Source organism: Pygocentrus nattereri, chromosome 1 (assembly GCF_015220715.1).
Source record: "Pygocentrus nattereri isolate fPygNat1 chromosome 1, fPygNat1.pri, whole genome shotgun sequence".
Lineage (NCBI taxonomy): Eukaryota > Metazoa > Chordata > Actinopteri > Characiformes > Serrasalmidae > Pygocentrus > Pygocentrus nattereri.
Window position 1 is genome coordinate 23,519,605 of NC_051211.1, and position 144,179 is coordinate 23,663,783.

A 144,179-nucleotide genomic window follows, 5' to 3' on the forward strand; every position below is an offset into this window, starting at 1 on the left:
TGTATGTGCTAAATGTCAGACAGTGACACACAAGAACACAGATAATCTGTGAGAAAAATCAGGCTCCTCTGGCTTCATCTTGTGCTCTCCATGCCATTCGCAAGAATCAACTGCGACCGAATCAAACCAGCTAATCAGAGGCAGGAGGAGTGTCTGATGTCCTTATATGCTCTCACTTGATCGAGCTCGATATCTTCAGTGAGCGGCTTCAGGAAATGCAAACGCAATGGTGCATAAACTACCACCAGCAAGTAAAGAACTGCCCATCTTTCCTTTGCCAGCAGTAGTGTAAGTGACAAAGACATGTAAACAGAAGACGCTCGTTCATGCGCCCACCCTCCTCACCTCTCTGACCTCACAACTCGCAACAACCCACTAGCTTTCACCTTTCAACTGGTATTCATGACAAGACAAGCCATCCTGAGCAGAACTGTTCAGGCTCAACTTCACCAGTCATTTTAGAAACTCTTTTGCTTTCCATACTTTTGCTTCATTCTTTTGTACCAATTTGCCTCCTTAAGTGTTTACAGTTCTCATGACTCCTTGAGGATCAAGCAGCGACTTTGGCAGCCCTGAGGATTTCTAGATCATCGCCCAACTCCCATGTGCATTACATTTTCTATTAATATTAGCCCGTTTCTGACTCTTTTACCCCTACAATAATCTATATGGTAAAGTGGTTACACCTCAATTCTACACAATTCTACACCAGCCATATCACCACTAGCTTCATTTCACCGCAGTTCAACCAATATCTACACCTAACATTAGCTCAGCACCTCAGAAACTCAGCCCAAGTATTAATGAACTTGCAGTAAATAAAGGATGCCAGCTGTCTAGTTCAAGCAAATAGGCTGGTTTATAAAACCTACGGCCCGGGGCCAGTTAAATGCTGAATATTTATGTAATATTTCAATATCTACTACAAGTGCCTGCATTTTACAACTCAAGTTTCTGTGTATTTTGAATAAAAGGTGCTCAGTTCAGGTTAGCACATTAATTAAAGTTGATTTTTATTCTCTGGCCCATGGATTTGTTGAGATTTTTTAATGTAGCCCCTTTAGTGGTTGAGTTAAACTCCCCTGGTCAAACTCATTGGGTGCTGGCCTTCTCAGACATGCCACACCTTTTTTTGGCCTCCCTGTCCCCCTCCCAAGAAAATACAGGAAAGGAAAACAATATAGTATATTTATTATGCAGTATTTCTTTATGGGGTTGGTTGGTATGCATTTAAGGCTTAAGGATTAAACAGCTGACAGTCAACAAGGTAAGTATGCTTGGAATCATCTTGCTGTAGTGGGATAAGAATTATACTGAAAAATAGTTTCTGATCAAAACAACGAGAGTAGAGGGAAATTCAAAAGAGAAAAATGAAAATATTTAAAATATGTTTACTGTCATTTTCACTGAAACAGTTGCGATGGACGTTGGAACAGCTGTTAGCTACCTTATCTCTCGTCTTCAGTTGCATCACAAACAGAAGAAGTGCTACTCTTCCTCCTGCAATGACTGTGGCTGCTTCTGAAACTAACAGTGTGTGTTGTACAAGTTATCCGCTGGGCTGAGGCTTACCTTGTTAGGTTATTATCGCAGAACCACTGTCTGTTACATTAGCTAAAAAATGCTTATTTTTCACATTTGATTAAATCTAGAGCTTCTGCAGCAGTGATTGGAACTAAATACTCTCTACAGCCAACAATGTGCAAGTTATACAGCTAGTGTGCATCCTAGAGGGTCAAAGCGTTTTTGCTTTTGAGGCCAGGGGGCTCATCTTTTGTTTTTCTTCAAGTCACAGCTAATAAGGTCTTTAGGCTTGAATGGCAAAGACAAACCTTATGAAAACAGACGTCGTCAGTGGTGAAGGTATCAATATACTCGTACAAAAGTTTTATATTCAATTTATTTGTCTGCACTGAAAGACAAATGTCCTCCCCACCAAAAAAACCCAAAAACTCAACTTCATTATGTTCTGTGTCTCTCTGGTCTGAGCAATGCGTTCATGATCAAGTGGGCATCAGTTCAAACGCAGATCAAGACTATGGTCTCGGTATCATTTCTTGACTTTGAAAGTGAAAATCGGAAAGTCAGACTTGACATCAGCGCGTCATTTAGTGGAGCAATATCCCACCAATCAATCATCACACCACATTACTTTTTAAAATACATGCGTCTATAATATTAGCACTTAAATAAGCACTGAACTAAGCATTGATTTATTGATTATTTGATTATTTGAATTGTTATGAATTGATTATTTTATTGTATTGCACTGTTCTGTGTTCAACTGTGTTTCTTTCTCTCTGGGTATCAACAGTGACTGTTTCTAGCGGTATCTGAGCTCAGGACTGGCTTTCTCTCTAACATATTGGTAAATAGCAGAGATACTTTCTCTAGATAGAGAAAGCCCTTCTTGTATGTCGCGCTGGATAAGAGCGTCTGCTAAATGCTGTAAACGTAAATGTAAATAACAGCAGGAGGTAAAAATCAGTCACAACAAAAAATAAACTGCTACTAATGATAGACTCAGTATTAAAAGCTACATCTATTAACACAAGAGCATTTGAAAGCATCACTCTGTATTGGCTACATTACAGTGAAGTGTTGTGAGGAGACACATTAGTGTATGTCCAATATGGGTAGACCTTTAGTGATCCGCTGTATTTTGATAAATTTGCACAGCACAGCAATCATTTACGAGTGTAGTTACTGATCTTGTTTTTCTATCAATAGTTAAGTGGCTCACCTGAAAAAAGACTGCACTCATATTCACCCTCACTCTCCTCCTCTACCACTTAAACACCTCTTACCCACAGAAGCACAGCTCTTTCACCCACTTTCCCTCTTTCGCACCACTCAGAGCTCTGATGGAAAGCGGACGTACACTCCACTGGATTGACCTCTACTGATCTGGTCGTTTAGTCTCAGTACCGTATTGATTCAGTCTGACCTGAAGGCGCACACTCGGCCTTCGCTGACGTTTTTTCACTCCCTCAGTCCCCCTTAAACGCTATTATAGAGACGCAAGTATTTATGTAAGCTGAGTCCAGAACATACGGGAGCCATACAGTTTACAAGTGCTCGAAAGTCAGATACTTGAATGACTTGGGTTAACATAGTGTTGCGGCGGCATGGTGGCGTGGTGGGTAGCCTCACAGTGAGGAGGGCCTGGGTTCAATTCACCGGCCGGGTGATCAGGGTCCTCTCCCCGTGTCTGCACGGGTTTCCTCCCACAGTCCAAAGACATGCAGTCAGGCCAATTGGACATGCTAAATTACCCCTGTGTGTGAGTGACTGTCCGTGTCTGTCTGTTTGCTGTGCGATGGACTGGCGACCTGTCCAGGGTGTATCCTGCCTTCTGCCGCCCCCCCCCTGTGACCCTGACGGAGGAGTGGCTTAGGAAATGGATGGATGGAACATAGTGTTGCAGTTCTGCTTAGTAAGTCCTCATTAAGGATTTACTAACACTACCACTTTGCAAGTCAATTCAATTCTCCTGAGAAACTGACCTATAAAGGGTATCGCTGGTGTATAAGGTGGTCCATTTTTGGGAACCTTAACTGAACTTCAATGAACAACTGATAAAAATCTTCCAAAACATTCTTCTGCAATGCCTTCTGAGGTTGTGACATTAAATACTAAAAGGCATTTATTTTCTGGGATTTCAAGACTCAATTCATTGTTTACGTTTGAAAATCCGATCAACTGTGCATGATTAGTGAGCCCACAGTCACTGGAAGGTATTTTGAGTAGGGGCTGTGGTGGTGGTAGTGGGGGTTTACGCATGGTCACCAAATTCATCAGAGAGGAATGTTATTAAGAAGCTTTAATAACAGTGAAAATATACATAGGGCTAGCATTAACCTTTTAGCCCCTTTTGACCCCTTCAATCTTGTGAAGTGATGTACAGTAATATTAATGGCTAATGAATAAAAGTGACTACGACGAGCTGTTTAAAATATATTTATAACTAGCTAAATGTGTATAGTTGATGACTGAATACTTATTTAGGGTTAGTTACAGTAAATTAAAGTTACAGTTTAAATTACAGATAACCTTCTCAGCATTCTGGATCCAGGACTCCACCTCACCATGGAGTACTTTCTGCTTACCCAGCTATCTTTCAGCTTAGTTAGATCTAGCCCTGGTGGCAGCCACAGTATGAGTATTTAAATCTGGATTAATCAGAGTCCGAGTATCTAAACCTGGAGTAATCACAGCCTGAGTATCCACGTGCCCCCCCACCTTACTCAAGCATCAAATAATATAAGAGCATGTATTAATGAAGGAGTTAATCTACAACCCCAATTCCAATGAAGTTGGGACGTTGTGTAAAACATAAATTAATACAATACGATGATTTGCAAATCCTTTTCAACCGATATTCAACTGAATACACTATAAAGACGAAATATTTAATGTTTAAACATATAAACTTTATTGTTTTTTGCAAATATTCACTCATTTTGAATTTGATGTCTGCAACACCAGGGGCAGGTTTACCACTGACAGGGGCTTGTTTACCACCAATCTTTTGATGATATTATGGACTGTAGATGATGAAATTGAGAAACGTTGTTCTTAAACTGTTGGACTATTTGCTCACGCAGTTGGTCACAAAGTAAAGTGGTGAACCTCGCCCCATCCTTGCTTGTGAACGACTGAGCCTTTCAGGGATGCTCCCTTTATACCCAATCATGACACTCACCTGTTTCCAATTAACCTGTTCACCTGTGGAATGTTCCAAACAGGTGTTTTTTGAGCATTCTTCAACTTTCCCAGTCTTTTGTTGCCCCTGTCCCAACTTCTTTGGAACGTGTTGCAGGCATCAAATTCAAAATGAGTGAATATTTGCAAAAAACAATGAAGTTCATCCATTTGAACATGAAATATCTTGTCTTCGTAGTGTATTCAGTTGAATATAGGTTGAAAAGGATTTGCAATTCATCGTATTCTGATTTTATTTATGTTTTACACAACGTCCCAATATTCAAAATTACACAAAAGGCTCCAAAATGAACGAAACCAAATCCATCAGTAATTCATTTGTCTACACTTTCTTTGTGCACCACTCCACCACTTTAATTCTTCAATCCTTTCAAACACAAGCTGTTCCCAAAGGAGTCTCATTATGTTACACTTCAAATAGACATAACCCATCTCAGCTGCCTTGCACATTCTTTCTCCTATGCATCTAAAATGACTGGGAATTTCTGAGGAGATTAGCTGTAAAATAACACACTCGTATATAGAAAAAGGAAACCCAAAAGAAACCCGGACACATTTGTTTTGTATTAATTTTTTTACATTATTTGCTTTTTCTTTTCTCACTGATGGTTTCTGTTTGAATTGAATTGTATCTTACGATCATATGAAGCCACACATACCAAGAACACACTTTAGGACGCCTTAACAGAGACAGTGTACTATTGATTAATCCATATATGGAGCTTGGAGAAGAACTACTGATCAATCGAACGGCTGAGGTCATCTGAGCTACATGGTGTTTTGTGAAGCGTTCTGATAAAGCTAGCTTGCCTAGAGCTAATTGACCGTATGTGACACATGCTCTGTTTTTCCCGACTGCAGAGTTCTGCAACGTTTTTCTGAGCACAGCCCTGCTCTCAGTCAGCTGTGTTACATAAGCTACCTGCAACCTTGATTTCGGTGAGGTGTTGGAGGTTGTTATTGAAAGAGTGGAGTTTATGAACAGAGCAGTTTGCGACTGCTTATTGGGAAGCGACTTCCACAATGGTGCCTGCGCAATCCAGGATTGTACAGCATTTCATCATACCTGGCCATATTGAAGGAAAACTTCAAAGCTGCGTACAAATACTGCAAAAAGAGAGCGTCCTTTTCAAGGAAGGCACTTTGCAACCTCCAGACGCATTTAAACAGAGTTCAAAGTGAGAGAAAATCTATTTTAAAACTCCCGCAATCTGTTATCCAGGGTTGGAAGCGGTCAAGAACAGCATGATTGAGAATGACAATTACTTGTGCTCCCAAGTTGGGTTTTTGATTCTTATTTGACACTCATTCCTAATTTGATAGACAAAAACATTCCAGATCACTTTCCTCCCAGCGCTACTATCCTGTTACAGGCCTCTGAAGTCACTCAGCATTCTGTACGTGTAGGCTCATATCAGGAATTCAGGGCCTAAGCTGAAGACTGTGGGGAAAATTAACTCTGAAAATACAAATATCGCTGCATACAAGCTGAAATTGCTGTGAACTGAACTGTCATAACAAGACTGACAACCTCACCAAAATAACCAAACTTCATTTCAGTGCACAGGAGTGTTAGGTTGCATGTAGCTCTTTCCATAACACAACTCCTTAACAACTTCCTGATTCAGAGACACTCAGGCTGAAAAATGTACAAAGAAAAAAAAAGACACTGGGGCATCGTACTTCACTTTAAATCAGTGATTTTCACAAAAACGCTGTTCATTTTTCTTTCAGAGAAAAGTGACTTAGGCCAGGCATAATGCCAACTAGAGCTTGACACAAGACTTCAGAGGTCTTATTTATGGGCCATTCTCCATTTGGAGTGGGACTTCACAGACACGTTTTAAAAAATAAATTCTTTCATCCCAAAGCTAAATAATCTTAATATGTACAGTAACATCTCCTATGATCATATATGCCAAAAGCAGAGCTTAATTTCACTTGTTCAATATGAACACGGTGTAACACCAGTGACTGTGACACCAGTAATGTCCAGGTTAAAACTGAGAAAACTGGCTGACTAATTGGTGGTTAGGTGACCTTGTGCAACTATTTAAAATCTATTTAACTATTAAAAAAATATTACCTGGCTTTTAAAGCGCGTAACACCACTGACACGTAGAATTTATGTGCTGCCTAATGAACACAATTATTAATAAATTAATGAAATATAGTGAGCAATTATGGACTCTCCTTCTCCTGCCTTGAGATGCTTCCTCTCCAATGAGCCTTGACCCAAAGAAAGTTGAAAAGTATTTTCAGCTCTATTAAAATGTAAACTAAGAGTCCTGATATCACCAGTGGCCAAAATCTCTGTTAGTGGTTACTATGGCATTTTAGGTGGTTCCTAAGATGTTAATAACCATTTGTTATGGTGTCCCAGATGGTTGCTAGGTGTCTGCTATGGTATCACAAGTGGTTGCTAGGGTGTTGCTACGTGGGTACTATGGTATCACACGTTTGCTAGGGTTTTTCTAGGTGGCTGCTATGGTACCCCACAAGTTTCAGGTACTTGTAACGTTATGATATAGTGACAAACACCCCCCTCATTCATTCATTCCTGTTGCACGAAAACCGTAAGTTTTACACCATTTCCGATCAGACCAACACTCCGGAGCTGGAACAGTGTGAATCTCAAACACTGTGGGAAGAGTTTGCGGACATAAATTTGGCACAAAAGTGACGACAACATGACAAACCACTGGATAACCCTAAATAGACTGGTAAATTTTAGTTATCAGGGTTATAAGCCGTCATTACTGACCACAATATTTTCAAACCAGGCCCCAAATGTGAAGTTAATCATGTGAGGTTATTGCTAATGAGACAATTCTAAACTGATTTAAGGCTGAAATAACACTGAGAACTGTTAGCAGTCCTATGCCAAACCTCAAGCTCCATTTCTGAAGTGTTCAAAGTCAAAATTTTGATAAACCACACCGTTAAGCAATGGAGGTTAACTGCTAATGAGACAGCCAATTTGATGAAAAGTTTAACCGCCTTACATACGAAGGCCTATTATTCAGTAACTACAGGGACTTCCATGCAAACTGGCTGGACTATTTTTATAACAAACCTTCTGGTTGTTTACGGGTTAACTGAACTGTGAAAATGCCTAAAACTTTGCTCCGTTCTCTCCGCATGCTGACCTTCTCTTTGGCCAAAGGATACAAATCTTTTTTTAATCAGCAGCTTGCCCAGATTGAAATTAATGACTGCTGTCAGTGGACTCATATGTATTACATTAAGCCCTGCAGTTCTGCACTGCTTTCTCAACCATACCGTTTTCCCCCTCCTCTGAGAGTTCCACAGGTTGAAAATATTGATGGGTAGTGATAGCAGTTCCAAGCAACAGGACCTCTGGATTAACCTGTGCCAACTCTGCACCAAGTTCAGTTACAAGATGCTGCAAAAAAAAAAAAAAAAAAAAAAAAAACGAGAAAAACTGAAGAGCACTTCGTTAAGCAGGAGAATGAACTCGACCAAATGACCTCTGTCTTCAGCCAGAAGCCAATAACCAGAATGGTGGGACTTTATTCAAGAAGCACTTCAGATAAATACTTTGGGTTGTGCACTAACCGAAAACAAACCACACAGAGCCTGCAGTGGTCAGCAAGTAGGCTGAGAATTACCTCTCGTTCCTTTTCTCTTCACCACATGTCCATCCACTGGTGTGCTTAAGTAGAATGCTGGACTGTGTCCAGTGCTCTGCAGGGGTCCTGCTGCAATATATGCGCATCCCAGCATCCTGTGGTTAGAAATTAATTTAGTCCTGCCATAAGCAGCTGAAGACACAGGCTGAGGTGTGAACGTTGGGTAAAGTGTGGCGATCTTCCTCCTTCTTCTAATGCTACTACTGCCACAAGAGTGTGATCATAAAGTATGGAGATGAATCCAGATGGTATGGGACTCCATCTATAGTTACGGGTGCAGCTGTAGAGTTTGGCAGCTGGAGCTCTGCTGGCAGCCCACAGGAGCAAGTCGGCGAGTACAATGCCGTTCCAGCCACTGCACCCTCTAGCACAGCGGTTAACCATGTCATCTGCTGCCGCAGGAACGCTGAACTGACGCTAAGCTTGTGCTCACTCTCTCCATTCATATAAGAGTGTGTGTGTGTGTCCCTCTCTCTCCCTCTCAGCCCTTCAGGATAAAATGTTAAGCATGCCAGGTAATAGGAGCCACAAGGCTTTCTCCATGTGGACAAAAAAGCAAAAACAAAATAAAACCATAATAAACAAACAAACCAACAAACCAACCAAAACTGACCAAACTACCTCAGCAGTTAAATCTCCAGTACTGTACAGAATCAGAGACCCTTTCGTTTGTCGATTTTCACTCTAAACAGCCATTAACTTGTTTGTTTTTCAGCTTCGGGGGGGGGGGGGGGGGGGGGGGGGGCACAGAAGCCTTGACAACTAAATACCCAAGTTGTCAGTGTTAATGCACGTTTTGCCTTTATTACAGCTACTATTTTCAGGACACTTGCTTTCCATTTTTCAAAGAAATCTACAGGGATAGTTTTCCACACCTCCAAAGTTCAGTCAAGTTGGTTTCATTTATGCTTCTCACAAACCAAGTAATCCCAAAAACAAGTTTAGACTCATCCGTCTATAAACCTTATTCCACATCTCAGATGTCCAGTTTCAGTGTCCTAGTGCAAATTTTTTTGTCCGTCTTCTTTTCTCAGTAACAGCTTCTTAACAGCTACACATCCTTTCAGAGTCCTAGTATTGAGTTGTCTTCTCACAGTGAAAGAATAGATAGACTGACTTTCTCTTCTCTCTCAGAGATGAACTCCAAGTACTGTTTATCTGACGGTGACAGGTTTGGTGGCTACCAGGTCTTTTAATGGTTGTTATGAGTTACATTTTTTTCTACATAATTTAATATTATTTGGACTCCAGTTTGGAAGCTCTTCTTCTTTTATTTACTTATTTATTAAACCTGTCTGTTCTCCCCAGAAATATCTTTTAGCCATTTTAGAAGAAATTTATACCAAAGACGTTACAAAGGAGGAGATCACTGGTTGGAATAGGAACAGAACCAATCAGCCTGCGCCACAAGCAGGGAAAGCACCTCTCAAGATTGGTGCAAGTGAAGTAGTCAGAACCCTGAAAACTATTTTTTTGCACATTTTACAGAAAAATGTGACAAACTATGAGATTTTACCAGTAATTTCAAAGATGTTTTTAAAACAGTAATTCGACCTTCAGTTCCACATATTCAGGTCTGTTCCCATTCAAAGATAAAGGCGTCTGCTCTTGTATGGCTGGAAATAACTGCCAAGTGAACAGACTTTCCGATAAGAGCTTTGGTGATACTTAATGGCCAGTTAGTCTGGAAACGAAAGAAATAAAAAGGTGGTCTCTGACATTTGCACCGTACTGTATATGTGTAAACGGCACTAGAGACATGAAGGCAAGGGCAGCAGGATAAAGCAGGTGAATGTCTCTTGTCAGCTGTGAAGCTCTCATAAATCAACAGCTTTAAAGAAAGAGAATACTTTGCGATGTTTAACGGCTAGTGTCCATCCAAAAACCGAACCATAAACAAAATAAAGAAAAATAATCTTCATCAATAGATAATTTTATTTAAAATAATATGTTACACTGTTTTATTCTACATGACATTTCCAAAGTTGAGCTTTCAATTGTATCGGTTAGTTGAAACCCATGTGTTTTAGATATAAAACTATCGTTTACGAATATCAATTGTTAATTTATATCATTAAGCTATATGAAATAAAGCATCACTGCTCGTCATCGTTTCCATTTATAAATTAAATCCTTTCCCACCCACGCCGGCCCATGACCTAAAGGAGCCTTATTTCAGTAGGCTATACTATCGTAAATAGACTTCATTTTATACCCTTGATTTAGCAGGAAAATATATATATATAAATTAACAATTTCAGTCAGAGGCTACAGTGAATGCTTTGTCAAAACGACATATAAGCAATACATTTACAAGTAAACGGTCGAACAAGGACAAACGCATTTTTGGACTCACTTAAAACTCTCGAGAACAGATTTTCTTAAAGACTTGAGCAAAGAAATAAAATCTTGTGTTAAAAGGCTATGAATTAGCAGAATTAGCTCAGTTTTGTTCATTATAACTATTCATAACAGCTCATCTTGGTGTTAAAGGTGGGTCATTCAAGTTCTCCATTTCAGCTGCAGGAGTGAAGCTACTTCATAGTGGGAAAAGAAAAAAAAACTGAAAACCCATAACACTCGCCTTGCAAATACATTCCGGTACATTCATGTTCTTAGACATTTCGGACAAGAAAGTAACACTGACCACAGAAACTAACAGTTCGCTGGTTAACGTTACGACACAGCTGCACACGTCTGTTTTTGTATTTTTTTTTGTTTCTTTTTGGACATTTTAAAATGATAACGTCTGTGTTCTTATGAAATTATGACCACTGACTACATACATACGGCACATTCTTGATGCAAAAAAGCTCTACGCGCTCTTCTTTTGTTACAAAATAATATATATATATATATATAAAAAAAAAAACAAAAAAAAAACATGAACAGATCTTTGAATTCTCATCACTGAATGTATGTGACTCAGCAGTACACACTAATGGAGTTAGTCAGGTCTGTAAATATACAGAGAGCAAAAAAAAAGCATGTGTGATATTATGCTGCCAAGGCAACAGCAGGATGTTCTCTGACCACTAGCCACCGCCCACCACCACCAGCCCCCAACCCCAAGGACACATGCGCACACACACACACACACACACCCACACCCCTGATAGGGCTGAATTATCGATGAACTATTAAGGTGTTTTCACATGGATCGAGTATTCCCTTTAATTTGTTTGAAGAATTATGGAACACACTCGCACTCAGAGAGAGAGAGAGAGAAGGAGAGGACAGACAGAAAGAGAACAAGGAAGGGAGAGAAAAAGTAAGAGGGAAGAGGAGAAAAACCAAAAGAGTAAAAGAAAGACTGAAAGAGACACAGGCAGAGAGATGCACTAAGAGAGTGAAAGAAAGAACAAAAGAGTGAGCGTGAAAGAGAGAAAGGGAGAAAGCAAGAAAGAAATGAAGAAAGAGAGAAATATTATAACATGTTCATTAACGCCCAAACATCAGACATCAATTTGCATTCTGAGGTTCAGACAGCTTCCCGTTCAGCTGAACAGAGTAAAGTTAACATTAACACAACAGAGCTGGTGCATCTTTAACATCCTGCTTTCCTCTCGCTCTCTCCATCCTCCCGACACGCTTAACAGACGAAATGCAGTGCTATGCTCAGAGGGCGAATTACAGAGCCCCAGGGAGTCATTGCTCTAAAGAGACTGGAAGACCGCTCTTTAACTGCTCAATACAGTTAAAACTCACTCTCTCACTCCGTCTCTCTCTCTCTCTCTCTCTCTCTCACACACACACTCTCCTGCTCCCTTTTTAAACTGCTAAACGTGACCCAAACACAAACGCAAAATTGTTCTCTCCATCTCCCTCTGTTAAGACTGTAGATGTGTGAGAAAACTCATTTGTATGTAGCACTGCTGCCCCCTACAGGAAGACTATGGAACTGCACCTGAACATAAAATGACAATTCCCCACCGATGACCATCTAAACAACTGCTGTGCTACCAAACCCTACCGCTTTATTGCCTGTATTTGAAATTTACAATACCCTGGGCATGGAGTGACATTCACACACTCATCTGCTTCCCCTTAGGAGCACACATGCACGCACGCACACACACAGCCTCTCTGGTAACTCTCCTACGGCTCAATCACGAAAGCCTGTAAAGCAGTCTTACACCTAACCAAACTTTGTTCTGTCCTTATTGCAAAAGGCTGTTACTGAAAATTAACCGAGCGCCTCACAAAAAGAAAGCTAACAAGCACCTTCCAAGAATTTTCTGACAAGTTTAGCCTGTGTTAGAGTGTTTTAGAAAGTGAAGCTAAATCATTTACTAGAGTGATGCCATTAAGCGCCTTTGTTCAGAAGAACATGTCTGAATCTAAGAGGACGGCTAAGACAAGGTTAAACCTCAAAAGTGCTTCAGTGAGCACCAGTCCAGCATTATCAAAGCTCCATGAGTTTAAATGCTTGCGATCATAGTGTTAATAATCAGTTATTAACTTATACACCCCTGCCTAGCCATCCTGTGTTTGTTTCTCTTAAATAGTCCCAAAAATCCAAAACACACATGCTGGCTCTGATCAGTCACATTAATGTAGTGCCATCAGCAACCAATAAAAAAGTGGTTGCTGGTCACTACACTTTGATGGTGACGAAGCGCCTCTTCTTTGACTGATGGTGGCTCATGCTGCGGTAGCGCCGGCCAAGAGAGCAAGAGCCTACTTCAACACCCAATGGTGCTGGAGCCCTCAGGCTGTCCTCTGCTTTTCTGCATTTACGACCGGTTGATGAGGTGAATGTATCTACTGATGACATGAGCACAGATCCTTTTGATGCTGTCCTTTTGTAGCGGATTTGCCTCTAGCTTAGCCATGAGTCTGTGTCGCTATGGTAATAAGGGTTATTCTGAGCTGCCAAGGTGACGTGGCAGGCCTGTGGAAACCCTCAGCAGCTGAAAGGAAGCCGTTTGTCCTCATAGTAACATGGTTGTTATGGCATCGCCGGGGTGTTGCCGTGGTAACATGGTTATTAGGATGGTTTGCTCTACTGTCATGGTACAGCTCAGTTTATGGTGATCTCTAGAGGCCAGGAGAGGGATTCTTAAGAGGTGGCTATCTCTCCCCCTAGGTGACGCCATCCCTTTTGTTGCTCCAGCGGAGAGAGGTACTCTGAAATTAACAACATGAAATAAACCTCTTTTAGGTGGTTGTCAATATGAGAAACATTAAACATGAAAGTATTTTTTTTATCCACATTAGCAGGTCAATAAGGGCTTAGTAATAATATTAATAATAATGATGCAAGATAAAAATATATAGAACTATATACAGTCCAACTAACTCTATTTAAGCACAAAAGCATAGCTTCTATTAAGAATGCAGACTTGTCCATAACATCCATCCATCCATCCATCCATCTGAATGATCAAAATACAAGGATACAAGGATAACTCAAAGCACTTCTACCACTGATATTTACATATCAGTACATTTAAAAGCAAATCCTTCTGGATGTAATAAATTCACAAAGGAAATTTTACTTTTACTTTAGTAATCTTTTACTGAGTGTATTTCTAATATTTGATAGAAACAGATTTCTATTTATATGTATACACACATATAGGAAATATGTATGAAAATCACTGCGTTTGAGGAAATCAATATCTTCCATGCACTTGATAAATGATGTTAACCTTATAAGTTACATTATCTTTGAAAACTGTAGGACAAAATGTTGTAAAATGCACCCAATAAGAAAAAGAAAAAAAAAAATAGCTGAAGCCCTTGACTGTGTTGCTTGGAAGCATCATGGCCATATGATTAACATTTTAGGACACAACGCTGAACAAACTGCTTGTTCACACTTAAAGAAGGTGAATATCAGTATCACTGCACAGAAGAAAGTTCTCTAATGTCAAGACTATCCATCCTCTCTTTATCCCTTAAACAGGCTGTTTTTGTTACTGTGCCTTTAAGACTGATATATGCAAAATAGCTCTGTTCTGATTGGCTACACTGTACTCTGCCTCAGGCAAAAAGCGGTTCTGCTTGAAACACACTGCCTCACAGTGTGAATGGGTAAGGCTAAGCTGACATAGGCTAAAAAGGTGGATCTATGTAAATGTGTTGGCTTTCATCATATCATGGAAACAAATAATTTGAAACAGGTTGTTTCTGCGGCTCTTCACAGTTATGGACTGCATAGACTAAACTGTATCTTTTTCAGTATTTATGTGCTGCATTAAATTTCAAAAGTGAGTAAATTTCAAAATATTTCAAAAGTGAGAAAATGTTTCAAGATATGGGACTTTTAAAACAAAGAAATTGAAGAAACGTGCGCCACAATATTACCAGCATAACAATGAGTTTTGTTTAATAGTTTACTTTTAATTAGGACTATTATTAGGACCAATATCAGAAGCATAAAGTACTTGACTAAAAGTTCTAATCTAAGAAACAGAATGGTGACGTGAGGAAGTGTTTATCTGCATATTGAGGAAGTGTGAGTTTCATTTGAGAAGACCTTGTTCTCTCCAAAACTGAAAATCACATTGAAACATGTGACAGAGCTGATACTTCACCTCTAGTAAACTTTTTCTGTCTGTGTTTGTGCTTCTATATGCACATTTCCACAGCCAAAGAGTATGAAAGAAATGCAGTGTGTAGCCCTTAAGAGCTTGAGAAGCATGCATGTGTGTAGAATGTTTCACTTGGCAGAGATGTACCATTGTTGCTGCAGTTCTTGTTGTCCTTGTCTGAAGCCTCCTCTTCCACCTTACAAATTTCAGAGAAACAGAAAAAAAGTTAAACAAATGAAATGGAAGTTCCATCACTGAAAGTGCATTGTATAGAGGCCCACCTCTTTTCGCCATTTGAGCTCACAGAAAATCCTCTCAAAGCACTCATGCATGTAGTTAAACTGAGGAGAGAAAATGAGGAGCCAATGAGGAGCCTGGGTGGTTAAGTATCCTATACAATACACAGCTTTAAAATGTTAGTCAAGGAGAGCGCTTGTGTGCATATGCATGTACGTACACAAGGAGCACTTACATAAGGAGTGAAGATTTTGACCCAGCGAGGTTTTTTCTCCCCTCTTGCATACTCAAAGCAAAATGCCATGCCCTCCTCGTCAGTGTCCCACCTCTGCATCTCTGGCCATTCGAAAGCTATAACCTGATTCTGCAGGATTTTAAGAATGAAAACCCAACACACAAAACAGATTTTATGGGTTAAGAACATGGACAAAAAACTAAATGCACTCAATGCTGAAGCCTCAAAATATATTTGTGAAGGTGCATTAAGAACCCTCAAAAATATCCAAGCACACAGACCTCCAGTGTGCCATCCTCAGTGCAAGCGTGCAGTTTGAAGTGGTGGATGCTGATGGCAGCGATCACATGACCTTTCCTCCGCGAATCACATGAGCAGTGAGGGAACATGACTTCATTATAGCCCTCACACGTGCGCAGCAGACTCAGGTACTGAGAAAAAAGAAAACAGTAGAGTTATTCATTTTTTTATGAGTGGATCAGACACAGCAGTGCTGCTGGAGTTTTTAAACACTGTGTCCACTCACTGTGCAGTCTATTAGATACTTCTACCTAGTTGGTCCACCTTGTAGATGTAAAGTCAGAAACAACAGCTTATTTCCTGCTGCACAGTTTGTGCTAGTCATCCTCTAGTCCAGGGGTTGGCAACCCAAATGTAAGGAAGAGCCGTTTTTGTTCTTTAAATAAAAATCAGACCAACTTGGGAGCCACAACATTTTATGTCCATGTCAATATGTCTCCGTATGTGCCAATGGACTGGTATAGGTAAAAGAACAAAAATGCTGACTTACTTTGCTATGCTTTCCTGTTCCACCTTAAATGGCACCAGAATGCAACTGCTACACCACTTAAGGTGGAACAGGAGAATTCGAACAAGAAGCTGACTTAAGCTTCGCAACTTTTTAGTGTTTGACAGTTTCTTGTCGCAGAATAAACGCATCAGGAAACCAGCTTATAAACGCAAGCAAGTCCATTCTGCTCCAAATTATTGATGTTCATCTTAAATCTTTCTCTTTGCCTCTTGTTAGCTGCTATCTATTAGCTGCTCTATTTCTTCGATTCTTGTCTGTGTTGCTGTGGTGATAAGCAGTCTGGGCGCCAACCTACATGGCTAAAGGCTGGTGGATATATACATATACATACATAATATAATATATAAAATATAATATAAATATATTATAAAACTGACAAGGTGTTTGGAGTCCCTAGTTTCTTAACTATCCAAAGGTTTTGTTGTATGACTGGAAGGCTGCATAATGTCACAACAACAACAACGTCATCAGCATCTGCTATTACTGGCCAAGTGATTATATATCGAGCAGTCTGATTGATTTGAGACTGGCAGCTCTACTCAAAACCACCACCACCAGAGCTTAATGGCAGTCCAGTACAACAAAGGTCTGCTTGGGAGAGCAGAGAAGGAGGAGATAATAAAGCAGAAGAGGAAGAAGATGGAACTGAGAGGGAGGAGACTTACTGTGGCCAACTTTCTCTGCTCTGCTAGCTTCTGAAGTTGATAGGACTTATCCTCCGCTTTGATGAACCCTTTCTTCACATCATCCTGGGCCTGGACAAAGAGGAAGAGAAACGGTATAAGAAGGGAATAAAAAGAAGAAATGAGAACAAGGGGTGGAAAGGACATTTGAAAAAACAAACAAAAAAAAAGCTAGCAGCTGCTAGGTCTTCTGGACCGACAGACTTGTGCACAGCTTTCCCCTTTTGTCAAACTATTTTACCTCGATTTTAAATTCTGGGAATATGAATTCCTGCGATTAAGAAAAATAAGAAATAAAACCTAAAAACAGCGTGCCACAGTAATTAGAATTTCAGCATGTCAGTAAAATTATTTGTATATAAAAAATACTACTTGTTGAACTTTGAAAATTTTGAAAAAAGGCTATTATCATCACTATTATTATTAATGAATTATTTAATTAAGAAATCAAATTTTTACACATTAAGATGTAAAATTTAAAGTTTTTTGCAATTTAGTAAAACATTAGTAAATACCCTCTCCATGGATCACCACCTTATCGTGGTGGAGGGGCATTTACTCATGGTGCCCGGCCGGGCCCAGCCCGAAGGGGTTACATGAGTCCCCCCTCCCATCGACCCACCACCAATGGGAGGGGCAGTAGTAGGGGTTCGGTGCTTTGTGGATTGGGCAGTGTCCGAAGGCGTGGGCCTTGGCGTTCTGATCCTCAGTTGCTGAAACTGGCTTTTGGAACTTGGAACGTTACCTCACTGGTGGGGAAGGAGCCTGAGTTGGTGCGCGAGGTTGAGAGATACCGGCTGGATATAGTCGGGCTCACCTCAACACACAGCTTGAGCTCGGGTCCAATCTCCTTGAGAGGGGCTGGACTTTATTCTTTTCTGGAATTGCCCATGGTAAGAGGTGGCGGGCAGGTGTGGGGCTCTCTCATAGCCCCTCAACTCGGTGCCTGTATGTTGGGGTTTTCTCCGGTGGACAAGAGGGTAGCTTCCCTACGCCTTTGGTTTGGGGAACGGGTCCTGACTGCTGTCTGTGCTTATGCACCGAACAACAGTTCAGAGTACCCAGCCTTCTTAGAGTCCTTGGGAAGGGTGCTTGAAAGTGCTCCTCCTGGAGACTCTATTGTCCTACTGGGGGACTTCAACGCTCACGTGGGCAACGACAGTGAGACCTGGAGGGGTGTGATTGGGAGGAATGGCCTCTCTGATCGGAACCCGAGTGGTGTTCAGTTTTTGGACTTTTGTGCAAACCAGTTTGTCCATCACGAACACCATGTTTGAACACAAGGATGTCCATAAGTGCACATGGCACCAGGACACACTAGGCCGCAGTTCAATGATTGACTTTGTAGTCGTGTGATCGGACTTGCGGCCATGTGTTTTGGACACTCGGGTAAAGAGAGGAGCTGAGCTGTCAACTGATCACCACCTGGTGGTGAGTTGGATCAGGTGGTGGGGGAAGATGACGGTCAGACCAGGCAAGCCCAAACGTATAGTGAGGGTTGCTGGGAACGTTTGGCAGAAGAACCTGTCAGATTGATCTTCAACTCACACCTCCGTCAGAACTCTGACCAGATATCGGGGGAGGTGGGGGACATCGACTCAGAATGGGCCATGTTCCGCTCCTCCATTGTTGAAGCGGCTGACTGTATCTGTGGCCAAAAGGTAGTTGGTGCCTGTCGGGGCAGTAATCCTCGAACCCGGTGGTGGACACCCCAAGTGAGAGATGCCGTCAAGCTGAAGAAGGAGTCCTACCGGGCATGGTTGGCCTGTGGGACACCAGAGGCAGCTGGCAGGTATCGACAGGCCAAGCGATCTGCGGCTTCAGTCGTCGCCAAGGCAAAAACCTGTGTGTGGGAGGAGTTTGATGAGGCCTTGGAAAGTGACTAGTCGGCTCTGAAAAGATTCTGGCCAACCGTCAGGCTACTCAGACGGGGAAAGCAGTGTGCCACTAGCACTGTATATAGTGGAGATGGTGTGCTGCTGACTTCGACTGAAGACGTCATTGGGCGGTGGAAGGAATACTTTGAGGACCTTCTCAATCCCACCGACACGTTCTCCAGTGAGGAGGCAGAGTCTGGGGACATGGGAATAGGCTTGTCCATTACTGAGGCCGAAGTCGCTAAGGTAGTTAAGAAGCTCCTTGGTGGCAAGGCTCCAGGGGTGGATGAGATCAGCCCTGAGTTCCTCAAGGCTCTGGATGTTGTGGGCCTGTCTTGGCTGACACGGCTGATGCGTGGACATCGGGGGAGGATGGATACTGGATTGGCAGACTGGGGTGGTGGTGCCTCTTTTAAAAAAAAGGGAACCAGAGGGTGTGTTCCAACTACAGGGGAATCACACTCCTCAGCCTCCCTGGTAAGGTCTATGCAGGGGTACTGGAGAAGAGAGTCCGGCTTATAGTCGAAACTTGGATCCAGGAGGAGCAGTGCGGGTTCTGCCCTGGTCGTGGAACACTGGACCAACTCTTCACCCTCTCCAGGATTCTGGAGGGTTCATGGGAGTTTGCCCAACCAGTCCACATGTGCTTTGTGGATATGGAGAAGGCATTCAACTGGTGTTCCCTGGGGTATTCTGTGGGAGGTGCTTCGACAGTATGGGGTACATGGCTCTTTGCTACAAGCCATTCAGGCCCTGTACAAACAAAGCAGGAGTTTGGTTCGCATAGCCGGCAGTAAGTCAGACTCGTTCTCAGTGAGAGTTGGACTCTGTCAGGGCTGCCCTTTGTCACCAATTCTATTCATAATTTTTATGGATAGAATTTCTAGGCGCAGTCAGGGGATGGAGGGTGTCCGGTTTGGTGACCTCAGGGTCACATCGCTGCTGTTTGCAGATGATGTGATCCTACTGGGGACATCAGGCCGCGAACTTCAGCTTTCGCTGGATCGGTTTGCAGCCGAGTGTGAAGCGGCCAGGATGAGAATCAGTACCTCTAAATCCAAGACCATGGTTCTTAGGCGGAAAAGGGCGGAGAGCCCTCTCTGGGTCGGGGATAGGCTCTTGCCTCAAGTGGAGGAGTTCAAGTATCTCGGGGTCTTGGTCACGAGTGATTGTACGAGGGAGCAGGAGATTGACAAACGGATTGGTGCTGGGTCAGCAGTGATGCGGGCTCTTTACCGGTCTGTTGTGGTAAAGAAAGAGCTGAGCCATAAGGCAAGGCTCTCGATTTACCGGTCGATCTATGTTCCCACCCTCACCTATGGTCATGAGCTTTGGGTAATGACAGAAAGAATAAGATTGCTTCCTGGGGAAGACCCAGGACACGCTGGTGTGACTATGTCGCCCAGCTGGCCTGGGAGCGCCTCGGAATCCCCCTTGGAGAGCTAGTGGAAGTGGCTGGGGAAAGGGAGGTCTGGGCCTCATTGCTTAGGATGCTGCCCCCGTGACCTGAACCCCGGAGAAGCAGAAGATAATGAATGGATGGATGGATGGATGGATGGATGGATGGATGGATGGATGGATTAGTAAATACATTTTCTGATAAAGATATTTTATTGTCAGCACTTCTTCCCTTAAAATTCATAGCTGTGTTCATAAGAATTAGTTTTCTTCTTCTTTTTTCATTTTAGTTTTGTTTCTTTTGGTAGCCAAATGGAGCTTCACTTGGTATGGGTCATTAATATGTATGAGCTCATTTACATGTCGATTCTGATTGGCTCTTATCGCATCAAAAGACATCAGTGCCATGGTAATTTTACGAATACCTCTTAGTTACTTATTTGCTGTTACCACCAAGTTTTATGAATCTGGCCCAACGTTTATACAATAAATGTTTTAATATTGCTGGCACAAATTCTTAATTTTGGCCACAAGATTCATTGGCTTGGTGGCTCGAATGGCCCCAGTGCAATTTTTTATTTATTTTTTTACCTACCCTTGGATATTAATATCATATTGTATGACAGATCTACCTCAGATTACAAGATGAGCATCCCTGAGTTGCTGAGGACAGTGCTGAATGAACTCCAACCTGATCTGTTACCCTTTAAACGGATCTGGTGTCAGTGACCAACTCGCTGGTGAGGCATAATCTAATATGGGATTGGTGAAACTGACCTGGTGGAAGCAGTAGTGCAGAGCCAAGGGGTTATCCCGCAGCAGCTCATGCTCCTGCGTACTGAAGAGCCACTTGCGCAGGGCCAGGCAGGTCCCTGGCACTGCAGAGGTATAGTTCTGCACATACAGCTTATGAGGGAACTCGTTGGGAGCCAACTTACGAACTGAAAGAGACCAAAAAAGATTGAGAAAAATCAGCAAATAAACTAAACAAATCCAAAACCATAAACTCCATGTGACTCAGCATGTTATTACAACACTAACATCCTCCCAAAGCCTTTCTACCTCCCAGGGATGAGATTGACTAACTGAAACGTTAATACACTGCTCAAAAAAATAAAGGGAACACTAAAATAACACATCCTAGATCTGAATGAATGAAATACTCTTATTGAATACTTTGTTCTGTACAAAGTTGACTGTGCTGACAACAAAATCACACAAAAATCAATCAATGGAAATCAAATTTATTAACCAATGGAGGCCTGGATTTGGAGTCACACACAAAATTAAAGTGGAAATCACATTACAGGCTGATCCAACTTTGATGTGATGTCCTTAAAACAAGTCAAAATGAGGCTCAGTATTGTGTGTGGCCTCCACGTGCTTGTATGACCTCACTACAATGCCTGGGCATGCTCCTGATGAGGTGGCGGATGGTCTTCTGAGGGATCTCCTCCCAGACCTGGACTAAAGCATCCGCCAACTCCTGGACAATCTGTGCTGCAATGTGGCGTTGGTGGATGGAGCGAGACATGATGTCCCAGATGTGCTCAATCGGATTCAGGTCTGGGGAACGCGCGGCCAGTCCATAGCTTCAATGCCTTCATCTTGCAGGAACTGCTGACACACTCCAGCCACATGAGGTCCAGCATTGTCCTGCATTAGGAGGAACCCAGGGCCAACTGCACCAGCATATGGTCTCAAGGGGTCTGAGGATCTCATCTCGGTACCTAATGGCAGTCAGGCTACCTCTGGTGAGCACATGGAGGACTGTGCGGCCCTCCAAAGAAATGCCACCCCACACCATTACTGACCCACTGCCAAACCGGTCATGCTGAAGGATGTTACAGGCAGCAGATCGCTCTCCACGGTGTCTCCAGACTCTGTCATGTCTGTCACATGTACTCAGTGTGAACCTGCTTTCATCTGTGAAGAGCACAGGGCGCCAGCGGCGAATTTGCCAGTCCTGTTCTCTGGCAAATGCCAAGCGTCCTGCACGGTGTTGGGCTGTAAGCACAACCCCCATCTGTGGACATCAGGCCCTTATACCATCCTCATGGAGTCGGTTTCTAACTGTTTGTGCAGACACATGCACATTTGTGGCCTGCTGGAGGTCATTTTGCAGGGCTCTGGCAGTGCTCCTCCTGTTCCTCCTTGCACAAAGGCGGAGGTAGCGGTCCTGCTGCTGGGTTGTTGCCCTCCTCCGGCCTCCTCCACGTCTCCTGGTGTACTGGCCTGTCTCCTGGTAGCACCTCCAGCCTCTGGACACTACGCTGACAGACACAGCAAACCTTCTTGCCACAGCTCGCATTGATGTGCCATCCTGGATGAGCTGCACTACCTGAGCCACTTGTGTGGGTTGTAGAGTCCGTCTCATGCTACCACGTGTGAAAGCACCACCAACATTCAAAAGTGACCAAAACATCAGCCAGAAAGCAGAAAGGTACTGAGAAGTGGTCTTTGGTCCCCACCTGCCGAACCACTCCTTTATTGAGTGTGTCTTGCTAATCCCAATGATTTCCACCTGTTGTCTATTCCATTTGCACAACAGCTGTGAAATTGATTGTCAATCAGTGTTGCTTCCTAAGTGGACAGTTTGATTTCACAGAAGTTTGATTTACTTGGAGTTATATTGTGTTGTTTAAGTGTTCCCTTTATTTTTTTGAGCAGTGTATATGGGTCATTCCATACCAACTTGCAGTCAACCCTCCCAGTCATGAGAAAAGTTCTACTGAATTCATGGGACTTTTAAAAATCCTATCGCTCCACTCAGAAGTTTTAGTTATGAAAGTCTGGTTCTTTTCATCACTGCTGTGATTCTTTGTATGTGCACTCTAAGCATCACCACTTGTTTAGTTTACACTGGTTAAAATTTGTACTGAATAACCAAGAAACCCTAAGAATGATTTGCAACATGTTTTCATGGAAACAGTTCTTGATGTATCAAATTATATAATCAAATTATACAAATAAATATTTTGTATCTGAACAAAGAATCTTTAATTTTCAAAACTTAATATCTCCACTAGTTTACACTTTCTTGCAACTAGATTTTGAGTCAGTGTAGTATTAATGTAGCTCCATCACATCTAAATAAAAATTGCATTTTAGAGATATATATTATAATGCTGTTATATTACCCATTCTTCATTTAAGAATTTACTAAATATAGCTAATTTCCATACTTTCGACTGGTTGCGATATTACATTCAGTGGTTTTATTTCATAATTAGATATTTGTACTATGTTGACTTCAAGGTTTTCTGTTTCTGTGTGATACCTATTGAGTCTATGTTTATTGGGTTCAGGAAATTTGCAAGTTACAGCTTGTAATAGCTTGATTTGTTGTACACTAGATGATTAGTTTGATCAAGACCTTGCTTAGTGTGTGTGGACAATTTAGTTATACACAGAAAAAGATTCCTTGTGCTATTCGTAGAGGACTTCCCACAATAGCCACGCCACTGTCGGATGTCCTCGCAGCTAACAACCTACCCTTGGTATAAGACAACAAGGTGCACCATGACCACTACACTGGTACTCAGCAATACTAACAACATCATAAACAAAGGTGCCTTCATGAGCATTTGAGGCAGTGGTGAGGCAGTGGTGAAATGGGCCAAACTTTAAAAACTCATTACTAAAAAATACCCGAAGTAGAGCTGTAGGATTTCATTCTTATAATTCTAGGAAGACTGAAGTCATGGCTCAGCAGATCCATATGGTGCCACAGAGCTTTTCAGATAATCAGGCAAAGATTATGAAAACACATGACTAACATGCTATGCTACCCTTGTCAATTCATAATCAGTTGTGTAAGCGGTCTTAAATTGAGATCAGGGTGTTGTATTTGACATTCAAAGTCAAGCAGAAATTCACTAAAGGCATCATTTCCTCTCTGAGCAGCAGCTTCTCTCAGTGTACAACTGATTTGTATCTGTCCTCCAGCTCATTCAGGAAACCACAAAAATACCACACTTGACTTCTTGAAAAACACAAGAATTGGTGTTTCAGTGCTTCAACTTTAAATTCAGTCAAACTTAACAGACTCAAAAGAATAACTTGCACTACACATACACTATTGTGTCTTATGCACCTAATAAAAATGTTTAAAAGCACTTATTTTGGAATGTAAAAGATTTGAACAATTTCATTCATTCATTCATTCATTCATTCAGGTACAGATTAGCCATTAAAATGTTATCCATAACCTAATGCAAAAGATTACTACATTAAAGAGTGCAATCTGATTACTTTGTGATGTGTGGATAACTTTAAGTCATATAATTATATAAAGACATTTTAAATATTATAGGTGAATTGACTTTGATTGCTGTAAAGCACAAGGTCAACCTGGTAGAAATCTTCTTTGATGCCATCAATAATAACCAGCTGTGTTCAACCTGCTAAATTGTCTATACTGGTTTATCAGGCTTAATATTAATGCGCCATGCTTGGACTTTGTCATTTGTAGACAGTCTCTTAGCTCTCAGCAGTGATGGCAGTGCACAGAAAATCAACAGATTCTCAAAGTTTACAAAAGGCATTAATTTCACATAGAAATTAATGAAGCTGTCTCAGTTGCAAATAATGATAATTCACATTTATTAACATTTTTCAAACAGCGGTCTTAAACTACTGAAGAAAACATACAAGTGAAAATGAAACTTTTTTTTTTCATTATTTCAGATTTCATTATCTTTCCGTTTCTTCTATTCTTCTTCTTAGTTAGTATTAATATTAACTCACTTCAGCATGTTAAAAGTCTTATTTGCAGTTAGTCAAACAGTATAAATTTTAGAGAGCAACAAACAAGAATAAAAAGTCTTCTGGAAAAGACTAAGACTGCAGACAGCAGATTGTAGCACTGCCAGTGAAAATACTTACAAAAATGTCTATAGATTAGCTGAATAAACGGTGAATAAACGGTGAACTGCTGCTTGTAAAGTTCATTAGATTTTTCTGCTGGCGGCAGCCCCAACCCTGTCAAATCTATACAACTCATGAGGCATTTTCTTGTTCAAAGCAGCAAATTTCGATGAAAGGCGAGGAGTTTGCATGTTTGTGTTTTGAATGTAATCCTGCTAGCAAATCACCTACAAACTTTATACACCCTCCAAAGCACCACTTGTTGAGTGAAGCGTTTCAGCTGTAATGAAGGTGTAGTATTATTTTTTAATAGTGCATGGCTACTGCAGATTTAAAAAATACACAAATAAAACAAAAAATATAAAAATACTGATCCAAAACAGGCGACCAAAAGTCTTTACTACACTCAAATTATTTTAGAAGTTCTGTTCTATCACTTTTATTGAATTAGTATTTTGGAATCTTAGCAGTTCCAAACAACTCTGACATTTGGGAATGCGGCAGGCCCCTCACCACCCCCTCTTTTCACATCCCTAGACTTAAATCAACTGCATTGATGCTGTAAATATGGCAATTTGCATTTAGGGAAAATGAGCCATTTAGTTTAACTGATGTGATGAGGTACTTCTTACCAAGTTATCAATAGCAGCAGCCTTAGCATAAACTATACATAGATCATGTTTGGCAGACAGATATAAGATAAGACGTATAAGAATAACATCTGAGGTTAACAAGCTCCCAACTCTAATCCTTCCTATTAAAAACAAGGGCCCCTTCACACAGTAATACTACACAGTAATACTACACTAATAATGTTACGTGCATTGCTCTGCTTTTCACTGCAATCTCTCTTTCATGCCTCTGTCCTGTGCCATCAGCTTAACAGCCATAACAATCCATGACAGATCTCTATTTGTAGGAAATACATAACATCTTTCACACAGTGTTTATAAAGTGGAGGGAATTCCACATTCCACAGACATGTCAGCAGGAATGTAGCTTTTGGCAGCTTTATTTGGAGGAGTCTGATGGCAGACCAAGAAGGGCACAAATGTGGTCTGGTGAGTGACCTGGAACATTTCACAGAAGACTTGGCAGAAAAGCACAAGGGTGTGGACAAACTCAGAGCAGGGTCATTAAATTGGCCAGCTGCTGGACGCATCTGAAACATAAAGCGTCCATATTTGGCTATATTTTCACTAGCTTAGCACTAATTAAGTTTCCAGTGTATTACTTTAAGCAGAGTCACACGTGGCGTATTATTTTAAGCTGAATCAAGTTATACGTCTAGCAAAGCTAAGCAAAAGACGTGAACTTGTGTAGATGCCTTTGCTAGACTATGTGAAAGAAGTAGAGTATGAGAAAGAGGGAGGAGATAAGTGGTTAAACTTCACAGGACACAACAGATGGTTTCAGTACATCAAAATGCTTCCTCAATTCGGAGTGAGTAAGACAGCACTGGGATTGTAAGCATACCATTACTGATACGTTGAGAGTGATGTACAAAATTACTAAAATCAGCAGTAATGAAGCTCCATCTGGACCCATCAAGAGGACTTTTTCAGGATTTCAGCCTGGTAGTAAAATACACAAAGTTGCACAATATGGACGTATAATGCAATGTGCAATAAAGTTTTGCGATGATATGAGAAGCAACAGAGTGATTAAAATGGGTTTCTGGGTGTGCAACAAGTGCAGACCTTAATTTTTTGCTGTATAATTAGAAAGATTTCTCAAAAAGCTCCATATGGTGATTCAGATTAGTTGTGACAGAAGGCAACACTGTCTCTCACATTTTCCACAAAATACTGGGAGTCCGATCAGCGGTCGCATTTAAAAAAGTACCTTAACAGGTTAGTAGTCAAAAGGGAATTCCACCAATTTTCCGCCTAATTAAATGTATAATATATTAACTACGTCATTAGGAAATGCCCTAATGGAATTAAAAATTGCGCACATTAGCGGCGATAGGAACCAGACGTCTAAAGCATTTGATGAACATACCTGCAGAAACAATACAGAATTATTATGAATATGCTGCTTAATGCCTGAGACAATGTTGACGATTGTGTTGTGGTTTTAAATGGAGCTTTAATATTCGTTCATGGTGGAGAGGTGCATACAGGGTAAGGCAAAATAGTCCCCCAAAGAAGATTTTCAAATATACCACTGAAAATTTTACCAATATCACCATTATTTTTTAAAAATGAACTCAAGTAAAAGCAAATGTACTATGCTTTAATTCCACTAAAAAAATAGTGTTACAGTAAAAACTGTACACTAGTTCTATAATTACTGCAAATGTAAACTTTTTTAAATATGGAAATGTACTAGCTTGTTTAATGTTTTAATTTTTCCCCATATAGTGTGAACTTCAGGTTTAATAACAAAAAAAAATACCAATTTGTATATAAAGAAACTGGAATCAACCGTAAAAACGACCAAACAGTAAATTGCTGTCTTTCAGGTATTAGATAAGCCCCTCCAGTAGCTTTCAGTCTCAAAATGGAGGTTTTATTATTTTATCAACTAGATAGTGCCAGGCACTCATGTACAGCAACTTACAAAACAGGCAAACAGTAGGAGCCAAGGTGATATCAAGTACTGAGAGAAACTGCAAGAATTCATGCATTAAAAGACGAGCTTTGCCATTGTGTGATGTAATCTATAAGCACTAAAAAGTGCTCACTCAAAGCAACATAAATGTCAGCACTTTAAAACGTTTAGTCACCCATTAAATCGCTCATACCCTTTAAATTGTGAACGCCAGCCACATCAATCAAGATGTTGGCTGCGGCTGTCAGTTGTTGTGACTGGTCCTGCTCATGTAATGACAGACAATCTTTTATTAGTCTGTCCATGTTGTTGCATGAAAAATACACAGGTATCCTTTGTACTGGCCAAGGAATACAACTGCCTGTACATATGATCACATACTTCTGGCTTTGTCTTCTGGCTTTTTACATTTTACTGGAGTGAAATGACTTTCTGGCCACGCTGACCTTAAAGCTTCACAAAAATCTGGTACTCCATGTTAAACAAGGGGCACACTGATGTTGGGGGGTACTGATGTTGATGCCCAAAATTTTACATGAACACCTGTCTACCTGAATTAACCTAAATTAACATTATGTTGAAATATTTATTAGTACAGGGTTGTAAATGCAGTAAAAGGAAAAAAAAAATAGGATACTAGCCCTTCATCCTATTCTTTCTCAAGTTGTATGTGCTTTTTAGAAAGACAGATCATTCACATCCCTGTTTTTCATCCCTCTTGTCTGTCATTTTCCACAAAGAGGGGATTTTTTTATTTCTATTTTTACATCTTTCAAACTAAAACAACCAAACTTGCTGTTGGGAATTTGACTGCTAGTGCAAACCGCTCCTGCTTTTCAGACTTTCTCATCCTTCCACCTCAACACCTTCTTGCTCTCACAGTTTACAAGCTACAGCCACCAAAGTTGTTATATCGTTGTTATAGTAAATCTGTCCTTATCCATATATATGCACACCACTCACCCCCTTAAGCTTTTCTTTTCTTATTCCTTCTGTCCATACATATCCATTGATTTTGATACCAAGCCACAAAACTTGGGAAACTGTGTTGGGTACAACTGGTACCCAAAGTACACAAGTGCATTTCATACTGCCAGCACTCATCTACAGTACACACACACACACACACACACACACACACACACACACACACACACACACACACACACGGATATCCTGAAACTAGGGCATTCTGAGCTGTGTGTTCTGTTTGTGAGCTATGTTTCTAGATGTTAACATAATGTCAGTGCCTTAAGCCAAACTGCTGCATATATTTTGGCTCAGTTTGCTCCAGTTTTAAGATAAATAGGTCAGACTTGCCTCATGGCCTTTTATAATCCTCCCTCATTCATCAAGGTCACAGGATGCAGAGTTTTTGCTTAAACCAAGAGTTAAGAAATCTACAGCAGTTCAAAGAGTGTTTGCCTGCAGACTCCCAAAACTTAAATGTTATTGGAAAAACAGACACTAAACTATTTAACTGCTTTTGAAAGCTTTTCTTCCTCTGCAAGGACAATCTTTTTGCAAGTTTTCAAAATCTCTTCATGTAGTTTCATATTTTGCCACTCCAATGGCATCTAACACCATTTTATTGTGTAGTTTGCATCTACGCCATGCAATACCCCAGCAATTACATATTGATGAGTGACATAAAAAACAAACAAACAAACAAAAAAAAAAAAATTCACAAATTTTAAGTTATTTTTTCTGGAAATTAAAAACAACAACAACAACAACAACAAACAAACAAACGAGTTCAAAACTAGAGTTAAAAAAAATATTAACAGAGAGAAAATGAGTCTCCAAACAGCCATGCAAAACTTGACCATGAAAACGGCCACATTAGATAAACAGAAGCTTTCATCTTTGAGAAACAGAACAAAATCAAGCCCCACTCTTGCTTCAGGTCTGAAACAATGCACATGTTTTTGTCCTTTCTTCCATTGTAAGTAGACAACTGAACACTGAGTCTGAAAGAATGCATCGCAATAGCTGCACATTATCATTACTGAGAAAAGGAAATAGACAAAAAGAAGAACATTTGCAAAATCAAGCAAAGATGTTTGTGTTCTCAGAACAATGTACTGGCTGCCTCGATCCAGACCACAACATCACTACATGTGTTTGGAATTGTTTGAATTGTAAAAAAGAGAAGAATGCAACCAACTCCTTAGACTGAACTCTGATGGCATGGACAAATATCCCTTCAGATTTCTTTGAAAAACTGAAAGATCTCATGAAAAAAAAAATTGAAATATATAGAGGCAAAAGGTAGACACAAAAAAATTAGTTGTTGGGGCTCCTGTGTAATTTTCTGATAGATATATGTTTTCTGACACTGAAAAAAAGGCAACGAACATTTTCAGTGGAAATGAAATAAGCAAAGTGTGTTCTCTGACTTTTACACAACACTGTATAAATTAGCAAGATTAGTTAAGCTCACCGAAAGAGTGGTTGATCACCTCAAAGAGGGCAAAGTAACTGGCCATGATGCTGTCCATTCCAACCTTTATCACTAGTGCCTGCAACAAAGGAACAACGTAAAAACCCAACTGATAATCATACCCGATCTACAGCATACAGGAAGACAGAATAGACTTGGGACGCAATCCCATTTCTTCTTTTTACCCCTATCCCTTGTTAATTAACAGACTACTAGTCTCTGTAGGCGACCCGATCCGTCTTCAGTAATGGCAAACAATGGAAAGTTCAGCAACCTCGCTGCTGGGCTTTAATGCTTTCAAATGCTTTCAATTGGGGGGTATAAGACAATTATTTATTACCACCGCCAATTCTTCAGTGATATGATGCTGAAGTCAGCTATTCACCAGCTTGTTTGAATTTTCACATTCCACCTTAAATGGTGCAGCAGTTACATTCTGGCACTTCAGGTGTCAACACTGCTGGACTATTTAAGGCGCAACAGGAAAGTTAGGCATCTGGCTATTAGTGATTGTTTATGGTCGTTATGAAGAAAACGGCCATAATACATTGAAATAGCGTTAAACTAAGATAATACAATGGTTATCATATTTTTTAACAGAGAAAATACTCATGCTCATCTTGCTGCATTTTCTTTTTTACTTCTAACACTCTGTTTGGAGTGAGTTTCTGAAAGACCTCAGTTGTGAGTGCCATGCAGCCCTAACACTTCGCTCTACCCCTCTATCACAACAAAAATTGGGACACCCTAACCCTAGACATTAACTCGCAAAACAGCGGGCTAAGGGCTAAGTGGTAGAGGCAAGGGGTGAAATGGGATTGAGCCTCTATTCCCATTTGTTTAATTTTGTTAAATAGACTACCAGAGCCCTTGGGATAGAAGATTCTAGATATCTTACCATAGCTAAGAAATGCAACGTTGCTGAAGTAATATTCTCATAGAGTACATGAAAAAGGACATAAAAGAACTAGAGTTTACCTGGTAAACTTGGTCAGTGGTGCTGTTCTTACGCACTTTCACAGAAATGGTGGTCTTATCAGGCAGTGCTATTCGCAACTCCACATCCGTTACACCATTATAGTTCTGCAACACACACACACCAGTTTTGATGAATTCAAGAACAGAAAGAGGCTGAGACAATACATTCACAAACATGTGCTCTCTCTCCGTTACCTCATCCGACTCAGACAGGAACTCTTGCATAATGTCACTCTCCCCGATGACCCTTATTGAGCACACTAAGGACAGAAATTGGAGTTCAGGAAACAGCGTTCATGAAAATTTCCACGTTACCACAAATCACACACTAAGTCTTCAACCACAATAAGAATCAAATAAACACAGCAATACTGCAAAATGCTTCCTTCCTTCACCATTTCACAACTTTATTAGGAAGCAAGAGGATGTGCCCTTAGGTCATTTTGCCTCACCCCTCCATGTTACTATCTATTCCTACTTCCGATTTTCGCTCTCTCACCTCTCTCCAGGTACTCCTCTAGTCCTCTCCTGCGGGCGTCCAGCTGTTGCTCTGACAAGGAGAAGGGCCATTTTCCAGGCAGCTTGGGGAAGGAGTAGGTGGCAAACTCTCTTTTCAGGTTTTGGTGCAGGATTGCAAACTCCCGGTAGCGCTTTGAGCACAGCTGTCTGCCAGACATGTAGATGTTGTACACCTGAAAGGGAAAACGGGTGAGAGGGAGAGAAAAAAAAAAATTTTAATGTCTGTAGTTCTGAGGTTTAAGCCAACTGCCAACGGTATGGAGATAGGCATACAGGTTTCATCTATTGCAAGGGTGCACAACTCTGACCCTTACACTTATCTGTGATTTGTTAGTACTATTAGCTGTTAGTACAGAGAAAACTCCAAACTTTGCGGGACATTGGCCTTCCAGGACCAGAGTTGTTCACAACAAATCTTACAACATAATCTTAAACATTACAACATGCAGCTCAGACAAGAAAATAAAACTGAGTATAGTTTGTTGGGCAGCTGAAAAGGAAATCTTCCTGATCAGCTTTATGCAAGGCTATTCATTTTTGGTTTGTCTTGACAACAAACATGAGTTTCTCAAAGTTAATGCTTCTGTAAACAGCTGGCTAATGAAACCAGGTAAAGGTAACAAGTGTTTAAGATTTGGTCTCCTCTCTTGATGCCCTGAAACTTTACACACAGCTTACATTTCTTCAGAGTGGAGATGGAGAGGTGATCCACGACGGACTTGTGTTACTAGGACAGCACGAGTGAGACATCAAGCAGGCTATAACTATGATGGCTAGCTTAACATGACTTTTCAAAAGAAACACAAACACAAAAAGAAGAAAAACACAAAGATGATAAAATTGTAACAACTAACAGATTACTTTAAATTGAAAGAATACTATGGTACACAGATGTGCACGGGTGCTCGAGTACTCAACTACCATTCGAGGTGCCAGTATTTGAATATGAAAATCACTATTCAAGTGCTTCTTCTGTTTCATCACAGGAAGACGGAGAAAATATACAAACAACCGAATAAACATTACGCCTCTATGTTTTTACAGCACTGTAATATGTTATGGCTTTGCTTGCATTTGTGAGTATTATTAAAATGTAGAATATTACACTCACTGAGCGTACGTAGTTAAGTCCAGAAACAAAACAGTTCTTTAACCTCTTTACACCACAGCTATCAGCTAAAAAAGTAAGCTTTCTTTAACTTTTCCCCTTACCACAGTTAACCCGGTGTCAGTTCATTGACTCAAATATCAAATTAATAAAATATTAAAATTAGATGATATATCAAACAAACTAAACTGCTAATTCAGCTAACTAGTGTTGCAATGAAATGTGTTGAACTTTGTGTAACGGAAGACACATGCAACTCACAACATGCAATAATAGTTTCACAGACGTTTCACTGTGTAATCCAGACATAGCCATTTATGCACTGTAACATCCCAATTTATGAAACTAATTGAGGAAAAAAACTATGAAACCACTCAAAGAACATTATAAGTTTCAGAGCAGAACATGCTTATTTTCTCCAGTTTAAACAGGCTTTTCTGCTTTTCTTACCACATTACTTGCCATGCTGAAAGGCTGAATGTTGATTCAGACTGCAAGTTTGGGTTAGGAGAAACCTCTGAGTCAGTAATAGTGGCATTTTTCCTTTATGTTCTCTAAAACGTGGTCCGAAGGTGTGCTGGTGGTGCATATGCACAGATATATTTTCATGCTATGGCAAAATGGCTCATGTGCCCCCTCAATACTATAACCAATCAACAATGACGAAGGGCCACAATAGAACACGGTATGTTGCACACACTCACAACTTTCAGTGAACTTAAAGCCTGTTTTTCCTCCAAGCACAGTGCCTTCTTAAAGAAAATGGCTGTGAACAGGGGAGCTGAGAGTTGAGACCCATGATTGACATTAGAGTTAAAGGGTTGTTACGAAAGGTTACCGTGTTCATTCCCTGGTTTAATATACACTTTGACTAACAAGCAATCTAATCAATTCACAAGAATTTAAATAAAGACTCACAGTTAACTCAGAGTTTGTATTTAACTAGCAATTCACTTTAGATACAAACTAAGTTCTAAGTAAAGATTATACTAAGAAGCTAACTGTGTAACACCTGAGGGGGCAGGACTGAAATGGCTTTTGGTCTACAAATACTGAAGGAGCTGAAATATACGTTTGTGTGTGAAAAGATTCACAGAACTCACGGGTTGTGTTCTAAGTGTGGAACTCACCACAAATCTTTCCCCATGTTGCTCCACATGTTTGGAGGTGGGGATAGAGATGGGCACTGCCTGCTTATCACTGTAGTCATAATTGGGAGGGGCAGAGCCATCCTCTCCCGGGTCCAGCCCGTCCACTTCTTGTGGTGGCACGGACAGTACGGCCAGCACCAGCTCCTTCTCTCCAGCCCGGATCAGATCCACCACTTGCTTATGGGTAGCACCTTCCACATTCACTCCATTCCTACAGAGAGGGAGGGAGGGAGGGAGGGAGAGGGAAAAGAGAAATTCGCATTAGCAGAGATCACATACAGGCTCTTCTCCCACAGAGGCATATGGACCATCTGATATTTATTGTACATCAAGAAGGCTGGAAGCATGGGAATTTTGTCAGTTATACTCTGATTGTTTTCTGATCTTTAAGCCCAACTTCCATGCACAGGTTATCATCGATTTAATGGGAAACACTTTTGTTCTTTAAGCTAAATGATGGCTATTCACCAGCATAAAGTAGTTGCCAGCTTTGTGTACCATGACCATGCATGAAAAATCATGAGCTGTCAGAAATGGCTCAGAACAAATCCCTGTAGTGGGGTGCCACAACATAATTCCAAAGAGAAACTTCAGGTGATCACTTTTGGTCAAAATTCAACTTCTAGTTCCAACAATCCACAAAATTCATTGGGCCTCACTCACCAATATCTCCCCAAGTTTTTTCTTACATTTTTTCTTGAGAAACGTCCTAAAAATAAGTCTACGTCAGATTTATGACGTGTTCTTAAACCGCAGAACTATTCACACCTTTGTGCTCGAGTGTGTGTAGATTCTGTTCTTTCTGTTCTTAAGAACAGACCCCAAATAAGAAAACACTGACGGATATCAGAATCTTCACGAAAACTGCATATGTGGGGTTTAAGAAGAATTTTCTTCCTAAGAACGTCTGATGAACGAGGCCTAGGAGCTCTATATTACTTTCATACAGAAAATAACTGGAAGCTGGTTGTCTCTTGGTCACCAACAGCTTTCACTTGCCCACCTGATGAGAAACATGCAAAAAAATAACAATCTCACTGCTTACAAAACATGGCTCTCTTTTTATGTTTTGCTAACATTACAGTTCATATTGGCCAATAAAAAAAAAAATAAAAATCAACCTACATTTTTGCAAAAAAATTTAACAAAATTACTACATCTGTGCAGCTAATGTGAGCTGTTGTACTTTTTTGGGGGAAGGGAAGGGGTGCTCTGTCAGAATAATCTCCCCATCCCAAAATGAAAAACTCAAATCTACATGATTCAGGTGAATGGCATGTTCAGCAGTCAAAAACAGCATATTTTGCTGAATGGGGACATGGGCATGTATAGACGATGATGCCATTCAGAAAAAGACGAACACAATGGCATCTCACCTTTAGAATTTATTTAAGACGTTTAAATGTTTAAATGAGTTATGAGTTAGCGGCAAATCAATGAGATCTCAGCTGCTAGCCACTTTATCAGTAAATCTCTGTTTCTCTGTTGGATGAGCTTTCTAACAATCACCTTTGCATGTCATAAGGTCCTTTTCTGGCTCTGACTCTGACAAAACCCACCACTCTTGCTGACTCACATAAAATATCTTAATTTCACAATAAGGTACACTAACCTTAATATTAACTACTATTTGACAACAGAAACTGAAGCTGCATTGTTAACTCAGCTCTAACTAGTGAACGACCAAAATGAAACACCAACAGATGCACAGACGGACAGGTGTAGGTCAGAGCAGAGAAGCACATGCCACCTGTGCACTTTCCACCATTACTAATTCATTACAGAGAAACAGAGGGAGAGGAAAAGTGAGAGGATCCATTTGAGACACAATCCAAACAATGAGAGAGTGTATGAGGAAGAGAAAGGCAACACAGACCACATGGTGGAGACTTATCACCCGAGATACATTTTACAGATACAGAGCAAGTGGTTTAATAATAACGCCACTGAATTAGAAAGGAAACAAAAATAAGGCCTCTTAAGGGTGGAGGAGGAGTTTAGCATGATTCAGAAGCATCCACATGACTTGAACACAGACTGTTCTGGGCACAGCTGAGGCAATATTACAGCTAGGACTGCGAATCGTTATACAAGAGAGTAAAAAGTCACATGATGGGCCTACAGCAAGAAGCCTCTAGACAGAGTCACATACTACTGCTATTTCAATTGTGGAGGCAAGAAAGAGAAGTGTAAAGTAAGGGCGACAAGACAGCATCACCAATTTAATATGACTGAAATACTGAGGCTAATGAAAGAACCACAAGTTTAAAACAACATTTAAAATAACTTCCCTTCATCAAAGCTTTACCATGCACAGTTCTCTAACTGATGTTTGGGGATGAGCCTGAATGTATTATTTTTTTGGGAAGAAAAAAAAAACTGAAATGAAACTCTCTGAAATCTCCACGCCAAGAACCAGACTGGGATCTCTAAGATTTCCATCATAAGCTCCTTACAACCGAAGAAGGTGAATGGAAAATTAGCCAAAGTTTGCTTCTATAAAATAGATGGTCAGGGATTGAACTCATGATCTAAACTACACTGGCCAATCCTATCACTTATCTGAATTTTTAGCCCCTTGAAATTCAGCATCAGCTTTGGCCACAAAAAGTTTCATATCAGTCAGGTCTAACTTCATTGGCTTTGTAGAACCATTGCAAAACTAAAGATGGTCATTTGACAAGTACATCTTGGCTGATTGACTTTAGCTGGGGAAAAGGGGAAAACTGTAAATTTGATTTTAACTTTAGCCCAAACACCATTAGTAAGCAAACAGGGGAATTCTCAGCAATAACCATCAGGTATTCTAATAATAGTGCGCAGTACATCACAGGGGCTTACGTAACTCAAATTCCAACTATAGTCATAGGAAGGGAGGAGATGGGTTGGTTCCCCCACAATATAAAGCTGCCTTTTCCTGAACTGAGGTCCAGTTAGAAAGGGTTGAAGATACAGCAGGGTGAAATTTGTCTGAGCGCATATGGTCTGTTATCGTCTGTGATACTGACCAATAAGCCGTGTTCTGAGTTTTCTTCTTGTGTAACAATTCCCAAGAGATGTGACCTACCAAGCAGCCTAAAGCAAACAAACGCACATACACAAATACACATCACTGCACAAGTCCGCACAAATCCACCACGTTGTTATGCATGCAAAAGAAAATACTTCCTAAAAAACAGTTGCGATTAAATGGCTGAGCTGAAGTCAGCAAATGGCAAATTTTGCTGTTGATCAGCAAAACAACAGGCACACCCTTTCGCTTTCATCTTTTTAATTCCAGTCCTGACTTACTGTATATGTAAACTGACTAAACATCACACAAACAAGCACAAACGTATCCTAAAACAGGACAAATAAATAAGGTCTTGATAAGTGTAATGACCACAAATACCCATGAAATCGCATCTGCCCTGGTGGCTCTCTGGTGAAGTCTACAAATGGCAGTGACTGACTGGCCTGAGGGATTCACAGTGACATCCTATCAATCAGCCCACAGAACATCCTTGTCTGTATCTGTCCATCTACAGCGATATAGTCCCACCACTACATCTCAAAACAACATTAAGGCTAATAACATGCAGCCCAGCAGCAGCAGACTGACAAGAGTTTAGCCATTTTCCCCTCTGTGCCTTACAATGTCTTGAATAGATCCATTCAAGTTGAGGCAATCTTGCACACCATTAGCATACTATTACACAAACAACACCACAGTGTGAAGATGTGCACCCTGTTGGAAATGTGAGGCATTCAACTTCACTCTCATGTGCTGTACACTTGTTGCAGTGAACTGCAGGTGATTGGTTGATTGAGGAACTCCAACCTAATTATCACTTGGGGAAAAAAAAAAGCACATCTGGGTTTGGTCAAACGAAACATAAGGTTAAAGTTAAGCAGTTAGTAGTTTGAGAGTTAATGTAGTATTAGTGGTTTGAAACTAACAGCTCCTTCAGAGAGAAGACCTGAGTATAGTACAGGGAGAATATTAAAGGGGGAACTCCACAGTAATTACATTTTTGAGGTATAAACATAGTCTTACTGAGTGGTCTGACGTGAAACAGTTCATGTAGAGAAATTGACAAACACCGATCTCTTTACAGCAGCGGTGAAAGGAACCAGGGGTCACAAGGTCTGCAAATTTAGCCATTTTATTTTTACCTAAAATTATCAATGTGGCTGTACATGCAATGCTGTTAATGGTAAATCATTCTGTTTGAGTACTACTTTGCCTTACAGCACCCTGCATATGCCTCTCTGCATTAAACAGAGGAAGAAGATGACATTTCAGGCCAAATATGTATTGCAAAAAAGGCTCAGGTTTCTGGTACCCTGACTCTAGCCATCACATGTAATAACTTCCTATGATGTAGCTTTCAGTGGTTTCTGATGTCTGGTTCCCATCACTACCACAGTTTTGCAAAACCCCTTTTGAAATTTCTTACATCATAGTCCCACAATAACGCAGAAACACCCTTTAAGTAACTTAATACCTGCTTAAAACTGTACATCTCTCACATGAGTCACCTTATTTACATTTTTATATAATAAAACGTACACAGGCACAAAAGCTTATATGACTTGATGCATCAAGTAAAAATAGCTAACCTACCAAAAGCAAGGCAGTTTTAAAAAATCTCGGACACTGTAAACTTTATTAAATTGGAAAAACAAGGATTTGGGTAACTACGGAGATGCATATTTGGTAAATCCTTTAAGACTGACCGCTGCATGAGGTGGAACCACAAAATGTCAGCTGTGATATAGACAAAAAAACCCACTATTAGGTTTTGGCGTTCACCTGCATTTCACTGGATGGAAATGAAATAAGCAATAAAAGGGGACAGTCCATAATTTACTTCATTACAACAGTGTTTTCACTGCTACACTGTCCCAGCACTACTAGAGGAGACTGTAGGTCACTCAGGTAAACATAAACAGTGACATTTGGCGTTCGCTGCCAAATAAACGCTCAGTAAAGAGACCATCAACAGAACCACCGCGATCAAACATGTGAATAAGCGACAGCGCTGTGGCTGTGAAACGTGCCAAACGAACTCAGTGTTGCATGATTATCAACCAAAGTGGCCCCTAAAGCTAGAGGATATGCTAACTTATCCTCAGGTTCGCTGAAGCCACTTAGCAAGCCAGCTAACGTTACGTTATTCTCCATTTCCCAGCCTTATAACTAGCTAAGAAGCAGCCGCGCAGGCGGTTACATTTTCGGAGAATTAAACGTTAAAGCGCCTTAAGGAGGAGCAGCAGCAGCAGCAGTCAGAGCCACGGTTAGCGCAGCTAGCGAGTTGGCTAACGGTCTTAGCGTGCAGCGGACGGCTCAGTGTTTATCCGACTGTCAGGGCAGGGTAGGCAGGCAGGGTAACGTTAGCCCCGGAGCAACGAAGGCAGTGCCTGCGAGCTGAACCGGCGCACACGGCTGCATTAAAACCAAAGGCACTTACACCTCCAGAATCCGGTCTCCTTTGGAGATCCCTGCCCGGTCCGCCGCGCCCCCCGGTAACACGGCGCTGACGTGCTGGAGCGGCGCGTACAGCTCGCCGTTGATGCTCCGCAGCTGCCCGCCCTCGCTGACTTGGCCGCGGACGTTGAAGCCGTAGCCCGACTCTGACTTCACGATTCGGACGATACGCGGGCCCGCCGTGGCTGTGGTCGAGCCTGCTGCGGGTCCGTTGCGGGGCGCCGCGCTGAGCGAAGCCGGAGGAGCGGGCCGGACCTCGTCTCCGTCGGAGTCCGCCATCTTTTTCGACTGGCACGCGCGTTCAAAAACAAGCGCAGATAAACGCGCGAGCGGCGCTGTCGTCGCTCCTCGCAACCGTCACGAGACCCTCAGCGAGGCAGGAACAGGCAGCCACTGTTCAGCGAGGGGAACCGAGCGGCTCGCAGGCGGACACACAGCACAGGTCTCCTCGGGCTGAAAAGGGAGCTTCCACCTGTTTCTCTGACCCGCTGCGTAGTTCGCCCGTGGATGTGTAAACCGTGCCGTTCAGACCGGTTGAGCGCAGAGAAAGTTGTACGGCAGAAGTGACTGGAACCGGGCCGGTGAAGGGAACAGACGTGTTCGACACCAGAGTAGCCGTTTATTTACTGTGCGAAGCCGCCAGGGAATCGCGTGTGTTCTCAGTTGATAGTGGTATAAAAAGTTTTTTTGAGGGAATTTGGCTTCACGCCTCCTCGACTCCTTTCAGCTGTGAATGTGCTTAACTACATGTTTCAGGCCAAGCCTTTAGCTCCAAACTATCACTATCTGCGCTGCGTTTGTTGTCATTTCATGTAATAACTTTCTGAGCTTTTACAAGTATTTTATACATTTTTTCTGAATTTCTTCACAATCCAGTGGTTAAGATGTAAAATGTAATCCCACTGTTATTTTAAGAATTCTGCTTAATTCAGTGGCTAAGATGTAAACTAAGTCATTCAGAGTGATTTGGTGTGAAATGTCCTGTTCTACAGAAATATACCTGCTTAGATTTCTTTACAGTGCTGGTGGAGCCAAGGGTGTCGATGTCTACAACACAAATGAAATGGTTTCATTTACTATCTGACTTAAAGACTTTAATGCACGTTTTTCTTCCACCTTCACTGCTTAGTTTTTCTGTTTTTTTGTTTTTTTTTCCCGTGCTATGTGAAGTGACCTTGGGTTTGTGAAAAGCACTATATTAATGTAACTTATTATTATTATTATTATCCAAAGTGTCACACTTAAATATTTCAGATCATCAGCTACTTGTAATATTCGACAAAGATAATTCAAGTAAAGTGGAAAAACTTGAACTGTGGTGAATCTTCCAAGGAGAGGCTGGCCTACCAAAATTTCACCAACAACGCATCAGTGACTCATTCATGAGGTCACAAAAGAACCCAGACAAACATCTAAAGAACTGTAGGCCTCAGTCGCCTCAGTTCAGGTCAATGTACACAATTCCACAATAAGAAGACACTGGGCAAAAATAGGATCTATGGGACAGCTGTAAAGCTCAAACCAGTGCTGACCAAAAGGAACACAAAGGCTCGTCTCGCGTTGCCCAGAAAACCTCTACGTGACCCCAAGACTTTTGAGATATTATTCTGTGGACTGATGAGTCAAAGGTGGAACTTTTTAGAAGACATGGTTCCCATTACATCTCGTATATCATGCCAACAGTCAAACACGGTGGTAGAGTGATCTTTTAGGGCTGCTTTGTTTCTGCAGAACCTGGACGACTTATCAATTTATGGAACCATGAATTCTGTTCTCTATCAGAAAATCCTGAAGGAGAAGGTGCTCCTGTCAGTTTGTGACCTAAAGCTCAAGCACAGTTGGGTTATGCAGCAGGACAATGATCCATAGCACTCAAGCAAGTTCAACTCTGAATGGCTCAAAATAAACAAAATTAAGTTTGACCCATTGAGATACTGTGACAAGACCTTAAACGGTCACTTCGTGCCTGAAAACCCTCCAATGTAGATGAATTAACATAATTCTGATAAAAAGAACGGGCCAGAATCCCTCCACAGTGATATAAAAGATTCATCAGAAGTTATCTCAAACATTTGATTGCAGTTGTTATTGCCAAGGGTCAACCAGTTATTAGGTTTTGTGGGGCAATTGTTTTTTCACGTGGGTGATACAGGTTTTGAATAAATCTTTATCTTCAGTAAATGAAATGACCATTTCTAATCTGCATTTTGTGTTTACTCATGTTGTCTTTATCTTACATTACAATTAGATGATCTGAAACATTTCAATGTGACAAATTAGCAAAAATAGAAGAAATCAAATACTTTGTCACAGAACTGTGTGTGCTAAATGGTTTGAATGTCTGATTCCTATCATCAATATTCTGAGAAATTCTGACTCTGGAAGTTTCTTTAGAATGATGCATTTCACATCAAAATGCTCCGAATTACTTAATGTAAATCTTAATATCTGAATTATGTAAAAATGTCCCCCTGTCTGGTTCCTGTCACTGCCACTGTGAACATTCTGCAAGTTTCTCATTTCACATTAAACCACTCTGAATAACTATGTTTTCACATTAGCGATTTAATCAAGCAGACAACTTTGAAAATTGGTGGAATTCTCAGTAACGTGAACAACAGACCTCTGCCGCACCACATAGATTTGATAGAACAGAGTGAGATACATGATACAGATTCATAACAGTTAATGCCAGTTATGTTAGTCATGTGTCAACTGGTCACATGTGGGTTACTTTTATTTGGTTATATATATACAGTACTGGGCAGAAGTTTTAGGCATCTAAGCAAATGTTTAAACAGTTGACCTCAGCAGTGAGTTTATCACAATATACATTAAAATAAATTCATATTCATAATTCAAATAAACATAAAAATAATAAAAAAGTAACAAGAATTTCTTGGGTCCATATTTTTCCTTGACACCTTCACAGCCACCACAGAGACTTGTTAATATCATCAATTACATCATGAGCACAATTTACTGAAGCACTGATTGGTCAAACCAGGAGCTGCTTTTTAACTACATACAATACTGGACTTCCTCGAGGAGAGGCTTGAAAATGGTAAACACACGAACATCCATAAAATCACTGTATATATATATATATACAACCCCAATTCCAATGAAGTTGGGACGTTGTGTAAAACATAAATAAAAACAGAATACGATGATTTGCAAATCCTTTTCAACCTATATTCAGTTGAATACACTACAAAGACGAGATATTTATGTTCAAACGGATAAACTTTATTGTTTTTTGGAAATATTCACTCATTTTGTATTTGATGCCTGCAACATGTTCCAAAGAAGTTGGGACAGGGGAACAAAAGACTGGGAAAGTTGAGGAATGCTCAAAAAACACCTGTTTGGAACATTCCACAGGTGAACAGGTTAATTTGAAACAGGTGAGTGTCAAGATTGGGTATAAAGGGAGCATCCCTGAAAGGCTCAGTCGTTCACAAGCAAGGATGGACAAGGTTCACCATTTTGTGAACAACTGCGTGAGCAAAGCGAAAGCCATATATCAACAACACCAGAAACGCCGCCAGCTTCTCTGGGCCCGAGCTCATCTGAGATGGACTGACACAAAGTGGAAAAGTGTCCTGTGGTCTGACGAGTCCACATTTCAAATTGTTTTTGGAAATCATGGACGTCGTGTCCTCCGGGCCAAAGAGGAAAAGGACTGTCCGGATTGTTATCAGCGCAAAGTTCAAAAGCCAGCATCTCTGATGGTGTGGGGGTGTGTCAGTGCCCATGGCAGGGGTAACTTGCACATCTGTGGAGGCACCATTAATGCTGAAAGGTACATGCAGGTTTTGGAGCAACATATGCTGCCATCCAAGCAACGTCTTTTTCAGGGACGTCCTGCTTATTTCAGCAAGACAATGCCAAGCCACATTCTGCACGTGTTACAACAGCATGAGGATAAATACATACCTATATTTTAGTCATTAACATTAGTGGCTGATTCTTTTGTATGCATTTAGTGTCATTCTGTTCTGTTGATGAATTGCGCTGGACAGATTTTCTACTGTTTATTTCTCACCTCTCTAGGTGTATGTTAGACTTAGGCCCAATCCCATTTCTTATTTTTTACCCTTACACCTTGTTTTCGAGGGTCATCTTGGGTCACCTTGGAACTGAGTTACAAGGGGTAGTGGTCGAAATCTTCCCATTTGAAATTGGACAACCCTCAAATAGAAAGAACATTACTTCTTTAACAGTGTTAAGAAGGGTCTTCTTGGACCGTGTTCTCCGCTACTAGCGGTGCTCTGTAGGCAGCTCTGCCAGGAGTGGTAAAGTTCAGCAACCTCTCTGCCGGGCTTTAGTTTAGGGCATCTTATATCTTCAAAGGGGGAGATGCAGCAATTATTTATTATCGCTCATGCCTATTTCTTTTGCAATATGAAGCTGAAGTCAGCTATTCTCCAGCTTGTTCAATTTTTTAAATTCCACCGTAAACGGTGCCTCATGCGTCAGAACTGCTGCACCATTCAAGGTGGAACAGGAAGTTTAGCCAGCTAGCGAGACATTAGCATACTGCTAGCGATTTTTATGCACGTTATGAAGAAAAGGACCATAATACATTGAAACAACATTGAACAAATGTCTCTGAAAAACATTCATTTGGAGGGCCATGTAACCCTAACACTTTACCCTACCTCTTTATCTCCACAAAAATCAGGACACCCTACCCCTAGGTGTGAATGCGCAAAACAGAGGGGTAAGGGCTAAGTGGTAGGGACGAGGGGTGAAATGGGATTGGACCTCAGACTGGGCTTGATGAATGGAATGAAGCTATGAGCCTTATATCTGTGCACTTAAACTTTACAGACCCTTTTTTAAATAGTCAAAAAGACAAAATCTGATTGAATCTCATTCGGATTACTGGTTTAAAGTTCACATTACCCATATTCACGAACAGTGAGGCCTCAGAAATAGCGGAACTGGAGTGGAATTTGAGTTTTAGGATGGAATATTGTCTCCCATATTATGGTGACTTTTATGTATGAATCCATAATATTCACCTAAAAGCAAATGCAAGTTGTTTTTTTCAGGGTGTGTTAACAGAATAAAGCAATGGTAGCCCCTGATATTTGGATAAAGGGTTTTTTTTTAGTTATACAGCAGCCACACGTTAACATTGCAGGCTAATAAATAATAAACGTCCTATCATCCTCACAAAAATACTGATAGGAGCATTATGTTATGCGAGTCTTCTAACAGGATAAAAACACATTCATCTAATGCACATCCTCTGATAATATATATTCTTAAAGCAAGGGAAAATACAATCACCCTCTGACTACAGAAAAACAAAAGTAATGTAGTGTCAGTGTAGAAGAAGATGCAGGAAACTTGGGCAGGTGCTTTTATTTTGAACAGGGCCTTCAACAGGCAGTAAGAAGTGCCCAGACCAGCACTACTCCAACGCAAAACACAGGGCGAGGATAATGTGGGAGGACACAACATACAAAGAGGATAGATGCCTCCCGAGAGGAACTTTGCATGGCCGTAGCCACACGTTCTCAGGGTAGTGTTGCCTTGGCGGACACAGTAAACAAAAAAGTATCATTTTCAGCTTGTCCAGTGAATAGGAACTTCTGTGAAGGACTTGAATGCAGCACTATTGACTTGCCATTTTGCCACGTAAAGTGTTTTTCCTGTATTGATCAAATTTGCATTAGCTGGCTAGCTTCATGCAACAATGAAAATACATCCTTAAAGGGAAGTATTGAGCCAGAAGAGCACTGCATTGGGGCAGTTCATCTTCACCACTCCACCTTTATGTGTTCCCCAAAATGTACCCCAGGTTTTAGTCAAGCACACCTATTTTATTTGTATTTTAGGCACTGTGACAGAGCAGTTTTGCTTTTGCAGACCCATAATTAACAAGCCATGGGTAAAACTTAGTAAAAAGTCTCCTAAGTGTAGTGATCATAAATTTGATGTTTCCTGTCTCACTGAAACGTGGGTTAGACCAGATGAATATTCAACACTAAATGAAGCCACGCATGTCAGCTATAATTATGTACACAGTGCAAGATTGTGGTGGTAGATGTGTAATTTACCAAAATACCCTAGATATCAGTCAGAAACAATGTGACACCTTCACTTCTTTTGAGGTTCTTTTTGTCCACATTGAAAATCCAGTCATAAAAATTAACGCATTTTCATTAGTTAACATTTACAGACCACCAGGCCCCTACTCTGATTTTTTAAAAGAATTTAGTGATTTCGTGGCAAACCTAGCTGTGTGCTAAGTAAAAGTTGTAGGAGAGTTTAATATCCATTTTGAGAAGGTAGATGACCCACTAAAAAGGCATTTACGTCAATTCTAGACTCTGTTGGTATTATTTAAAAAAAAAAAACCTTTCGAGCTACTTTAGAAAATGTGGCGCCACTTAAAATAAAAAGAATAAGGCAGAAAAAGCTCGCCCCATGGTACAACGATAAAACCCACACCTTAAAACAAACTAGAGCGGAAATGGCTCTAAATGGCACTAAAGCTCATTCAGCATATCTGGCCTCACTGATCAAGAATAATAAATATAATCCTAGAGTTCTGTTTAGTGTGATCAGGCAGGTACTGGACCACAATTTCCGGGGACTCTCACCAGTGAATTTTTTATTGACTTCTTTAATAATAAAATTGAAAATATTATACAACAAATCAACCCACAGTATTAAATCCAACTTGGTGGTCATCTGACATGGTTGATGAAATACATAATGTAGTTGTAGAAGAAAGGCTGGAAACTTTTTACCCACTCCCATAGCTAGAGCTAGAGAAGATTATCTCCTGTGCAAATTGCACAAACTGCATACTCGATGCAATTCCCTCAAAATTACTCAAAGAAGTACTGCCCGTCATTATAAACCCTCTTTTAACTATAGTAAACTCGTCCCTTAGCCTGGGCCATGTACCCAAAACTTTTAAACTAGCAGTTGTCAAACCTCTGATCAAGAAACCTAATCTTGATGTTAGCATATTGTCTAATTACAGGCCTGTTTCTAACTTACCATTTATATCCAAGATCTTAGAAAAAGCTGTGGCCCAACAACTTAGTTCATATCTACACAAGAACCATATATATGAAAAATTCCAATCTGGATTCAGGCCACATCACAGCACTGAGACGGCTCTAGTTAAGATAACTAATGATCTTCTTCTTGCCTCTGATCAAGGCTACGTATCCCTGTTAGTGCTACTTAACGTCAGCAGAACTTTCAATACAATAGACCACAATAATCTCCTAGAAAGTTTAGAAAACATGGTTGGAGTCACAGGGACCGCCCTATTATGGTTCCAATCTTACCTATCAGAATGTTATCAGTTCGTCAGTGTAAACAATTCATCTTCCAATTATTCAAAAGTGAGATTTGGAGCTCCCCAAGGCTCTATTTTAGGACCATTAATATTTACAGTATACATGTTTGTAGTGTATATTCACTGTTATGCAGACCCTGAGGGAGAAGCGGCTTAGTGTGTGTGTGTGTGTGTGTGTGTGTGTGTGTGTGTGTGTGTGTGTGTGTGTGTGTGTGTGTGTGTGTGTGTGTGTTACGCAGACGATACACAGTTGTACATATCAGCCAAGCCTGATGACAAATACAGATTAAAGAAAATAGAGGACTGTGTAAAAGACGTGAAATGCTGGATGTTATGTAATTTCCTCCTACTGAACAGTAAAAAAACAGAGGTTCTCCTTTTGGGTCTAAAATTGGCAAGAAATAAATGAACAGGTTTCATTTTAAATCTCTCTGACTTTCTAGTTACACCTAGTTACAGCAGCAAAAAATCTTGGCATCATAATTGATTCAGATTTATCATTTGATCAACACACAGGCAGCATCACTAGGATAGCTTTTTTACATATTCGCAACATTGCCAAGATAAGAAATGCCCTAACCCTGCGTGATGCAGAAACACTAGTACATGCCTTTATTACTTCTAGGCTAGACTACTGTAACTCGCTACTGTCAGGATGTACGAGCAGGAATCTAAGCAAACTTCAACTAGTCCAAAACGCCACAGCCAGGGTCCTCACTAAAACTAGAACATTTCATCATATCAGTCCAGTGCTATCATCACTTCACTGGCTGCCTGTTAAATTCCGTATTGATTATAAAATCATTTTATTGATGTATAAAGCCCTACATGGGCTCGCTCCTGAGAAGACCTTATTTGCTATTATGAGCCATCACAACTACTCACATCACAGAGTGCTGGTTTATTAATAGTTAATAGAATTCATAAGGCTGCAGCTGGGGGAAGAGCCTTTTCTTATAAAGCCCCCAAACTCTGGAATGATCTTCCAGAAAATGTTCAGGACTCACATTTGCAATCTTCAAATCTAGGCTGAAAACTCACTTGTTCAGTTTAGCTTTTGGTAGGTAATGTTCCCCCTTAGATAAAGGCGACAGATCCAGGGGTCCATGGACACAGGGAATTATAGTAAACTGAGACGCTGGTGCTGTCGTCCCGCTGCTCGCACGCGGTCACTCAGGTTTGTGGACGGTGGAGCGGAGGGATGCCAAACTGTTTCAGAGTGCTCTCATGTCTGTGTGTCCTTCTGGTTCTCTCCTGTTAAGTTGTCATAGTCAGATCTGCCGGAGTCATTAGCCACGCTCTGGAAATGTCCACATTCCCTGTTTTACATATGCCCAAACAGAACAAAACTAATTCAATTTCTCTGTCTTTTTCCGTGTAAACGACCGCCCACCTGTCCAGCTGGACACTGAAGGACGACTGAATGTCGAGCCCTCCTGCTACCCACTTCAGACCAGCTGCCCACGCCGCAGCTACCACCACCTTCCTTGGACTAGCTGCCCACCCTACATTGAAGTTTTCATGGACTCATAGCTATTACCACTACTAATACTACTGCTATTAATATTAGTAGCATAATCACTTGTAGGTAGTTTGACCAGAGAAGGATGGGTCCCCCCTTGTGAGCCTTGGTTCCTCCCAAGGTTTCTTCCTCAGCTCTGAGGGAGTTTATCCTTGCCACTGTCGCCCCTGGCTCACTCACCGGGGTGTTTTTACATTCGTGTTAAAACTTTGTCTTTACTGGAATTCTGTGAAGCTGCTTTGCGACAACATCAGTTGTAAAAAACGCTGTACAAATATATTTGACTTGACTTGACTAGAGGAATGAAGACTCAAAAAAGAACGCTCTGGACATCCTCCTCTGGACAACACCACACAGTGGAATAGATGCTACTATGGACACACAGAACAAAGGCCAGTGTCATAGGCCAGCAACCAATGCTAAAAATGTGTTAAAGTATTGGTGGGACTGTTGTTTGAACTGCACATATATAGGACATGAGAACATGATTAGAGGTTCGTTGTGAGCACTAGGCTTGGTTTAGAACATCAAAAAGTAGTTCATACTGATGTACATCTATATTTTCAGAGTTCTTCAAAGACTTTCAACTGGTTATTATAATAAATGGAGCTGTCAATGCATCAAATAGTCAAGTTAACACAGCCCAACAAAGAGACAAAGCAGACTGTTAGGATACATGTGGAGCACAGAGAACATATAACAATAATTAAGTGAATCAGATACACACATTTTTTCTGTTTCCTCAGATGTAGCCCGTCTGCCCAGACATGGTCATGGTGGTCTAAAGTTTGCTTCTCTAGTTCTGCACTGGAGCTAAAAGGCTAATGAAACTAACAAGTAATGGAAATAATTCATACCTCATTAATTTATCACCCAAACTGCCCACATTAATCCTTACACACTTGCCTCAGAACACACTGAGTTGTCAAATAATCTTAAATAGAGTTGATAAGGTGGTCTCTGATACTCTGTGGCAAAATACAGACAAGATGTTATGTTCTGTGTCTAGCTACTATATTTGTTGTTTTCATTTCAGTTCATTTTTTAGATAACAGTCTGTTACACAGTGTCTGAAACCAAATAAGTTGATTTGAGTGCTTAAAGGGGAAACCTTTGCCAAAATTTCAGCTCGGTTTTCTTTACAGTGGTGGGGATAGGAACTATGGGTCAAAATGTCTACAATGCAAATATACCTATTTTATTAACTATCCAAAATTAGCAGTGAAGCTATACGTGTCTTCTCAGTTTTTATATGTGATGTTAATCATAGTAAATAATGGTATTCTGCCTTACACAGACCTGCATGTACCTCTGCACCAACTGGAAATGAAAAAATGTTTAATATATTTAGGGCAGTGTGTTCAGTGTATTCAGAGTATGCGTGTTGCATATAGTGACAGGCAGCTCCAACACTATGGAGTAAAACCATTACAAGTCTCTAGTAATATTTTGCAATGAAATTAGCAGCTGAAGCATTATAGCACAGTAAAGAACATACTATACTGCAGTTCGTGTGCTGGTAGAAATGATGACTGTACAGTAAAGATAGTTTGTGTGATAAAATTTAGAACCCAGACAGTAGAATGTGTCACTGTTACTGAGTCTTTGCAGAAGCTCTGTGGCAGTGTACAGTACTGTGTGAAAGTCAGAGACCACCCTTCATTTATTGACTTTCCAGTCAACATGAATACTAAATGTAGTTATGGAAGCTCCGCCTTCCGATTCCAGTGACAAAGTATTCGCAATCCCCACCACCGCCCCATCTCCTCTCTGCTCCTCAATCCTTTGTCAGTCCTCCATAGTTAAAAAGGGGAAAGGGATCCAGCCATCCAGCTCCAAGCAGAAGCCCCCAAAACCTGCAGCAAAAGTTTTCAGAGTTCTCTCCTCTCCCTGATTAAGCCACCTCTCAAAACACTGGTATTTATTCTTTGTTATTAGTTAGAACAAATATATATTTCTGAGAGCATTAAAAATAAGACAATCCACTTGCATAAAGGTATAGTCATGAGAAAATAACTGAAAATTACTGTTTAGACATACAGATCTCTGGTCCCTCTGACATAGATTAGTGTATGCACAATGAAAAAGTTAGAACTGCATTTTATCTACAAGCAGAAAGCAATTAGAGTGACTTTCAACAGGATATTTTAGAGTCTGTTCGTCAGTAGTAGTCAAGCTCTAAACTGAGCTGCTTATAGTTTAAAAACAGAGAATACAACCAAATTTTGTAGAACTTTGTAGAAAAATATCTCAACAAATGTCTTTGCAAAACTGAAAGCAAGTCTAAAAAGAATGGAAGTTAATTAAGGCAAAAGGTGGAAACACTAAACCATGAAAGATTGTATTTGAGGCTTCTGTGTCGTTTCCCGTTATATATGTTTTCTGTTTTTTTTTCCAGACAATAGATGATCAATAACTTGCCATTTTGACTGGAAATTAAGTAAATGAAGGTTGATCTCTGACTCTTGCATAGTAGCATAGTTCGGATCTCAACTGCTTTTTTGAAAACAAATACATGTTACATTTACTACATTATTAATGTTTGTTGGTATTTATTCTGATGTTAGATGGGTTTTAAAAGAAATAAACACATTTATTGTCCAGATGGGTGTAAACTCTGCTTATATGGCTTTTGCATAGGAATGTTTGCTTTTGCATGCAGTCAAGTGTAAGGTCATTGCAAATAACTTGGAAATGGAATTTTTCTATTGCACCATTTCTGCAATACTACTTAGAACAGATGGACGAGCACGTGTTGCTTTTATTGAGTAAGACATTTCATTTCAGACTCTCTGAGGACTTGGATGATGAAGGTTTTATCCACCAGAGATCAGTTCAACACTGAGCGCAAGGCGGTTTCTCAAGCTGAACTCTGATGCCACCCTGTGGACATGTAGGAACTAACCCCCTCCCCCCATTCCACCCCGCCCCTCTCAGCTATGACTTACACAGGCAGGAGACATTTCTCTGTGACTCATCTGCCACAAGAAAAGACTAGGAAAGACTAATCCTTCACTAAACCTGCATAGATAAAACGTAGCTGGTGGGTAGCAATTATGCCAAAAGAGATTTTTGCTGAATGTAAACTTTTGCCTTTAATAAGACGCTGAAGTTTAAGGCCTTTTCCTCTGAAGATACTGGCTGAACTTTCAAAGAGCAGTTTCATCAGTTTTTCCAAATGTGCAAAATCTGCATAATTCAATTGCTGAGATGTAAACAAAGTAATTCATAACGGTTTATGTGAAATGGTTCAATGGACTGGCGACCTGTCCAGGGTGTATCCTGCCTTCCGCCCGATGACTGCTTGGATAGGCTCCAGCACCCCCCCCCCGCGACCCTGGACAGGAAATAAAATGGCTATATTTGTGTGGTAGACATTGTCCGCCTGGTTCCCATCACTGCCAAGTAAAGGTATCAGAGCCAGTAAGTTTCCATCCATTTTCTAAGCCACTTCTCCCTCAGGGTACCGGGGGGGGGGGGGGTCAGAGGTGCTGGAGCCTATCCCAGTGGTCATCGGGCGGAAGGCAGAATACCAGAATACACCCTGGACAGGTTGCCAGTCCCTATATGTACCACTTCACCATAAATGTCTTCTAAAAATACATTTTAGGCCAAAATTCTATCTCAAAACTATCACGAAACAATACCTTAGGCATCAGACAACATATTTTTTACCATCTTATGTTATAACTTTCTGTGAGGGAGCTTTTAGAGGCATTAAACTCTTCAGGCGTCTGCACTGTGAATAACTTTGTTTCTTTAATAACAGAACATTTCACATCAAACCACATTCAGCAATGTTGTTTACATCCTAAAGGACATATATTATAATTTTCCCCCTTGAAGTCCACTTATAACATTTGTGTGATTTTATGTAGAAAAATGGTCATAAATCATTTTACGTGATCACTTGCCAAACCCTCTTTAGCCAGATGAAGCAAACAGGCTGTTTTTTTGCTGTGCCATATGTACATGAGCTTGTTCTGATTGGCTGTCCTGCATTGTGACTGTTTCAAAAAGCACTCAGAGCTGAAATGCTCCTTATGACTTTAGTGTGAATGGGCAGAGCTAAACTGGTGTAGGCTGAAAAAGTGGATTTCATTAGTTGGCTCTTTAAGAAGTTGGTTCTTGTGACATCACAGAAACAATTCATTTAAACCAGGCTGCTTTTGAAGCCTCCATGTATGGACTGTGTGGAAAACATAGTAAATGGTATACTGTGAAACTTTAACAATGTGTACATACTACTTTAATCTCATTTATTTGAAAAAATGAGGTCAGTTTGTTTTTCCATGATGTGGGCCCTCCTTTAATTATGCAGGAATGTTGAAAATGAGAAATTCCCCTTTAAATAGCTACACTTTCTTTCTTTCTAGTATGGTTTGCGTGATTAGAAAAAAGACAGTGAGTGTGTAGTAAGCTTGTTAATGATCTGCCAAACTGTAGGACAGTTATGGTAGCAAGATAACTTGAATGACCAGTTGCATTCTCTTCCACTGACTCAAACTCCTATAATCAATAATGTACCCTCCCCCTCTATTTATTATTGCTTATTAGATTTTGAATTATGGTCACAGTGTGAATCAACTAGCCCACCATAACGAGTCACATTACTACAGTATATTTTATATTCACCATGTGGTTATTAGAAATGACTTAGACATACTTTCAAATTTCACAACATAACGGAGAAGTCATGTTCATTTATTCCATGATCAGTACTGAGAAGCTGCTGCTGAGGTAAGGGCAAAATAGGAAACTCTACAGCTTGCAGGATTTCTGTGCTCTGTGGATTCCCTCTGGTCTCCGCCCTAAAACAACCAGGGGTCACTGAGCAACGTTGTGTTTGCATGGCAACCGGTAACAGAGACTGACCGCAATGAGGGGCCACACCCACTTACACAAGGCGGGCAGGGAGAGAAGGAAAAAATACGACAAAGCTGGAAAACATGGGGATACAACATTGTGTCATTCCATAGCACCGCCGCTCAAAATAAACTGAGAATAATCACTGTTTTTCCAGTGCCTTGTGATTTAGGCACCACTCCTTTTAGGCCTCAGGTCTTTAGTGCTGGCTTGTAGGGTCTAAAATATACTGAAGATTCAGCACTGAGGTGTTAGGTTCTTGCAGTTCCTTTACAGCACAATGGCTAAATGAAAATACATACATCCAGTTTACATCTATCTATCTATCTATCTATCTATCTATCTATCTATCTATCTATCTGTGTGTTGCGCTGGTCTAATTGGATCAGACACCGCAGTGCTGCTGGAGGTTATTGACATTGGAGTGTACCGTTCTAGAGCAAATTATAGCCTCAGATTGCTTTACAGTGGTGGTGATAGGAACTTGGGGTATCTACAGCGTAGATATATTTTATTAACTGTCAAAATTTCATTTTAATAGTTAATAATTAGAGGTAAATCACAATACATTCTTGGCCGAAAGCAATCAGACATCTCAGGCATCAGACAGTGTGTTACCATTTCATGTAATAACTTTTAAGCTTCTTAGAGGAACTCTTCGGACGTCTGGTTCCTATCACCACCAGTGTGAATGACTCTGACTTCTCATCAAACCACTCTGATTGATTTTATTTAAGCGAACATATGAATTCACAGTGTAATTCCACTTTAAACTGTGTTCAAAAACCCAGCCCACAGGCAAAGGAAACTGAAGTGCTGTTCTGAGCTGTAAAACGAAGTATGCAGGGCAAAGAGCAGAATGTCATAAACAGGCATGTCGTATTGGACTTTTACCCCAAAGACTGTACACTGAGCCAAACCGACAAATGAGTCTATGAACATCTCGATTTTGCTTTCTTTTATTCACACAAACAACACATATAATGCTTATTTCCAGTTTCAAAGAACTTGGTACAATCTGTCATTTTAAAAAGACAACATGATTATCATGTCACCTTCTACAATAAAAAAAAAATAAAAAAAATACAAAAACACTTGTTGCATGCTTCACTTTCGGGCTGCCATTTTCTTCAAGTGCAACTGGTAACACTGCTCACAGGCGATGGACAGCCCCACCACTAAAGATACGAACTCCTCAAAGCTCACTTCTCCATCTCGGTTTGTGTCCAGGTCCTTCATAATCTTGTCCACAGTGAAAGGGTCCTTCTGAGACTGCACGAAAGAGAGAAAGGGAGTATAAGGATGTATATAAGGAGAATCTACCAACCAAACCTCAAATTCAAGTTCTCAGAGCTTTAGAACTTCAGTTACATAGCAACTAGTTATATTTACTTAGTAACATAAATGTAAGCAAACAGTTGGATGGTTTTTGTGTTTGCTTTTTACAATTTAAGTCCTTTTTGTCAGAGGAGGGGAACTGTTTTCATGAAGGGCTGCACTCCTGCACAGTTTGGTCATTTCCCTGCTTAAACACGCCTGTTTCAACTCAGTAATTAATTACCAGGTTCAGCTGAGAAATCAGTAAACTGTGCTGGACTCTCATTTACAAGCTTTAGCATTTTATTTGACATGAAGGATCACAAGAAAAGATAAATAACACCTTCTGTTATGCTAAATGTTGTAAGACATTCCACTGCAGTTCTATGGGAAACTTTTTTGCTCTGATACTTTTTATTCCTTCTTGTTATATTTGGTACTTGAGTCATTGTTTAAAAAAAAAATTACCAATACTTAACCACTTATGCATAACTGAAGACGTATCATGGGAGAATCTAACCAAACTGTATTTAAAAATGATGGCTTTGTAATGAAGGAACCTCAAGATTTAAAACACTCTGCGAGTAGCAATAGCAATATATTCAAACATCAACCGTACAACAATGAAAACTCCCAGACTCTCAATCCTGGATCTGGTCTGGCTCTTTCCATCCACAATTACCAGCACCTGTGTCCTGTTTATTCGTATTACTTTCACCTGTGTCTAGTTTCCTTTTCTTTTTATTGTTTCTTCACAAAGTATTGTAGGTGTTTATGTTGCAACCATGGAGCCTGAATGTGTTTCCTAAGTACCTTGTTCCGGAGTTCTGCTATTTGTTTTTCCCTGTTTCTCTAGTTTCCATGTTTCTAGATTCATCTTCTAGTTTTGACATTTGTTGTCTGTTTCCACACTCTTTATTACAGATGTGTCTACTTTAGCACATCAGCCAGCTCCCTTGATTATGACTATGATCGCTGGATCGGCCCAAGGAGATTCGATCTTACATCTGTCTACAGCTCATCAGTTCCAAAAGCTCAATCTTTTTCACTGTCTGAAAAAAATCTGGGTTCTTAGTACAGCCTAAAACTGAAACTTCATAACTTGCCAGTAACATCTCTCTGTACTGTACTGCCCTTATGGTCATTATATATTGTTTATACACTAGGTACATTTTCTGCATAATAAAATACTGTAGGATTTGCACAATAACTGCACAATAATACTCTACTTATGTATGTACATGTGTGTACTTACTGTATTCTATGTTTATTGAAGCTGCAATATATATAGAAGTCATCTGTGTTGGATGTGGTGTGTTGGAAGTGAGTAAACATCAAGACAAATTCCTAATGACAGCGGAATGCATGAGGTATTCTGAGGGTGATGGAGAGAGAGAGAGAGAGGGAGAGATAGAGAGAGAGAGAGAAAGGGAGAGAGAGAGAGGTTATTTACCTTGAGGAAGTTGGAGAGTTCGTTCTCCATCAGTTCTCTGAGCTCTCTGCGACTGAGAGTGTTGCTGTTTCCCTCTCTGGCAGCATATCGGTGGAAAACCATGATGAGAGACTCCATGGCTTTTTCTAATTCTGACGGCATGGCTGTTGTAGTTCAACACTAAATGTGAGGGAGAGAAAGAAAGAGAGACTCCAAACTTAGTTTAACAGCGGTAACCAATACAGCGATCTGGTCACTGTTTAATCTGAACTTTTGTGGAAAATGATGTCATCAAAGCTATCATTCAGCGCTCTCGAAATTCATGTGAGAAATTCATCATGGGGTTGTTCCCTTTTTTCCCATGTACGTGTGCCACCCCCCAGATGAATAACACAGTTTTTGTGCTGAAATGACTGTGGGCTCATTTGATGAGTAATGCCCACAAGAATAAACATGGAAACTGACATACACACATTAAAATGAGCAAGAACACACACACACACACACACACACACACACACACACACACACACACACACACACACTGCCAGTCGCATTTACAATTAAAAAGCTTAGAGAGAAGAGATGAAGTTCGGCAAGTGGAAAACAGAAAGAAAGCATCCAACTGCAGAATGAAATAGTAATGAGTGATCGTCTAACTAATTAGGAATGGCTGGAAAAACAGAACACACTTTGGAAAATGAGAGAGGGAAAAGTGGGAGAGAGGATGGAGACGGCACGGCAGAGTACACTTTTTTTGGAACAGACCCAAGTTAAGGCACTCCCTGACAATATCTGAAGATGAAGGAGAGCAAAGAAATGCTCTGGCAAGCCTGAATATAGAAGTAGAGATAGATAGACAAACAGATAGACAGAGACAGACAGATAGACAGAGACAGACAGACAGATAGATAGACAGATAGATAGATCGATAGATAGATACACAGATAAGCAGACAGACTGATAGATTGACAGAGAGATGCAGAGCAATAGAGGTACAGTGTAACTACGTCATCGCTAAAATAGCCTTTCATCCAAAATCTCAAATTAATAACTAGAACATTTATTACTAATTTATTATTATTATTATTATTTATTAAAACTAGAACGCTTCTTCAACTATGCTTTAGTAATGGTTATACATGCTGAACTATGTCTGTTCAATATTAAACAGCATGATAAAACGGTTCTTCTTTACAAAGGAAAACCTGCTGTATTTACTTCTTTGGAGAACCTTTATAAACGGTTCTACATGTTAGGCGCACAGAACCTTTTTGGTACTACACAGAGACCACTGTTGCTAAGAGTGTTGGGTCTCTAGTCAGAATAAAACAATAAAAGCTTCATTTTTAAACGACCTGGCTGGAGCTCTGCCAGGCTAACGCGGCTAACGGCGGCACAGAGCTGGTGAACTCAGAGCGGCGCTGATTTACGCAGGTGAAGCAAATTAAACCCAAACTCGCTGAAAGGCTGAGTGCAGGTCAGAGAACAGAGCAGTGACTCGGCTACTGCGACAGTCCTCTAGCATTGAGCCTGTTCAGACGCCAAAGCAGAAGTTAAAAGACATAAAACAGAGTTCTTATCTTACCGAGCCGCTGAGTGAGGGGGAGAGAGAGAGAGCGAGTAGCGGAGAGCTGGGCGCTGCCAGAGAAGTGCAGAGTTTAAGACTTCACTCAGACTTTCTACCCAGACTCCACCCTTTCTCGAGAGAGAGAGAGCGAGAGAGAGAGAGAGAGAGAGACTTATCAGAGTTGAGCAATGTGCTGATGATGACGGTATCCATGGTAACGCCGAAAAGAGTGAGTGAGTTTATCATTACTAATCACTAGTGGAAAGAAGTTATGACGTCAAAGTGAGACTTGAACTCACACTGCACTTGAAACAGGGCACCGGGTGAAGGCTGAGTAGACTTAGATGAAGGTCTGTGTTCATCACGATTCGCCTCTTTACTGCACTACACCGTCTAGCAGAGGTGGGCAACACGGCAAACATGCAACATTGATACATTTGAGGGAATCAGTAAATCCAGTTAAACAGGACTAATTATGCTCTTATAAAGAAACAGTTATTCAGTGAGTATTGAAGTTCTGATGATTTCCATAAGCATATTGTGATATAACATGACTCAGTTTATCATTATAATGATGAATTATTAATATTGCCCATACCTGCTATCTAGACCAGGGCTGCCCAAAGCGTGGCCCAGTCAAGCGTCCTGATGGGCCATCTTTGGGCAGATCTTTTTAATACCAGAAAGTTATCCTAACTTCACCCCTCACCATTTGAGAGAACATTTTTATACTACATATAGCTTATTATATTCTTATTTTGCTTCTTCTTATTATTTTAAGCACTTTAATAACATAATACATCGATCAGGCCTAACATTATGACCACCTCCTTGTTTCTACGCTCATTGTCCAGTTTATCAGCTCCACTTACTGTATAGCTGCACTTTGTAGTTCTATAGTTACAGACTGTAGTCCATCAGTTTCTCTGATACTTCGTTACCCTGTTCCTCAGTGGTCAGGACACCCACGGACCCTCACAGAGCAGGTACTATTTGGGTGGTGGGTCATTCTCAGCTGGAGTTTTTAAACACTGTGTCCACTCACTGTCCACTCCATTTAGACACTCCTACCATGTTGATCCACCTTGTAGATGTAAAGTCAGAGACCATAGCGCATCTGCTGCTGCACAGTTTGTGTTGGTCATCCTCTAGTGGTCACAGGGCGACAGTGGCTACTTATGATCTTTCTAGAAAAATCTGTGTGCATCATAATGTGAGAAAACAGCCAATGAGGCAAGATGGTAATTTCAGACACCCCATTCTACGATGTTCTGTGTAGCTGAAGGAAAGAAAACTTCAGGGTTAGCAAGCAAAGCATTGGCTGGCTAGAATAGATCATGCAAAAATGAATAAACCAGAAGGTCCCTATATGTCAAAAAGTTTTAGTGATCAAAAAGCAGTGTCCTTTGCCTGTTTAAAAACCGTCCTCTGACTTTTTATGACGTTACTGTGCACCGGCAGATGGGGAAAAATAATATTAGCCAATAATATCATGTTTCACCTCCCACTCCCATCTATCATCCAGCAAAAATGCTCAGCTAACATAGAGACCCCTAACATAGAGACCCTACGAGTTCTGTGTATCTCTCACAGTGCAGAAGGAAAACGTTTTCAGCAGTTACATTGACTATAAGTGTGTTTTAAACCAAGTCCTTTTTGTGCTACTGAAGTGGAAATATAAATAGAGGACAAATGAATGAATATCCATGGCAACCTTCACTGAGTTAAATAGGCCTTTAACCTGGCAACAGGCCTGCAACCTGGCAACACAAAATCTAAGAAAAAGCTGCAAAGGCTTTTGAACTTTTTGAACTTTTTGAAAGGTGCTGTGAATGTTCTCTTTTTCCACAAGCTTTTGAACCTCAATACATAGAGCACCTTCAATAGTTTCCCTACCAGTAGACCTCTGTATGCTTGTATTAAAAAAAATAGGGGGATTTTCACGTATAAACTAATACTACAATACAAATTTACCAACAATATTTATAATTTCACTCAATTTCACATTTCTATGTTTCTGTCTGAAACATAAAACTGAATTCTGTTCATTTTTCACTGCTAAACAAGTAAAGAGGCGCCCTCTGCTGGGAAAAGAGGAATTTATTCTATCAAAATGCAGTTTTACCTTCAGCCCTGGTTTAGTGTACATACCCACCTGTGCACAAAAATAGGCGAAGCGCAAAATGTAATGTTTTTTCCTGATTTCCTGGTTTGGCTTGGTCAGTGTCCAAATTTCAACTCTATAGAGAATATTTTGTCTCACACTGAACACAAACTAGCTTGGTAATGTTTTTTAACTGTTTGACGCCATCAGTCGAAGTGGAATAATGCTTACTCTCCTTTTCGTAAAAGACTGTCTGCGAACTTACAAAGAAAACTTATATACAAACGGATATATTTGAACCATTTAAAGAAATCAACAAGAAAAGCTAACCCACACTAAGTTACTTTATCAATCATTTGGTTAATGATTTGCTGTCAATGTTATTAAAAGCTTAATGTCCTATGTCTTTTTTGTAGAGGAGTATAGTGCATACTAGAAGATAAAATCAAGGCAATACACTCAAATATATCACTCAATAAGCTTTAAAAATTATATTTAAAAAGTGTTTGTTTAATGTTTTACTGCCTTTGCTGGATCAGTTATTGTTGTTGCATTCATTTACATTTACATTTACAGCATTTAGCAGACGCTCTTATCCAGAGCGACTTACAAGAAGTGCTTTGTCTATCTAGAGAAAGTATCTTTGCTAGTTACCAATAGGTTAGAAAGAACCTTTGCACGATTGCGACGTCATTGGAATACAAATGATGGTGTCACTTGTGCATCTTGACATCATAATAGGGCACGTGAGGGTATATATGTGAGCTTCATCAGGGTAGAAATCACTTTTAGATTTTCATCCCATCACTGAGGTCTTTGGGACAGTTACACAGTTTTTCTGGGAGGTCTTTCTACAGACTTTCTTTCAAAAAAACTGAAACAGAACTTGACATTCGCCTGCAAGTTCTTCCAGTGTTGTTTTCAAACACCTCATTTTGAATTTAGACTTTCCATCTATTGTCATTGCTGAGGTGTAGTTATGAAGGAGGACAACTATCAGAGGAGGAGTGAAAGGACCACCCTAATGGAGAAACGACAGGTTCTACAGCCTCTCACAGTGAGTCGAGAACCCTGTGCCATCACTCCTAGCAGAAAGGGCAGTGGTTCCTTTCTGCCTGACATTTTGAAAAAAAGAGCCCCAAACTGAGAAAAAGCCCAGGCCCAGTGCACCCACCAAGTTTCCACCACTGCCTGTGCAAAACTTCAGTGGAAACTCGTCGGCTTCCCAAGGCATTAACATCACCAGTGAACCCCCTGCAAAATCCCACCAGCTGAATATTGTAGGTGCAGCAGGGAAGAGCTTCATACAAAGGAGAGCTTCATCCAGGCCTCAGTTGACAACATCTCATCGAAAGTTTGTGACTCCAGGTAAAAAATTGACAGCTGACAGCTTTCCAAGCTCATAAGCCTGAACACAGAAAGGGAATGAAACTGTGGAACCAAAATACCGGCTGTGGAGAGATCCACACCTCAGCTCAGCGTCCAGACACTTAGCCCACCCCACATGCTGGTCCAAAGCCCCAGAGGCTTGTGTCACAGAGGAGATGTGGAGCTTTACTGAAAGCACTGGAGAAGGTAGTGCTGGAAGATGAAATGAAAACACTGAGCTCAAAAAAGACATCTCAGCAGAAAATGAAGCTCAGACTGAACCACAAAAGAGGTGCAGAGCAAAGATCAAGAACAGGAGATACATGAGCACGTTGAGGACTCCTCTCAGGATGACGATAGTGCTCGTGAACCTGATGCTGCTCCCTCAGTAAATGAGCAGGACGTCCCTGTGGCCCATTTGTGCCAGAGAAGGAGATCTAAGGCAGAGCTCTGTGTGACACTTGGGGTCAAGCCATATTCCTTTTGCGTGTAAGTGCGTGTGTCCATGTCGACGACCTGTCTGAAGTAGAGGACGATGAAGACTGAGAGTCATAGCAGCACAACAAGGAGATCATCATCTACACTGACCCTCAGGACAAGTACAAGACACCACCTTCCATCATGAAGCCTAACAACTACAGACCAGCAGGAAAATAAATAAATAAATAAATAAATAAATAATAAATAATGCATTACATCACAAAGTCTCTTTCATAAGTCTGTTTCTTAGTATAAAGGAAGTGAGAGTGTTAAGTAATTATGCTTGTTATTGGAATTATTAGAATTATGGTTCAGGTTCCACTCTTGACACAGAGCAATGAAAACTAGTCCAGTTTGTTAGACTGAACATTAGCTTGTAATTGAAGAGGTTGAAAAGCATGGATTTTAAATGCTCTAACTCACTCTCAAGTAGCCTCTCACAAAATATGCACACACAATCATTCAAGACACGTCATATTCAAACACAAGACACACACACACACACACACACACACACACACACACACACACACACACACACACGTGTGTGTGTAGAAAAACCTTTTCTTATAATGTAAGAAAAACCTGCTTTCCTTATAATGTAAGTCAAAGGAACCAGATTTTTTTCCAAGTAATATTGGGTCATTTCTTGTGGTCCAATCATCATGAAATATACAAACCATTTAAAGAGCAACATGCATTTTCAAAATATGTCAAAAACTGAAAAACAACACAAAAATGGAGATACAAGGTTTTGTTCTGACAGCAGCGATATACATATATGTGTGCTTTAAGAACTTTACGTAGCGTGATACAGTACATATCAGCTTAATGCATGAAAATGCACTTTTTCCTTATAACTGTGGCAGAGGGTGATGCTGGGAGTGGCATTGTTCTGTTTGCCTTATAAGTACTGAGGAAGAACTAATGCTTATCTGAGTAAATGTGCTTTTAATTGAGCTACATGTGGTTAATAAAAAGCGTGCTATACATGTAAAGTAATAGCAAGTGAAGGAAAATAATTGACATGTATATATAGTTTGTAAATAATATCATGCATTACATTATAATAATAAAATGCAGCCCTGTGTTGTTGTAAGAGATGTGCAGGATCTGAACCTGTGCTGGACAATTTGCGATGGACTCAGCTTCTGTGATTGGCCCGTCTGACTCGGGCTGGATCTGGGCAGACTTGAATTGAGCTGATTTTGCAGGTGAGAAGGAACAGGCCTAGACATGGGTTGAGTGGACTATGCTAACTGAGTTACCATCTCATCATTTACATCAACAGCAACCTATTGTTTTTTTTTCCATCTCCTTTTCAGTGATGCAAAAAGCAGCCTTGGGAGATTGATCTGTTTTTATTATGTAATACAAATGAGGAGCCTTCACAGGACAGCCCACTCTGTAAACACCTTCAGTTAATGCAAGTACATCTTTATAGATCGTGATATAGCAATATATTAATAATAACACACCAAGACACTGAGACACACACAGGCACAGATTTTTAACTGCTAATTAATTGTGTGTCCTTGTTGTCTTTCCATGAAACACTTGAAATTTACAGTGCACTCAGGTTTCTGCGTATGTGACACTAACTCAGTGTGTGTGTCCAACATTCATTCTGAAAAAGGCACTGGATACAATATAGGATGAACCTACAGCAGTGCTTTGTCTCTAGCAGTCATCATCAAAGTAGACTGTGACCTCTAGTGGCCAGATGTAGTAAATGCCAGAATGCATGGTATATGGAAAATACAGTGAAGGCCTATGATCTCACAGCCTTTTTTGTTATCGTTATGTGCTAAAATCATTGATTTTGGAGCAGCTTTTGGCTAATATTAGCACTTTTTTAGGGTGGGAGGGGCATAAAGATTTCAATGATGTGAAGAAGCTACTTATCTGCTTAATAAGCTCAACATTTCTACAGTTAAAGAAGTAAAATAAAGTGGACAGTCAGAACATTCTACAGCACTAAATAAGGACGTTCTGTTGAAGGAATTTTATTTATCTGAGCAAAACCAATCTGTGAAGTATAGAATTGGAGCTCAGAGTAGAATCAAGACATCTTTAGTAGTGACACACTGAAATGAAAATCTTTAGTTGAAACGGAAACTGAAATTCTGGTCACACATTCAAAAACCAAAACAAAGAAAAAAAAACCTGAGAATACATTAAAGCAATTAAATAAGCTTCTTATGGGATGTGACATGAACTCAATCATAAACCCAATCCTGCACAATAAAGGATTTACTCTCTGAGGTTTGTCTTTTTTCGTACAGTTAGTCAGGACTGTTGCACGGCTGGACAAACTGGATTTTAATCATCTATACCAGCCAACAAGGCTGAAAAAGAGTCTTATTTTCCTTTTAGTAGTGGGTGCTGGACAAGCTCTGACCGCTTCAGTTTTGTCCACTTGAGGATGTATTACTCCACCTCCAAGGATGTAGCCCAGGCAGGAGACCTCCCCTTTAGCCAGATTGCACGTAGCTGTGCTTGCTGTCAGTCCTACATCAACAGTTTTCTAGAGCACAGTCTCCAGATGCTGCAGATGTTCCTGCTACGTTGAGCTATATAGGACCACATTGTCTATGTGAACTGCCGCAAAGTCCTCTGTACCCTTCAAGACCTCATCCATTAGCCTTTGGAATGTTGCAGTGGCTCCACACAAGCAGAAAAATAGTGATATAATCCACTAGGCCCTCTAAATCCGGCGCTGGAGGGCCAATGTCCAGCACAGTTTGGAGGATTCCCTACTCACACACAACCACTAAACCTGGCAATTGACAGAAGAGTGTAATCAGGTGTACTGGAGCAGGTAAATCACCATAAACACATAGTCCTCCATTCTTCTTTGAACCAATGGGCTGTTTTTAATGGTTCACTACTCCTAATCATGACATTGTCTCAACCGGATCAGGTTGTCTGGAATCACCCATTTCGGTTCCTCCTGCTGACGGTAGATAAGATGCCACATGTCTGATGGTTTAACAGCGTTTCTGCCAGTTGCTCTCTTCCCCCTCCTCTGCTTCACAGACCCATAGCTACTCCACAACACTTGTTGCTGTCTTGCGCCATGACCACACCACGTTGATGTGGGAGTTCTAGAGTTTTTTCTTCCTGTCAGGTAGCAATCTAGTGTCAGATGTTGGCAGCAGAATCAGTACTTTCTGCCCGGGTGTCAGTTCTCTGTCTTTTGCTGCCTTGTCATTCCATTCGTGCTTGGCTTGAGCTTTCTGCACGTTTGTGTGGACCATTTCTGTGAGATGGCTCGGCTTATCTCTCATATTGAATACATGAGCAAGGACATTCAGCTTCTCTGTTGGTTTTTCTCCCTCCCATGCCTCCTTCAACAAGCAGGCCTCTCACTTGTCTTCCATACAGGAGCTAAAAAGGCAAGAAAGTGCACTGTTGGTGGATTTTACAGACTGGAGTTATGAAACACTGTTATATAGCATTTTGCTGGGGAGCAATATTGCAGTAATAAGTGGCTGGTGTTCATCAGTCTGTGCTTCCCACAGACAATCGTTTACTTTTTCATTATTCATGACAACTGAAGCCATCAGAGCTGCAAACCAACTGCAAGACACTTTAACTACACCACATAAACGTTAAGGCACAACTTAGACAACGTTCATCAGCAACTGTTCTGCCACCGTAAACGGCAACTTTGACTACTACTACAATAAAGACTAGTACTGCCAGTAATTAAAATGTTAGTAATATTAGTATAACTACATTCCATAATATTCCATGAATTAATACATCACATAACTGTCATGAATGAATCCACAAAGGCAGATTTAACTAACAGCTGGTCTAAATCAGAATAATAGCTAAACTAGGTGTAGCAAATGTTCACCTTTCATGCTGCCTCAGGTTTTTGTTCGAGTGGTTCCTCTTGAATGCGCTGCCCTATTTTTCCTTTTAACAAAGTAAGAATTCTGTCATTCTAATACCTGCTCTGTGGTGGTCATGACCACTGAAGAACAGGGTATAAGGGGGCTAAAAATCATGTACAGAAACAGATGGACTACCATCTTGATTTATAGAGCTACAAAGTTCACCTGTATGGTAAATGTAGCTGATAAAATGGACAAAGAGTGAAGATGTAAGGAAATTGTACCTAATGAAGTGACGGTCAGTGTATATTGTAAAGTGCACAGGTGTATTTACATTCTTTTAGCACCATATATTTCATGCTTCTTTTGTTTTGTCTTTTAATTCAAGCTTTATTTTTGCCTGCATTATCACTGCATTAGTCTTAGTGCTTGATATTTTCAGCAGCATGTCACAATGTCACATGTCACAATGATGTCGGCGGCAACTTGCAGCTGAAAACCATTTGAATTCCATTGAAGATCTTGTGAGACTTTAATGCGAAGCAGGGCCTTTTACCGCATTAACCAGTGTATTTGATGAATTCACATGAAATATGAGTGATTTGGGTGAGTTCACTGAGGTAGGGGTCACTGATAAAGCTGTGGTCAGCCAAGAACCCTGTTACGCAAGCCAGAGTCTAAACAATAAGCCAGAGCCTGAGGGTACAGAAAAACATGCGCTGCTCTGTAAGCTGAAGACTGAATGGGATGCTGAGGAAAATGAAGACTGTGAGCGAAGCAGCATTACCAGCTCCTCCAAAAGCACCTACACTTTCCCCTTTGCCATCTACCCCCGCTGTGAAGAGCTCATTCGCCAAGAGCGTGTCCCTCCACTTGAGAAATACCCATCATTTCCTTCCTTTGAAAATGCTAGATGTGCCAGATCTGTTCTGTCTGGAAGGTCTAAACAGACCCAACTCTCAAAGCTGGTTACTAACAAGCCTGAGGTGAAATATGAGCAAAAGGAGACCACCACATCTGAGGAAGAAGGTCTAAGAAAGAAGCCCTCTATGTGGAATCAGCTTCAGGCATATTTTAGCAGGCTAAAGGCTCAAGCCAGAGGTGCTCCAAAAGGGTAAGTATCAGATTTGATACTCAAATCAGTGACGAATTTTGTTCTTTGGCATTTTTGAGTTACAGTTACTTTTTCATAGGCCTATTTTATCATTATTGCAAAAGCAGTGAGGGTCCATATCACGTTGCAGGTAGGGTTCAAAGTGAAGGGGGTCTGTGGAGTCCTGGAGTAAATGGAACCCCCATAAGAATGACAAAATTGAACTTTGGGGGTCCTATCCGTGCTTAAAAAACTGCACCATCTAGTGTACCAGATGGTGGGATGCTGGGAGTCGAGGCCGAATGTCTGCACCAGTATACATATCTTCATTAAAAACAGGGTTTTGAATTTTTGGGCGTTTCATGGCCATAAATGAAAAATCATTTTAAAATAATGTATATGGACGCAGATATAAAACTGAATGACTCCTGTTTAGTAATGCTAGTAAAAACATTACAGGAGTAAACCTCATAAAAATATTTTGTGCAAGCAGCATCAATACAGGTCACGTTATAGTGAGACTTTGCAACGGGGGACCCTCTAGGATCTCTGTCTCAATTCAGACCCTCATTGCAGGCACAGATAAGAGCTATGGGAAAAACAGTGATGTTAAGAGCCTGCTATGTGGAAGAAAACTGATGTTAAGTATTTTTCTCCACAGGACCGAGACAGAAGTATGATCTAGTGCTTCCCATCATGATCTACTACGAGCTCATTTTCATTAAAGAACCAGTCAGACTGAGTTGTCAGAATTACAGCATGTCTATTGTCTACTTTTGTCCACAGAGAGGGCCCAGTTTACCTCAAAACAGATAAAGTGAAGAAAAACACTGTAAAAGTATAATAACTGAAGTGAAATGTTAATAACAGGAGAAAACAAAGAAAGTTCTGCTTTAAATCGACTTCATATATTTCATTTAGCAGCTGCTGGTGTTGCGACATCTCAGCACTGATGTAGCTCACCTAAGATATGTTGCTGCATGTCTTACTGTCAGATTTCAGTGAATGGTGATGATTATTGCGCAACGTCCTGAATGCTGATGCACCTTCAACATGATGATAAAGAGTTGTTTGGAAATCATACAGAATGAACAACATAGAAATTGACTTTAACAACTACTTATGGGGATAATTCAGTGGTTGAGATGTAAAGCTTCTTTCAGAGTGGTTCAAAGTGAAATTGACAGGTGTAGAGAAACTGACTGACTCTTCACAGTGGTGATGAAAGGAACCAGGGTTCCCAGTGTCTATCATGTAATATAGCCCTTTTATATTCTATTCAAAACCACCAGTGAACCTACATGTGTTTTCAGTTTTTATATATAATTGTTGAGAATGACAAAGCATTACATTATACATAATGTTGATGATGAAGAAATACATTTTGAATCTGATATACAGCACCATCGTCAGATGTTTATTTTATTTCGGAAGACGAGTGAAGTTTGGAGTTTAAGTTTGCCCCATAAGCTGAAAACAAGTGAAGCATCAGCAGAATCAATGCGCCCTTGCTCAGCCCTTAAAGTCTTACTGGAGAAACTGGCCATTTTCCTCATGGTAGAAAAACAAAAGAACAGCTCTCTCTGCTTGACCAATTTTACCAGCTTCTACAGGTAAAACAAGCACAACTTTCATAATAAGGCTGAAGATGACTTGTTATTCACCAGCTTAATATTGGAATTTGTCATTTCATGTTAAATGGTGCAGTAGTTAGGCACCGTTGTTGTATCCAATTCAGTCCCCCCTCCATTTCACGTTCCCTTTGACAAACCAAGTCTTGGGCGCACACACTCAACGCCAAACAACACTAGAGCTACGGAAAGTGAAAAGGTTAAAAAAATATTGAATGGCCACATTTTCACCCAATCCCCAATATAAATTCACCCAAGATAAAACGGCATAATTTAAATGATAAGTATCATTTTCAAATCGAGTCAACAGTAAATAACCATGCTGACAAATACTTTTTATACTGTTTGTCACTGATTGGGTGAATACAGCTGCCATACAAACCCTTTTTGAACCTTTTCGCTTTCCGGAATTCTGAGGGAGAACACCAGAATGTAACTGCTGAACCATTTAAGGTGGAACGGAAACTTCGACTAAGAAGCTGTTGGCAAAAAAGTCAACTTCAGCTTCATACATTCACCATCATTTTGCTGTCTCCTCTGTAAACTTAGTTCAGCTCGACCGTTTTGGTTTCTGTTGTCGTCTATATTCAGTTCAGACTGTCAGTTGTTTTTAGTTGGCTGAGCTAGTTTTAGTGCTGAGCTAGTTTTTATTTTAATCCTATGCACACTAATATTCCCAAAAATATATATATATATATTTTCACTTTAGGTTTCATAGAATTCAGATTCTTTTCATGTGTAGTTGCACAATTCTTTGTGAATACTGTGTTCCTGTCATGGTTTTGTGTGTATCACTGATTTTACACTAAAAATAAAAATACTATAAAAAGTGAATGTGCAGCCATACACTGCTAATGTGCTGTCATGAATGAGTGCTGACTGAATTATTTAGGACTCAAAGATTAGGACTATTGACTTGCGACTTGACTCAGGACTTGAGTGTCAAGACTTGAGACTTGTTACTTGCAACTTAATGACTTGTTCCCACCTCTGACCCTGAGTGAGGAAGATCATAGAGTTGCAGGACCCTTAATGTAACTGGACCTTCAAACATTTTAGCCTCAGTGTGCCCTTCATTCCTGTAATGTGACTCAAACAGAGTGATATTGTCAAAACTGGCCCAATCCCGTTTACCCCTTGCCCCTTAACACTTAGCCCTACCCCTCCGCTTTGCGTGTTCATGTTTAGGGTAGGGTTGTCCCGGTTGTTGTTGAGATGGAGGGGTAGGGTGAAGTGTTAGGGCTACATGGCCCTTCAAACAGAGATTTTTCAGAGGCACTACAAACAGAGGGTTATGAGAAAATTCCTAGAATGCCCTGCGTATCATCGCCATGATGGCTGCACAAGCGACCAAAGAGACACATAAATGTGAGTATTTCTCTGTTAGAAAGCCGCTGTATTGTAAGAACCATTGTAATAGTGGTTTATGGTCACTTATAAAAATCACCAGTAATACGCTGATGTGTTGGTCGCTACCAGGCGAAATTTCCCGTTCCACCTTAAATGGTGCAGCAGTTACGTTCTGGTACCCGAGATTGCTGCACCATTTAAGGTGGAACGGGAAATCGATCATGAAGCTGGCGATTAGAAAGCTAAGTTCAGCTTCATATCACTGAAGATTTCTCGGTGGCGATAATAAATAATAGCCCCCGCTTTGAAGGTGTATGATGCCCTAAATGTACTTAAGCAGTTCGGAGCTGAACTTTCCCCTCTGCTGTCACTGCAGGCCAGCAGGGTCGCCTAAAATTCAGTTTCAAGGGAGAGGGTTACACTCGAAAAACAAGGGGTAGGGTAAAAATAAGAAATGGGATTGGGCCTATATATGCATTTATCAAATAGCAAATTGAAAGAAAAAGTTGGACACATTGTACCACTTGTTGTTTGAAGTTGATTTACTTACTTACTTGGTCTCCTTAATAAAATTCTCCACTGAGCTTTTATACAATGATTTTGCAAGTGAAAGAAAACAAAGAAATTGAGGCAAAGAAGCCTCAAATGTGCTTTAATATGGGCAATTCCTTTTGCCAAAAAGTAGTACCTTTATCCTATATGGATAAAGCCATAAAACTATCACAATATCAGGTTCAGCTCACCTTTTTTCAAAAACTTGCAAGATTAACTTATCTGAAAAACACTTGATTAAAGCGTTTTACAGCCCACATTGTTTGCTGAATTGCATTCTTTTAATCCATCCATCCATCCATTTTCCAAGCCGCTTCTCCGTCAGGGTCGCGGGGGGGTGCTGGAGCCTATCCCAGCAGTCTTTGGGCGGAAGGCAGAATACACCCTGGACAGGTCGCCAGTCCATCGCAGGGCAGACAGACAGACACTCACACCCAGGGGTAATTTAGCATGTCCAATTGGCCTGACTGCATGTCTTTGGACTAGTGGGAGGAAACCGGAGATATATATATATATATATATATATATATATATATATAGTTACCGCATGTGTTACCATATATATATATATATATATATATATATATATATATATATATATATATATGTAGAAATTGTAAAGGAATCTGAGTCAGTCAGTTTCTCTACACCAGTCAATTTCACTTTAAACCACTCTGAAAGAAGCTTTACATCTCAACCTTTGAACTTACCATTTTATTAAGTAGCTCTTAAAGTCAATTTTTATGTTATTCATGTTGCATCATTTCCAAACAACTTGAAGACGCATCAGCATTCAAGACGTTGCACAATAATCATCGTCATACACCGAGAAATCTGACAGTAAGACATGCAGCAACATATCTTAGGTGAGCTACATCAGTGCGGAAATGTCTCAACATCACCAGCAGCTGCTAAATGAAATATATGAAGTCGATTTAAAGCAGAACTTTCTTTGTTTTCTCCTGTTATTAACATTTCACTTCAGTTATTTTACAGTGTTTTACAGTGTTTTTCTTCACTTTATCTGTTTTGAGGTAAACTGGGCCCTCACTATGGACAAAAGTAGACAATAGACATGCTGTAATTCTGACAACTCAGTCTGACTGGTTCTTTAATGAAAATGAGCTCATAGTAGATCATGATGGGAAGCACCAGATCATACTTCTGTCTCTGTCCTGTGGAGAAAAATATGACATTAAATAACCACACAACATCAGTTTTCTTCCACATAGCAGGCTCTTAACATCACTGTTTTTCCCATAGCTCTTATCTGTGCCTGCAATGAGGGTCTGAACTGAAACCCTGTGAAATGACAGAGGTCTAGGAGTGCCCCCTGGTGGAAAGTCTGACTCAGGTGACCTGTATTGATGCATAATACGTACACGGTATGTTTTTGTGAGATTTACAGTGTTTCCACTAGTATTACTAGGCAGGAGTCATTTAGTTTCATATTGGTATTGATATGAATGATTTTAAAATGATTTTTCATTTAAGGCCATGAAACGTCCAAAAATTCAAAACCCTGTTTTTTAATGAAGGTATGTATACTGGTGCAGACATTCGGCCTTCGACTCCCAGCACTGTTCAGTTTCTTAGCGTGCTACTCATTATTTTGCTGTTACTGCATCAAATTAAACCCAGAATAAGACCATAAAAAGCCATAGTAGATCACATGTGGATTGGATTCTACACTGAGAAAGTCTTTTAGGCAAACAGACAAATGCTGACGGTCTCTTACCTCAGTCGAACCTCAGATCTATTACCTAAAAACAGTGAGTCAGCTGATGCTAAATGGGAGGAGTTCATAAATTATATTTATTTAATTAAATTTATAAATTTATTTGAAAAAAGTGTAAAAAAGTTATTGGTGCTCTCACTGTGATGTATACTATGCGGTATAGCTGTGCTTTATACAGAGTTGGAGATGTACTTGAGTTTTGAGCTCATTCAGTGACACGGCTTGACGCACTAGATGGTACCATTATGTCATGTTTTCAGTCTGAGCAAATTAATCTAATGTCGGATAACAATGATTAATCTAATCTTGAACTCAAAAAAGAAGAAGAAATAAAGACGGTTAGCTTGAGTGGGGGCTTTTATTTTAATTGAAACTCAGCAGGGATAGGACCCCATAGGTTTTGTCACTCTTATGGGGGTTCCATTTACTCCAGGACTCCACAGACCCCCTTCACTTTGAACCCTACCTGCAACGTGATATGGACTCTCACTGCTTTTGCAATAATGATAAAATATGAAAAACTACTGTCACTCAAAAATACCAAAGAGCAAAATTCGTCACTGATTTGAGTATCAAATCTGATACTTACCCTTTTGGAGCACCTCTGGCTTGAGCCTTTAGCCTGCTAAAATATGCCTGAAGCTGATTCCACATAGAGGGCTTCTTTCTTGGACCTTCTTCCTCAGATGTGGTGGTCTCCTTTTGCTCATATTTCACCACAGGCTGCATGATAACATTGTAAGCAACCAGCTTTGAGAGCATTTGCTGCTCTTCAGGAATACTGGAAAGGGTCTGTTTAGAACTTCCAGACAGAACAGACCTGGCACATCTAGCATTTTCAAAGGAAGGAAATGATGGGTATTTCTCAAGTGGAGGGACACGCTCTTGGCGAATGAGCTCTTCACAGTGGAGGTAGATGGCAAAGGGGAAAGTGTAGGTGCTTTTGGAGGAGCTGGTAATGCTGCTTCGCTCACAGTCTTCATTTTCCTCAGCATCCCATTCAGTCTTCAGCTTACAGAGCAGCGCATGTTTTTCTGAACCCTCAGGCTCTGGCTTATTGTTTAGACTCTGGCTTGCGTAACAGGGTTCTTGGCTGACCACAGCTTTATCAGTGACCCCTACCTCAGTGAACTCACCCAAATCACCCATAGTTCATGTAAATTCATCAAATACAGTGGTTAATGCGGTAAAAGGCCCTGCTTCGTATTAAAGTCTCACAAGATCTTCAATGGAATTCAAATGGTTTTCAGCTGCAAGTTGCCGCCGACATCATTGTGACATGTGACATTGTGACATGCTGCTGAAAATATCAAGCACTAAGACTAATGCAGTGATAATGCAGGCAAAAATAAAGCTTGAATTAAAAGACAAAAACAAAAGAAGCATGAAATATATGGTGCTAAAAGAATGTAAATACACCTGTGCACTTTGATTAGTGAAATATACACTGACCGTCACTTCATTAGGTACAATTTCCTTACATCTTCACTCTTTGTCCATTTTATCAGCTACATTTACCATACAGGTGAACTTTGTAGCTCTATAAATCAAGATGGTAGTCCATCTGTTTCTGTACATGATTTTTAGCCCCCTTATACCCTGTTCTTCAGTGGTCAGGACCACCACAGAGCAGGTATTAGAATGATAGAATTCTTACTTTGTTAAAAGGAAAAATAGGGCAGCGCATTCAAGAGGAACCACTCGAACAAAAACCTGAGGCAGCATGAAAGGTGAACATTTGCTACACCTAGTTTAGCTATTATTCTGATTTAGACCAGCTGTTAGTTAAATCTGCCTTTGTGGATTCATTCATGACAGTTATGTGATGTATTTAGAGGCAGGTAGAAAACAATGTCCTGCCCTCTGTTGTTGTATGGGGTGTATTTTAACAGTCACATCGGCACATCTCTTGACCAAAATATAAACATTCATGCTTAAAAGCAGCTAGCAACAGTTGCTAAGCATTGATTGGAGGGCTAAGAAAAATGAGGTGGGGCTTGAGGTGGTCTGATTGGCTCAGTCAGGCTAGTATGGCACTGTAGTACGGCACACGACTTGTGCCATGTACTAGATACTGTACAGCAGAGGTCACTAATAGGTGGACCGCGGTCCGAGTCAACCCAGACGTGGTCCTATGCAGTAGGTTATATGGCAGTGAATCATGATGCAAGATCCGGACCTTTGCTTGAGGAAATTTTCTCTAACTGGACCTTACTGAATTTTAATTAAACACCCCTGCTGTATAGTATACGACTGATGAAGACCAGTGCGCAGTATGCAGTATATACTGATGCAGTAGGCAATATAAAGTACACAATATGCTATTTCGATTACAGCATTGGTCTGCCCCATGTCTCCTCCTTCAACAAGGTGCTACATTGGCACCAGAAGTGGGATAGCGCCTCTTGTGGCAGGGAGTGTCACAGCACTTCAATATCCTATGGCTAAGGGTGACCTGTCCTGCTGTTCTGCTGTTTTTCTGTGCCTTTTTTGCCTCAGCCATCTCTCCCTTTTCGCCATTATATTATAAACACTATATTGTTTTGAACACAGCCAATTTGATTTAGTTTTCAGATGTTGAGCACTGACTTTCTGGAAGCAATCGGAACAATTCATTCTCTACTATAGCTACGTTGGAAGCTGTGGTAATACTGTATGGGTGGCTACACTGCTTAGCAAGGTTCACCGCAAATGATAGAAACAGATCTTAAGTTTGAACATGTGATCAGAGTATTCAGACTTTTAGATTTGTTTTTTAATTGTTTTAATTACTGCCGTCTACTTAAATATTGTTCTGAGATATATATCGGAGGTTTATTATTAATAGGTAATTATGTTCAGACCAAAAGCGAAAAAACTGACTTCATGAGATAAAAAATCAATCAATTAGGCATGAAATGTGGAAATGTTACTGTCCAGCGGGCATGCGCACTAGTTCAGTCGGACCGCACATACGGCTGGCTAGTCATGAAAAAGTCACTCAGTTTAACGAACCGATTCTTTCAAACGGATCCAACATGTGATTTAGCGACTCGCAAGTCAAATCAATTTTATTGCTTATCTCAGTTCAAATATAACAACGCTTGATTCTAACTGGGAGTCAAACACTGTTCTTAGTGTTACAATGTGGTGTTGTATGTGTAATGTTTATGATTTTATTAGCTTAAAATTGGTAAGAATTATACTGTAAGTTGTCAGCCTCTACCACGGATGCAAACATTGAAGCACTGCTGCTGATTCAGTCAGTGCTCGTGAATCGGTCCTACCGACTCATTAAATGGTGCCGATTCAAGAGAACGACTTGCTTACGAGTCGCACGTCGCCTGTGCTCTCTGTGGCTTTAACGTCCACTTCATATTCAGCGTGTTGTGCTCCACAGAGCGCTTCTCTCTCCTCCCCTGACGGCGCTGTGAAAGCGTACAGTAACGTTACACTGCAGGCTGCAAGAAGAGGACTGGATCTATCAGCGCGCCATGGACGTCCTGGCTCGTTTAAGTGTAAGTGGATGCATGTTAGGACACAGGCTGTGTAAACCTGATTATTCAGAAATGTAGGAAAGATTTAAGGTTCATTTCAGCTCTGAAGTGTCACTAGCCTGGCTGCTGGTGGAATACAGGGTGCTGGACTGCATTTCTTTTTTTTTTTAACCTCAATATATTTCATAGCATCTGTGATATGTTTATGAATTTGGTGATATAAGATGGCAAATGGGCCTGAAATTCTGTTTGTTGTATCTGAAACAGGCTTTTGGGTGTAAACTGTACACGGTTGGCTTCGTTGGTACTTTCTTTTTTATATCCTGATATTACAAACCGTTTATTTTTCACATAATAGCATGTGTACATTATCTTTACACGGCATCCATCCAGTGGCCAGTGAGCAAACAGGCTAATGCCACGGCTGACGTGTCGTAAAACATCATCTCTCGGTTCGGCTGGGCGTCAGTGGCGATTTTACCCCTAATATAAGCCTTCAGAGCGCTTTAAAAGCGGTAAATTCATTCTTACTTGTGAGCTGTCTGGGGGTAAAAACAGCCTGCAGTGTGATATTTTACCACGAAATTTCAGACACAGACAAACGCCAAGCAGGGCGAGGATGCCCGTTGCCATGGAAACGGGGGTGTAGGCACGCGGAGGTTGTGGTACGGAGGCGGGAACAGGAGGGAGTGAAAATGAAATAAATAAAGGCTTTCCAATGGCGCACTGACGACGCAGACATCCTACTAACCCACATTTCAGCAGAGACGGAGCGGAACGAGGCAGAGATTTAGCCGCAGCCTGCCGGAGATCCACCGCCGCAGCCCCCAAACACCCAACGGTAAATTAACGGTCGATTCTCAACGGCCGTTCTGCCTCTGAGCGACTCGCCCGACGGCCGCTGCGCAGGTTAACGGGCTCAAACGGTGGGCCAAACGGTCCGTGGTAAGCTCACACGGGATGAACAGCAGGGAGCTTCGCCGCACTTTATCCGTTTTACCTCACCGTTTCTAATGTTTAAAATGTGTACCTACCGGTGGTCCGCCTTGACTCTCCCGCCCCCCCGGCATCACTGCCTCGCTAACTAACGGGGGAGGAGGCTCTCCTGTAATGGCGCCTAGACACCAGGTGAAGGTAAGCGCGGTGCTGATGAGTACTTGTGCGGTAAGAGAGGTCTGTCCAGGCAGATTAAACGCTGACCATAATCAGTATTACCTCAGAACTATCGTCGCAGAAACTGTGGAGAAAATTTTGTGATAAAAAACGCCGAGTTTTCGTGGTGGGATGTGTCATTTTGTGGAGAGGCCTGGTTGACATTGGCGAATGACAGAGAGTCGACCAAAACGTCCTGTGACATTAAAGCGTCCTTTTATCTCTATTTTGCCCCGTTTTGGGAACGAAGTTTGCTATATTTATTTTGTGAGAAGGAGAGGAAATTTAAAGGCTGTGTTTAAAAGTCTCTGTAGGGCTGTGGTGGTCAGACAGGGCTTTTCTGAATGGAGGTCTAACGGTCAGCTCGGTATAGAAGTTGTGACTGTAGTGGCAGAACTGATAAAGAGGTTTTCTTCTTATCTAAATACCATAGTCTCCCCTCTTTCCTCTTCTTTACCCTCTTCCAATCAGTAGTGCTAAGATAATGGCTGAGTGGTTCTCACATTAATCAGATTTACTGAGTGAGTGAGTGTGTGTGTGTGTGTGTGTGTGTGGTGCCCATGTGTAGATGACTTTTAACTATTCAGTCTCTTTTTTTTTTATCTGACCACTGTCGCTTGCCTAATAATAACGCCATATTATCTTATAGCAGCCGCTGGAGTGGTGGTGCTCTGTAAATGATGTGTTTGTAACACCGATATGTCTAAACTATTTTCACCTGCACTGTGGTCACCCAAAACCTTTAGCAACATCTTATATAAAAGTCCCTAAATACAGCATTTGTTAGTTTTCGGGCTGCATAGGAAACACGTTAATGTGCGAAATTGTCAAGGTCATCTTCTACACTGCGACAAATCTAGCATCCAGTATGTGACGTGCCTGTGTCCAGGACATCTCATGAACATTTGCTATATTGTGCATGCAACTGTGACTAAACCCACAACCTCTGGGTGAACGCTGTTGCAGCCGACCTAAAATCAGACCTATTTCCGCGGCCAGATGAGCTGTCTCACTGCTGTGTGTATGCTCACCTCCTTTTTTAGGGCATGTAATGGATAGTGTGGCGGGACAGTTTGATGTTGCTATCACAATAACTAATATCAGATTTTGTTGGTATCAGTCCTCAACCCCTTAACAATTCATGTTTATTTCATAGAAAGGCCTATTATTCAGTAATTACAGAGACTTAAATGCACACTGATAGAGCTGTTTGTAGGTTATAGAAGCGTTTAATAAAGGTTTGGGCCGGCCTGTGGTTTATTAAGAGGTTAAAGGACACTGACCAACTGCATGTCTAATAAAAAAAAAACAACAAAAGCATTTTGACAGTGCTCCCACAGTGGCGCACCCACAGGTTTTAATTGTGAGAAACTCGCTTTTTCATCTTAGTATCATGAATTATTCAAATTTAGTTACTAATTCCTTTTTGTGTACCATGTCATTATGTTGGTGACTTAATCATCTGTACTGCTCAGTGATTGGTCACACAGATAGTGACAGATTTTTAGGTGCTCCTTGATATATTGTTAGAACGTGACTTCTGCAGACAGTGCTGCACAGAAGTAATAATGCTTGTACCTGAGATTGGGTTTAGATATCGTACACACCTTTGGGCACTACTGTTTTGCTGATACGTTGGGTTGGTTCAAACTTAGCAGATCTCAGAAAAAAAAAGAAAAAAAAACTGTTTTATTTTGTGATAAATAGTATAAAACATATTCATGTGTCATATTTTGCCAATCAAACTTTTGGCCAGCCATCTTATAGTTAAATTCTCTGTCATCTTTTCAGGCACCATAAACAGCCGTCCTGAGTTCTGCAACAATGTGCTAAGTTGATGCAGTGTCACTCTCTGACCGCTTACATGCACCACAGCATGAAGGAAGCAGGCAGTAAAGCCTGCTTTGTCATGTCTCTGTGATTATTAATTTTGCTAGACGTAAATGACTGAATGAAGATAGTCCCTTCTTTCCACATTCTTGTTAGTGCTGAGATCTGTCCAGGTGATATCTGGAAATCAGGGGTGTAAGTGCAGACCTGCTTCCGCTAGGCACAAACATGGCTACGCCTTCCAATGTGAGTGTCAATTCAAGTCAAGAGGCTTTTGTCATTGCATCTATGTGCAAGTACACAATGGAGTGAAATTACGTTCCTCCAGGAACAACACGGTGCAAGAAGGAACAAAAAGTACAAAGTGCAAATGTGCAGTGTAGTGTGCAAACAAAAAAATAAGCTAGAAACAATAAATACAATAAATTAAACAGACATTAGACACATTAAACAGACAGGACAGTGCAGCACCGACACAGCACTCATTTCTGGACATGAGGTAGTGAGAATAAGGTGCAGAGATATTTAACATGCTGTGATCTGTGAGTCACGCAGTCAGATGACATACATAAACACAGCAGTTACTGAGGTAGTAAAACTTGAGTAAACAGTGTAAACACAGTGTTAGCAGCAATGTTCCAGATAGTGCAAGTAGAGCATCAAAAGAGGAGTTTGTGTGAGTGTAGAGTGTGCATATGAGGGGGTCTTTCAGATCAGTCATTGTGAGTTTAAAAACCTGATCGCTTGAGGAGCAAAGCTGTTGCAGTCTGGCAGTGGTGGTACGGGTGCTCCGGTACCTTCTGCCAGACGGCAGCAGTGAAAAAAGTCTGTGTGAGGGATGGATGGGGTCATCCAGAATGCTGGTGGCTTTCTGGATGCAACATGTGTAGATGTCCATGATGGAGGGGAGAGAGACCCCGATTATCTTCTCAGCTGTCCTCACTATACGCTGTAGGGTCTTGTGGTCGGAGGCAGTGCAACTGCCAAACCAGGCGACGATGCAGCTGCTCAGGATGCTCTCCACAGTCCCCCTGTAGAACATGCTGAGGATGGGAGGGGGGAGATGAGCCTTCTTCAGTCTCCGCAGGTAGTAGAGGCGCTGCTGGGCTCTCTTGGCTGTGGAGTTGGTGTTGAGGGACCAGGTAAGGTTCTCTGTGATGTGAACACCGAGGAACTTGGTGCTCCTGATGTATTCCACAGCAGAGCCAGAAATGTGAGTGAGGGGTGGTCAACAACCATTTCCTTAGTTTTGTCCACATTCAGAGACAGGTAGTTGGCTCCGCACCAGTCCGTTAGCCGCTGTACCTCCTCTCTGTACACTGGCTCACCACAGCCGTGTCATCGGCAAACTTGATGTGGTTTGAGCTGTACTTTGCAGTACAGTCATGAGTGAGCAGAGTAAACAGCAGCGGATTAAGCACACAGCCCCGAGGGGCACCGGTGCTCAGTATGGTGGTGATGGAGATGTTATTACCTATCCTGACTCACCGAGGTCTCTCAATCAGGAAATCCAGGACCCAGTCATACTAATGTGAAAGAAATGTGTAAAATTGAGATGTGTGCCAGAAAAGGCAATACATTTAATCTGGTTTGATCAGCAAATGAGTGCTCTGGGATGATTCATCTTCAGGTAGTCAGTATGATAAGAAAGCTCATCTGGATTTCACAGTAGGGATTTCTCTCCATCCAAGTGCAGTTTTTACTTGGCTGAATTGTAGCGTACAAAAACAAACATCATATTTATAGAAACCTATCCACAACCACTGGGCAGTTCACTGCAGTAGAAATTCTGATTTGATCTTTTCGCTAAAGCTTCTCATTCCTCAAACCAAAGCTCAAATTTCAACAAATAAATGAATATATATATATATATATATATATATATATATATATATATATGTGTGTGTGTGTGTGTGTGTGTGTGTGTGTGTGTATTTGCTGTTTGAAGAAAACCTTGTATCTCCATTTTTGCCATTTTTCAGTTTTTGACATAATTTGAAAGTGCCAATTTGCCTTTACATTGTGTGTAAATTTCAGGGTGAATGGACCAAAAGAAATGAAAAAAGTCTGGTTTCATTGACTTAAAATTAAAATTAAAGTAGTTTTTTCTTTTTCTGTAAAGTTACCATTTTGGAGATACAAGGTTTTCTATATTTTTTTATATAGTTTTGTATTTGTGTGTGTGTGTGTGTGTGTGTGTGTGTGTGTGTGTGTGTGTGTGTGTGTATGTGTGTGTGTGTGTGTGTGTATGTTCAGCTGTGTAGCCCCTTATTGAGCTTTCAGGCACACCTTTCAGATGACCAATGCACACGCACTTAGCTGGTCGTTATTCATATTTAACCAAGACATCCTCCTCACCCACAAGAGAGAGCTATTTATAAAGATACCTCTCTCCCTGAGTGATCTGGCAGTGAGAAAAGTCTTGGCTCGAAACAGGCAATTTCTCTCTCACAGGCCTTCCCACTCACCTCTCGTTTGATCTTTAATCACAGTCAGACGGCTGTTTCTTGTAGAAGTGTGGTATACCATGAACACTTAGATTTCATACTTGTTTAGAATATGTAAGTCAATTCAAAGAGATAAAGATTTAGTGAGTATAAGAGGACAGTTAGGAGGTAAGTGTGTACTGACCATAGTAAAGGAGATTTGGTGACTAGAATCACAACATCCTCAAAATGTGTATATATATATATATATATATATATATATAATACTTAATATCCACTTGGTCTACTGTAATTAAAATCCAATTCCAATTCACTATTTATACTTTCCAAAGTTTATATGCAGCATTATTGACAGATAAACAGCGTTATTGGCTGTATGTTGTGAAGTGTGTACTGACTTGTTATATATATAATTTATATGGGATATAACTGATATTGTTTATATCCAGTCTGTCTAAAGCACTGTCTCAAGCATGATTTAATATACAGTTCACCAGTATTCATAATTCATAATTCATCTGTGGTATTGGTTTATGATTTTGGAACAAATTTTTCATTTTAAACAGGCTATTTGATGCTGAAAAAGTGATGGAGAAGGTAAGAAAAGAGTGAGTAATGAGGAGGGGAAAACTGATACAGGCTTGGGCTACAACATATAAAAGAATAAGAATACAGTGTATCTGCGTCCATGGCTGTATGTTTTAGGTGCTTGTCTGTGGCCACATTTGAGTTATGTCTCCTCTTTTTCCCAGGCCCAGACTGTGGTAATGGAAATCATAGCATCTTGACCTTTGTTTATTCAGAGGTTTTCTTCACTGCGGACTGATTTAAGACAAGACATGCAAAATACTGACGAACAAATGAGTTGCAGATGAGATTTTAGGGGTCCACAATGTCACAAGGCCGCCAAGTTCATTTGAAACTTGACCGATGTGGTTCTGTGATTAGTTAAATATGTCATTAGAATGAAAAAGCCTTTGTAAGTGATTAAAAACACTGTTTTTGTTTGGTATGTTTCCAGCACATTCTTAATTATTGTAACTGAATTCTCTTAGTCGAAGTCTCCATCTTTCAACAGCCTTGCATGTTGAAGATTGAAGTTGTGACTGCTGCCAGATAATATCTTGTTAAATATCCTCCAAATCCTCACCAGCTTTTGTTAAGGGCCAGCTGACTTTTCTCAACAATAGGCATTTATTATAATAATGTAAGTAGCTCCAACTGCAGACAGAAAGGAAAAAAAACATTGATGTTATAGATGAATCGATATGAATTTGAATAATTTAGAAAAAGACCTCAGTTATAAAGTTCCCAAACCGCTCTTTTAAGCAGCAAGCACTGGTGGAAAGGGTTTTGAGGTTTGGGCTGACTCAGGATTTGGCTAGCTTACTAAAACAGGACTTGGTGATTCAGGGTTACCTCAGCAAAATTCTTTAGGAGACCATCTGTCCAAGAGCTTATGCTGAGTAGACATTGGTTATAAAGCTTTTGCTACTTATGAGGCTGGGGAAATTCCGGGCACACATCGATTTCATGATTTCCATAACTGTTCCTTTTGTGTTCTTAGTGCTGACATCTAGGTTTTGATGTGACCTGATCTTTTTGCTTCAGTTTAGACCACAGTAGTTGTTTTTCAAGCTAGAAACCACAGGCAAACTTTTTAAACAAAGTACAAAGTAGATGTTACAAGCATCAATATAACTACTAATCCTTTTACCCAATGTTTAAATGGTGTCTTTGTGGTCCTTTGTCTATTTTGGATTTCTTGAAGACTGTCATATGTATGTTTTTGGCAAACCATTGATAAATTTATATTTATATTGATATTGCAGTGGATGTGGTAATTAAAGAAAGCGGTTTGTCTTATTGCATTTCCTTCTACATTAGTGTTTAACAGTCCAAAGCATTTTAAGTAAGGGAAAACATGAAAAGAGGTACTAATCTGTGTTATGCTATGTGAACCATTTAAAGAACCATATTGTCTTCCTATGTGGTGCAATGCTTGGACCCTGTGTTCTCTGCGCATCATAGAGAGTCACAGTCTTCAGCCTGGTCACTAGAGGGTAGCGTTTGTGCTGAGTGAACAACTACTCATGAAATGCTACTCTCAGCAACTCTGTATCCACAGCATCGATTTTTACCTTTTTACATGTAACCATTATCTCAGAATAGTGCCCCCAAGAGATGTCTCAAATGAAGATTGTAAAATTGAGCTCTGAGAATTATCAAATGCTACCGTGGTGAAAGTAATTACTTTAAAGTATCATTAGCTACAGATTCTAAAAAATGACAAACTGCTTCAAGAATAGCTTTTTTCCTACTGTGATAAAGTTACCAAACTCTTCTGAGTAGTGTAATTATAGACTGTAAGATGACATGTCATGTGGCAATAAAAAGGATAAATCAATCAATTAAATATTATGCTCTGGTATGCTGTTGGTTATTGCTCTAAATTTTATTTTTGATCAATCTCAGATCATGGCTGTCTGTGGATATTTGTATCTTGATCACAAGCCACTTTTTTTCTTCCATCTGCCTCCCCCAGTCAAATATGAAGAGCATGGAGCGTGAGCTTCAGTGCCCAGTGTGTAAGGACATAGTGAAGCAGCCTGTGGTGCTGCCCTGCCTGCACAGCGTGTGTCTACTTTGTGCTTCGGAAGTGCTGGTGCAGAGTGGCTACCCCCAGCCTGAGCTGCCTCCTGAGCCCAACTCGCCTGCTTCCACCCCTAACACTCGCTCTCCACGCCAAGCACGCAGGCCCATGCCCAAGGCCGACCGTATAGATCGTGCACTGCGGCCAGGTGAGTAGGTTTCTACATTTCATATGTTATATGTTTATATATGTTTGTTTTTGTGATTTGTGCTATTTATAGATGGAAAGCACCTCATGGACATGGCTTATATCTCACTCACTCATGTTTAACAAGATTGTCCACAAGGGGGAGCTACAGGTACTCTAGTAACTTCTGTGTATGTCCAGACCTGCAGGATGTCCTGTGTTTGCCATATGTTTTGCATTTTGAAATCACCCTGTACTTCATTATTGTAAGTAAATGGATCTAATTAAACTACTGAATGTAGGGAACGTTCAAATCTGCTGCTGCTGCAGTGCTAAAAATTGTTTATTTACCTAAATCTAGATATGCTCATTGGTATGTTGTGCAGCAATCTGCTGTTAGCTGAAACGAGCGTTGTGGACATTTGAGAACTATTTTTGGGGGTGTTTTCGATTATTTAATAGCAGTTATGAACTGGCCATCAGGAGGATCAGGAGAATTCCCAGTGGGCCGCTGAGAGAGTGAGAAAGAGAGAAATGTGCATTGTTATTCTGCTGTAGTCCTATATAAAATAAAAAGGCAATGCCAGAGACAACGCCATGTACTGGGCGAATACTGGAGTGCACATACACTATATTGCCAAAAGTATTCCCTCGTCTGCCTTCACACACATATGTACTTGAGTGACATCTCCAATTTTTAATCCATAGGGTTTGATATGATGTTGACCCACCCTTTGCAGCTATAACAGCATTTGTTCTTCTGTGAAGACTTTCCACAAGGGTTAGGAGTGTAGGATTTTTTGACCATTCTTTCAGAAGCACATTTGTGAGGTCAGACACTGATGTTGGATGAGAAGGCCTGGCTCACAGTCTCCTCTCTAATTCTCCCTAAAGCTGTTCTATTGGGTTAATGTCAGGACTCTGTGCAGGCCAGTCAAGTTCTTTCACACCAACCTTGCTCATCCATGTCTTTATGGACCTTGCTTTGTGCACTGGTGCACAGTCATGTTGGAACAGGAAGGGGCTGTCCCCAAACTGTTCCCATAAATTTGGGAGCATGAAATTGTCTCTTGGTCTGCTGAAGCATTAAGAGTTCCTTTCACTGAAACTAAGGGCCGAGCCCAACTCCTGAAAAACAACCCCACACCATAATCCCCCTCCACCAAACTTTACACTTGGCATAATGCAGTCATATTGTTCTCCTGACAACCACCAAACCCAGACTCATCCATCTGTTACGACCCGGTCTAGGGTCAGGCCATAACAGACAATGTGATTGGGCTCTCTCCCCAGACCTGCTGCCAGACCAGACACCGAACACCATTTAAACCAGAAAATGACAGGTTTATTTTCTTCAAAAGCTCAAACAAGTTGAGGTAATGGCTTCAGGGATGAGCAATTGCCAAAATAATAAACAAACCCAACGATTTCAAATCTATTCAAATCTAACAAATTCAATCTGAACTGAAAACAAAAGAAACAAGAAGACATATAGCCTACTCTAACTCCCTTCCTTAAAACAGGAGAAAAAAAAGGTAACCAAAACAAAATGGCACCTGTCCCCTACTTTTCCCAAGCTCTCAAAGCATAATCAAACAGTCATGAAGCAAACAAAGCAGACAGAAGTGAAGAGTGCTGTGCTGTGTTCATCCAGGTCAGGTCAAAGGAGGAAAGAGCCCTGAACATCTCCCAAGATGGTGGCTCAGCGACCTCTTATACTGCCAGGCCCCCCTGAGTGGCCAATTATGCACCTGCACAAAACAACAATGGAAAAAGCACACAAAATGGCCACAAACACACACAAAGAAGAGAAACACCATCCGCCAGACGGAGAAACGTGATTTGATCACTCCAGAGAACACGTCTCCACTGCTCTAGAGTTCTATGACGACGAATTACACCACTGCATTCAACGCTTTGCCTTGCGCTTGGTGATGTAAGGCTTAGATGCAGCTGCTCAGCCATGGAGACCCGTTCCATGAAGCTCTCTACGCTGTTCTTGAGGTAATCTGAAGGCCACATGAAGTTTGGAGGTCTGTAGCAACTGACAGAATGCAGAGGGTTGGTAACCTCTGTGCACTATGCGCCTCTGCATCCTTTATTATAATACCACTGTCGGTTGACTGTGGAAAATTAAGTAGCAAGGACATTTCACAACTGGACTTGTTGCACAGGTGGCATCCTATCATGATACCATGCTGGAATTCACTGAGCTGAGAGAGTGAGCCATTCTTTCACAAATGTGCCTAGGTGCTTGGTTTTATGCACCTGTGGCCATGGAAGTCATTGGACCATCTGAATTCAAAACAATGATAATGATAACCAGGAAAGTTAAATCATGAAGGCTAGCTAGAGAGAGATTGAAAGAACCTCCAAATTGTTTGTATGACTTTTAAATGTCCACAGCTCATCCAATCATATGAAAGGCAATAAGGGTACTACATGTTGGTGCTTCACATCAGTGACCCTTTGTGTGCTTGTTGTGTTGTAAAAAGCACCCTGTAATCTTACCCCGTACTATAAATGTGTAAAATACGTGAAATTTAGCTTATTGGGGTTCCACAAAGAATGCTCTTACAAACACCATTAAGGTCGGGGCAGCACAACATACCACTCTCAATTAAGCTCACCACACAAACAACTCTTTACCACAGTAGTTGCAGCATTTAATGATCTGTTTACAAGTGCGATCCTTTCTCCAGACACTCAAAAATATTTGTGCAAAGACGTGTATATACACATGTACATGCTCGCTGCCTAAAAATCAATGTAGGGATTCAGCTATCCCGTATTTCAACATATGCAGTTCCACAAGAGTGAAGGTTGTATGGTAGAGAGAGAGTATGTGGTAATAAGCACGCGGAGACACGGCGGTCTCAAGTTCCACACAAGGTTGCTCACTACTCGTTGGTCCTTCTGTGGAAAAAATAAAGCCACCAACAGCAAAAGTGGTGCGCACAACTGCTAAAGGTAAACCTTAAAAAACAGAAAATATATCCAAGGGCGAAACTGCCCACGCTCAGTCACCATGCCCGAATTCATCTCCTCTCCTCTCCGATCGGCTGACTGTCCCCTGACATAGTGAGTCCAACAGAGTATGAAAGTTCATAGAAGAAAAATCAGAATCGCCCTCTTTTACACCGGCAATACATTATTAAAGTTCTATGTGTGGCAAATCAAATTAAATGTGCGTTCAATTTGCTCGTCACAGTGTGTGCACACTGTCTGATGGTTCCAGTATATTAGGGTGCAAATTAATAAAAAGACAAAGCTGACATAAAGGTATACTTAAATAAATGGCTGCTCCTCTGTATTTCCTTTTTTTTTTTTAAATAGGATTTGGTACATACCCAGGGCGCAGGCGGAAGGAGGGCCCTACCCAGCTAATGCTCTTCCCCTGCGTGCCCTGTGGTCGAGATGTGGAACTGGGTGAGAGAGGACTGGTTGACTGCATGAGGAACCTCACACTGGAGCGCATAGTGGAGAGGTAATGCAAGATACTCACTACTCCACCATGCATTTGATTAGTGACCAGGTTGGGTTGCTCACAGCCACACTTAACTCTGAGACATATTAATTGATCAGTTGATTAATTGTTGACCACGTTTATATGCTGTGTGGGTGAACTCACTTAGATTAACAAGAGCTGATTTCAGTCAGCTAGATGTCAGTTTATGAAGCAAATATAACATACATCTGTTTACAATAATGATGTTTATTTGATGTGTTTTCCCTAATGTCTTTCTTTCTTTCTCCTTCCTTTCTTTGTCTTCTCTTCTCCAGGTACAGACACACAGTGAGTCTGGGCAGTGTGGCAGTGATGTGTCAGTTCTGTAAGCCCCCACAGGCTCTGGAAGCCACAAAGGGCTGTGCAGACTGCAGGGCCAGCTTCTGCAATGAGTGCTTCAAGCTGTACCACCCCTGGGGCACCCCCCGTGCCCAGCATGAGCATGTTCAGCCCACTCTCAACTTTAGGCCCAAAGTGAGTCTGGATGGAACTGCCCACAACATTTAAACGAGCTAACTGATTATGTGTCTAACGAGCCACTGTGCAGTAGGTTGTAGTAGTAATAGTAATGGTAGGTACAGAAGTCATTTTGTTTATATCATTCATAAACTGCCTTTTTTCTCTGTTCATGGGTACTTTACTTATTCGCTTTGAGTAACTTCAGTGGTAGACGTGACGTTTTCATAACAGTGTTGGCACTTCTGTGCTGAAGCTGTGGGCCTCATTTTTAGAAGAAGCCGTTCTTTGGCAGCTCCTCAAATGGCCACTCTTCAAAAAAATGAAGTGCACTTATTTAATCAAGCCATAATCTTAATCAACCATAATGATGGTCACAATCATAATTCTTTTTTCTCTCTGTAGGTGTTGACATGTCCGGAACATGATCAGGAAAAGCTACAGTTCTACTGTAAATCATGCCAAAGGCTGCTCTGCTCCCTCTGTAAGCTCCGTCGGGTGCATACAGGTCACAAGATTGTGCCAGTCACCCAAGCATATCAGGCACTCAAGGTATGATTTTAACATCATAGTTCAGGATTATATTTATTTAGATCTGTTTTCGCACAGATTTTGAGATTTTTTTTTTATCAAGTACAGGAAATGTCAGCATTTATGTCCGTGTTTCATATCAAATCCAGTGTGCTGTAGACCAAAAACACACTGCATGTGTTTGTCACAGGACAAGATCACCAAGGAGCTCAACTATATCCTGTCCAATCAGGGCACAGTGCTGACTCAGATCACACAGCTGGAGAATGCCATCACTCAAACTGAGGTACCGCTACTCACACAGCATTTGATTACCCAGTATAACGTGCAGTGTTTTGCTTGTATGCCACCCACCCAAATGCAGAGTTGTCCATTGAGCTCCTATTCTCCTTCTCTTATGTTTTCTCTCCAGTCCTAATTTCTAATAACTGAGGAAAATGTTCCTCTCCTATTGCTGTGTTTCCAGTGCAAGAAAATATGCAAAGTCGAATTGCAGAATGTATTGAGAATGCAGAACAGTCTTGAAAAGAGCAGTAACCTGTGTGTGTGTATGTTTGCAGGTGAACAGCGTAGGTGCCCGTGAGCAGCTCGCTCAGTGTGTGCGTGAGCTGATGGCCCTGCTGTCGGAGCGACAGGCAATGCTGGCCCAGGGCCTGGAAAGCTCACGCCAGAAGCGGAGCGAGGCCTTAGCCAATCAGGTAGCTGAAAGGCGGAGCCTGCTGGAGCATGCAGGACTTATGGCTTTTACCCAGGAGCTACTAAAAGAGACAGATGCGGCCTGCTTTGTACATGCAGCAAGGCAAACCCACAACAGGTAAGATACACACACACACACACACACACTTATCATTACCGTCATTAAGTTGTCAGCCTAACACAGAATCTTTCCTATCATTTGAGGAAAATGAAACAATTGATTTAATATGATTTTAAACCAGGTTTCATAAGTGACCTTGCATAACTTGAAGTGCAGAGAATTGGTAAGGTGGGAGTGAGGGCAGCTTTAAAAAGGATGAAGAATGGAAAGGCAGTTGGTCCAGATGACATACCTGTGGAGGTATGGAGATGTTTAGGAGAGAAGGCAGTGAACCAGGTTGTTTAACAAAATCCTGGAGAGTGAGAGGATGCCTGATGAGTGGAGAAGCAGTGTACTGGTCCCCATTTTTAAGAACAAGGGTGATGTGCAGAGCTGCAGTAACTACAGAGGTATAAAGTTGATGAGCCACACCATGAAGGTATGGCAAAGAGTTGTTGAGGCAAGGCTAAGGCGAGAGGTTCAGATCAGTGAGCAGCAGTTTGGTTTCATGCCCAGAAAGAGTACCACAGATGCAATTTTTATGTTGAGAGTGTTGGTAGAGAAGTACAGAGAAGGTCAGAAGGAGCTACAGAAGGAGTGTCTTTGTGGCTCTAGAGAAGGCATATGATGGGTGCCAAGAGAGGAACTGTGGTACTGTATGAGGAAGTCGGGTGTAGCTGAAAAGTATGTTAGGGTGGTGCAGGACATGTATGAGGATAGTGAGACAGTGGTGCGGTGTGCAGGTTGAGTGACAGATGGTTTCAAGGTGAAGGTAGGGTTACATCACGGATCAGCTTTGAGCCCCTTCTTGTTTGCAATGGTGATGGACAGATTGACAGACGAGGTCAGGCAGGAGGCTCCATGGACCATGATGTTTGCAGATGACATTGTAATCTGTGGTGAGAGTAGAGAGCAGGTGGAAGAGAATCTGGAGAGGTGGAGGTTTGCACTGGAGAGGAGAGGAATGAAAGACGGAATGAAAAGAGGTGAAAAAGAGGGTGCAGGCAGGATGGAGTGGGTGGAGACGAGTGTCAGGGCTGATGTGTGACAGAAGGATAGCAGCAAGAGTAAAAGGGAAGGTTTACAAGACAGTAGTGCGTCCTGCTATGATGTATGGTTTGGAGACTGTGGCTCTGTCTAAAAGACAGGAGGCTGAGCTGGAGGTGGCGGAGATGAAGATGCTGAGATTTTCGTTGGGAGTGACAAGGATGGACAAGATTAGAAATGAGCAGATTAGAGGGACAGTGATGGTGGAGCAGTTTGGAGATAAAGCCAGAGAGGCCAGGTTGAGATGGTTTGGACATGTGTTGAGGAGGAATAGTGGATATATTGGTCAAAGAGTGTTGGAGATGGAGCTGCCGGGCAGAAGGACAAGAGGTAGACCTCAGAGAATGTTGTGAAGGTGGACATGGAGATGGTTGGTGTAAAAGTAGAGGAGGCAGTGGATAGGGCAAGATGGAGGCAGATGATCTGCTGTGGCGACCCCTAAAGGGAGCAGCCGAAAGAAGAAGAAGATATATATATAATTGATTAAAATTAGTTCATTAACACTGACTGACACTCACTTCTTCTCTCCATGTGTCTCATAGGTTGGCCCAGTCCATTGAGTCCCTCCAGAGTTTTTCTCTCTCTGCTGATCCGTCATTCAGACACTTCCAGCTGGACGTTTCCAGAGAACTTAAACTCCTCACTGACTTAAACTTCATTCAGGGTGAGAAATAGAGTGTGTGCTCACACAAATATTTCAGTACCTTCTATTCTGACTGTTCTTTGATTGGAACAGTAAAAAACAACAGTTGACACAATTAGGACACATTTGAATATTTGTGAATGCAGTGAGACCTAATAAAATCTAATGAAAAACTCCATTATCCATTAGCTCCACTAGCTCCTGTGATTGATACCCAGCGCACCCTGGCCTACGATCAACTCTTCCTGTGCTGGCGGCTTCCCCAGGAATCCTCCCCTGCCTGGCACTTCTCAGTGGAGTACCGTCGCCGGGGTGTGGTACCAGGTGGTGGCGCAAGAGGCGGCATCCGTGGGGGTTTGGCTGGGGCCCGCTGGGGCTGGCAGCGATTGGAGGAGGTGAGCGGAACCAGCGCAGTGATTGACAGACTGGAGATGGACAGTGTGTATGTCCTGAGAGTGAGGGGCTGCAACAAAGCTGGCTTTGGAGAGTACAGTGAGGAAGTATACCTACACACCCCTCCAGCTCCAGGTAATTACTTTACACACACACATAGAGAAGGAACATTAATGTGATATGCTTTTGTAGAGCATGGACTCATAGTGAAACAAGCAAACCAAAAAAAAGAATAAAAACACATTTACCATTCACATTCTTTAGGTTGTTGGATGGGGGTCGACCCGGGTTACTTTATTTAACACATATGTGTTAAGTGGCACTATGCTAATAAATAATGTTGAATTGTAAGTGCAGCTGCATCTGGGTTGTAAAACAGCTGTGTTTCAAGATTTGTGTGAAGAGACTTTTGGTGAGTGTTTGGTGTGATGAATCATGATACAAAAGACAAATCAGCTTTTGCATCAGAGAACCAGAGAAGCAACTAACTGGCACAATTAAGTGACTGAAGTTGATTATAGGGCTACCATTCAATTAACCATCACTACTTTTATGGATCCAGTTTCTTCTGTGTGGAAGCAAATGTTTCTAGCTTCTGGACAGTAGCATGCAGTTATAGAATATTTTAGAATAATTTAAAAATAAAAATACAATAATTGCAGCTCTCCTTGATTTTTAAATTATTATTGTCTTTATTTGTTTAGTTAAGTAAAATGCCTCCACGTAAATTATTTTGGAATAACTCGACCCTGACGGAGAAGCGGCTTAGAAAATGGATGGATGGATGAAAAACTGTACAGTTTGGACAATTAAGTCCAGTTTATTGTTTTCATTAATTGAGTTTCTTTAGAAATTCTGACCAATAGATTATATCACAAAAATTGTTTGGCTGCTCAAGTGACAGCCTTAGTCCTAGACCAATGCTGAAGTGGCCTACTCCTGTAATTTTAGGCCAGTAACATGAGTCATATCATTTTCAGTTATAGTTGTATTGCTTTTGACCTCTTGATAATCCATAATAGTTCCTTAACAATTCTCAGTGACTGTTTTTGAAAGTGCAGGTTTTTTTTATTTAAAACAATGGCTTTCAAGGTGTATTCATCCCAGGTTTTAGGACCACATACACAGATACATTCTCTCACATGGAAAACCAGCTGTTGAACCTTTCTAACAATAACATGGCTAATAACAGCAACATGTGTGCACTTTAACTGTGGGCCTTGCTGTGTTATAATAATCACAGTTCATCCATGAAGTAATGCTCAATAACACATCTCTTTTTCTCTCTCTGTTCTTCTTTTTGCCCATCCCCATCCCTCCGTATACCTTTTCGTTCTCTCTTCCATTGACATTTTCCCATTCTCTTGTATTAGACTTGCATCCCTCTTTCTGCTTTCTCCTCATACTTCCTTTAAATCGCTTTTCTGTTCTGTCATTTTTGTCACACGTTTGGCTTACTTACACTTTTTTTAATGTGCCATATGAACCATGCATTCCTATATCCACCAAGTTGTGTTTTACTTTCTCAAGCCCTTGGTGATATGAAGTATTTTGCTATGAGATCATATTTGTCCCACCTATGCAGTAACTAAAGCCTGAATACTACTGAATTTTGTAGTACACTGATGTGTACTGAGTTACCAAGACCAGACATGATGCTAACGTTAACAAAAAAAACTAGATTTGTCTACTAGAAAATGTTAGCACATGCTTTCCTCATGCACAGAGGTGTCAAATCCAGGTTCAGAAAGTAAAAATCCTTCCCAGGATTTTGTTCCAACAGGCTGGACAGCTCTGCTGGTGGTGTGATCTAACTAGAGAAGCCAGCCTGTTGGAACAAAATCCTGGGAAGGACTTTTACTTTCTGGCCCTGAATTTGACACCTCTGCTTATGCAGTTTTATGTTTCAGCCTGCGCTGCCCAGAATATGAGTCAGTTTGTGCATTTCCCGTTTCTTCAGTCCTAATTTCTACTGTGGCTGTTTTCCTGATAGCTGTCCTTATGCTTTGTCCTCTCCCTGTACACCTCTATGATTCTATGCTTCAATCCTGCCTTTTCTCCCCTTCTTTTTTCTTCAACTCCTCTGTCTCTTTTCTCCTATCCTCTTCCTTACTTCTTCAACACTCTTTTCCTGACCTCCTTTTCTTCTGTCGTTCATACTCTCATCTCCCTTTCCTCCTCTCCTCGTCTCTCCTACCCCATTAGTACTGAATTTCTACCTGGACTCGCGCTGGGGTCTGCACGCTGACAGACTGGTGGTCAGTAAAGAGCAGCGTTGCGCCCGCAGTGTGCCAGGCCTTTCCCTTCTGCAGGCAGCTGACCGTGCCCTCACTTCCTGTCACTTGACCGCTGACCTGCTGGTGGGTGATGTAGCTGTTACGCAGGGGCGTCACTACTGGGCATGCTCAGTGGAACCTGGGTCCTACCTGGTCAAGGCAAGTAAAGCTAGAGAGAATCACTCACTATAAATGTCTCGGACATGCGGCACATTACTGACAGTCCACAGGACTGTAAGACTGGCTTTTGCAAACTTGCCTTTTGCAAACTTTCTATGAGGGATGCAAGCTTCAGCAGATGTTGCTTGTAGAATTAGTCAGAATTGATAGCAAAACAATGGAAGTGAAGTGAACAGCTGTGCAACCTTGCAGATTGAACATGATGAAGTTGAGCATCTGTGAATGTCACAGTATGTAGGTCTAAATTCTGTGAATCTAGAGTTCAGATGTCCAGAGTCTGGAGATTTGGATTGGAAAAATGAATGTAGTGGCTACCTACCGGCTAACTGACAGGTTAAATAACTGTAGTCTCACAGGGTAAGGCACAGTCTCGTAATGTCTGGGATCTGGAGTAAACAGGGCAAGAAAAGGATGGGAACAAAGTGATGGCCTTTCATCACACCTGCCGATGAACATCGGATTTGATGAATGATGTGCAAACAACCACATATATCTCTCTTCTCATGAGTTACTGTTTTCAGAGTAAACCGAGAAAATCTGTTTTGTGCATTGATCAAAAGTCCAACAAAGCTAAATCAAGTAGTATTTCTGAAACATTAATTTTAAAGAATGTTAGATAACAGTATTATTTGTTAGCTAGCAATATTGTGTTTAGCTTGTGCTGTTTTGTGCCCCGTCATTAAAAGTGCATGAATTGATAGAATTTGGTTTGGGTTTGGAGGGAAAGCCTGTGGGCATGACCTTGTTTGCAGCACTGCGATCCAGCCCAAAATGTTTTACAAGTTGTCCCCAATTGTGTATTCTAATTACAATGTCTGACCCAGCAAGACTAAATGAACAGTTACCCTCCCAATGTACTGATCAACATATCTGTTCTTTCTCAGTCATTTTGCTTCTTAGGGTCTGAACAAATAGAAGAGATATCTATCTGGATTTGTTTGGACAAGGCCTTGATTTACCTTCTCGCTTACTTGGGTATGCAGTATGCTTTCTCTCAATGCTCTCGCGGTTTCTATGTCACTCTCTACCTATTTGTTCTATAAAGGTTGGTGTTGGTCTGGAGTCCAAACTTCAGGAATGGTTCCATCTGCCTCAAGACATGGCCAGCCCACGGTGAGTGAGCAAGGGATACTATAGAAACGATATGAAAGGAGATCCTTTGACATGTGCCTCTGCAATCTAACCATTGCCCTGTCTTTGTAGGTATGACCCAGACAGCGGACATGATAGCGGGGCTGAGGATTCTTCTGACTCTCCACCCTCTTTTACCTTCCTCACCATGGGAATGGGCAAGATCTACCTGCCACCCTCTGCTAACTCCCATCACGGAACAGCCAACCACCGAGATGGTGGCATCACCAATGGCAACGGCCCATCCTCTCCAACTGGCGTCACCTATCCTCTGCCTCCCAGGCTTGGGGTGTGTCTTGATGTAGAGAAGGGGCGTGTCACTTTTTATGATGCACATTCTCTACGCCCGCTGTGGGAGGGGCCTGTGGACTGCTCTGCCCCTGTCTGCCCTGCCTTCTGCTTCATTGGAGGAGGTGCTCTGCAGCTGCAAGAGCTGGTAGCAAATCGTAATGCAGACCAGACACCCGTCAGAAGAGTTACCATCCAATCACGCGTCACTAAATTGAACTGAATTAAGGTTATTGGTAATTAGTGATGCTAATCCAGAAAACTGTCCTGAGATGTACAGTCTTATCTCAGTGAATTTTGTTTTTATATTTCATTTTTATGAAACACTTGTTTTTTATTGCACCTGAAAATGCTCCTCAGATTAACTTTATTATTATTATTAATGTATGTATTTATTTATTTATTTTGTTTTACACTTTAATAGTGCTTAATTGCTTTAGAATAATTGTGAATTTCTTCAAAACAAATCACAAAAAAATCTTGATGTGGCCTATATAACCTCCTAATATGGAACTATGTTTATATGCAAGACCGTATAGTATTTCCCCAGGGATGCGGAAGATCTCGTTATTCTCGTTTAGATTGTTCACCTCCAGGGTTTTGATACTGCTTTCTGCCTTTAACATCCATACAAAAGACATCATTTTGACTGTTAATCTTACCTCCATAATATTAGTAAGAGCCAAAGTCTCCTCTGGTCATTTCAGCTCCATTACAAACTGCTCTTCAGCGTTCTGCTCTTCAAACATCCTCAGTAATGGAGAACAGGCAAAGTGTGCCGATTCATGTATATCCCACACTGCAGCTTTCTCATACAGGTAATATTCTGAAGATGGGTTGGTACATATAATGATGGATGATGGAGGACTCTGGGTTGTAAATAATAACTGGATATTTAGAACTGTATTTCTGTAGCAGTTCACTGAGATGCACCAGCTTACCTTAATTTGCATTGCGATATAGGATGCCCTTTGTTGTTTTTTCACTCAAATGAATAGAGCAAATTAGAGGTTGAATGAATTAAGCAAATGTTGAGCATAATGTTGTTACTGAAGCAAGTAAGTAATGGAACGGAATGAGAGTATGCTGACTCATCCTACACATGTGAATGAGTAGGGACACTGTGTGTTGTGTGTACACTTGCTCTCTTATGCAAAATCCTAGCAAAGCTTGTAGAAGATATTTTTAATGGGCTGACCATGGGCTTGATTTTGGTTGTGGTGATAAGCTGTGCTTCCTTCGAATGGCTTACTTTTGAAATTAAGATAATGTAGACATCACCTGCTGGCAGAATATTTAATGAAGAAACAAAGCAAAATAAAACACGAGTCTAAAATTAAAAATGAATGATTTGAGTCCTGATGTGTTCACAAAGTCATGCTTTAAGGGTGCACACCTCCAACTTTAATGTTGAACAATAGGGGGCAGCAGTGTACCAAGCACATACAATGTTGGAAAGACTTGCTGTAGGTTCAGCATCACGAGCCTGATCATGAAGCACTACCTCATGCCAAGTTCACTTCCAACCTGGAGGTGAAACATTTGATAGCGTTACAAATGGCTGCTGTAAATGGTCTGATTTACCATGTGATCCTTATGAACTTTAATGCAGTTTTTTAAATAGACTTTTTCAACACTGCACCTCATTTACCAATATCTTACTACGTTTTCTCTTACATGTGCTCTAAAGGTCCTAAGAAAAAGTCCACGTCAGATTTATGACGTTCTTAAACTGCAGAACTGCTCAAACCTTTGTGCTCTTGGGTGTGTGTTGACGGTTCTTACCTAAGACCAAATCCCAAATAAGAAAACCCTGGTGAATGTCAGAATCTTCTGCATCAGTGGGTTTTAAGAATTTTCTGTTTAAAGATGGTTTGTGAATGAGGCCCAATGTCCCAAAGCAGCTGTACTGAAATCCAGGTTCACACCCCTAATGAACAAGATGAAGGTGACTAGTTATATAAAAAAACACCATAAGAACATGGAGAAGGAACACGGAGAGGAATGAGATGCAAAAGAAGAAACTAAGACTAAGAGGTATTAAGATTTAATCTTAACATAGTGGATTTTCATTCAGCGTGCATCAGTAGTGCACTACATGTTTTTGCCGTGTAGGCCTTAAGTGTCAGACATGCCATATGGAGAGATTACATAACAAAAAATATGAATGCTGCACTGAGCTCATACATTAATGAATTAATCAACTAAAGATTAGATAATATCTACATGAAAGCACCTCCAAGCATTCAAAGTCATATATTCATATCACTGGTAACCAGACACTGAATGCAGCTACAGTGAGTTTATTAAGTCCACCTAAATTGTAGCTACGCTCATTAACTATTTTAGCAGCTATAGAAACTATATAGATGCACTTCATAGGTTTACGGTTACTATAGTTGCTGGTCATCAGCCCTCTTTACCCCATCCATCAATGGAAAGGGACCTCTACAGAATTCCAGTTTTGGCAACTTCTGTTTTTTGTCACATATTTTCCTTTGACTTTCCACTTCATTGTGCAAGTGGATTATCTTGTATATAATCTCCTCAGAAATATCTCTGGAAAATGAATAACTTGCCCTTTTATGGCCGTTTTGACTAGAAATAAATGAAGGATGGTCTCTGGCTTTTGTACAGCACTGTAAATGGTAAGTGTAGCTAATAAACTGGCAACTTAGTGCATGAAGGCCATTAAGTAATGCTTGCTTATGCTTTCGTCACCGTATTATAATATACTGTCAGACAGATATGCATGGACTCGAGCTCCACAGCAATGTCGTATGAATTCTTTTGAGATCAAGACGTCTCTGCCCTTGCTGCTTCAAAAAGCCCCAGATGTAAAAGCCCACATGTGTCTTTAATTGCTGCCATCTTGAGTGGTTAGGTATGTTTAGTTTTAGGTGGACCTTTTGAGAAAACACGTACTGAGCGAGTGGGTAAGCCTGTGTGTTTTTCTTCGCCTGAACACCGAGTTTTATAAATGCAAACGTCTTTGAAAGTCTCAGATCACTAAATTTATAGCGCTGGCAGGAACTGAGAGAAATATGTCAGAAGAGCCGAGTCTAGCTCTTCTCTGGGCCCTCCCTGAAATCACAGATCAGAAAATGTGACGAATATAAAGAGGATCGTGATGTTTCTCAAAAAAACCCCAAAAAAAACCCCAAAAAAACGGTGGAAATCTCTCCGTCTCTTTCATCTCTAACTTTCCATATCCTGCTCTTTCAGGCTTCTCAGCTGACTGTAGTTTTGTCTTTCATCCTATATTCATCTTTCCTCTGATGGATTCTCCTCTGTCGGCAATCCACCATTTTCCATCTTGCGCTTGTTTTTTTTACTTTTCTTCTCTGGCTCTCATCTTCTAACTTCTCCACTTTGTCTTCATTGTCAACCCTCTCCCTTGGCCCCCTCACCCCCCCCCCCCAAAAAAATAAATAAAATAATAAAAATCTGCAACAGATTGGGTTTAGGCAGACTGAAGGTATGTAGCCACAACACCACATGTACCGCCAGCCTGTAATCCTACCAGGAAGCCTTACGCACAGTCAGGGGGCAGAATTTTTAAATACCTCAGAAGATTTGCCTCTGCTTAACCTCCTGCGATCATCATTTAATAAGACCAGCCCTTTTCCTGGGCCACATAACGTCTGCTATAGACTCGATTTGGTGAATGGCCGTGGGTGAGCCACTCTGTTATAGGCTTAAGGCCATGCCAGCTGTTGTAGGGTCTGCACTGTTCACTACCATCTGTGTCAAGCTTTTGTCAGACTACTCCGTACAGAAGGGGCTGATATTATACCACCTGTTATTGTGTGATAAATATTCCTCTCCTAGCTTTCAGATGTGATTCAGGGCAGCTTTTCTCACTGCTGTCAGCCTTTGATGGCTGCAGCAGCAACATGTTATAACAATTTCCAGCTTATCAGTTCTGTTTCCAAAGTGGCTACTTTTCCTCACGCACTGTTCTTTGGAACAGACCGTACTTGTGTACCGTTTAAAAGGCGACCTGAAATCACAGCTGACCTTATGTACATTGTTACTTTGCATCCTTGGTCTTTTAAGCACAATTCATCATATATTGCTTAAAAGACAAAATTGTTTTCCTGTAATCTTCCATCAAATTGGAAGGACTTTTGCCCAGAGGTGTGTGATTAGCTGCATTTACTCAAATATGTGTACTTGAGTAAACTACTTCTACTCAAGTATATTAGTTAGTTACATTTTAGCCACTCACATTTAGTCACTATTTGCTTTTTAGATTTCATTTCATTGTTTTGTTGGTGACAACTGGACTGCTTAGAGATTCTGAGAATCTTTAGGGTTTTATTTCAGACAAAGAAGAATCCCAAAAAGAGGAGAACAGAGCAGGACAGTCCTCAGTTCCTCTGCTGATATATGCTGGATTTACTCAATCTGCTGACAGTCTACTCACTTTGTCTCTGGGCAGGTTCTTTGACTTTATTATTGATTATTTTATCCCACTATTAATGCTTGATTATGGGTTCATGTTCCTCTACTCACCTTCTGAGATTTTGCTATGGACCTCTGTAGTTGCCATTATGAGCAATGTTAGGAACTAAGGGTGCACACATGCTTCTTCTATGAGGAAAAATGAAGATAATTTGAAATCAAATCTAACAAAAATGTTTCAAACCTGGTCGTTTTGTCCCGTGTACACATTCTCCCGAGTGTTGCTGGATTATCTGAATAACACGGCCGTTGAGCAGTTGAAATACTAATAATGCTACATATATGCTACAACTGAAACTCGTGTGCTTTCATTGCATGAAAATGAACCTACCATTACAAAGCAGCGTAACTTCCACATTTGTCAAAGGTCTGCTGGTTTATGGGGGTTATTGTGATGAAGTTGCCAGTGCTATGGTAGTAGTTTGCATATAGCAATATTCATATTCTGGCCCCTTTGATGACCTTGACTTTCAGAGGGGAAAAAGCTCCACATGGCAAACTGTACTGATGTTTATGTTAACCACAGGACCCAATACTGGCGATTTTCCTCCAGAAAACTCCACTCATTTTCTCAAAGAGAAAACCAGCTCCTAACATGTACACGATGCCAATCACAGATTACAGGCTGCAGAGGTCTATATCTTCACGTAACAGCAGACGAGGAAAACAGTATGAAATATTATCATGTTAACCTGCTGCTCCCGTTACCCCACTTATCATCGAGGAAGAATGCTCAGCTAGCTCTGAGACCCTTCCTACCGCTGATAAGGGTACAGAAGGAAAAAGGGTAATCATGTCTGTTTCATGCTGACTTTAGGATACAGTTAGGTGACAACATTTATCACCGACGTCAACACTTCATTTAAATGTATTAACACTTTTTTTAATTAACGCTTTGAATTTTGTGTTTAACTGCAACTGTTTATGTAACTCTTACTAGAAAAAGGCACAATAGCAAATGGTTTAACTCGGATACAACAGAATGCTGAAGCATCTGCAAATGAAACCTTGGACACCTATTTACTTATTCACCTATTCAGCGCTTGTTTACTAGGTATTATGATCATTCTTTGCTTGCATTGCTTTTTCTGTATACTTATGGTCATTCTGATTGTTATTGAAGTGCTTTATTTCACTGACCGCAGTGCCACTGTCGTTAGTCATATGAGACCTGACCTGTTCTGCCCCTGCCTTAAACCCAATTGCAGAAGATAGCCGCGGGTGAGGGGAACTCAATCAGTTTAAATGTTGGGGTAAGAGGATTGGGGAAGCTGCTGGGGGTGGGGGCTTCGGCTAACGACCACCTCCCCCTCCCCCAAGGAACAAATCGACACTGACAGTAAGACTGTACCATATGGACACTCACTTTATCGGTCACTGGACAGTAGCAGAATCCATGTTTAACTGTTTCAACCCTCAGCCCCCCAAAAGCCCGTCCCGTCTGTCTGTCTGCTGTTTAATCCACAGATAAATCGAAGCTTTATAGGGTCTCAGCACAGACTGCTATTCCGTTCAGCCATATAAAAAAGATGCACTGAATGGCAGACATACTGCAATGCAACACATTTGTTCTACATTTTGAATTGATGTGCTACTTCAGCCCTTTGATCTTATCTGATACTTGCAATTAATTAAAAAAAAAATCCAGCATAGGCTGTGCCAGCATTTTGGAGGTGAATTAAACATGCAGAAATCACTGAACCAGAGCACTTCTGATTTCAGACTTTAGACAGAAGTTGAGCAAATATAATGTAGCCTAAATACACACCGTGCTAGATTTATTTTATTCTATATGGCCAAAAGTATGTGGTCACCCCTCTTTTCAGCCACACTCTTTGCTAACAGGCCTATAAAATCAATACACAGGTAAACATTGGCAGTAGAATTGGTCATATTGAAGTATTAAGTGACTGTCATAAGATGCCATCTGTGCCATCTTGATGTCACAAGTCGGGTTTGTAAAACGACCTTGTGAGTTGACCTGTGAAAACTGGTCAGCGGGAAGTGCTATTATTGTGAAATGCAAGCATAGGAGCAACAACAGCTCACTGAGTGCTGAAGCAGACAGCGCATATAACTGTCTATCCTCACCTGCGTCACTCACTATAGCGTTCCAAACTGCCTCTGGAAGCAACATCAGCTCAGTAACTGTCATCAGGAGCTTCATGAAACGGGTTTCCAAGGCCAAGCGGCTGCAGACAAGCCTAAGATCACTATGTAAAACGCAAAAGTTGGCTGGAGTGGTGTAAAGCACACTGCCACTGAAGTGGAAACATTTTCTCTGGAGTTAGGAATCACACACAACTATCTGGCAGTCTGATGAATGAATGTGGGTGTGGCTGATGCCAGGAGAACGCTACCCACTGGAATGCAGTAAACAGTAAAGTTTAGTGAAGGAGGTTTGGTTTAGTCTTATTTTCACTGAAGGCTAATGTTAATGCTACGACATACAAACCATTTTAGACCGTTACTGACAACTACATTGCTTCCAACTTTGTAGCAACACTTTGGGGAAGGAACTGTTCTGTTACAGCACCACTACGAGGCCCATTAAGCTTAGTTTGGTGAGATTGGTGTGGAGGAACTACAGTGGCCTGCATAGAGCCCTGACCTCAACCCTACTGAACATCTGAACATCAATTGCCAAGCCACGCCATCTCGTATGACATCAGTTCCTGCCCTCACAAATGCTCTTTTGACAACATGGGCACAAATTCAAACAGACAAACTCCAAAATCTTGTGGACGGAACTTTTGGTTGCTGTTACAGCTGCAAAGTGGGGTCAACTCTATATTAACACTGTCATTTTGGAATCAAGTGTCCAATAAGCTCATATAGGTGTGATGGCCAGAAGGGGAGAAAAATACAAGCCTGTAGACTTCAGTGGAATATATCTTGAGTGATGTTCTCTTTAAGAAGATCCAAAATGGTTTGATCAATAAAGCAATAAGGTTTTAAAGGTATTAAAAAGGTATTAAAGTATTGTGTATATTAAACAACACTGTAAAGCTTGAGAGATACTGCTATTCAAATGGAAACAATGGACCTATGTATCTCAATATGGAGATTCTGCAGTGTAACATGCCATGCATTCATGTTCTTTATGGTCCAATAATCAGTCCTATGAGCAGAGAAGCAGGTCAGCTATGTGTTATATGAACGTCTGGCTTGACCCTCCCTCTGAGGGCAAACACACTGGACTTGGAGACCAGAGTGGAGACATCACACATACCAGCTGCAGACACTACATCAAGACATTTTCATATCTTCTCACAAAAACGTCTTTAGAAATCAAATATAACTTTTGATTTCCCTTAAGAAACATTCCATCTAGAAAATGTGACTGTGACTGTTAGTTTAAGCAAAGATTCACTCGTGGGAAATATAAACTGGTAATGGTTCCTAAAGCAGCAGTCGGGCCCTTGCAAAATCTCAAAGGGTTGGATAATTTAATGTATTCAACTCATAAGATACTCCACACCTTCTAAGCAGATTTATGTCTGTAGTGGGACGTATGGTGTGAGCACTGAGCAGTAGGAGTAATACTCCAACAGTTTTATAGCTAAACAGAGATAACAGATGACCTTCAGACAGGTGTCCTCCATCAGCCTATAACTCTCAGCAAGCAGGTGACCATTCCCAGGAGGTGAAACAGCAGGTGTTGGTCAGAGTTGCCCTTTGCTGACCCAACATCAGATTGACAATTTCTATTCTAATGGCTAAGACTGTGTATGTGGTAAGGAATACAATACAACACAGTATAATTAGCTTGAATGTATACATGTAAATCTAGCATGTAAAAGAGAGATTATTAAATGTAGTTGACAGATCATCTTAAAATTGTTGTTAAATGCTCAAAATAAACACATATGACCTCAGATATCAGTTTAATTCTACATCAAACTATTAAGAAGCATTGAGCTGTTAAGGCAATCTCTGAGTGTTATGTTGCCTGGCATTCCTATAGCCTGCTGGGAATAAACTACAGTGCTAGGCAGATGAATTGTTTATTGCTTTATTAACACTTGAGCATATTTTATAATATTGTTTTTTGTCGCCTTGTTACTTCATGTTGTGCTTCGCAACTGTGAAAATAATCACTATTACATGAGCCACTCATGGCTTATTGCTTTATTAAAAGGGCCCATATTTTTAAATGTATTTTTTTCCAGTGGTCCACTTGTAACACAAGCGCTAACTGCAGAATCTGTAATGCTGGTATTTCACATGGCGGCACAATAAGTAATACATCAAATCAATGAATCATTTGAAGATAAAGTTCAGTGCTATACATATAAGAATTTATAGTCAAGTAGTTAGGTGTAGGTGGAGTTGGTAGGTAGGACTGATATCATTACTCTGTATCAGAAGAACCTGAGGATCAGTGAAGTGTATCAGAAGGGAAAATGTGATATTAGTTATATTGTGATATGACATTTCATTTTCACCTGACCATTTTCAAGCCTGTCCCTTAGAATTAAACAGGCGGTTTTAGTTTCTGTGCCTTTAAGAATGACCTGTCAGTGAGCTGTGTTCTGATTGGCTGTCGCATACTGTGTCTCATTCAAGAAAACAGTCCAGGTTGAACACTACTTATAACTTCAGCATTAAAGCATAGGGATAAACTGTTCTCTGTATAGGTGGATATATATGTAGGAGATATTGTATGCAAAAGTTTGTGCACCCCTGATCAACTAACAGGTTTTTGTGTGTTTTTTTTTTGTTCTATAAGTTGAAATAAGTTAACACATCCTCTACAGAGAACACACATTTTAATGAAAATTTGGGAAAAAAAATTAGTTAGTCCTGTCCAAAGGTTACGGCACATTTTATGTGTACTTTTTTTCTAACATGTTAAACTCAGCAAATGATGCTCAAAAGCTGGCAGAAAATTGAATATTTAAGTTGGTTCCCTGTAGATGATGTGTTATTTCCTCAAATCAACAAAATTGCATTTGCATATGACTGCTGGTTTTTATGACATCACAAAAACAAAATTGAAAGCTGTTTTTGCAGCTTAGTTTCTATATATGTACTGTATGGACTGGGGACGCATCATCAAACTCTTATTTTATAAAATTGAGAATGATTTTCCAAAAGACTTTCATAACAGTTTCTCCTCCTCCATAAAATGTGTCCTTTAACAACACAAAGAGGCACTGAACTGGCCAAGAAGACGCTTATGCACGCCAATTACCATGCAGTAGCAAAGGCATCTTCTATGTTACTTTATTGTGTCTTTCGGTGTGCTTTAGAGTCATTACAGTCACTCCTCAAACACACCGTCCTGGATCCTGACGCCCTTCCACGACTGTAAAAATTCCGCGTCGCATGGAAAGCGAAGAAAGGCAAGGCAGGACACAGAGTCAACAGGGGGTTCATAAAGGAACACATGTTTTCTGGAAGGTTCTGTCAAAGCCAGCTGTGCATACATCACTGGGCTGAATAGCCACTACGAGGTGGAGTGCATGGGAGACAGAAAGAGAAAGAGAGAGAAGGACAAAGTGAGACAGGCCGGGGTAGAAGGTGGGGGAGGAGAAACTGTAAGAGATCAATGAGAAAAGACGAGGGGCAGACAGATATGGACGTAGATGTGAAGGGTCGGGGGACAGAGATGGATTGACAGTAGAGAGAAATAGATAAAGAGGAGAAAAAGCAGGAGGAGAGACAGAGGACAGATGGAGACAGTGATAAGGAAAGGTTGTAGGGGTCAGAAGAGCTGACCTCCGGGAGAGAGGCAGGGAGAATGAGAGAGAGTCAAGCTATCTGTTTTGGAGTCGACACATGCTCTTCTTCTTGCAGCTACTCCTGTGGGGGGACAGTGGTCAAAGGTTGGCAGGTGCCAGAGGGAGGGAGAGAGAAAGGAGCACTGAGGTCAGATATCTTCAGGGGTCAGGTGGAGAAAATCCAAACCACAGCATGAAATGCACAAACAAGCTGCTCTGCACAAACAGAACTTTAAAGGGCTACAGTGTTTTCGACCTCATCTCCAGGGCTGGCTCTAGGCTTCTGGGGGCCCTATGCAAGACTTTTTGGGCAATCTTGCACTGTACTAAAAACCTAAATGATAACTAATAACTAAGCCTACCACCAGCTGTCTAAAAGATGTACATGTGTAACTGGCCCACTTGTGTACTGCTGTTGATTAGATGCTCATTTGGGGTTCTAATAAGGTAAAATGTGAATTCAAGTGGTGACAGAGTTGTTTTTTTACCTTTATAAATGCTTAATTTTCTACATATTTAGATAGCATGATCTCTTGTTCTGTTTCTGGCAGCTCCTCCTCATGTTTCACGAACTGGCTTTTTCACTTTCATGTGTGTACAAGCAAGGATTAATCACAGCCCGAGTATGTACGCTTGAATTAACAGAGAAAGTCGCTAACCTCTGTTGTAAAACAAGTTCACCGCATCTGTGTTTGTTTTGTGAAGCTGATACTCAGAAGTCAGAAGGCCTGTCCTAGTTGAACCAGCTTCATTAAGCAGTCCCCAGATCCCCTTCTTCTTGTTGTCCAACCACAAGCCAAAACAAAATGGCATAATATTAACGCCACAAAAAACAGAACAACCCTTTATCTTTAAGCCTCTCCTCCTCATCTAGTTTTGGAGTAAAATTTGCTTTTGTAGCTGCATGCCATCAAAATCTCACGGTAATGGTCTAGTGTAAAGCTCCAAAGAGGCTGTTACTGTAGAAAAGAGTAATTAATACCCTTCATCTCAGAGGAAATGTTGGGTAAACAGGGGTCTACAAGCCTTTGGACATATAGTGTGTGTCTATACAACTGTGCCGAACCGTGACTGTCAAAACCCACCTCTGCTTCGAAAAGACATCCCATGTTTTATTTCAAGCTTGTGACAGATATTCACGTTTTCTCTTGTAGCAGTTTTACAGTGACTCTTTCAGTAGAGGGGCTGGTACAGAGCTGCCACTGCTCTTTTCCATTTCTAACAACCCTCTGATTAGGCTACTGCTCATATTCACAGTCAGTGATGTATCTAGGCCTACAGTGATGTTTTTTTTCCTCATTAAATGGGTCCCACCTACTGGAAATCAAACATGATTGTTTGATTCCTCTGTCATTTTCTAATAATAATGCCAGTAAATCTATTACTTTGGGATTTCTCTTCAGCCCTTAAAGTCCTAAACAATAGGGGAGCTCTTGATTGTCCAATTTTTCCCTTGGGATTTCAAGAATGTAACCCCTTTGTTTCCATCCAAAACTTAACAATAAAACAAGAGTAGTACTGCATTTACACTCCAAGTATGATTCCACTGAATTTAGTTCCAAAAGAACTAAAAATTACAGGCATGTATTTAGCTCCTAGACATAATTGGACCTTATCTGAAAATGCAGAAGGCCCTGAGGTTCATGTTGTTAAATAACACAAAATAGTAACTTTTTACCAATAGCTACAACAGAAATAGAAACAACAGGCTTTCATTTTTTTGTTCTTTGTATCGACATTAAATCAGAGCAAATAAATACTCTGATAAATACTTTTATCACCCTGATCAATATAACTCAACCTTCATACAATCTACAACATTCAGTCAGAACTGTGCAGGCCAGTCGCAACAAGGAAGATTTAGCTAGATTTACTTAAAACTTAAACTTAAATTCAAAAGGCCAAACCTTCACAATTCTGGTTACACTTTTAAAAGATGCCAAAATGGTTCTACAGAGTGATGGCACCATTTCTTGAGCATCACTGTCACTGAATTTCTTTCACAGTTTCCAACACTCTTTACTGTTGTCTTTCTCATAAACCTAAATGGAAATGAATCAATGCAGGATTTGGTCAGACTGTCAACAAGAACAGTCCATCCATAAATACATACTAAGAGATGTTACAGTAGGGTTGCAAGGCATAAACCCCTTATTACAGAGACAAGTGCACATCTGAGAGTACAATGGTGTCGAAACCATAGGCACTGATCCACAGAGATGTGGAAAACAGTGACCTGGTCACATGAGTCATTCTTCACCTTATTCTTGAGTGGACGAGAGCATGTGAGGCATACACAAAGGCCTAAATCCTTGACCCCTACAGTGAGGTGGTCTGGTGGGGCATTTTGCTGACATGGTTTGTGTCTACTTGTCATGTCTAAGGACTGATGTGTTCAAAATCTGCTCTCCACTACCATGATATCTTTCAGAAGAAGGGTGTTGCAGCCCTCCAGCACTATTATATAGACTTGTAGAATCTATGCCAAGGTGCACTAATGCTGTTTTGAAGGCCTGCAGTGGCTCATCACCTTACTAAGATGCTTTACAAACCCATCTCTAAAGAGTTTGGACTCCACCAGTACACAGTCAGACTGATTGTGTACAAATGGAGGAAATTTAAGACCATTCTTGTTCCACTGGAGTGGTCAACCAACAAAGATAACACCAAGAACAAGCCATGTAATAATCTGTGAGGTCACAAAGGACCTGAGGGTAACTTCTAAGCGACTAAAGGCCTCTCTCACAGTGGCTAATGTTAATGTTCATGAGTCCACCATCAGGAGAACACTGAACAACAATAGTGTGCATGGCAGGGTTGCAAGGAGAAAGCCACTGCTCTCCAAAAAGAACATTATTGCCTGGCTGCATTTTGCTAAAGATCACATGGACAAGCCAGAAACAATGTTTTGCGGATGGATGAAACCAAAATAAATCTTTTTTTGTTTTGTTATGTTTGGAGAAAAGTAAACACTGCATTCCTGCATAAGAACCTTATCCCACCTGTGAAACGTGGTGGTGGTAGTATCATGGTTTGGGCCTGTTCTGCTGCATCTGCGGCAGGACGGCTTGCCATCATTGATGGAACAATGAACTCTGAATTATGCCATCAAATTCTACAGGAAAATGTCAGAACATCTGTCCATGAACTGAAACTCAAGAGAACATGGGTCAAGCAGCAAGACAACAATCCTCAGCACAGAAGTCGTTCTACCAAAGAATGTTTAAAGAAGAATCAGGTTAATGATTTGGAACGGCCAAGACAAAGTCCCAAGCTTAATTCTATAAGCATGCAGCTCATGGTAGGAAACCCACCAATATATCAGAGTTGAAGCTATTTTGTATGGAGGCTAAAATTCCAGAAAGCCGATGTGCAGGACTAATGAAGTTGCCAGAAATGTTTAGTTGTAGTTATTGCTGCACAAGGTGGTCCAGATACTGAAAACAAAGGTTTATATACTTTTGCCACTTACAAATATGAAATATTGGATCATTTTCTTCAATAAATAAATGAACAAGTCTAATATTATCTACTGTTAGGGCTTCTATGAAAATCTGATGAAGCTTTAGGTCAAATATATGCAGAAATATAAAGAAGTGTTCACAAACTTTCAAGGACCAATGTATAAGCATGAGCAAAACACTATCATCCTCTATGATAGAGGGTATGTTTGCAATATTCCAAAAACTACCCTAAATTAATTTCACAAGTATTAAATGAACTAACACACTGGGCTGCTATGAACTACATATGGGATTTTATTTCCAGTTATTTTATTATATGGAACAGAAAAATTTGGTAAATTATGAGCTCAACTGGACACAATTTCCCCCACCACTCTCCTCTTCTGCTACAATAAACACCCTTTATTCCAAAAGGGCACATTAATTCTGCTTAATTTACTCCGTCCAGTCAGTTGTACCTTAGGGAAGACCACACAGACGTCTATGTCCCGAACTCATAACATATCTCATACTTTCCCACCATAGCAGCAATACAGAGTTCTCCAGATTGTATGGTTTGCACATTACCAGGGCTATATGTTTGCATTCTGTATGTTTGGCCTCTTCTTGTTCAGAGGTTCAGAGGCTACAGGTTACCATATGGTACTAGTCAGCGTGTCTCATTTTGAATTTAAGTCAAACATGTGCAGGAACAGCCCACAGCATGAGCATTATCAGCAGAGCATATCTATACTACACATTCAGGGCTAAGTTTTCATGTTAATTGTGTGGCCTCCACATAAACCTATCAGGTGCATTGCAAGCTGTAAGTCTACAGAGATTGTACAGCACTAGAAGAAATGACAGTAAACAATCCAGGTTGAACGCAAAAAAGTCATGTTTTGGTCCCCTTAGATGACGAAGAGTATGGAGGTCTGTAAAAAGCCAATACTGCCCTACATAATGAGCAGTCAATGTAGCTCCACTGGAAGCTAATAACCCTTGTCCCCTATAGTGTTTGTGTATTTGGTCAATTCTGTATTGGGGCCTTTCATTGGTTATATTGACCACTACGACTTGTCATTATCAATCATACAGCCCTTCATTGTGGCATTGTTTTTTCTCCTCTCTCTATTACAGAACACTTTATGTGCTATAACAAATTACGATGTACAGATTTGGCAGAGCCAAAAACTCTGCTAATTAATGAGCTCAAATCAATGTCATCACACCCCACATGGCCGATTAATCATGCATGGTCTTTGGCCCCCAGACTTTGCCCACTCGTTGCTCATTATTCGTGTCTAGACGAAAGCCATTTCTGTAGCCCCCTGTTCCCCCCGCTGACTTTGCAGTCGTCTCGTGTCTGGCATTACTTCATTCCAATCGATTTCTGTCAGGCTCATGTGCCAACAGTCAGTGTAAATGGCCTTGTAGATTTTATCTACAAAACCAAAGTGAGTCACCTGATCAGGTCATAAATGGGGACTAGTGGGACACTGAACCCTTTAAAATGTGACATCACAAATAAACAAATACATAAAGTATATGTGCAACAAAGCTAACTGGCCAAATAGCTAAGAGAAGGAAAACATTTCAATTTGAACATTAAAAACCACCAACCTATAGAAAGACACTGGGGTTTAATTCTTCCAATGCAGTAGGATCATTTCTACATTGTAACAACCTAAAAATGACTAAATGCGCATTTGGTGTGCTACATACAGAACAAGAGGTACATCTGATATACAGACCAAGCTCTCGCTGCTGGGGGGGAAGGGGAGGGGAAATCCTGTCATGTGCCAATTAAATAAAATGCCAATAACTGTAATTACAGGAGCACAAAGCACAGAGCGGGCAACATGACTGGAGGCAGACTGTGTATTGGTATACGCTGTCTTTTTGCATTTAGCTGGCTGAAAGACTTGAGAGTGAATTGAGTTGATGATGGAAGACTGTAGGCTAGTCCATCCTGAAAAGCTTAACAGCTTATTAGCTAACTGATTTAGAGGTGTGCTTAAGGTTATACGGGATAAGGAGAGAAAGATCCGGTATCCTATTAAATGCTCCTTACAGAAGACGTCATAGGAAATAACCTAACTTATTGGAAAATGCCTTTTTAATGCTGGTTTAATCTTGTAAACGAACACAACATTGTAAACATTGTTTACAGCACATGTGGTTCGTAAACAATTCAGCCGAAAGCAGCATGAGTGCAAATGCTACTCCTTACCCCATATCTGCGGGGTGTTTTGTACCATGTGGGACAGCCTGGTTGAGGGAAAAAAGGTCTAGCAAACTGATGCAAAACACGACTAATTAATTACAAATCTACGTTGTTTGATTGTTTGACCAGGCAAGATTTCCAACCTAAACACATAACAATTCATTTTTGAATCTGTGCATAAATAAATCAGAGAAATTAACTGCTTTGAATTGATATAAGAGGTAATTAATTTCTCTCATTGCTTATGTTAGCAGGCTTGTAATACCATGTTAAAACTAACCATATGGAGACTGTAGCTTAGTCTGGTTAGCTCTCACTAAAAGTTATCTGATCAGAAATGGTGCTGTATTATAACCAACCACAGAGTGATTCAAATAAAATAGGTGAGAATTCTGCGACTTATACACACAATAATTCAGTAATTTAAAAAAAAAAGTTTGTTGAAAAAAATCCTCACCCTCTTCAGCGTAAATCTTGACAATAAAATATATTTATGATTGCGATCAAAATTCACAGATGAGGTTGCTACAGGAATACAAAAATATGACTGAAAGCATGTTCTACTTGATCTTCTTTAACCACAATAAACAGATCCACATTTCACTTTACCCTGTGTTAGGTTGTGCCCTATACTTGTTCTGAGAATTTAAAAAGCAAAGCACACTGGTGGCTTGCAATGGTTTTATATTTTGGGTTACCAAAGCTGCTTAAGGTAGAATATTTCAGTTTTCAGTCTCACAAATGTGCAGACAGATGGAAATCATGAGCCCTTAAATAAACCAGAGAACTGCTTACGTTCAGAGCGAGTGAAACGCATTCCTTTGTTTCCACTCATCTTTTTTTCTGCTTTGGTCTGCCTTTGTGGCAGCAGCTGGAACAGGTGGGTTTCGACTTGGGAAGAAAGGGCACAAGTGACATCCTCCTGTGGGGGCGCACATAAGCACACACACATATACAGTACTGTGCAAAAGTCAGAGACCTCCCTTTATTTATTTTTTATTTTTTTGACACCCAGTTAAAATGATTAATTTTTCAGGAGATATTTCATATCTTAGATATAACAGAATCCTATCATTTGTTTAATAAGGGGAAGGTCAAGGAAATAAACGGAAAAAAAACAGCAGTTTCAAAAACTGGAGTTCAAAAACAAGACTCCTAACATGCCAACATCAGATGAACAGTATTTACAGCTTTCACCTTTGAGAGGAGAAAGCCAAGCTCCACTCTTGCTTTAGATCTGAAAACAGGTGTTTCTGTCCATCTTTCAACTGTGAGAAGACAACTCAGAGCTGAGTCTGAAAGGATGGGTAGTCCTCAAGAAGCTATTACTGAGAAAAAAGACATACCCAAAAAAGAAGAAAACTCGCAAATCAAATAAGCTCCTGGTGTTCTCAGGACAACAAATGGTCATCCCAGAGTCCAGTGGTCATTTATGATTTATGCAGGCGGCCACAGACCTCATCATCACTGAGTGTGTTTGGAATCACTTGGATTGTGAGAAACAGAAAGTTGGTTGAATTTTTGCAACAGGACTTTGGAGATGGGGAAAAATATCCCTGCAGATTTCTTTGACAAACTGAAAGAAAGTCTCCTGAAAACACTGGAAGCTGTAATACAGGCAAAGCGTGGACACAATAAATACAAAAAAAAGTGAGGCTGTTGAGGCTTCTGTGTAATTTTCTGTTAAATGTGTTTAAGTAAATGAAGGGTGGTCTCTGACTTTTGCCCAGTACTGTGTATAACGTTTCTGTGCTATACTACAGTCAAAAAATCTCTACAAAAGCCAAAGAAAGAAAAAAAAAGGGGTGGGGGGAATAAAACACAAACCAAAAAAATCTTAGGAGCATGAATTCAACTTTAGGGTCCCTACAAAGGCCTAAATACAAAGCTACATACACACACACAGGCCAAACTTACTCAAACCTTACAGGAATATCTTTGCATTTTCTTGGAATCACATGATTTCTCCAGAAAGTCGGCAGCCACAAAATGTGTGTGTGTGCCTATGCCAAAGAAAGTCGACTGGAGTCTCTGGCTCAGGAAACAGAGGGTTCCTGTTTGTGAGCCAAGTGCTATTGTTCTCTCTCCGTCTCTCTCTCTCTCTCTCCCCTTCACAAAACACACAGAGACACACACACTTTGACATTGTTCCCTTTAAATGATATTTTGGCTAACTCATCCCTGACACCCATTCCCACGCGCTGCTGTCAGGATACACCTCCCACAAGACTTTACAAATCTACTGCTGTGGCTACACTCGGCCGCCTAGTCACTGTCGACATTAACTCTGATCACTCCAAGACAGACATTTAACACAGACTTTTCACACACGCATATGGACGCCGTGGGTCCCTGCACTCAGGGTGGTGGCTGAGGATTGATGTTAAGTCTACCTAAACATCTGGATTTAACGTACCATTAAGGTCATCTGCTGTTCAGACTGCACCTGTAAGCTCCTCTGTTCTACAGCGCTCCTCCTTACCCAGCCCTTCTCTCCCTCTTTCTACTCCCCTACACTCTGCCTCTTTTGACCTATGAGGCATGTAACACTGAGGAAAAAAGTAAGCAGTTCAGCAAAAAAAAAGAACCCTTACATTAACCCTTACGGCGATCACACTCGGTGTCTTACATTTCTCAAGTTTACGTCTTTGGTTTTGAACTGCAGGTAAGGCCAGTATAACTATAGATAACAGTATGCAAAGCTTTATTTATATAGCGCTTTTAGAAGAACCTATGGAAGTCCAGAGAGGCCATAAGATATTGCTTTAACTTTCTGGATGGGTATCTTGAGATAACAAGGTAATTATTTTCTGATCCCCAGATAACTACTTTAACTTTAGCTGGTCCTCAAGGAAGTCCAGAGAGGCCATGAGGTAGTTAGAATTTTCTGTAACATTATATTGAGATAACAAGATAACTATGTACACTGTTATTTCTACGATAAAAACCTTGTTATCTTGAGATATCAATCCAATCAAGACAACAATCCAGAAAATGATGGCCTCCACATGGCCTCTCTGGTACCTCTCACTTTGGTAAGAACCAGTGTTGAGTAACCACAGAAGTCCATGAGGTAGTCTCAAAATGATTATCTTGATATTTCAAGATAACAAGATTCTTTATCTTAAAAATAACAAGTTATTCATCTTGTTATCTCAAGATAACATTACAGAAAATTATAACTACTTCATGGCCTCTCTGGACTTCCATATGTAACAGCACTTTAAAGATCTAGCTTGTGGGTAGAACTGGACACAAAATTGAAGTGAAGCTAAAACAGGAGTGATATCTCTGTATTTGCACCCCTCAGAGTAGCTGTGCAGCAGCAGCTGCAAGCATGCCAAGCAGGTCTGACTGAGACCCATATTTTGTGAACCACAGCAATCCAAGTGACATGTCACAATGGCATGAATCAACTTTTCCAGATAAAAACTCGGCTTTGACGACTGTTGCAATTTGTTTATGAAATTTAAGCTCAGAATCAAAAATGACCTCAAGGTTTCACTTGAGGTCTAACATAAAGAGATGGCTGGCCAAAATGTCTTACTACAAGCACTGGAAGTTTATACCTCCCAATTAGCATTGTGCTTAAAATGGATACAATTATGCTGCATAGCTAAGATCTATTGTAGAAGTGATCTTGCAGCCTGAACTTTGTCTGCAGTTTTGTCTATTTTTATAGATAAAAGTAGGCCACACAGTATAAGACGCCACATAAGCGAGTCTATTTCAGGTTATCTGATGACTCAACACGGTGAGCTACAGTCATACACAAAAGTTTGAAATCCGCTGGCCAAAATATATTTGGTTGATTTTCTAAGTGAAACTTATACAGGGAATTCAGTGAAATGCTGCATTTTTCTGGCACATTTTAGAGCACAGTTTCAATTTATTTGTTAAGTTTAACATATTGGAAAAGAATAAACGATAACATATAAAATGTGCCATAATTTTTGCGATGGCCACATATTATGTTTTTTTCTTTCAATTTATTAAATTCAGAAAATAAACAGTAATTGTGCATTAAAATGTGCAGAACTGTGTTCTCCGTAGAGGATGTGTAGAAAAAGGTCATCTGAACAGAGATGCCAAAACTTTTGAATAAGTGTAGGATAATTTATATTAATGTGCACTAACTGCATTAACTGGTGAACATAAGCTTCCATGACTTGTAGCTAGAACAGCCACTATGAAAACTCAGCAGTTTGATTTTCTACCAAACTATCGCTTTAATGTTAAGATCATTTTTAGATCTAGGCCATATATGAACTTGACTGATGTCAGACTACAGTTTATCAGTAAAAAAGCCCTCTATATTCTGGAGCTTTATATAACAACAAACTATTCTATTCTCACAGCTCTTCAAACTGTGACTTCCCATGGCTGCAAGAAGCCTGTTCCTCTCCTCTGCTCTCATTCTCCCCAAAATAGCTCTCATCCACATGCTCAACCTCTCTCTTTCAACCCCTCCTAACTCTTCTGACTTGCTCATAGCTAACTCTAAGTAATCCCACTATCCTTCCTCCACCACCCTTGCACCCCCCAACTTCTATATCCACCGCCTCCATTCCCCAGGGACCCCCCATCTCAGGGCAGGCTGTTCTGCTGTGTGAGCCAGACGCTCTCTGCTGGAGCGCAGGTTTCCTGAGCTTTAAGAACACAGAGCTGGCAAGCATGCACCCTGCAAGCGGGCCAACTCGCCTCAGCACAGCACACACATAGACAAAACACCCACGAGCAAAGAAACAAACTGCAAGGTGCCCTGAGGTAAGAACTACTTGTCTTCCTCTTAGCTGAACTGAAGTGTGAATGCAGGCCTGGATAGCACTCGAGCACTGTACACATAATATAAAACATTAATATGTATTAATGAAAGAAAGACCTTGAAGGTGTCTGTAATTGCATAACAAATTTGGCTCCAACTGAAACCCTTGTAGCCTAGGCTACTGTATTTCTCTTTACCAAGCACAACTGTTTGTCTGGCACAAGCTGGGAAAAATATAAACACCACCCAGAATAACCCGGCATCTGTCTGGACAGTGTTTACATGGTGGGGGGCTTTGACTGTCTTTGCCCATAGTAAATCATGTTTACATCTGCCTGGCTCTGAAAACACTCAGGTCATGGCCTCTGCTGCCCACCAAGGCCTCAGCATCCTCAGTGTCCTCAACACTGAATAGGCGGATGTAACCCTGCAGAGACACTGGACTGAGTTGACACTGAAGCGGAAAACAGTCAGCGGTGGCATTTCACTTCCCAAAAGGACACAAAAATTAGTGCAGTAGACTACTGATACAGATGACGGCTCCTCTGCCTATAGCACTGTTTCCTGACCCTGGTCATGTTTTCTCTCAACGCATTGAACAAATCTAGTAAGAAATATCAATCAATCAAAGTTTATATAGCGCTCTTTAGAACAGGTGTTGTCACAAAGCAGCTTTACAAAACAATCAGCATTACAGAAAGAAAAGAAAATACAGGTCCAAGCCCCCATGAGCAAGCCAGTGGCAAAAGTGGCAAGGAAAAACTCCTAAGGGCAAGTGGAAGAAACCTTGCGAGGAACCAAGACACAAAAAGGGAAAAAGGGAAACCCATCCTCCTCTGGTCAACAGCAGATAGCAAACATTGTTAGTATAAAGTATTACAGTACAAAGCTGGGAAAACAGGTGGGCAGTGGTTAATTAGATTAGTTTATGATTATGCAGCAGCAGCATCATCATCATCAGGAGGGTCAGTTCATGAGGGTGAGGTTTGCACAGCGTTGTACAGCAAGAAGCTCAATGGTGGTCAAGCCGGTCCAGAAGGCTGGCAAGCAGTAGGCACCCGATCAAGGCAGAAGAGGCAACATACACCGTAATGTCAAGTTTTATATGGCTTATAAAAGTTCTCCAGGCTCCTTCACGACCAAACATCTGAGCACATCGTTGGTGTGGCCTGCGGCCTGCTTACCTTTGACCTCCTGGACTTATTGCTGGCCACATACAATGCAGTTGCCTGGCTGATAACCCTGGCTGTTCTTGTGGTTTTTCGGATGCTATTCGCCAGCATCAGTCATTTAATGTCTTTGTGGAGGCAACCAAGGAGCTGCAGGCACAGATACAAGAGGCTAAAATGAAATTAAAGAAAAAGGAACTGAAGATGTGGAGGCTGCGTTAAACACACAGGAAATGTGGAAGGAGCAAAATGACACAAACACTAGTGCAGCAGATACACATGGCAGCTCCTCTGCCTACAGCAGTGTTTCCTAAGCCTTGTCACAGAGGCCCACATTCTCACGTTTTCTCTGCTTTAACACCCACTTCATCTCAGCAAGGGCTACTGAATGAGCTGGTTTGTTGGACCAGGCATGGTAGGAGCACAGAAAACAGTGAAACGTGCAGACCAGCGAGTCTCCAGACACAGGAGTTGGGAAACTTTGGCCTACACGACAAAATGGCTTCCAAGCAGAAGAGACTAACTTTGGTGTACTTGAGCGAAACGTTTCAACAACATGGTTTTAATTGTCTGTAATGCGATAATAATACTAATAAATGATAATAACGTGGAATTTTTACCAACTGGTATTTTATCCCTTATCTGTAGCGTTCCTGTCCCTCGCGCACTACAAGTCCCAGCAGCCCTCAGGATGTTATTACGTCATTGCCGCGCGCATGCTGGACGAGTAGTGGTGAGCTGGCTGAGAGGTAAGACGAGTGCTAGCAAGATTTTTCATAGCAGGACGTCTCTGGACATCTCTGGACGTCTGTACTGTCATTACAGGCGTTTGTGGTGGCAGGTATTTAACAGCTTGGTCACGTCTGTCTTGTCTTAAGTGCCTTTTTTCCTGCGCGGTGTGTAGCAGGCGGGCTAGCTGAGTGGCTAATTCTGTTAATCCCTTCACGGCCTCACTGCAGAACGTCAACAGTACCTTATGTTATAATTTAGATAATATTAGTTCTTACAAACTGTTCAGACTTATGTAGAAATAAAGAACATTCTCTATATCTAATAACTAGGTTCATACTCCTTAATGGGATAACGGCACTGAACTACTATGAACTCTGCAGTTCATGGATTTCACTTAAACCGGCTAATGGGGATTATTAACTACCTTACCTCGCCGTTCTTTAGTCTAATGTGTGTTATTAAGAGCAATTCCGCCGATTTTTCAACATTTCTGCGTAATTAAATCGTCGAGGTGAAAGCGAAGTCATTCAGAGTGGTTTGGTGTGAAATGCTCAGTTATAGAGATGCTTACTGAGTTAGAGTAGTTGACAGTGGTGGTGATGGGAACCAGACGTCTGAAGAGTTCCATTCCTGAAAAGGCTGGCATACAGAAAGTCATTGCAAATATATTGTTACATTAAATTGTTACAAATACATTGAGATGCATGAAACTGTTATGTAAGTTATTTTTGGCATGAAACCTATTTGCAAGGTGAATAGGTGCATATGGGATATTGTTGGCTATTTTATACATAAAACCTATGAACATTGATTGTTTTGGATAGAAAATAAATTGGGTGTATTTTTCTTGTAGACATCATGTGGCTCTTCATACCACCACTGTAAAGGAAATCAGCCAGTAATTTTCTCTCCAATGCACCATTTCCCATTAAACCACTATGAATGATTTTGTTTACATCCCGAGGATTAAATGATGCTGAAATCTTGGAGTTCCACTTTAAGCAGGTTTGCTTTTGTGCCACTCTTTCAAACTCTTTTTGTATTCAAAAGGTTTTCTCTCGTCTTGCTGCTTGTTACTAGGCTTTCATCTCATAGTGAACTTATAATAAGAGGAATAGTCATAGTTTCTGTATTTTCAAGCATATATGAAGTATGAAATGATGAACACATTTAAAACCTCATCTAACCTCGTTTGTATGTTGTCTCCTTTGTATTCTGCCCCGTTCATAGTTTCTGGGTTCCTTCATCATGACCAAACTTCTGGAGTGGCTTCTGGGTGTGTCATTGGTTGGTGTGGCATGGGGGCTGGTTACCTTTGACCTCCTGGACTTGCAGTTGCCGGCGGCGTACAAGGAAGTTGCTTGGCCGATGCCCGTCTATCTTCTGGTGGTGTTCGGATGCTATTCCTTGGCAACAATTGGCTACAGAGTAGCCACGTTTAATGACTGTGAGGAGGCGGCCAAAGAGCTGCAGGCACAGATACAGGAGGCTAAAGACGACTTGAAGAAGAAGGGACTGAAGATGTGAGGACTGTGAAAAGCATGCAGTCACCTGGCCTGCTTGTGTGGACATTACTGGAGCATTATCAAGCCATAAGATAGCCATTATATCTTTTTTTTGTAGCTAAATATGTTGTTTCCCATTGTGAATAACTGCGAGTTTCACCAGTTTGTTTTATCTTTCTGACCTAAATCTAGGATTCGAGACGTTACAGTGGAAAATGAAAATGTTCTAAAAACATTGAGACCTAAAATCTGTTCTACAGATGTCAGGGACATTTTTCCTTTGGACACAGTGCCCCCCATTCTAACAATCCATGTAAAACCTCGCAAGCGTTTGTACATAAATCCAGTGGAGAATGTTCGGTTTTAGCGTAGTTTCCAGAGCATGTGTATTTGGGCTGGCGTGGGAACGGAGACCTTGCTATGATTTTTGACCCAGCATTTTTTTGAGCCTAGTCAAAATTCACAACAGTTAATAACATCCCTACCACATGGCTTCACGCTTGTGTGAGATAGCAGTACTGTGAGCTTAGAGCTAGCAATACCACTAGATATAAAACTGAGAGGTTGATTTTTAATGAGTTTGATAACAGGGTAGCAGTGTTCAAGAAATACACACATGAGTGCACAGGAATGTCTGCGGCAAAAACTCGGAGCCCTGGTTGTGTTTTAAGATGGAGTTGATTGTGTAATCTGTATAATTCCACTCAAAGGGTGTTGGGTTGTATTACCATGAACCAGTGTCTGCATTCATACAGCATCTTAAAATGGGTGTACTGATTTCGGGGCTGATTTTTTTTTTTAATGACGCGGAGTCATTTTTCTTTACTGACCACCCATTATTTCAATGTGGTGAAGAGAAACTGATCCAGAGAACTGCACTAAGTGAATATAGCCACAGGTTTCTGTTGATTTCCCTTTTAAATGGCTATCTTAGTTTCCCTAATGGCTGATTTGTAGCTCACTGTAATGAACGGGTCACTGCAGTGAAATCTGAACATGATGTGGTCCACTGGAAAACGAGCTCTTTAGTGGATAATATTTGGATGCCTTTTTTTTGTTCTGCATTCTATGTGTTACTGACTGTTCAAGTCTTAATGTGAAATACAGACTATTTTTCCTCAAAACTTTCATCGTTTGATTAACAATTACATGTGTTTTCATTCCAAATGTGGCGCGAGAGCTTTCGGACCCCGATTGTTTTGCGGGTGGAAAACCTCCATCTGTCCCATTCCATTGGACACCGTTGCAGAAAGTAAAAACAAAACACACCAGTGCTCTGTATGGAAATTCCAGAATATGATCCATGTCCATGTGCTGGCTCTTAAAGCGCTAATCCTGAAGCCACTAAGTGCACACAAGCGCACTATATTTACACAGGTCAAAATTAATCTGATGTTTTTGGCCAGACAAGCTCTGTCGCGCACTCTGGGTTTTAAATGGAGGCCCTGGGTCTCATTTCGAGTGCCCCCCTGTAGAGGAAAGAACTAAACCCTGCTCTGAGTGTCTGAGTGTGAACAGACTCATTACAGGCTGCTACACCACTCTGTAGCACTCTTTAGTGGTATTTGGAATGATTTGCAAGCCCCGCCCCTGATGGCCTCACCTGAAAGCTGACTGGCTGGCGCTGAAATCACTGTGATGTCACCCCCTGCAGTTACCTGCAAGCTGTCGTTAGCGCAGCCGCAGCCAGAAATGCTGACTAGGCTCCAGACAGGCTTCTGCGATCCCAGAGCAGATTTAACGGCTTGCGTTTGAGCCGATTTATTACACCTTTATGGGTTTGTGGCTCTTTGAATTAAGCTTGGTGGCAAAAGACTTCGATTGACCCTAATGTCGTAAAAGCTGGGCTTACCACAACTTAATTCTGTGGAAAAAGAATCAGCCATGGAGAGATCTGCTCTCGTTTTCTTCCATTTAAGTGCTCATGGCTCCTTGCTGCAATATTAGACATCACCTTTGTCCATGTAAATACCATTTGCCAGACTTTCATGACCTCAAAGTTCACAACAAAGCATTTAAGAAAGTCACATACGCTTGTGTGGTTGTTACGAAAAAAATATACAAATCTGCTCAGTCTGTTAAAAGCAGTTCAGAGGCAAATCTCTTCTCTTGGATATGATCTGTAATCTACAGGGATGTGACTAAAGCCATCTGAGCCAGCAACATATGGGGGTCACTGCTTATGTACTGTTACGAAGAGGGACGAGAAAATGGACAAACGCATTTTCAGTGCATTTAAATAGAGAGCAATATGGCAGTGAGCTGCTATTGAATATTAAGCCTGCATATAAGGGCATGATATTACAATTACAGTAGTAAGTCAGCTGTGATGTCTGACATGGGTATCACCTGCCTCCATAGGGACTTCATAGCACATGCATATTCATGCATATGTAAGGACTTCATAGCACGGGTATTTTTGAACAGCTTGTTCCATTAGTCACAAAATGGCAGGGTTTTTATGAGATATGCAATACTGTACTGCTGTAATGGGACTAAATTAAAGCGATAGATATGCACAGTTCCTGTTAAGGAGCAGGTATATTTAGAAGAACTTTGTACTTTTGTACTGAAGTAGAACTACAGAGGAACAGTTTTATGGTATTTCTGCTCAGATACAACATTTATTATGTATATGTATCACTTATGTTCTTAATGAAACCTCTGCCTTATGACTTCCATTACTTGGAAATGTTGCTTCATGGCCATTACGCCAGTGCAGTGTCATTTACATCATAAAAACGTTTAGATCATCTTGTGATTACTAGCAGTTCATAAATCAAATATTGCTCTGTAAATATGTAACATACTTATATACAAATACATACGTCCATATGAAGGGAGCCTTCAAATAAAGTGTTACCATGATATCTTATGTGCAAAATCACAGATGTGCTCTTCCATGCAGCATGTAATGGGTATGAATTTGAGAAGACCTTTTCAGTTCACACAGAGCTGAGATATCTATAGTCTACCTACTGTTCTTATATATCAGCCTGCGTTGCCTCTTACTGAGATAACTAAAATGCTGCCCAGGGTTCATTGAAAACACACCCAACTTAACAATTGCTCAAGATGTTGGAAATAAGTTTGAACAGAGAAGTGCACCGCAGCGTGCCAACTGCAACAGCATGCCGTGTTTTTGGCAAGTAAAAAAAGGCCTGGGTTGAAAAAATAAATAGAAGCCATGAAGAGGCCATAAGCAGAAATGGCTTGAATGGCTGACTCCTTAAACACACTTGCAAAGGCAAGCGTTTCAGGTAATGTAAACCTTATTGTTTAAGCTGATTAGCTAAAAGCTTTTGCAAACATCTGTTAGCAAGGTGTGGATCCCAAAGCAGACGTGCACCTCAAAGCCGTTCGCCAGAAAGGACTGGGTGGAGGAGTGCAAGCTGAGCCCGTGGCAAGGTTCCCAGTAGCGCCTCACTTTTGTTCTTTCTTGCTTGGTTTCTGACCCAGAAAATGATAGCTATTGGTTCAGACAAATGACGGAGAGCTCAGATGTCCTCGTCTGTTACACTTTATGCTTATCAGGGAACGTGTTTTACCGTCTGGGTGAAGAAAGAGTTCATCCAAAAATGCTTCTACTGCTTCACATGAATTAGACGTACTGCATCACCATGGAAGGTTATGCGAGCTGATTTGTTGTGAGAGTTTTGGGGCGATTTGACTGTATTCCTGTGTTCCACCGTTTCCCTTTTTTTCTGTTCTCAAGCCAGTCAGAATTACACTCGGTGGTGATAGGGGCCAGACTATTTCCAAAGAGTTTCATGCCTCTGAAAGGTGTCTCGCAGAATAGTTACACATGCCTGAGACATTGTTTTAGTCATTTGGAGATAAAGTTTTGGCCTAACATCCATTGACGGTGGAGAAGTACATTCAGAGCATTCTAAGGCAAAATAGTCCCCGAAGAAAACGTATTAATTTGATTTACCACTATTTTACCATTATCAACACCACATATAATAACTCAGCAGACACATGTAGATTCACTGGCCATTTTACACAGTAAATAAAACGCCTTTATTTGTGTTGTGCAATCGGCTGCCTCCCTTCACCACCGCTGTAAAGAAATCTGAGTTGGTAAGTTTCTCTACAATTAACCACAACCTCTCTGAAAAATATGTTTACATCTCAGGCAATGAATTGCAACAGAAATTTAGAAAAATTGGTGGTATTGCCGTTGCCTATGTGAACGATCGGCTAAATGAAAGAAGAAAAGATCTTTCATCCAGTGGCCTGGTTGTAAACGGCCCAGTGCTGATAAATGTTTATTCCTCATTAAACACTGCCAGGCCTTTGTTACTTTCTTTTTCCCCGTGTGATTGAACTTGAACGTGGCAATAAACATTTTTCCACCTCCTCTACAAATCTGCTTTTCCCAGCTAAATGACCTGTTAAAGATTATCAGCGGTTTGCCTTTATATCTTAAGCTGGACTCTATGAGTGGATGTGTCGGAAAGAAATTGAATAGGTGATTTTCAAAGTATTAACTGAGTGACAGTGTGAACTTTAGTTGTTTTATGAGGATTTTTTTTCGCTCTTTACTGAACTTGAACAGTACCAGAGTTGACCCTGACCTTGAGGATTTGGTTGACAGTCTTTATTTTATTTTATATGTGGCTAGATGGCTTGATAATGATTTTGATTGTATTGGCATTGTATTGTATTTCTCTTGGTTTGGCACTGTGGCCTTATTCAGCCATATTCAGCAGGGAAAGTAAATTAGTGAGATTTCTATGTTGTTTTTGCCCCAGTAAGACTTTTTATTTATTTAATGCATTTTCATCAAAAAATAATTGCCTGAATTGAAATGTGAGTGAACAGCAAGCCTTACTCCCTGCCAGTCAAGAGTGAGTGCACTTACATTCTCTCAGAATAACTGAATAGACGGGTGATTTTTTTGGCTCCGTTCCTGAAATTCATTGATTGCCTTTTGCTGCATTAAAGCCACATGAGCCAAAAAAGAAAAAAAGCTGGCTGGACCAAGTTACCCAAAGGGTCAAAAATCACTCCTAATGCTGCATTAGTTTTGAAATCTGGATCTAGGTCACTTTTACTCTAAAACTGTACCCACCAAAAGTGTGTTCTTTTTTATGTTTCAAGTATAGAGACAGTCCAGACATTCCGACTCTTTTAGCTTCTGATTGTGGCCCTCAGAAAAAGCTGGTCTTTGCCAGCTCCTTAAGCCGTACGTGTTCAAGAAGTCAAGAAGTGTGCTCGTAATCAAGCTGCTCTTATAATCAAGCGTAACCTCCCTGTCTTTCTCCCACTCTCTTGCCTCACTCACTTATTCCGTCTTCATGAATGGCTCTTTTCCAGTCTTTTGGACGACAGCACGGACCATATGGTGGCATGAGGATGGTGGGAGTGTCATATGGTAATTTTGTCTCAAACTGAGACTGCTTTCGCAGTGGGCCCAAAATCACTGTTCCCTACATTGGAGAATCAGAAGGACTAAATAGAATTTACGTATCAGTCATTTGGCCATAACGATTGGGCTCTTGTCAAAGTTGATCAGGCCTTCATGCCTGCTGCCCATTTCTCCCACGTCCACGCATCAACTATGATAACCAACTGTTAACTTACTGTCTAATACATTCCAGTCCTTGATTTGAAAATGCACTACAGTAGAGATGTGTTCCATCCTTTCAATAAAAGGAGTCTTGTTGGTAAAGGCATCGGGGAACCTTGCTTGTTCTGGAAATAAGTACATGCATCATAGCTGGAGCAAACTGAACAACACAGGGTTTAGCAGTGATTTCACATTGTTTCTGAAACATTAACTTGGCTTTTAGTTTCAGGTTTACAGCCAAGATAGACATAGACTGGATATATTTACCAATAATGACTTTGCCTTCGTTGTGGATAACAGTGGTGAGCTGTGACTAGTAATACTAGGCCTTCATTTCAATGTCAAAAGTAGGACCTATGATAGTGCCTGTATCAACTAGCGCCTCTAGTCTAGTGGTATGTTAGCATTAATGTCACATGAACATTGTTGGCCATTCTAGATAGAACATTTGATGCTTCCCATATGTTTTATTTAAGCGTGTGACAGACATATGAATCTGTATTTTATCTGTGACAGCTTTACAGTGATTCCTTCAGTAAACGGCCCTGGACTCCACCATTGTTTTCTATTTCTATCAGCTGGCTTAAACCTGGTTGGACTATCACTCATGTTTAAGTCAGTGATGTATCTAAACTTCCAGCAGGCCTGAGCGACAATTTGTCTTATAAAATTGGTCCCATCTATAGGAAATGTCATTGGTTGATTCCACTCTCAGTTGCTGTTTATGTTGATGGTTGATGTAAGATGTTAAGCCTTCACTCCTGAAGTCCTAATCAGTGGGAGAGCTTGCTTGGCTGTATCTACCTAGATACCATGAAGGAAAACTTCAGTTGGCCGTTTGAAGAATTTATCCCTTTTGGTTTCCCAAACGTAATGTTTGTAATGTTATTACTATGATACATGCAGAGTTTAACAAGAATGATGAGAATATTATATAATCGCTTTGGTGGAGAAGGCATTGTGTGTGACATAGCCCATAAAGTGCTGTTGTTGGGACAGTTTCTTTCATGGAAATGCTCATGAAATCTTCCTAAACTGAAAGGGCAAACTGGACCTGAGATTAGCAGGTGCATCAAGAATGACATGATCGTGGAGATTCCTGCACTGAAAAAATCCATATTACTGCAATGGGGGCAAATCAAGTAGACGATTTCATCTTGTGCTTCCTGCTGTGTTTCACATCCCATTTTTCCGAGCAGCTATTCAATGATATCCTGTTGTGCTGTCTGTACCTATTAGGTACTCGGGTGATTGCGCAAGGCCTATGACTAATGCCATTCCATCATAATTTTCAGTTTTCCTTGTTGCTGCCTCTATCAAGAACACATGGGCAGTTACTCTGCTTGCGAAGGAAATGACTGCTAACTAATGCTCTGGCTCCAGAGAGCCGACTACAGTACTATATTTCCCTGTTTTCAAGGGCTTCATTGTTTAGGGGCATGTTTTAACATGAGAGTATGGTTTTATTCCCAGTCAGATCCCTCTTTAATTACTCCAGCATGACAAAACCAAAGGTGTTGGCCAAGTGTTTTCCTTTTCTTTTTAGGCTAATGAAATTCAGCCTCTAGGAATGCTTTAAATAAACTCTGAAATGAAAAAAAATATATTTTGAACAATAATATGGAAAATAAGCATTAAATAATTCAATTTATTCAAGCTTTGTTTGATTTTGGAATTCTTTAAGTTCCAGCAAACCCTCCCTCTCTAGTTTATTTATGCACCTTGGGGACTTGAGCTCAACATATTTACTTTAATATGTAGACACAGATGTGTTGGACCAGCTGAAAAGCTCTCCGTCATATGAGAAAACTGAAAACATACTGATTTACCAAAGGGAGGCTTGTACTGATAGTGAAGGGCTTGGTGGAAAAAAATGTGTTTTGCAGGAAAGAAGAGGACCAGCTCAGGAAGGAAGGAGGAATTCTGTTGTTTTTTCTTTTCCAGCCTGTCTTGCACAGTTGGCTAGACTTTTGGTGTCCTCTTTTACACAGTAACTATTGAATGCTGATTTTAGAAACCAGTGGCTGCATGGAATTCATTAAACCTTTTATAATAAAGGCTCTATTTGAGGACCACTAAGTTTTCCTTTAGTAGGTAGATACACTTTTTATTTATTTATTTCTTTTTACATATTGTGGGCAATTACAATTAAGTTAGTATATGGTTATAATGATAAAACGTGATGAACCTACATAATCGTGTGTTTCTCACTAAGCCTACTCTAGCTTCCAGCACTTACCAGCATATCGCTGTTGTCGGAAGAAAACCTCATATCTCCAAAATTGGAACTTTACAGGAGAAAGAAAAAACCTACTGTAGTTTTAATGCAAGTCAGTGGAACCAGACATCTTTCCAAGTCATTTTGGGCCGTTTCTTTGGCTCCATTCATCATGAGATTTACACACAAATGTAAAGGACAACAGGTCCTTTGAAATTATGTCAAAAAATGAAAAATGACAAAAATGGAGATACGAGGTTTTCTTCCGACAGCAGCGATATTACATTTACATGTACAGTGTTTAGCAGATCTTATCTTATCCAGGGCGACTTATAAGAAGTGCTTTGTCTATCTTGAGAATGTATCTTTGCTAGTGACCAGTAGGTTAGTCACTGTTAATGCCCAGAGAAAAAAAGGACCAAAGTGGAACACAGAGCAATACAATACATAACTGCAGGACATATTAAAGCTCCAGTGGGCTGGGATGAAGCTGTGTTGTAGCATGGTCAAGCTACTACAGAGCTCCTAAGGAGGAACCATACTTGTGGAGGTACTCACTTTTTCTGAGCTCTTGGGGGCAAACAAAGTATCAGAGAACCAGATGAACTACAGTCTGTCTTTGTAGAACTACAAAGTGCCCCTATTTAGTAAGTGGAGCTGATAAAATGGACAATGAGCGTAAAACCGAGGAGATGTTGATGTTTTGGCTGCTCAGTATGTGATTTATATATAATATATATCTTTATATAATTAAATGCTTTTATTTTGTCTTGTTTTTTCTCAGTGTTTTACCTTATGCATGTACATTCCCCTTATGTGATCTTGGAAATGAGGTTTTGAAAAGAAGCAACTATATTTATTATAATTACTTGAATATAGTTAATTGTTTTATCCATTGCCCCTCCTCACACCTGTCTGTCTCTAGGCAACTGAATGGTCATGTCGGCTCCTGCTCTCTGCAGTTGTGCCTGGTCACTCTCCCTGTCTCTTGTCTGATGCAGTGGGGGTGGTTAGAGAGCGCTTCTTTCATTAAGAGCTCCTCATCACCTCTGAACTGACCGTGCCCCTCTGCACAGGTCAAATGGTTAAGAGTGTGTGGGAGATTTACAGTCACAGGGCCGTCGTCTTGAAAAACACACGGAACGGGGAGAGGGGCGCGGTAGCAGCCGGCAGCCGACAGCTGTTTTTACGGTCACGGCCATAAAAAAAAGAGGACGCCTCTGTAGATGAGCAAGAGGAAGGGTGGAACAATGAGGGGAGAGAGAGAGAGAGAGAGAGAGAGAGAGAGAGAGATAAGTAAGAGAGAGGCCTCTGGAGATCAGAAAGAAAGAAGAAATAGAGAGAAGTGAGAGAGGGAGAGAGGAGAAGAAAGAGGGATAGAGAGTAAGAAAGATAGAAGTAAGAGAGAGAGGCCTCTGGAGATAAGCAAGAGGAAGGGTGGAACAAAGGGAGAGAGACAGCAGGGAAAGAGAGAGAAGAAAGAAAGAGGCAGAAGTGACAGAGACAGAACAGAAGAAGGAGAAGTGAGAGAGATGGAAAAGAAGAGAGAAGGAGAGAAGTTAGAGACAGTGAGAGAAGTGAGAGAGACAGAAAGAAGGAGAGAAGTGAGAGACAGAGAGGGAGAAGTGAAAGAGAAGAAAGGGAGAGAAGTAAGAGACAGAGAAGAAAGGGGGAGAAGTGAGAGACAGAGAAGAAAGGGGGAGAAGTGAGAGATACAGAGTGAGAAGAGAGGGAGAGAAGTGAGAAACAGACAAAAGAGAGAAAGAGAAGTGAGAGAGATGGAACAGAATAGAGGAGAAAAGTGAGAGACAGAGAGAAAAAAGAGGGGGAGAAGTGAGAGAGACAGAGAGAGAAGAAAGACAGAGAGAAGTGAGAGAAAGAGAGAAGAAAGGGAGAGAAGTGAGAGACACAGAGAGAGACAGAGAGATAGAGAGAGAGAGAGGAGTGAGAGAGGAGTGAGAGAGACAGAGAAGAAAGGGGGAGAAGTGAGTGATACAGAGTGAGAAGAGAGAGGGAGAGGGAGAGAAGTGAGAAACAGAGACAAAAGAGAGAAAGAGAAGTGAGAGAGATGGAAAAGAAGAGGAGAAAAGTGAGAGACAGAGAGAAAAAGAGGAGGAGAAGTGAGAGAGGCATAGAGAAAAGAAAGAGGGAGAGGAGTGAGAGAAAGAGAAGAAAGGGAGAGAAGCTCATTGTCCATTTTATCAGCTCCACTTACTGTATAGGTGCACTTCAGTTCTACAGTTACAGACTGTAGTCCATCTGTTTCTCTGATACTCTGGGCCCCTTTTACCCTGTTCTTCAGTGGTCAGGACCCTCACAGAGCAGGTTTCAAACACCTCAGTGTCACTGCTGGACTGAGAATAGTCCACCAACCACAAATATCCAGCCAACAATGTCCTGTGGGCAGCATCCTGTGACCACTGATGAAGGACTAGAGGATGACCAACACAAACTGTGCAGCAGATGAACTATGATCTCTGACTTTACATCTACAAGGTGGACTGATAAGGTAGGAGTGTCTAAATGGAGTGGACAGTGAGTGAGTGTTTAAAAACTCCACTAGCACTGCTGTGTCTGATCTACTCGTACCAGCACAACACACAATAACACACCACCACATCAGTGTTACTGCAGCGCTGAGAATGATCCACCATCCAAATACTACCTGCTCTGTGAGGATCCATGGGGCTCCTGACCACTGAAGAACAGGGTAAAAGGGGGTAACAGAGTATCAGAGAAACAGATGGACTACAGTCTGTAACTGTAGAACTACAAAGTGCAGCTATACAGTAAGTGGAGCTGATAAAATGGACAATGAGCGTAGAAACAAGGAGGTGTTCACAATGTTAGGCCTGATCGGTGTATATATTTTATAGCCATCACAACCCCTTGCTCCAATCACCACCACTGTAGAGGAGTCTAGGTTTCTCTGTAATGAACCAACTCATATCAAACCACCTGAATGACTGAGTTATGTAGAAACTTTGAAAAATTGGTGGAATTCCTCTTCAAATCAGTGAAGTTAATGAACAGAACTTAACAAGCTGTAGTAAGCAGGCTGGAAATATATTTTCTGAAAGAACACAGATGCCAAAAAACGCAGAACAAATATTCTAGGGTTGTTACACTAATCAGTATCTGCAGCACACAGTCCATGACAAAAATGTTATCACACTTCCTTGTGCTCAATAAAAAAACCAGAAAATAATTTCTTTCAGCAATCCTCTTTTCAAATGTTTTAGAACCGAACGTGGTTCTCCTGTGGTCTCATCTCCGAGTTTATGTGAAGTATATAAAGATGAATCTCAGCTGTAGCCATAGATTCCCAACAGTATAGACACACATACACACACATGCCAGACTGATGCCTCTGATCGCCGACTATTGTTCCTGCTTCCCCCCTGCGTCTGAAAGCAAACTCGGAGGGGAACCCAAAATCTGATAAATGTTTCGACCTCGCTTTACTGACACGAACAGCAGAAACCTGCTCTCCCTCAAGCGTGAGAATTCCTTATGTTTTCATTGTTACGAGCGAGAACTGATAGCATCTTAATGTGTGAACATGAGGTGGGAGCTCTGGTCTGCGTGTGTGTGTGTATGCACGAGCATGTGTGTGTGAAGGGTCAGGCATCACTACATGCAGCAAGCTAAAAACCACACCAGACAAAGGCTGTAAAATACCTTTTATTTTTTTTTCACATAAGAATTTCACATTAACTTTTTTTTTTTATCAAACATTTCTCTTTTCTTATATAATCCTCTATATATACATAATATACACTTTACATAATACGTACAAAATACAGGTAAGATCTGAGGAAAAAAACGATGGGAACAACTCACTGTTAGTCATGTACACCTGCGGTCAGTCGTACAAACAATCGTTCAGAACTTTGCTACAACAGCTACACTGGATGCTGTGTTGTCAGTTTGAGTGTGTAGTGGTTTTGTTTTGTAGTAGAGCAGTGGGTGTGTGTGTGATTTGTGTATATGTACTTATTTATCTAAGTGTTGTACTTGAATTGTTTGTCTATTGGCATGTTTATGCTATGCAAATACATGTGTAGACTGCAAGTTAGTAGTTTGGTTCTATTAAAACTGTTCAAAGACAGAAGAAGTATGTTTTGGTTCACTTTAAATGTTAGCCAAACTTGGCAGGCCAGCCTACCACCAGCCTCACAGGGCCAGACGTGATCTCGGAATGAGCAAACATGCCTGCGGACAGCTTGATAACTTTCGGGGCTGGATTGCGATTTCGCCACTACAACTATGAGTATGTTTGTCCAAATCCATTGGGTCCCGACTGCTCATATCATTTTCTGAAAATATGTTGGGCTCAGGTTGGGTCAAATTTCATGTTTGGGCCTGCATCTCACCCCCAGCTTTAACTGTACTGCTTACTGATTTCTTCTTTCCTACTTACATTACTTCACAACTGTTTTTAATCTGGTGTGCTGGAGTCAGCCACTTTCGTTGCTGATAGAATTGAGCGAGCCAGACTTTTGAGAAAAATGAGGAATAAACAGTGAATCACTTCAGAAAGCTACTATGTAGCTAAAAGGATGTTTCGTTTGTAAAGAAACTGTGTTATATGTTATACACAAGATGTTGTATGTAAAGAGTTTTAGGAGTAAACAAGTGAGACCTATAAACAGCACAATGTGAGAACTGCGCTTTATGGCAAGCTCAAAAGCACAGCTTGATGAATGAATTCATAGACGGCTGCTGTTGTCACTACAATGTAATTTAACCAGGATTATCATTAGAAACAGATTTTTGGGTGATGATGGGCCAGTTTGGGTCGGTTTCTTGTTCAACTCAAAATGCGATTGTGTGTTGGGCTGCGCTGGACTGTTTTTGGACATTTTGGATTAATATTTTAGGCTCAAGTACGCTCTAAAAACCACCCCAAACTCCTCTAGTCCCTACTCTGGAGTACACAAGCAAAACAAGCTGGCTATGCTCAACTTGCACACCATCGTTCTTTGCTTTGATGCTCCGCCTTTATGAAATGTTGGAATGGTTTCAAAATTTCACACTCAGTTTGTCCCCATCCTAATAAGCCTACATTCCCACCTACATTTAGCCCAAAATTTCTCAAGTCGTCCCCATACGTTCTCTTTATCAGATTACGCCTGGCCCTGCAAGAATAACGACCGCTGTTCCTTCCTAATGTACAATCTGGGAATAGTGTGTCTGTTTGGCTGATTAACATGAATTCTTCCTTTTCCCTCTTTCTCTCCTTCTCGCACATACACACGCTCGTTCACTCGCTCAGGAGAATGCATTCTTACTCATTACTCATTCACTCCTTTCTTCCTCCTTCTGTTTCACACAGTAAACATTTTTCATCTTTTGTTCATTATATACAGCAACTTGTTACACAATACACTTCATAACTTATTAACGTTTTGAACAAAACATGTACAAAAGTGAGACGGGATGAATCGGTGAGTGGAGTGTGCTAGATTGTGTGTGTCTGCAGTGTGTCAGGTGGCAATTGATTTAGTGCCTGTAATCAACACTCCAGTCCAGTTGATCTGAAAATATTACAAAAACAGAAAAAACAGACCCTGCTTCTCTGTTGCTACATGAAAAATCCCACTGGAATAACACAATAGACAATAACAAAAGGTTTGATCATTGTACACTTTAGCGAGAAGCTCAGTGGTCTTTGGCTCATGAGATCATCGACCTAGTATCTACTACACAAAAGTTGTCTCTGTTTGGATCAAACTCCAGAACACCTCTGCTGTTCCTCAGCTCACTGCTCCTCCAAGAACTGAGCACAAAGATATGAGTTCATCCAAAAGTTACACTTGGGTAATGTCTGAGAAAGTTTTTTTTTTTTCCTTCACGAAAAGCATCCTTCCAGACAAAAACAACAAAAAAAAAACCTTCCCCCCAGGATTGTAGAAAGGTAAGAGGGTTAAAAAAGCCCTCTTAGATCCAGTAAACCTTCTCAGATTAGGCTGAATAGCTTTGGAGTGCTTCCGTTTTCCTTTCTCCAGTGGCCAGCACTGGGCTTTGAGAACTCCTCCTGTGTGTTTTTGGTCGACACAGGCCACCGTCGTTGTAGTCTTAGAGACAAGTCTGTTGGGATGTGCAGTCCTTTTAAGGTTCTTACTGCAAGACCAGCAATAATAATACAGGCAGCAGTGTTGTGAGAATGGTCAAGGACGCTGTTGTGACTGCTGAGTTTGTTCGCACACTTTTCTGGACCTCAGGCAGGACTACTGGATCATCTGTGAGGGAGAGGGAAGAGATCTTAGCACTTACTTGCTTAAAAGCATGAAAAACTTTTAGTAGCAGTTGTGATCCAGACAGATTACACTAGTTTAAACTTTCTAACAAAATTTCTATAAAAATCAGCAAACATTGCTTGAGGTGACAATCAATTGTCTTAGCACTATATACGATATATATTGTTCTTGGCTGGCTATAAATACGTAAAAGAGAAACAGCATGGTATTGGGAGACTGGATTCGCCTCTGGGGAGTTAGCTCGCTGCCTCAATGCACCAAAATGGAGGAATTCTTTTTATTAATACTCCAGTCAGCCTTAGTCATGCCAATAAGGTTTCATGGAACTTTCTTAAAAGTCTTTAGAGCTACGTAGGCTCCCTGAGTAGAATGCAAGAATGAATGCGCACCTGCTGGTAACCTGTTGGAGGTAGTATGAGCTCCTCCTCCACTTCCAGTCTTGGTTCCTTTACCTGGTCCAACCCTAGCCTCTTGGGATCCTGAACAGAAGAGAAATAGAACAAATGAACATAAAGCCTAGACACTGCAATGCCACAGATCATAAATCTGCTTTTTAACCACTGGGTCAACAGGGTGGAGATACTCACCATCATTAGCGACCACGTCCACCCTCAGCCTCAGACACTCCTGTCCATGGTGGTGCAGTGGTTTAGCTGTTGAAGGCATCAAAAAAGAAAAAAAAAAAGAAGATAATATTGAATGGAGGATGAAAGAGGAGAGGAGGTGGAGACAATTAATTAATTATTAATTAGAGGCTAAACTAAAGGCCTTAGTCATGGCATAGTAGATAATCTGGTTTCTTGAGCTAGCCAGAGGCTCAAGACTTGGCCATCTGGACCTATGAACTGCCTGTCATACCATCTATTACAAACCTGTATGGCCTAATCCTCATTTTCTCCTGAGCCTCCTTCACAAAGGGCCCTATAGCACACCTTAAAAGGCCAGCTTGGCATCAGTGATACTTTTCATAGTTCTACCAATCATCCAAAAATGTATAAGCCAAATTTATTTCCACTATACCAAACTATCCATTTATGTTACAGGGAGAAAACAGGAACTGAAAGCTGAGCCTTAAAGCTACTCTCACATTCCACTCCACTTTCATGCAAAAGTCCAAGCCCCGTTTTTACAACTGCCCTAACTTAGCATGTGTGGCACACAGAGCAGCCAAAAAGCCACGTAGTGGTTTCATTGCCAGTTTTAGAGCCCAAGAGTGTGGACTTGCATGAAACGCAGGGGACCTATTCATTACTGACGTGCTGAAATGGCGCTTAAAGTTGACTCATGCACTCACTATTCCTCCTAGCACCTTGTGGTACCATAAATCTATAACTAGAGTGTCAAGGGTGTGGATTGCATTACTCGGTCATATGCTCACAAACACAGAAGACAAGTCTTTAACACAGTGTTCCACTTAAAAATGAGGTTAAAATAACTGCTGTGCTTTTGACCTATTTACAGTATTTCAGTATCATGTTTAGCAATTATTCATATAATGTTTGTGTGGCTTATCTGTTTTAGCTATACAGATATACATTTTAGATATATCTAAAATAAATGTTGTAGGTTAATAAATTTATTTCCCCACAGTCTGTTAATTTCAATGACCCAGTTTGACATCTGAGGCAATCTCTAACATATTGCTGTCTTAAAAGATCCTTGCAGCACTTTTTTTAATACCAAATCAGCTCCCCTATACAATGTGTGAACATTCTATGACAAATGGACCAGTAGAAATGAATACATTCTTACAAATGAACAGATGTTAGGCCCTAAAAACATTTATTTCCTTTTTCTGTGAGGTTATCATTACGGTTATATGAAGTTTTCTTATGACGGCAAAAACATCCAGCATATATTAGATGTGCAATACGTTACATTGCCTCATTCAACGTTTCTTCCAAACGCAAAGCTTTTAATTGTCCCTTTGCTGCAGTAACAGCCAGCACTCTTTTGAGAAGAGCCACTCTCAAAGATGGAGCTCCATCACTCCAGCAGTTTCACTGCTCCACAGCCCAGAGCTGGGGGCCTAATGCTTTTCTGAGGAGATTGTACAAGCCAAGCACACAACTGAACACCAGTTTCAGAAATGGGTGCACCTTAAAAGTAGGTGAATTTACTAATTAGAGGTTCTTACTTTTGGACATACAGTGTACACTGGATGCATTTTCACTATAGGTTTCAACATACATAATGCTACACTTACAGATGTAGTAGTAGCTCTCTCCCTGGCGGAACTCTTTGCCCAGGGTGAAAGGTGTGAATCGCTGGAACTTCTCTGAGAATTTCTCAGGCGCATGTGGAGCAAAGGGGTGGCCACACTCCCAGCGCATCTGGTCATAGGACTGTGGGCGGCAGGCCTCGTAATCCTCGCGCTCTACCATGTACAGCACATAACGCTCTGCATCTTGCGACAGCACTTCACCTAGTGGGTAGTGTGGACACACAATGTCCAGATAATCATTCAGGTGCACCTCCACAGCATAATCGTTCCACTGGAACCTGCAAAAGGAGAGAGACAGGTCAGGTTAAAACACAGTGATATCAAATAGAAATCCAGTGCTCATTTTTGTTCTGTTCCAGCTCCCACCTCCTGATTAAGGAAACTGGCCTCCACACCTGAGTCATGTATGTATGAAGCTGGAACAGAAGACAAACATTAGGCTGGAGTTTCCCAAGGATTGAGTTGTGAGCAGAATGGAATAAAAGGTATGTACACATAAACATGTGAGATGCACTGATTCAAGTACTCTCCTGATACTGATCTTGGTATGTGAATTCATATCTAAGGCACTCGTTTCGTAGTCCATAAACATATAGCACAAGGTAATGAGCTGCTGTGCAGAAAGTCATACAACAAATACCTTTTTAGGACTACGTTTCATTAAGTGTCACTACCAAGAAACAGTAACAAATGCATCTGCTTGAAAGTCAATCTATTTAATAAGGTGTTAGCATTTGGGGCTTATGGTGGATCAAATATTTCTCATGATGTACCTATATTATTTTGATGTAGGATATCTGATCTCCATATAGTACTCCTAACAGGCTCATCAACTGTTAAGCATGAGCTATCTGCATTTACCACAAAGTTCCTGAGTAACTGTGGTCTAACAAGTTCGTATCAGTTCCGATAATAATCCAGTAGATCAGAGCATTGCATCACTCATACCATTCAACAGAACAAAAGTACACTTAGATCATTACTCTACAGTGAAAGAACTGTAACAAAACACAACGTACAATTTCCATCTGAAACAATAAATCATGTACACTAAAGCGAGAGACTACAGAGAAGAGAAAATGAAACGCTACAATTTTAAAGGCGCCTAATAATGTAATGACAATGGTCAAAATGTGTTTCTGACAGGTGGAATGAGTAAGACAGTGAAAGAAATTACAGGTCACTGAAAGTACTGTCTGAAAGCACAGCCACAGCCATCGCATCACGACTGCTGTCTGTCATCTAGCCTGAATGCTGAGTGCAGCGCAATCACGACTGCAATCGCCCACCATCGATTGGTAATGTGAGCTCAAGGAGCAGTGGGAAATCAGCAAGGGCCAGAGAGGGGGAACAATGGTGAGGCGGGGTAGGAAAGTCCAGTGCTTTAAAAAGAGAAAGATTGATGTGGTGTATGTATGAATATACGGAGAGCAGAAGAGAGTGTATGAATATTCATCGCTGACATTGAACTGTTGATCGAAGGATTACAATGCGGGGTCGGGCAGCGGGGTCAGGACAAAGGAAACTTTGAGTGTGTGTGTGTGCGTTTAAATGTGTTATTATTGATCTTACACCCCAAAGGAGAACTGGGTGTTTGCTTCAAGATATTAGAATGCTGTCAAGATCCCATGCAGGGTGATTGACTATTGATGTCTGCATCTTCGGCCACTGGGACCTGCCCCCCATAAAACACACACAAGTGTGAGTTATTGAGGAGAATGTATAATTGAATGTGAGAATGGGCGATATGGTGAAAATGCAGCATCACGATATAAGAAGACAATAGCACAATTACAATGGTTGACTGTATTGAGCAAATATCTCCAAGCAATAAGACAGAGAACCATTTGTCATTACTAATACTACTGCTATTAATATTAGTAGTATAATCACTTGTAGGTAGTTTGACCAGAGGAGGATGGGTCCCCCCCTTGTGAGCCTTGGTTCCTCCCAAGGTTTCTTCCTCAGCTCTGAGGGAGTTTTTCCTTGCCACTGCCGCCTCTGGCTTGCTGTCCTGGGGGTATTTACATTCATGTTAAAATTTTGTCTTTACTTTAATTCTGTGAAGCTGCTTTGCGACAATATCAGTTGTAAAAAGCCTACAAATAAATGTGATTTGATTCGATTCATGTTCTACGAGAGAAAGCGTGCTGCATGACGTGAGGACATCACAGGAGTTGTTGTTTATGTGCTTTGTGTTTAGCCAGTTGGTCTAAATCGGTGCTCTTTATGATGCACGTAGTTGTTTCGTGCTCTAGACGTTCTGATGATACCCAAGATATACTCAGAAAAGCATCTCTTACACACATTTAGAAAAGTAATTTATTAAAATAATAATACCATATTGCCATATTTGCTACCCCTAATTGAAATGAAAGGAAAAACATGCTTGTCCTAGGAATGGCATGCGCAAAACGGGGAAATAAATCTGTGTTCTGTCTGCAAACTTTGACACACTCCCCTCTCTCATTATACACACACACACACACACACACACACACACACACACACACACACACACACACACTCCCCCTTTCATTTGACATCCACAGAGGGAGGGAGCGGAGACAGTCTGACTGTCTGCCGCTCTTCTCCCATGTTTCACTCCTCCTTCAGCTTCTCTCTACTTGTTCACTGCTATCTCTCCTTTTGCCTGCCCTACTGACACAAACCTGCCTGCCAGAGAGAGAAAGAATGCAAGTTTGTGCGTCTGTGATTAAAGCTCCAAGCAAGAATCACTGCAGCTGTAGACCAAATACTTTAGCACTTTAACAACAGAGTCTTTTAGACAAGTGAGGAATACTACACTGCAGACGATCATTAACGTAGCCCTCAGTGACCTCTCCGCTTTATCATTTCTCGGCAGCTTTCCAATAGTGATGCGGTGTTTGCTCAGTGTAGCAAATGGCCCGACTGTTTCCTTGTATTTGATCAAGCTGTTTTTCTACCGATGTTCACCTGCTATACCTCTTTAACCACCAGTCTTTTATAGTTGCACAGTTAACTAATGTGAACTAGACCCATCACTAGTGATTAGATGAGAAATCAAGCAATTTACTGATTATTTTACTAATAATTCTTTATAAAAAGCCCAAGAAAACATACTTAACTTACAACAATAGCAATTCCTGCATAGCCTTTCAAAGATTTCAAAATACTTAGAAGTACTTAGAAGAAAAAGAAACTAGGAATCATTTCATTTAGTTTCTTACCGTAAGGGAGCAGAAGGAGATTTAAAACCCGCATCATAATAAAAATTGCTACATAATAACTGCAGATTCATCAAAGTCACGTTGTAAAGTAACAACTTTATTAAACATATTAAACAAAATAAGCCACCTATACAGTCAAGGCACTGTTTTAACAATTTCTACACCCCTGCTTTCAAACTGGACAGCCCCTTAAAACTTTCCCTTTCATCTGGTAGTAGCTCTGTACAATACTCATTCATCCATCCATCCATCATCAGGCCCAGCAGTAGCTGCCAGCTGGGCCCCTCCAGTTAGTCTCTCATTGATGTGGATCAGGCTTTTCCTTTCGGCCGCACACTGTGCACAATTGTGGATCAGCGCAGTATTTTACTCGGAGCCTTGAATAATAAACTAATACATTGTCAACTAGTACCACAATATCAGCCTCAGCAAGACTGACACTTCAGATGTCTGCAGTACATAGATGAACCTTTAACCAATGACTGTTTTATTTATAGAGGTTAAATAATTTTGGTATTTTTAAGAGATTATTCTACCAAACTGATTGAGTTGAAAATACATTTCAGACTTTAAACCAGTATCTTGCTGTGGACAGCCTCTACGACATAACTAGGTTTATTTTATTAAAACAAATGACTGAAGCTTCCATTTTGTGACTAACAAAATAAACATATCATTACTGAAGCTTAATCAACCATTTCAGTAGTGACAATATATAGACTAATTTTGAGAACATGCCAGTACATGACGAGCAAACACAGCTTTGAACGTTTGTACACACACAAAATCACAACATTTTTCATTGAAACACAAAAGTTTTCTTTACTGCAGAAAATATAAATTTAAGTAATGACAACTTGTAATGTTACACTCTGATTTTCAGACTTTGGGACACATTTAATTACCCCCCCCAAAGTACTATATAACAACATAGTAACACACACAGACACACACAGACAGACAAAAAGGCTCAGGAGAATTTCAGCTGCTCCCATGTGAAGCTGATAAATGTAGGCAGTAGCACTTTGGCTTTATTTTCCCCAGTGTGTGCGTGTGTGTGAGACGAGCTCCACATGTTGGACTAACGATCAAAGTGTGTGTTGTGTGCGTCTGCTCTGCGTTGGTGCTTGATTACGGACCGCCTGGACAGACGATCTGTCTGCAGGCTTCACTAAATGCCCTCCAAACACAAACACACAGCCATACCAACACACACTGCCCTTTTAATTGGCCGACTGCTTCGCCTCACTGCAGACAACACAAACACACACGACATGAAGAAAGGGGCTGAGAAGGCAACCTAAGAAAGGCTTTAGAAGGATAGAAGGACCACTGAGCAGAAGTTGGGGGGGTATATGGCTACATAGGAATGGTCACTTATCCCTTTAATGCAGAGGTAAAACAGCAAACACACACACTCACACACACACACACACACACACACACACACACACACACACACAGACTCACACAGACTCACACAGACTCACACAGACTCACACAGACTCACACAGACTCACACACATACATAATTGCTGTTCACAAAAAAAAAAGTATCATGTAGAAATCTCCAATTCCACAAGCTGACACACACTGTCAATTTCCATGATCAACATGGACATTCCCACTTTTAATGAGTTAAAGCTGATGTCTCCAAAGTCTCTGAATGAATCACTGATGAAACGTTAAGTGGTAAAACAGGGCTAGCAAGCACACCTGAACCTACTTACTACATCTGAAAAGTTGAAACTTAGTAACTTTTTGAGTTAAAGTCTTGCTTTGGTTTTTTAAAACCCCAGAATGCACACACACTGTTAGAGGTCCTGATTAAAAGCTGTTTGCGGTATGGCCCCAATGTGTTCATCAAAAGAGGGTCGGAGGGGGGGCAATTAAAACACAAAGAAGGGTATTAAAGCAGCCCCAGAGGGGGGCAATTATGCTGCTCCACCCTGGCCCCTGGGGGCTAGGAGTCAGAGGGGGTTGAGGCGGAGAAAGAGGGGCAGAGCAGGGAGAGGGGGATGGGGGTTGATCCCTAGGCAAGGGGTCAGTGGCTCTTCTTGGGGCTGCCCAGTGTCTTTTAGACTCTTACAGTTTTCTTCATCAATGGCTTTATTCATACAGTGAAGCCTTTCACTCTCTGTCTTTTAATGCCTCTCCTCCCTTTACTCTCTCTCACATGCACCACTAATCTCAGAAAGTGGTTGACACCCACCAATGCTCATTAACTGTCACTGTTTTGTGTTCTCCCTTTTGTAGAAAAGGGCTTAAAAGAGAAAAGCTTAAAGAGCAGCAGGTTAAAACAGAAGCTGCAACCACCAGTCGTTTAAAAAGATATCAGTACAGTTAACCTGGTCAGCGGACTGGCTGTGATTAGTTAGCAGATTCATCTGTGTTTTAAGACTGACTCCTTTGTTACAGGACATATTCTGGATTCTATGCATGTTTTGTTTCTGATCTATTTAGTCCGTTATTACTTGGCCTTTTTTTAAAAAAATGAAGAGAAGTGTGGATTTCTAACAACACTTAATGACAACATTAGATAAAACAGCTAAACTCATTCACTTCTTTCCATCTCTGCTCTTGTACTTACTTTCTTCTTCAACTCAATCCACTATTAAGTGGTAAAACAGAGCAAACGAGAGCCTCTCTGCAACCTGAGATTGATTAGTAGAAGTATGGGAGAAATTTGGGAAGGAATGGGTGTGTGCTTTTGAGCGTACGGTAAATGATATGACTGAAATGTTGTTGTTTAGCTGTTTCATCAAGTTGGAATTTTTACTGGAATCCATGGTTGCTGTGCTGCTAATCTCTCTTCTTTTAATCTTTGGGCCAGAGTTGCGTTTCTTTCTCCTCACCATTACACCTTCTCTGTTCATCCACCCTCCTTTTTTCTCTCTGTCTCTCTCTCTGGAATGTGGGGGCTCTGGGGGAAGGGATGGCCTGCTGAGGGGTAAAAGGTTGAGGAAATGCTCTGAGTCAGCAACACAGAGAGTAACTTACGCACACTCGCACGCGCGCACACACACACACACACACACACACACACACACACACACACACACACACACACACACACACACACACACACACACGAGGCTGAGTACCAAACTCAAAAATGTGTCAGCAGTCATTCATTCCTGATTCACCTGTTTTACGGTTAAGCTTTGGACCCTTTCAATCACTTTCACCATCTGACTCACCTATAAGTAACTTTCACTGCCAGCCAGCATTAGCTGATAAAAAATACTGGAATCCACCCTCTGTATATCTGTAAGTTCATCTTTTCTCTCTTTCTCTCCCCTGTTTTCTCACATCTGTTGATGACACTCTCTCCACTCCTTTGTTTCATACTTTCTCTCCATCCATCCAGCGCTTTCAGAATTCAATTAACCCTGAAACCCTGGGACACATTTTCCTCCTCTGTACTTTTGTAGCCGCCTCTAATAGTGAGTGTTGGTCTTCCGGGTGACTGGTTCAGAATGCCGTTGGGCTGGATAATCGGGTGCTCAGAGCGGCTGGATTATGGAGCTGGAGCTGGTGAGAGGCCACACAGCCCTATTCATACTCTGCAAACCCTGCTTAACATACACACACACAGAGAGAGAGAGAGAGAGAGAGAGAGAGAGAGAGAGAGAGAGAGAGAGAGAGAGAGAGAGAGAGAGAGAGAGAGAGAGAGAGAGAGAGAGAGAGAGACAGACTTGGGGGGCCCCCTCCACTGGGCCAAGCTTTAATAATGAGAGTTCCAGTGAGAGCTTGGGACAAATGAGAGAAAGAAAGGAGAGGCGGAGAGGTAGATGCTTTAGTGGCGAGATTAAAGAAGAGGAATGAAAGCAAAGCTTTGCCCAGAACCGCTCTCAGCTCTGCATCAATAAAAAAAAATCGAAAAGCACTTGAGCCAAACTGTCCTGCTTTTGAAGTGTTCTCAAGTACTGCACATGTGTATGGGAGTGTGGACAAGTGAGACAAAAATAGAGGAGGAGAGAAAGAGAGAAAGAAAAGAAAGGCAAGAGAGTGGTGCTTTGATACGCCAAAATGGACCAAGACCCACTCTTTCATCTCTTCATCTGTCCATCGATCTCTGTCTGTCTCTCATCACTCTGTTTGACCCCTCCTCTTCTAGGCACTCCAACCAATCACAATACAGCTCACTGGAATGTCAGGCATGTTGGTCAGCGACCTGCCTCCTGCACTGTTGCCACAGAGACCCATTCCGGCAGTCACGCCCTTTAAAGATAATATTGCCAGCCAGCTTTCTTCATCCCTCTTGATACACTTTTCCTCATCAATCTTTTTGTTTTCCTCCGTCTGTCACCTCCTCTATTGTCTCTCCACATCATTCCTTAAAAGTTGTCAGATTCTCTCTTTCCCCCTTGCTGGTTTAACCCCTTCTCTCCTCTGAGTGAAAGAATGGCTGAAGTCTTTCCTCTATTGATTAAATGCAGTGATAGGGATGTTTGCATTCTTCTGGTATCGAACCGTGAACATGCCCCAGCTTCCACAGGTGGGAATAACAAGGGCTTTCGTAACCTGTGAACCTTTGTATATTACAATATAGAAGGAAGTTGAGGCTGTAATGTTTTTTAGGCTGTGTTTTGCTCCCTTAACTCTGTTATCACAGTATCAGGGTTAACATTAACTTGCTACACATGAGCATGAAAGTAAAAAGAAAAACACCAGCTCTACTGCTACTGATCACATTACCACCATAAGCTAACAAGCAAAGTCCTACTGACCCACTTTATGTGTCTGTCCACTGCCATACAGCCTGTTTTGCACTGCTGTTCTTTATATTTTCATGGTCGTTCATCATATCAAACACATTCATAGACCACTTAATTTGAAAAACATTTAAAACACTGAAGGTTCACCTAACTGGTTTATATAGACTGTAGCTCATCTGTTGATGTACAATTTGTACTAGTCATCTTCCAACCCTTCATGAGCGGTCAGGTTCTGACCACAAAGCCACTTTTCACTGGATATTTTTGGATGGAGGGCTTACTTTCAACTTAACAGCTTAGTATAAAAACCACAGCAACACTTATATCTGCACCACACACACCAAAACTCCACTATGTTGAGAACAATCCAATAACCAAACAGCATCTGCTCAGTATAGTTCCTAGTCACAAAGTCATCCAGTGACTGGTTGCTGACAAACTGTGCAAAACAATAAAAATATTATTTATTTAGTACTGTATTTAGAACATGGACCGCTTATATACTGCAGATATACCCTAAAGCCAGAAACCACTCATCTGATCACTGTGTCCCTGATAGGGGTCAGTAGGTCGTATCTGTTACCATGAGCAAATTCACAGCACAAAAGCAATCAAGAATATTGATTGTCTTTGCTCGACCTGCCAGAGCCCTTTGTGCTCCCCTATTGAAATTAAAATCAAATACAATGAAATAAATTAGAGCAGCAGTGAGGAAAGAGAGTGAGAGATGCAGAGAGAGTGACACTTTTCCCTGTCATTGTAATTTATTATTGTTTATTGCTGTTTTGCAGCCATTTAATTGTATTTACCACTTTATTGACTCTTAAAGCAGTTCCAATTATGTGCAGATCAAGTTCAGCGGAAAAGAAGGAACCTTGTGTGAACTTGGGCTGAATGATTTGTGGGTCTGGGCTTCGTCTGGCCTGTAGGGGGCACTGCCAATCTGGTCAAAGCTGGTGGCCTGGTGCCAGAGTGGCGTGTGTGCGTTGTCTCGTGGGAACAGCCTATCGCCTCCAATCCTGAACATTCAGGAGAAGGACAAACAACGTGGACATGCGAGCCAAAACCACACACTGGGGCCACGTTTACCACAAACAGAGTCCAGTCTAGCTGTGGCTAACACACGCACAATTCATGTCCTGCAAAAAATTTGCATACAATAAAACAGTCAGATATGCCCTCTCAGTAGCTCTCTTTCTCAATCTCCCCCAATTCCCTCTCTGTCTCTCTCTCTCACAATAATACAATAGACCAAACTAAAAAAGTGTCCAAAAGTGTTGCACAAGAGTGTTCAAACTAAAACTGGTGCAATGTATGTACACGTGAGTGTGTATGTCGAGAGGAGTGCTGAAGAAGTGGTGTTAAGTCTATAGGTAGGGTTGTAATGATTCACAATTCAGAATTTGATACAATCAAATGTGTCTTGATTCCATGCATTTTTATTTTCAATGGCGCAAAAATAAGCAGGCCCTGAAAAAGTATTTTGCATTATATTCATTTTTTACATTTTTTAGTTCACTAGTGCTGTCAACATTTTTCAAGTACC

The 144,179-nt window shown here is 41.0% G+C and overlaps 5 protein-coding genes across 8 annotated transcripts in view; 2 read left to right on the forward strand and 3 right to left on the reverse strand.

Moving 5' to 3' along the window:
* Nucleotides 1-10,293: 10,293 nt before the first annotated feature.
* snx27a (sorting nexin 27a) lies at nucleotides 10,294-39,897 on the reverse strand. The gene is made up of 13 exons (XM_017715343.2): nucleotides 39,236-39,897; nucleotides 33,762-33,993; nucleotides 31,504-31,696; nucleotides 31,200-31,264; nucleotides 31,005-31,109; nucleotides 30,027-30,105; nucleotides 20,936-21,099; nucleotides 16,866-16,955; nucleotides 15,671-15,820; nucleotides 15,390-15,518; nucleotides 15,199-15,258; nucleotides 15,065-15,113; nucleotides 10,294-13,508 (listed from the first exon to the last, which is right to left on the reverse strand). The coding sequence occupies exons 1-13, from the start codon at nucleotides 39,529-39,531 to the stop codon at nucleotides 13,441-13,443; spliced, it is 1,680 nt and encodes a 559-aa protein (XP_017570832.1). The 5' UTR covers nucleotides 39,532-39,897; the 3' UTR covers nucleotides 10,294-13,440.
* Nucleotides 39,898-53,914: 14,017 nt separating this feature from the next.
* On the reverse strand, nucleotides 53,915-57,448 carry s100a10a (S100 calcium binding protein A10a). Its single transcript, XM_017715373.2, has 3 exons — nucleotides 57,311-57,448; nucleotides 55,744-55,902; nucleotides 53,915-54,245 (listed from the first exon to the last, which is right to left on the reverse strand). The coding sequence occupies exons 2-3, from the start codon at nucleotides 55,882-55,884 to the stop codon at nucleotides 54,081-54,083; spliced, it is 306 nt and encodes a 101-aa protein (XP_017570862.1). The 5' UTR covers nucleotides 55,885-55,902; nucleotides 57,311-57,448; the 3' UTR covers nucleotides 53,915-54,080.
* A 17,297-nt stretch (nucleotides 57,449-74,745) lies between these two features.
* Nucleotides 74,746-95,733, forward strand: trim46b (tripartite motif containing 46b). Of its 3 annotated transcripts, none has more exons than XM_017715340.2 (12): nucleotides 74,746-74,950; nucleotides 82,904-83,159; nucleotides 86,474-86,624; nucleotides 86,921-87,119; nucleotides 87,507-87,653; nucleotides 87,823-87,918; nucleotides 88,193-88,446; nucleotides 90,018-90,139; nucleotides 90,308-90,646; nucleotides 92,717-92,946; nucleotides 94,013-94,080; nucleotides 94,171-95,733. In XM_017715340.2, exons 1-12 carry the CDS (start codon nucleotides 74,927-74,929, stop codon nucleotides 94,607-94,609), a joined length of 2,325 nt encoding a protein of 774 aa, XP_017570829.1. In that variant the 5' UTR covers nucleotides 74,746-74,926; the 3' UTR covers nucleotides 94,610-95,733. The 3 variants fall into 3 exon arrangements, with proteins under 3 accessions (XP_017570829.1, XP_017570831.1, XP_017570828.1); XM_017715342.2 differs by lacking the exon at nucleotides 74,746-74,950 and adding an exon at nucleotides 75,612-75,770; XM_017715339.2 differs by lacking the exon at nucleotides 74,746-74,950 and adding an exon at nucleotides 75,779-76,063.
* Nucleotides 95,734-116,872: 21,139 nt separating this feature from the next.
* On the forward strand, nucleotides 116,873-119,548 carry dpm3 (dolichyl-phosphate mannosyltransferase subunit 3, regulatory). 2 transcript variants are annotated; one of them, XM_017715338.1, is made up of 2 exons: nucleotides 116,873-116,932; nucleotides 118,146-119,548. In XM_017715338.1, the coding sequence occupies exon 2, from the start codon at nucleotides 118,164-118,166 to the stop codon at nucleotides 118,440-118,442; it is 279 nt and encodes a 92-aa protein (XP_017570827.1). In that variant the 5' UTR covers nucleotides 116,873-116,932; nucleotides 118,146-118,163; the 3' UTR covers nucleotides 118,443-119,548. The 2 variants fall into 2 exon arrangements, with proteins under 2 accessions (XP_017570827.1, XP_017570826.1); XM_017715337.2 differs by having other exon boundaries at nucleotides 116,879-117,024.
* A 10,354-nt stretch (nucleotides 119,549-129,902) lies between these two features.
* Nucleotides 129,903-144,179, reverse strand: part of efna1a (ephrin-A1a) — a 20,901-nt gene continuing 6,624 nt past the window's right edge. Inside the window, exons 2-5 of the mRNA XM_017715336.2 lie at nucleotides 134,683-134,978; nucleotides 133,064-133,129; nucleotides 132,866-132,955; nucleotides 129,903-132,458 (exon numbers count right to left, since the gene is read on the reverse strand). Coding sequence (XP_017570825.1) covers nucleotides 132,337-132,458; nucleotides 132,866-132,955; nucleotides 133,064-133,129; nucleotides 134,683-134,978 — 574 coding nt within the window. The 3' untranslated portion in view covers nucleotides 129,903-132,336. The remainder of the gene's footprint in view (nucleotides 132,459-132,865; nucleotides 132,956-133,063; nucleotides 133,130-134,682; nucleotides 134,979-144,179) is intronic.

Excerpts from the sequence above, each read along its gene's own strand:
- snx27a (XM_017715343.2), bottom strand. The coding sequence starts at position 39,531 with ATGGCGGACTCCGACGGAGACGAGGTCCGGCCCGCTCCTCCGGCTTCG. Across the intron at positions 33,994-39,235 it reads GGAGACCGGATTCTGGAGGT|GAATGGAGTGAATGTGGAAG; the intron begins GTAAGTGCCTTT and ends CCCTCTCTGTAG. Across the intron at positions 15,114-15,198 it reads AGCTCAAATGGCGAAAAGAG|GTGGAAGAGGAGGCTTCAGA; the intron begins GTGGGCCTCTAT and ends GAAATTTGTAAG.
- s100a10a (XM_017715373.2), bottom strand. The coding sequence starts at position 55,884 with ATGCCGTCAGAATTAGAAAAAGCCATGGAGTCTCTCATCATGGTTTTC. Across the intron at positions 54,246-55,743 it reads AACTCTCCAACTTCCTCAAG|TCTCAGAAGGACCCTTTCAC; the intron begins GTAAATAACCTC and ends TCTTTCGTGCAG.
- trim46b (XM_017715340.2), top strand. The coding sequence starts at position 74,927 with ATGGACGTCCTGGCTCGTTTAAGT. Across the intron at positions 74,951-82,903 it reads ACGTCCTGGCTCGTTTAAGT|TCAAATATGAAGAGCATGGA; the intron begins GTAAGTGGATGC and ends TGCCTCCCCCAG. Across the intron at positions 86,625-86,920 it reads CTGGAGCGCATAGTGGAGAG|GTACAGACACACAGTGAGTC; the intron begins GTAATGCAAGAT and ends TCTCTTCTCCAG.
- dpm3 (XM_017715338.1), top strand. The coding sequence starts at position 118,164 with ATGACCAAACTTCTGGAGTGGCTTCTGGGTGTGTCATTGGTTGGTGTG.